This window comes from Actinia tenebrosa, unplaced genomic scaffold (genome assembly GCF_029948245.1).
Source record: "Actinia tenebrosa isolate PJP-AT-01 unplaced genomic scaffold, QUT_ActTen_1.0 PGA_scaffold2__45_contigs__length_23673736, whole genome shotgun sequence".
Taxonomy (NCBI): domain Eukaryota; kingdom Metazoa; phylum Cnidaria; class Anthozoa; order Actiniaria; family Actiniidae; genus Actinia; species Actinia tenebrosa.
This window is the reverse complement of record NW_028292579.1, coordinates 9329306-9469450: the sequence shown is the minus strand read 5'-3', so window position 1 is coordinate 9469450 and position 140145 is coordinate 9329306. Positions and strand designations below refer to the sequence as shown.

Genomic DNA, 140145 nt, shown 5'->3' with positions numbered 1-140145 from the left:
ATCTCTGCCCGTGTTCCGGCATCCTGATAACAGGCTTTCCTCAGTCATTTTTTGACCATTTTGCATGGGTTATAGCCCATGGTTTGGATGAATTTGGGGTTATTTTCACACCTTTTACATAAAACACATAATGTTCAAGTGATGAATTTTTATTCATTTTTAACCATTTTGCATGGGTTATAGCACATGGTTTGCATGGATTTGGGGTGATTTTCACACCTTTTACAAAAACCACATAATGTGAAGGAGTCGAATTTTTCGTCATTTTAGACCATTTTGCATGGGTTATAGCCCATGGTTTGGATGGATTTGGGGTGATTTTCACACCTTTTACATAAAACACATAATGTTCAAGTGATGAATTTTTATTCATTTTTGACCATTTTGCATGGGTTATAGCCCATGGTTTGGATGGATTTGGGGTGATTTTCACACCTTTTACAAAAACCACATAATGTGAAGGAGTCGAATTTTTCGTCATTTTAGACCATTTTGCATGGGTTATAGCCCATTTTTTGGTTGGATTTGGGTTGATTTTAACAAAAAACACAAAGTCAAAATGATGAATTTTTATTCATTTTTGACCATTTTGCATGGGTTATACCCATGGTTTGGATGGATTTAGGGTGATTTTCACACCTTTTACAAAAAACACATAATGTCCAAGCATTGAATTTTTCGACATGTCTAGCCATTTTGCATGGGTCATAGCCCATGGTTTGGATGAATTTGGGGTGATTTTCACACCTTTAACAAAAAACAAATAATGTCCAAGTAATGAATTTTTCGTCATTTTTGGACATTTTGCATGGGTTATAGGTCATGGTTTGGATGGATTTGTGGTGTTTTTCACACCTTTTACAAAAAACACAAGATGTGCAAGTCATGAATTTTTATTCATTTTTGGCTATTTTGCATGGGTTATAGCCCATGGTTTGGATGGATTTGGGGTGTTTTTCACACCTTTTACAAAAAACACAAGATGTCCAAGTGATGAATTTTTCGTCATTTTTGACGATTTTGCATGGGTTATAGCCCATGGTTTGGATGGATTTGGGGGTGTTTTTCACACCTTTTACAAAAAACACAAGATGTCCAAGTGATGAATTTTTATTCATTTTTGACGATTTTGCATGGGTTATAGCCCATGGTTTGGATGAATTTGGGGTGACTTTCACACCTTTAACAAAAAACAAATAATGTCCAAGTAATGAATTTTTATTCATTTTTGGACATTTTGCATGGGTTATAGCCCATGGTTTGGATGGATTTGGGGTGTTTTTCACACCTTTTACAAAAAACACAAGATGTCCAAGTGATGAATTTTTATTCATTTTTGGCTATTTTGCATGGGTTATAGCCCATGGTTTGGATGGATTTGGGGTGTTTTTCACACCTTTTACAAAAAACAAATAATGTCCAAGTGATGAATTTTTATTCATTTTTGACGATTTTGCATGGGTTATAGCCCATGGTTTGGATGAATTTGGGGTGTTTTTCACACCTTTTACAAAAAACACAAGATGTCCAAGTGATGAATTTTTATTCATTTTTGACGATTTTGCATGGGTTATAGCCCATGGTTTGGATGGATTTGGGATGATTTTAAAGGGACTCTGAGGTGCCAGACACATCATAGCTTAAAATGTACATCAAACCTTGTTGATTTTGTAAATCGAAATGAAAATTTCATGAAATGCGTTTTTTGGGGTGATATCGTCCGTCAAAGTTGCGATATAACTTAAGCTGGGCTCCCTGTGGAATAACACGGATTTGATGGCTTGGGATGCCTGGGCTGTGATGACGTCAGATAGTGGAACATGTTGGGTAGCTGGAGGTGAATCAGCCAAATTTCGCTATGGAAGTATGGCTATTCTTTATCAATTTGAGCCGGAAATTGCTTGAGGAGAAGAATATAATACACCCGATGAAAGTGTGAGCGAGGAAAGTGAGCTAGAAGAAGTGGCGAACGAGGAAAGGCTTCAAGGAATCGATGTGGTGTACGTGTCAGCAGCTTCATCTTCACTTCCATCTTCTTTAAAGCCATTATCTTCCTCATACATTCAGGGAAGGTAGATCTTATCTTAGATACCACGCATGCTGAGATTACTCTTCTGATCTTTTTACTAAGATAACCATGCACTCACCATGTAATTTGGCAATATAAACTAGCACAGCGTAGAGGGCTGAAAAAGCATTTCAGCGAAATGAATGTGCATTAAACGCATATTAAATAGAAAATATCGAAAAAAGCTCACTTATTTGGAATATAAGAAAGTAATAGAAAATACAGAAAAAACTCACTTATTTGTAATATTTGTTCAATTTGGAATGAGCCTTCTCTGTCATGAAGAGAAACTATTAAACGCAGTCCTGAGCACATATCTCGATTCAGACACAATACTCGTGATGCATGTTATGTCTAAAAATTACGTTGAGTTTAACATCAGAAAATATTGAAATCTTGCTTGATATAAAATGTTTCATTTACTTAATAATATTTTACCTAATAAGCTCATTTAACAACATAAACACATATCAGCTAGCTGGTTCCATCACGACACATTTCTGACTTTAATCGATACCTTGAAGCCTTTTTTTTCGTTCACCACTTCTTCTAGCTCACTTTCCTCGCTCACACTTTCATCGGGTGTATTATATTCTGATCTCCTCAAGCAATTTCCGGCTCAAATTGATAAAGAACAGCCATACTTCCATAGCGAAATTTGGCTGATTCACCTCCAGCTACCCAACATGTTCCACTATCTGACGTCATCACAGCCCAGGCATCCCAAGCCATCAAATCCGTGTTATTCCACAGGGAGCCCAGCTTAAGTTATATCGCAACTTTGACGGACGATATCACCCCAAAAAACGCATTTCATGAAATTTTCATTTCGATTTTCAAAATCAACAAGGTTTGATGTACATTTTAAGCTATGATGTGTCTGGCACCTCAGAGTCCCTTTAACAAAAAACACATAAAATCAAAATGATGAATTTTTCGTCATTTTTGACCATTTTGCATGGGTTATAGCCCATGGTTTGCATGGATTTGGGGTGATTTTCACACCTTTTACAAAAAACACATAATGTCCAAGTATTGAATTTTTCGTCATTTTTGACCATTTTTCATAGGTTATAGGCCATGGTTTGGTTGGATTTTGGGTGATTTTAATTTTTTACAAAGAAACACATAATGTCCAAGTTATAAGTTTTTCATCATTTTTCACCATTTTGCATGGGTTATAGTCCATGGTTTGGATGGATTTGGTGTCATTTTCACACCTTTTACAAAAAATACAAAATTTACAAAGGATGAATTTTTTGTCATTTTGTGACCATTTTGCATGGGTTATAGCCCATGGTTTGCATGGATTTGGGGGTGAGTTTCACACCTTCTACGAAAAACAGATAATATCCAAGTGATGAATTTTTCGTCATTTTGTAACCATTTTGCATGGGTTATAGCCCATGGTTTGGATGGATTAGGGGTGATTTTAACAAAAAACACATAAAATCAAATTGATTAATTTTTCGTCATTTTTGACGATTTTGCATGGGTTATAGCCCATGGTTTGGGTGGATTAGGGATGATTTTAACAAAAAACATATAATGTCGAAGTATTGAATTTTTTGTCATGTTTAGCCATTTTGCATGGGTTATAGCACATGTTTTGGTTGGATTTGGAGTGATTTTCACACCTTTTACAAAAACACATAATGTCCAAGTAATGAATTTTTCGTCATTTTTGACCATTTTGCATGGGTTATAGCCCATGGTAAGGATGGATTTGCGGTGATTTTCACACTTTTTACAAAAAACACAATGTTCAAGTCATGAATTTTTCCTCATTTGTGACCTTTTTGCATGGGTAGCCCATGGTTTGGTTGGATTTGGGGTGATTTTCACACCTTTTCCAAGAACACATAATGTGCAAGTTATGAATTTTTATTCATTTTTGACCTTTTTGCATGGGTTATAGCACATGTTTTGGTTGGATTTGGAGTGATTTTCACACCTTTTCCAAAAAACACATATTAATGTCCAAGTGATGAATTTGGTTTCAATTTTGGCCATTTTGCATGGGTTATAGCCCATGGTTTGCATGGATTTGGGGGTGAGTTTCACACCTTCTACGAAAAACAGATAATATCCAAGTGATGAATTTTTCGTCATTTTGTGACCATTTTGCATGGGTTATAGCCCATGGTTTGGATGGATTAGGGGTGATTTTAACAAAAAACACATAAAATCAAATTGATTAATTTTTCGTCATTTTTGACGATTTTGCATGGGTTATAGCCCATGGTTTGGGTGGATTAGGGATGATTTTAACAAAAAACATATAATGTCGAAGTATTGAATTTTTTGTCATGTTTAGCCATTTTGCATGGGTTGTAGCACATGTTTTGGTTGGATTTGGAGTGATTTTCACACCTTTTACAAAAACACATAATGTCCAAGTAATGAATTTTTCGTCATTTTTGACCATTTTGCATGGGTTATAGCCCATGGTAAGGATGGATTTGCGGTGATTTTCACACTTTTTACAAAAAACACAATGTTCAAGTCATGAATTTTTCCTCATTTGTGACCTTTTTGCATGGGTAGCCCATGGTTTGGTTGGATTTGGGGTGATTTTCACACCTTTTCCAAGAACACATAATGTGCAAGTTATGAATTTTTATTCATTTTTGACCTTTTTGCATGGGTTATAGCACATGTTTTGGTTGGATTTGGAGTGATTTTCACACCTTTTCCAAAAACACGATGTCCAAGTCATGAATTTTTATTCATTTTTGACCATTTTGCATGGGTTATAGACTATGGTTTGGATGGATTTGGGGTGTTTTTCACACCTTTTACAAAAAACACAAGATTTCCAAAGCATGAATTTTTATTCATTTTCGACGATTTTGCATGGGTTATAGTCCATGGTTTGCATGGATTAGGGATGATTTAAAAAAAAAACTACATTAAATCAATATAATGAATTTTTCGTCATTTTTGACCATTTTGCATGGGTTATAGCCCATGGTTTGGATGGATTTGGGGTGTTTTTCACACCTTTTACAAAAAACACATAATGTCCAAGTATTGAATTTTTCGTCATTTTTGACCATTTTTCATGGGTTATAGGCCATGGTTTGGTTGGATTTTGGTTGGATTTTAATTTTTTACAAAAAAACACATAATGTCCAAGTTATAAGTTTTTCATCATTTTTCACCATTTTGCATGGGTTATAGCCCATGGTTTGGATGGATTTGGTGTCATTTTCACACCTTTTACAAAAAATACAAAATTTACAAAGGATGAATTTTTTGTCATTTTTGACCATTTTGCATGGGTTATAGCCCATGGTTTGCATGGATTTGGGAGTGAGTTTCACACCTTTTACGAAAAACAGATAATATCCAAGTGATGAATTTTTTGTCATTTTTGGCCAATTTGCACGGGTTATAGCCCATGATTTGCATGGATCTGGCGTGTTTTTCACACCTTTTACAAAAAACAAGGTGTCCAGGTGATGAATTTTTATTCATATTTCACGATTTTCCATGGGTTATAGCCCATGGTTTGGATGGATTAGGGGTGATTTTAACAAAAACACATAAAATCAAAATGATTAATTTTTCGTCATGTTTAGCCATTTTCCATGGGTTATAGCACATGTTTTGGTTGGATTTGGAGTGATTTTCACACCTTTTTCCAAAAACACATAATGTCCAAGTGATGAATTTTTCGTCATTTTTGACCATTTTGCATGGGTTATAGCCCATGGTTAGGATGGATTTGCGGTGATTTTCACACTTTTTAGAAAAAACACAATGTCCAAGTCATGAATTTTTCCTCATTTGTGACCTTTTTGTATGGGTAGCCCATGGTTTGGATGGATTAGGGGTGATTTTAACAAAAAACACATAATATCAAAATGATTAATTTTTTGTCATTTTTGACCTTTTTGCATGGGTTATAGCTCATGGTTTGGATGGATTATGGGTGATTTTCACACCTTTTACAAAAAACACATAATGTACAAGTAATGAATTTTTCGTCATTTTTGACCTTTTTGCATTGTTTATAGGCCATGGTTTGGTTGGATTTAGGATGATTTTCACACCTTTTACAAAAAACACATAATGTACAAGTAATGAATTTTTCGTCATTTTTGTCCTTTTTGCATGGGTTATATATAGCCCATGGTTTGGATGGATTTAGGGTGATTTTCACACCTTTTACAAAAAACAGATAATGTACAAGTGATGTATTTTTTGTCATTTTTGGCTATTTTGCATGGGTTATAGACCATGGTTTGGATGGATTAGGGGTGATTTTAACAAAAAACACATAATATCAAAATGATTAATTTTTTGTCATTTTTGACCTTTTTGCATGGGTTATAGGTCATGGTTTGGATGGATTATGGGTGATTTTCACACCTTTTACAAAAAACAAATAATGTCCAAGTAATGAATTTTTCGTCGTTTTTGACCTTTTTGCATTGTTTATAGGCCATGGTTTGGTTGGATTTAGGATGATTTTCACACCTTTTACAAAAAACACATAATGTACAAGTAATGAATTTTTCGTCATTTTTGTCCTTTTTGCATGGGTTATATATAGCCCATGGTTTGGATGGATTTAGGGTGATTTTCACACCTTTTACAAAAAACACATATTAATGTGCAAGTGATGATTTTTATTTCATTTTTGGCCATTTTGCATGGGTTATAGGTAATGGTTTGGATGGATTTGGGGTGATTTTCACACCTTTTACAAAAAACACATATTAATGTCCAAGTGATGAATTTTTATTCATTTTTTGACCATTTTGCATGGTTTATAGTCCATGGTTTGGTTGGATTTGGGGTGATTTTCACACCTTTTACGAAAAATACATAATATACAAGTCATGAATTTTTCGTCATTTTTGACGATTTTGCATGGGTTATAGACCATGGTTTGGTTGGATTTGGAGTAATTTTCACAACTTTTACAAAAAACAGATAATATACAAGTCATGAATTTTTCGTCATTTTTGACGATTTTGCATGGGTTATAGCTCATGGTTTGGATGGATTATGGGTGATTTTAACAAAAAACACATAAAATCAAAATAATGAATTTTTCGTCGTTTTTGACCTTTTTGCATTGTTTATAGGCCATGGTTTGGTTGGATTTAGGATGATTTTCACACCTTTTACAAAAAACACATAATGTACAAGTAATGAATTTTTCGTCATTTTTGTCCTTTTTGCATGGGTTATATATAGCCCATGGTTTGGATGGATTTAGGGTGATTTTCACACCTTTTACAAAAAACAGATAATGTACAAGTGATGTATTTTTCGTTATTTTTGGCTATTTTGCATGGGTTATAGACCATGGTTTGGATGGATTTGGGGTGATTTTCACACCTTTTACAAAAAACACATATTAATGTCCAAGTGATGAATTTTTTGTCATTTTTGGCTATTTTGCATGGGTTATAGCCCATGGTTTGGATGAATTTGGGGTGATTTTCACACCTTTTACAAAAAACACATATTAATGTGCAAGTGATGATTTTTATTTCATTTTTGGCCATTTTGCATGGGTTATAGGTCATGGTTTGGATGGATTTGGGGTGATTTTCACACCTTTTACAAAAAACACATATTAATGTCCAAGTGATGAATTTCGTTTCCTTTTTGGACATTTTGCATGGGTTATAGACCATGGTTTGGTTGGCTTTGGAGTGATTTTCACACCTTTTACAAAAAACACATATTAATGTCCAAGTGATGAATTTTTATTCATTTTTGACGATTTTGCATGGGTTATAGCCCATGGTTTGGATGGATTAGGGGTGATTTTAACAAAAAACACATAATATCAAAATGATGAATTTATTGTCATTTTTGACCTTTTTGCATGGGTTATATATAGCCCATGGTTTGGATGAATTTGGGGTGATTTTCACACCTTTTACAAAAAACACATATTAATGTGCAAGTGATGATTTTTATTTCATTTTTGGCCACTTTGCATGGGTTATAGGTCATGGTTTGGATGGATTATGGGTGATTTTCACACCTTTTACAAAAAACACATATTAATGTCCAAGTGATGAATTTTTTTTCATTTTTGGCTATTTTGCATGGGTTATAGCCCATGGTTTGGTTGGATTTGGGGTGATTTTCACACCTTTCACATAAAACACATAATGTACAAGTGATGAATGTTTCGTCTTTTTGACCAGTTTGCATGGGTTATAGCCCATGGTTTGGATGGATTATGGGTGATTTTAACAAAAAACACATAAAATCAAAATAATGAATTTTTCGTCATTTTTGACCTTTTTGCATTGTTTATAGGCCATGGTTTGGTTGGATTTAGGATGATTTTCACACCTTTTACAAAAAACACATAATGTACAAGTAATGAATTTTTCGTCATTTTTGACGATTTTGCATGGGTTATAGCCCATGGTTTGGTTGGATTTGGGGTGATTTTCACACCTTTTACAAAAACCACATAATGTGAAGGAGTCGAATTTTTCGTCATTTTAGACCATTTTGCATGGGTTATAGCCCATGGTTTGGATGGATTTGGGGTGTTTTTCACACCTTTTACAAAAAACTCAAGATTTCCAATGATGAATTTTTATTCATTTTTGACCTTTTTGCATGGGTTATAGCCCATGGTTTGGATGGATTATGGGTGATTTTCACACCTTTTACAAAAAACACATAATGTACAAGTAATGAATTTTTCGTCATTTTTGTCCTTTTTGCATGGGTTATATATAGCCCATGGTTTGGATGGATTTGGGGTGATTTTCACACCTTTTACAAAAAACACATATTAATGTCCAAGTGATGAATTTTTTGTCATTTTTGGCTATTTTGCATGGGTTATAGCCCATGGTTTGGTTGGATTTGGGGTGATTTTCACACCTTTCACATAAAACACATAATGTACAAGTGATGAATGTTTCGTCTTTTTGACCAGTTTGCATGGGTTATAGCCCATGGTTTGGATGGATTATGGGTGATTTTAACAAAAAACACATAAAATCAAAATAATGAATTTTTCGTCATTTTTGACCTTTTTGCATTGTTTATAGGCCATGGTTTGGTTGGATTTAGGATGATTTTCACACCTTTTACAAAAAACACATAATGTACAAGTAATGAATTTTTCGTCATTTTTGACGATTTTGCATGGGTTATAGCCCATGGTTTGGTTGGATTTGGGGTGATTTTCACACCTTTTACAAAAACCACATAATGTGAAGGAGTCGAATTTTTCGTCATTTTAGACCATTTTGCATGGGTTATAGCCCATGGTTTGGATGGATTTGGGGTGTTTTTCACACCTTTTACAAAAAACTCAAGATTTCCAATGATGAATTTTTATTCATTTTTGACCTTTTTGCATGGGTTATAGCCCATGGTTTGGATGGATTATGGGTGATTTTCACACCTTTTACAAAAAACACATAATTTACAAGTAATGAATTTTTCGTCATTTTTGTCCTTTTTGCATGGGTTATATATAGCCCATGGTTTGGATGGATTTAGGGTGATTTTCACACCTTTTACAAAAAACACATATTAATGTGCAAGTGATGATTTTTATTTCATTTTTGGCCATTTTGCATGGGTTATAGGTAATGGTTTGGATGGATTTGGGGTGATTTTCACACCTTTTACAAAAAACACATATTAATGTCCAAGTGATGAATTTTGTTTCATTTTTGGACATTTTGCATGGGTTATAGACCATGGTTTGGTTGGATTTGGGGTGATTTTCACACCTTTTACAAAAAACACATATTAATGTCCAAGTGATGAATTTTTATTCATTTTTGACGATTTTGCATGGGTTATAGCCCATGGTTTGGATGGATTAGGGGTGATTTTAACAAAAAACACATAATATCAAAATGATTAATTTTTTGTCATTTTTGACCTTTTTGCATGGGTTATAGCTCATGGTTTGGATGGATTATGGGTGATTTTCACACCTTTTACAAAAAACAAATAATGTCCAAGTAATGAATTTTTCGTCATTTTTGACGATTTTGCATGGGTTATAGTCCATGGTTTGGTTGGATTTGGGGTGATTTTCACACCTTTTACGAAAAATACATAATATACAAGTCATGAATTTTTCGTCATTTTTGACGATTTTGCATGGGTTATAGCCCATGGTTTGGTTGGATTTGGAGTAATTTTCACAACTTTTACAAAAAACAGATAATATACAAGTGATGAATTTTTCGTCATTTTTGACGATTTTGCATGGGTTATAGTCCATGGTTTGGTTGGATTTGGGGTGATTTTCACACCTTTTACGAAAAATACATAATATACAAGTCATGAATTTTTCGTCATTTTTGACGATTTTGATTGGGTTATAGTCCATGGTTTGGTTGGATTTGGGGTGATTTTCACACCTTTTACAAAAAAAACATAATATACAAGTGATGAATTTTTCGTCATTTTTGACGATTTTGCATGGGTTATAGCCCATGGTTTGGTTGGATTTGGGGTGATTTTCACACCTTTTACAAAAACCACATAATGTGAAGGAGTCGAATTTTTCGTCATTTTAGACCATTTTGCATGGGTTATAGCCCATGGTTTGGATGGATTTGGGGTGTTTTTCACACCTTTTACAAAAAACTCAAGATTTCCAATGATGAATTTTTATTCATTTTTGACCTTTTTGCATGGGTTATAGCCCATGGTTTGGATGGATTTTGGGTGATTTTCACACCTTTTACAAAAAACACATAATGTACAAGTAATGAATTTTTCGTCATTTTTGTCCTTTTTGCATGGGTTATATATAGCCCATGGTTTGGATGGATTTGGGGTGATTTTCACACCTTTTACAAAAAACACATATTAATGTGCAAGTGATGATTTTTATTTCATTTTTGGCCACTTTGCATGGGTTATAGGTCATGGTTTGGATGGATTATGGGTGATTTTCACACCTTTTACAAAAAACACATATTAATGTCCAAGTGATGAATTTTTTGTCATTTTTGGCTATTTTGCATGGGTTATAGCCCATGGTTTGGTTGGATTTGGGGTGATTTTCACACCTTTCACATAAAACACATAATGTACAAGTGATGAATGTTTCGTCTTTTTGACCAGTTTGCATGGGTTATAGCCCATGGTTTGGATGGATTATGGGTGATTTTAACAAAAAACACATAAAATCAAAATAATGAATTTTTCGTCATTTTTGACCTTTTTGCATTGTTTATAGGCCATGGTTTGGTTGGATTTAGGATGATTTTCACACCTTTTACAAAAAACACATAATGTACAAGTAATGAATTTTTCGTCATTTTTGACGATTTTGCATGGGTTATAGCCCATGGTTTGGTTGGATTTGGGGTGATTTTCACACCTTTTACAAAAACCACATAATGTGAAGGAGTCGAATTTTTCGTCATTTTAGACCATTTTGCATGGGTTATAGCCCATGGTTTGGATGGATTTGGGGTGTTTTTCACACCTTTTACAAAAAACACAATATTTCCAATTATGAATTTTTATTCATTTTTGACCTTTTTGCATGGGTTATAGCCCATGGTTTGGATGGATTATGGGTGATTTTCACACCTTTTACAAAAAACACATAATGTACAAGTAATGAATTTTTCGTCATTTTTGTCCTTTTTGCATGGGTTATATATAGCCCATGGTTTGGATGGATTTAGGGTGATTTTCACACCTTTTACAAAAAACACATATTAATGTGCAAGTGATGATTTTTATTTCATTTTTGGCCATTTTGCATGGGTTATAGGTAATGGTTTGGATGGATTTGGGGTGATTTTCACACCTTTTACAAAAAACACATATTAATGTCCAAGTGATGAATTTTGTTTCATTTTTGGACATTTTGCATGGGTTATAGACCATGGTTTGGTTGGATTTGGAGTGATTTTCACACCTTTTACAAAAAACACATATTAATGTCCAAGTGATGAATTTTTATTCATTTTTGACGATTTTGCATGGGTTATAGCCCATGGTTTGGATGGATTAGGGGTGATTTTAACAAAAAACACATAATATCAAAATGATTAATTTTTTGTCATTTTTGACCTTTTTGCATGGGTTATAGCTCATGGTTTGGATGGATTATGGGTGATTTTCACACCTTTTACAAAAAACAAATAATGTCCAAGTAATGAATTTTTCGTCGTTTTTGACCTTTTTGCATTGTTTATAGGCCATGGTTTGGTTGGATTTAGGATGATTTTCACACCTTTTACAAAAAACACATAATGTACAAGTAATGAATTTTTCGTCATTTTTGTCCTTTTTGCATGGGTTATATATAGCCCATGGTTTGGATGGATTTAGGGTGATTTTCACACCTTTTACAAAAAACACATATTAATGTGCAAGTGATGATTTTTATTTCATTTTTGGCCATTTTGCATGGGTTATAGGTAATGGTTTGGATGGATTTGGGGTGATTTTCACACCTTTTACAAAAAACACATATTAATGTCCAAGTGATGAATTTTGTTTCATTTTTGGACATTTTGCATGGGTTATAGACCATGGTTTGGTTGGCTTTGGAGTGATTTTCACACCTTTTACAAAAAACACATATTAATGTCCAAGTGATGAATTTTTATTCATTTTTGACGATTTTGCATGGGTTATAGCCCATGGTTTGGATGGATTAGGGGTGATTTTAACAAAAAACACATAATATCAAAATGATTAATTTTTTGTCATTTTTGACCTTTTTGCATGGGTTATAGCTCATGGTTTGGATGGATTATGGGTGATTTTAACAAAAAACACATAAAATCAAAATAATGAATTTTTCGTCGTTTTTGACCTTTTTGCATTGTTTATAGGCCATGGTTTGGTTGGATTTAGGATGATTTTCACACCTTTTACAAAAAACACATAATGTACAAGTAATGAATTTTTCGTCATTTTTGTCCTTTTTGCATGGGTTATATATAGCCCATGGTTTGGATGGATTTAGGGTGATTTTCACACCTTTTACAAAAAACAGATAATGTACAAGTGATGTATTTTTCGTTATTTTTGGCTATTTTGCATGGGTTATAGACCATGGTTTGGATGGATTTGGGGTGATTTTCACACCTTTTACAAAAAACACATATTAATGTCCAAGTGATGAATTTTTTGTCATTTTTGGCTATTTTGCATGGGTTATAGCCCATGGTTTGGATGAATTTGGGGTGATTTTCACACCTTTTACAAAAAACACATATTAATGTGCAAGTGATGATTTTTATTTCATTTTTGGCCATTTTGCATGGGTTATAGGTCATGGTTTGGATGGATTTGGGGTGATTTTCACACCTTTTACAAAAAACACATATTAATGTCCAAGTGATGAATTTCGTTTCCTTTTTGGACATTTTGCATGGGTTATAGACCATGGTTTGGTTGGCTTTGGAGTGATTTTCACACCTTTTACAAAAAACACATATTAATGTCCAAGTGATGAATTTTTATTCATTTTTGACGATTTTGCATGGGTTATAGCCCATGGTTTGGATGGATTAGGGGTGATTTTAACAAAAAACACATAATATCAAAATGATGAATTTATTGTCATTTTTGACCTTTTTGCATGGGTTATATATAGCCCATGGTTTGGATGAATTTGGGGTGATTTTCACACCTTTTACAAAAAACACATATTAATGTGCAAGTGATGATTTTTATTTCATTTTTGGCCACTTTGCATGGGTTATAGGTCATGGTTTGGATGGATTATGGGTGATTTTCACACCTTTTACAAAAAACACATATTAATGTCCAAGTGATGAATTTTTTGTCATTTTTGGCTATTTTGCATTGTTTATAGCCCATGGTTTGGTTGGATTTGGGGTGATTTTCACACCTTTCACATAAAACACATAATGTACAAGTGATTAATGTTTCGTCTTTTTGACCAGTTTGAATGGGTTATAGCCCATGGTTTGGATGGATTATGGGTGATTTTAACAAAAAACACATAAAATCAAAATAATGAATTTTTCGTCATTTTTGACCTTTTTGCATTGTTTATAGGCCATGGTTTGGTTGGATTTAGGATGATTTTCACACCTTTTACAAAAAACACATAATGTACAAGTAATGAATTTTTCGTCATTTTTGACGATTTTGCATGGGTTATAGCCCATGGTTTGGTTGGATTTGGGGTGATTTTCACACCTTTTACAAAAACCACATAATGTTAAGGACTCGAATTTTTCGTCATTTTAGACCATTTTGCATGGGTTATAGCCCATGGTTTGGATGGATTTGGGGTGTTTTTCACACCTTTTACAAAAAACTCAAGATTTCCAATGATGAATTTTTATTCATTTTTGACCTTTTTGCATGGGTTATAGCCCATGGTTTGGATGGATTATGGGTGATTTTCACACCTTTTACAAAAAACACATAATGTACAAGTAATGAATTTTTCGTCATTTTTGTCCTTTTTGCATGGGTTATATATAGCCCATGGTTTGGATGGATTTAGGGTGATTTTCACACCTTTTACAAAAAACACATATTAATGTGCAAGTGATGATTTTTATTTCATTTTTGGCCATTTTGCATGGGTTATAGGTAATGGTTTGGATGGATTTTGGGTGATTTTCACACCTTTTACAAAAAACACATATTAATGTCCAAGTGATGAATTTTTTTTCATTTTTGGACATTTTGCATGGGTTATAGACCATGGTTTGGTTGGCTTTGGAGTGATTTTCACACCTTTTACAAAAAACACATATTAATGTCCAAGTGATGAATTTTTATTCATTTTTGACGATTTTGCATGGGTTATAGACCATGGTTTGGATGGATTAGGGGTGATTTTAACAAAAAACACATAATATCAAAATGATTAATTTTTTGTCATTTTTGACCTTTTTGCATGGGTTATAGCTCATGGTTTGGATGGATTATGGGTGATTTTAACAAAAAACACATAAAATCAAAATAATGAATTTTTCGTCGTTTTTGACCTTTTTGCATTGTTTATAGGCCATGGTTTGGTTGGATTTAGGATGATTTTCACACCTTTTACAAAAAACACATAATGTACAAGTAATGAATTTTTCGTCATTTTTGTCCTTTTTGCATGGGTTATATATAGCCCATGGTTTGAATGGATTTAGGGTGATTTTCACACCTTTTACAAAAAACAGATAATGTACAAGTGATGTATTTTTCGTTATTTTTGGCTATTTTGCATGGGTTATAGACCATGGTTTGGATGGATTTGGGGTGATTTTCACACCTTTCACATAAAACACATAATGTACAAGTGATGAATGTTTCGTCTTTTTGACCAGTTTGAATGGGTTATAGCCCATGGTTTGGATGGATTATGGGTGATTTTAACAAAAAACACATAAAATCAAAATAATGAATTTTTCGTCATTTTTGACCTTTTTGCATTGTTTATAGGCCATGGTTTGGTTGGATTTAGGATGATTTTCACACCTTTTACAAAAAACACATAATTTACAATTAATGAATTTTTCGTCATTTTTGACGATTTTGCATGGGTTATAGCCCATGGTTTGGTTGGATTTGGGGTGATTTTCACACCTTTTACAAAAACCACATAATGTGAAGGAGTCGAATTTTTCGTCATTTTAGACCATTTTGCATGGGTTATAGCCCATGGTTTGGATGGATTTGGGGTGTTTTTCACACCTTTTACAAAAAACTCAAGATTTCCAATGATGAATTTTTATTCATTTTTGACCTTTTTGCATGGGTTATAGCCCATGGTTTGGATGGATTATGGGTGATTTTCACACCTTTTACAAAAAACACATAATGTACAAGTAATGAATTTTTCGTCATTTTTGTCCTTTTTGCATGGGTTATATATAGCCCATGGTTTGGATGGATTTAGGGTGATTTTCACACCTTTTACAAAAAACACATATTAATGTGCAAGTGATGATTTTTATTTCATTTTTGGCCATTTTGCATGGGTTATAGGTAATGGTTTGGATGGATTTGGGGTGATTTTCACACCTTTTACAAAAAACACATATTAATGTCCAAGTGATGAATTTTGTTTCATTTTTGGACATTTTGCATGGGTTATAGACCATGGTTTGGTTGGATTTGGGGTGATTTTCACACCTTTTACAAAAAACACATATTAATGTCCAAGTGATGAATTTTTATTCATTTTTGACGATTTTGCATGGGTTATAGCCCATGGTTTGGATGGATTAGGGGTGATTTTAACAAAAAACACATAATATCAAAATGATTAATTTTTTGTCATTTTTGACCTTTTTGCATGGGTTATAGCTCATGGTTTGGATGGATTATGGGTGATTTTAACAAAAAACACATAAAATCAAAATAATGAATTTTTCGTCGTTTTTGACCTTTTTGCATTGTTTATAGGCCATGGTTTGGTTGGATTTAGGATGATTTTCACACCTTTTACAAAAAACACATAATGTACAAGTAATGAATTTTTCGTCATTTTTGTCCTTTTTGCATGGGTTATATATAGCCCATGGTTTGAATGGATTTAGGGTGATTTTCACACCTTTTACAAAAAACAGATAATGTACAAGTGATGTATTTTTCTTTATTTTTGGCTATTTTGCATGGGTTATAGACCATGGTTTGGATGGATTTGGGGTGATTTTCACATTTTTTACAAAAAACACATATTAATGTCCAAGTGATGAATTTTTTGTCATTTTTGGCTATTTTGCATGGGTTATAGCCCATGGTTTGGATGAATTTGGGGTAATTTTCACACCTTTTACAAAAAACACATATTAATGTGCAAGTGATGATTTTTATTTCATTTTTGGCCATTTTGCATGGGTTATAGGTCATGGTTTGGATGGATTTGGGGTGATTTTCACACCTTTTACAAAAAACACATATTAATGTCCAAGTGATGAATTTTGTTTCATTTTTGGACATTTTGCATGGGTTATAGACCATGGTTTGGTTGGCTTTGGAGTGATTTTCACACCTTTTACAAAAAACACATATTAATGTCCAAGTGATGAATTTTTATTCATTTTTGACGATTTTGCATGGGTTATAGCCCATGGTTTGGATGGATTAGGGGTGATTTTAACAAAAAACACATAATATCAAAATGATTAATTTTTTGTCATTTTTGACCTTTTTGCATGGGTTATAGCTCATGGTTTGGTTGGATTTGGGGTGATTTTCACACCTTTTACAAAAAACACAAGATGTCCAAGTGATGAATTTTTATTCATTTTTGGCTATTTTGCATGGGTTATAGACCATGGTTTGGATGGATTTGGGGTGATTTTCACACCTTTTACAAAAAACACATATTAATGTCCAAGTGATGAATTTATTGTCATTTTTGGCCATTTTGCATGGGTTATAGCCTATGGTTTGGATGAATTTGGGGTGATTTTCACACGTTTTACAAAAAACACATATTAATGTGCAAGTGATGATTTTTATTTCATTTTTGGCCATTTTGCGTGGGTTATAGGTCATGGTTTGGATGGATTTGGGGTGATTTTCACACCTTTTACAAAAAACACATATTAATGTCCAAGTGATGAATTTTGTTTCATTTTTGGACATTTTGCATGGGTTATAGACCATGGTTTGGTTGGCTTTGGAGTGATTTTCACACCTTTTACAAAAAACACATATTAATGTCCAAGTGATGAATTTTTATTCATTTTTGACGATTTTGCATGGGTTATAGCCCATGGTTTGGATGGATTAGGGGTGATTTTAACAAAAAACACATAATATCAAACTGATTAATTTTTTGTCATTTTTGACCTTTTTGCATGGGTTATAGCTCATGGTTTGGATGGATTATGGGTGATTTTAACAAAAAACACATAAAATCAAAATAATGAATTTTTCGTCATTTTTGACCTTTTTGCATTGTTTATAGGCCATGGTTTGGTTGGATTTAGGATGATTTTCACACCTTTTACAAAAAACACATAATGTAATAGTAATGAATTTTTCGTCATTTTTGTCCTTTTTGCATGGGTTATATATAGCCCATGGTTTGGATGGATTTAGGGTGATTTTCACACCTTTTACAAAAAACACATATTAATGTGCAAGTGATGATTTTTATTTCATTTTTGGCCATTTTGCATGGGTTATAGGACATGGTTTGGATGGATTTGGGGTGATTTTCACACCTTTTACAAAAAACACATATTAATGTCCAAGTGATGAATTTTGTTTCATTTTTGGACATTTTGCATGGGTTATAGACCATGGTTTGGTTGGCTTTGGAGTGATTTTCACACCTTTTACAAAAAACACATATTAATGTCCAAGTGATGAATTTTTATTCATTTTTGACGATTTTGCATGGGTTATAGACCATGGTTTGCATGGATTTGGGGGTGAGTTTCACACGTTTTACGAAAAACAGATAATATCCAAGTGATGAATTTTTCGTCATTTTTGGCCATTTTGCATGGGTTATAGCCCATGGTTTGGATGGATTTGGGGTGTTTTTCACACCTTTTACAAAAAACTCAAGATTTCCAATGATGAATTTTTATTCATTTTTGACCATTTTGCATGGGTTATAGCCCATGGTTTGGATGGATTATGGGTGATTTTAACAAAAAACACATAAAATCAAAATAATGAATTTTTCGTCATTTTTGACCTTTTTGCATTGGTTATAGCCCATGGTTTGGTTGGATTTAGAGTGATTTTCACAACTTTTACAAAAAACACATAATGTCCAAGTAATGAATTTTTCGTCATTTTTGACCATTTTGCATGGGTTATAGCCCATGGTTTGCTTGGATTCGGAGTGATTTTCACACCTTTTACAAAAAACAGATAATATACAAGTGATGAATTTTAATTCATTTTTGGACATTTTGCATGGGTTATAGCACATGGTTTGCATGGATTTGGGGGAGTAGTATAGGGCATACCACTCCTGCTTCACCCCACCAAACACAGGCTTTTCCCACGTCATTAAGATTCGCGTAGTAAGTAAACTTCAAAATCATAGTAATTTTTAAATTACGACCCTGAAGACTTACCGCGCTGACGTAGCGCTGTATTTGCCGGGCGAAGAGGTGCGACATGGGTTATGCTCGTAATGGTGTCTATAAAATATTCCATATATATACAATGGACTCGCGATACAACTTCAAAACATACACACTTCCAGGTACTTCTATATTAGACCTACGAAGGTATTGGGAGACCAACGTAGGAAGAATGAAAAGGTTAGTGGAGAGTAGCATGGAGGAATTAGGTGCCATTAAGGTTTCCGTTGTAGTGAAGGTTAACCTAGCTAAGGATGACACCGAAAACACAGTTTGGTTGCGCACGAAGACGCTAACCATTCTGGAATCGATGGATTTGGATGAGAGGCTATTCTCGCAAGTAGATCCGATATTGGAGTCACTCGCGAAATATACCCGAGAAGGCTCAGGTTGGACAGTAACGGGGATAGAAAATGCTACTATGAATGTTGCTCGTTACACACCGATTAGAGGAGGATCCTACGTACCACTACCTACTTTCATAGAAAGAAAGAAAGCTATAATAAGCGTCAGAAATAAGGATAATGAGTGTTTTAGGTGGGCAATAAGGTCCGCATTATATCCAGTTAAGGAAAATGCCTTTAGACCCTCGAAATATCCTAGCGACGACTTAGATTGGACGGACGTAACATTTCCAATGCAATTGCGTGCGATACCCGACTTTGAGGAAAAGAACGACTTAGCAATAAATGTTTATGGTGTCAGAGAGAAAACCATCGTACCATTACATATTTCAAACAACGAAGGCACGCGGATACACTTATTCTACCATGGTGAGCACTATTCGTGGGTGAAGTCCTTAAGTCGCCTGTTTGCCTCCCACAGTAAAGACGGGCATAAGAGGTATTATTGTGATGTGTGTTTACTACCGTTTAAGGATGTAAAAGCCTTGAAGAAACACGATAAGATTTGTCGAGGAACAGAGGAGCCAGCACAAAGGATTCAATTACCGGAGGACAAGCATTTAGAGTATAACGATCATAAAAGACAAAACCGAGTACCTTACGTAATTTACGCAGACTTTGAGTCGTTGTTAACACCAGAGTACGAAGAAGCCGGACATACCCGGAAGACAGCCTTACACGAGATTTGCTCATTCGGATACGTCGTAGTGAGGTGTGATGGAGAAGCAGATCAACCCGTAATTTACCGCGGACCCAATGCAGCGAAGAAGTTCTTAGAACATTTAGAGGAAGAAGAAAAAGACATCAGAGTCAGACTAACGAGGACTAAGAAAGCCATAGTTACGAAAGAAAACATGAATAATTACCACGCAGCACAGGAATGTCACGTATGTAACCTTGGTTTGTTGAAGTATGGTCGTCGAGTGAAGAAAGCGTGGGATAAGAACGGTGCATACTTAGGAGAAGCACACTTCAAATGCGGTAGATATGCTAAAGAAGGAGAAAAACCCGGTAAACCTTCCACACACTGTTTTCACTGTGGAGAGCCATTAGAAGAAGATTTCTACACGGATAAAGTAATGGACTGTTGTGAGATAACCGGGGAATACAAGGGCGCATCGCATTGGAAGTGTAGATACCGCGTGGATCCAGAGATGGAGATTCCCGTGTTCTTTCACAACCTTCGCGGGTACGATTCCCACCTGCTCTTACAAGGAGTTGAGGGACACGAAGTAAAGTGCATACCAAATAACAAAGAACGGTATATGTCCGTAACGATCGGTAAACTTAAATTCCTGGATTCCCAACAATTCATGGCGGACTCACTTGCTAACCTAGCAAAGTACAACGAGGATTCACCAATTTCAGATTATTACGACGCGGAAAGGAAAGGAGTGTATCCATATGAGTACATGGATTCCTGGGCGCGATTTAAAGAAAAGCAGCTGCCGCCTAAAGAAGCGTTTTACAGCAGCCTGACAGAATCGGGGATATCCGACGCTGAATATGCATACGCACAGGAAGTATGGAAGAAACACGAATGTAAGAACTTAGGAGATTACCACGACGTCTACCTGCTGTCTGACGTAGTATTGCTAGCTGACGTATTTCAGAGTTTTAGAAAAATGTCGATGTCTTATTACGGGTTAGACCCAGCCAACTTCTACACAGCGCCAGGGCTTTCTTGGAGTGCCCTGTTAAAGAAGACGGGTGCACAGTTCGACTTGCTAACCGACTACGGAATGTACAGGTTTATGGAGGATGGTATTCGTGGTGGTGTTTGCGGACCCAGTAGACGTTACGCGCGCGCCAACAACCCTCAAGTGGAAGGTTACGACGCGCAAAAGCCAACCACTTACATATCTTACCTGGATGCTAACAATCTTTATGGGTGGGCAATGTCCCAATATCTTCCCGTAAGGGACTTCGAATGGGTAGAACCACGCGAAATAGATTACTACATGCGCTTAAAGCCTGATAGCTCTAAAGGATACGTCTTAGAGGTGGACTTGGAATACCCTCCAGAATTACATGACTTACACGATGATTACCCACTTGCCCCCGAGGCAATTGAAATACCATTTGAGCAGTTATCACCGCTACAGAAGCGCTTGTGTCCAAACTACAAGCCCTACAGAAAACTAACCCTAAATTTAATGGATAAGCATAAATACGTGGTGCATTACCGCAACCTACAGTTTTACGTACGCCATGGATTACGCGTGAAGAAGATACACCGAGTATTGAATTTTACGCAGGAGCCGTGGATGCAGCCCTACATTGACTTTAATACCCAAAAACGAACAGCAGCTAAAAACGACTTTGAGAAGAACCTGTTTAAGTTGATGAATAACAGTGTATTTGGAAAGACAATGGAAAACATTCGCAAGCGCGTGAGCATACGTATTGCTAATACCCGCGAGGAAGCTGAAAGGTGCGTGTCACAACCAGGGTTCGTGCGTTACGTAGATATGTTGAACTTCTTCGTAATACACATGAAGAAGGCCAACTTGCTGCTGAATAAGCCCGTGTATACGGGTTTTGCAGTGCTGGAGCTTTCAAAGCTGCTCATGTACGAGTTTTACTATGACAAGCTTAAACCGAAGTACGGTGATAAATGCCGCCTGCTTTACACGGACACCGACTCCCTAATAATGGAAATAGAAACCCCCGACATTTACGATGATTACGCAGAGGACCTAGATGAGTACGATACGTCTGGTTACCCCCGAGAACATCCACTTTACTCCGTGAAGAATAAGAAAGTAATTGGTAAGATGAAGGATGAAATGTCCGGTAAACCCATAGTGGAATACGTGGGTTTAAAGCCTAAAATGTACAGCGTTTTGAAGGAGGACGGCGCGGATAAGAAAGCAAAAGGCGTAAAAAAGTATGTGGTAAAGAAACAACTTACGCACCAGTCATACTTGGATGTTTTAAGGAGTCAAGTACCCAAAAAACATCATGTGAACTCCCTGCGGTCTTTCCACCATCAGATACATAATGTCACGCAGGAGAAGGTATCCCTATCCGCATTTGACGGTAAGCGATGGATGTGTGATGACGGCGTGCACACGATAGCATTTGGACATCACACAATAAGCAGTTCTTCTTTGACGAACCCACGTGTGGGACCATCGTGAAGATAATACAAGATGGGCTGACCCTTCTTAGCTAGCGCACTTCGGATTTGGTAAGTTTCCAAAGACCAATTAGGATCCGTAGCTCTTTTGGATCCTCCTTCTAATTCACCCGGTCCGTAGAGATATCGGACCGCGACGTTTCCTAATTTCTTTTCATGGGGGAAGACCGCCCTCGAACTTCTGACGTAGGACTTGTGTTCCACGTGTTTCTTTTTTATGGCATCCTTGGGTTTCATTCCCGTAGCCCTGGCCGCCTCGTTGTTCAAAGCCGCGACGACCTGGGAGAGCCTCTGAGTCCATTCCCTGTTGCGTTTGGAGGGATCTTCCAGCTCTTTCCAATACTGGTACCCAAAGAGACGCTCGGCCAGGGTCTTATTGAATCTTTCGACGATGCTCTGACCCCTGTGGTAATCTGCTTCGGCTCTCCTAATCTTGGTGCTGTGGTCTTTCAGGGTCTTGGTAACCACACCCATGAACTCAGTCCCCGCATCCACTTGCAGCAGCTTGGGCCATTTCAAAACGCGCTTATAAATCCTACCTAGGGCTTCTGCGACTTCCCCAGAATCCTTGCTGGTTATGGGTTCGGCGTCCTTGTATCTGCTTGCGATATCGACTACGGTCAAAGCGTATCTATAGGTCTTCTTTCTCACCTTGTCGTGCGGTAAGAAAAGCAAATCCGCCTGATGAACTTCATTAGGGGTATTTACGGTAAAGCTGGGCCTGGGAATGTACTTGGGCACGGGAAGATAAACCTGCCAGAGGGTTTGTTTTTTCAACCAGTTCTTAGCCGTTTCTTCTGATACCCTGGCCGCGGTCGCGAGTTTCTTAATAGCTGACGCTCCTCTCCAATAGCCCTCAGGCCCATAGTAAATCCTTTTAAGTTTGTCCTCTACGCGGCCCATTATATGAATTCCAGGACGAGATTGATCTTACGTCCGTTGAAATCCACCGTCTTTCCGTCCACTTTAATGGTGATGTTTATGCTTTCTACCAAATTAGACAAGTCATAGCATAAAGAAATGGGAGTGTATTCTACTGGGTCAAATGGATTACCTTTGGGTAGAAACTTGGACATAAGAGAAGACTTTTCTCCATTGTTGTAACTATGGACCAAGTCACAATAGACTTCGTAAGAGGATGCAACTTTCCATTTTACGTCATATGTATTACCGCTATTTATCGTGGTACTAGTAAGGCCCAGGAGTTCTACCAATGAACTGCCCTTTAGATTGGCGCTCCCATTATTTTTCTTGAATGTCATTTCATGGGGTAATCCTGTGGTAAGAGTATATCCATGCTTTGCTAGCTCCTTAGCCAGTGTTATAGGGGTGTAATGGGAATCTGGTAACTTTGGTTTGGTGGAAGTCACGACGACAAAGCCGCCAATTAAATTATACCAAGAATTGTACAAAGAGCAACTAACCAACCGAACCTTACAGGCTTTGATGGGGGGATTCAGATAAGTAGTAAAGTTATTCTTGTCGCTTTCCAAAAAGACGATCATATATTTCAGGAAACACAGTTCCCCTCTAGTGATCTGAGCGCAGCTCAGAGCAGATACGCCAAATCCACGCCTCCCGCCAGCCCTGCGACTCCTACGAAGACCAATTCATTGTCTTTTTGTTCCTTAGAAGGCTGGTAGTAATTCTTAAACTGAGGCTTTCTTAACCTAAAGTCGGGGTGTGCTTGCGCATAGAGCTTAAAGGCGTTTTTTTTTTCAAAGTTCTTGTCTGCCTGCATTTTGTCTTGGTAGTTCTTGTCCAACCAATCCCTGTAAGCTTGTCTTTTTTCATTCCAAGCCGCCACGTCTCGCTGATATTTCTCCAGCGCTAAATCATGCCTTTTCCTCTCAGCGGCTAAATCTCCGCTTTTGTCGCCTCTAACTAATCTATCCAAATACTGACCGCCATAATTAGCTCCAGTGAATGCTAAAGCTGCAATAACTCCACCTGCGACCACGCTAGCCATATATATTAGAAAATCACAGGGATTTTCACGAGTTACGTCGTTGGCAGGTACTTTTCCTTCCGTAGGTAATCCTTTACCATGATAGCCCCGCCTACGGCAGCCGTCATCTTAGCAAAATTAGCGAAGCTCTTGCTTGGGTCTTCAGTAAAGTCTTCTTTGAGCACTTTCTTACCTACCCAACCAATACCCGCAACAATGGAAGTAATAATAGCTGCTTCTTCAACAGTTTTCAACAACGCGGTCGACATTATATTACAAAGCGAGAAGGTTATTATTCCATTTCAGGGATCTTACTTTTTCTAACAGCCGGTTCCACAGGTGCGTGCACGGGCGCGTGATATGTTGGTGGTTCTACCTTTTTCGTTGCCCACCATTGTAAGTAAAGGCTGCCTGCTGCTATAGCAACTCCTAACGCGCCGATGACGTACCCAGGATTAATAAAGGATTCCTCTTCTTTTTCCTCCACCTTTTCTTCTTTTTTGGCTTTGTTCTTTTTATTCATCTCCGCGAGCTTCTTTCCGGCAGCAACTCTGCCTGGAGATTTAGCCTTGGTAATCTTCTGCTCCTCTTGGGGCTGCTCTACCTTCGACTCTGGTTCACTCATTTATATCTAAGGACTTGAAGGACTTGATAAGTACTTGAGAATGACTTAAGTAAGTACTTGAGGCGACCTGGGTAATTCCCGCGAATGACTTGACTAAGTACTTGAGGCGACTTGATCAGGTACCTCAGCAAGTGCTGCCTGGAAGACCTTTTCAACGTCCCTGTCCTTCTTGAAGTCCTTCCAAGACATCGTAAGTTCCTTCAAGTCAACGTGCTGAGCTACGTGCAAAGCCGCAGAGGCGACTGCCATTAACTTACCGCACTTCAAAGACAACCACCCGCAGGTTATCTTAAGTTCTTGGGCGATGACATAGTCCTCGCTAATGTCCTTCCGCAGTTGCTCCACGTCGTCTATGGGCAGCGCAAGTCCAAGCAATTTAGTCGCAAGTCGGATGGCGGAGTCTGCTACGGCGTCGGTGGTCTTACTTGCAAGGGCGGCCTCGTACCTCTTATGGAACTTCTTAACCTCCTTTTCCGACAACTTATTAACTTGCTCATGGGTAAGTTCCTTGCCTATCATTTCTTTGCACTTCCCAGATGACACAAGGATGTTAAGTTGTTCCTTGAGGTTACTTTCGTCTAACTGTGTGGGGACTTCATCTAAGAGCTGCTCAATATCCATATATATTAAAGATCGCAGATCTTTATGGAATACGGAAACCTCAAAGAGAAGATCATCTTGGAATGTTGGTGCGTTTTTAGGTGCCGCATGTATTCGTGTAACTGTTCCTTGGATATCTCACCGCCGTAGTCGCTCAAGATGGTTTCCAGATCAGACTTGCTCGGAGTATAAAATACGACAAGCGAACCTATGTTTTCCCTGAAGGGCTTAGAGACGCTGGTAAGCTGCTGCGAGAGCAACCAAACGCTAATGTTGTCATGCCTGCCGCTAAAGGCAAGCTTCACTAATTCGGAGGTGCGCCTTTTTACGTCGTCCCCGCAGGCAATGTCATCCAATATGAGGAGTGTCTGTGTATTCTTGGGGAATTGTTTGTGCCAGAACTTAAGATGGCTGGATAACTCATTAGGATCTAAGATATCTACGAAGAAGTCGTCATCTTTCACTCCTATGCCTTCCCAGGTACGGTTATTCACGTAGGTGGGACAAAGCAGCACGATATAGTCGAAACGGTATCTAAAGGGTCCTAATAGCTGCTCCACGATGAATTGGGTCTTTCCGCAGCCGGTGGGTCCTACTATCAGAGCATTGCAGGGAATATGGTTCGGATCCATTATATATACGATGGACCCAGTGGACGCAGTAAGAAGGATTGCCACCGACGCAAAAGATAAAAGGGACACCATAGAAATGCAAAGGGAGGAGATCGATCGGTTAAAAGAGCGCGTGCAGGAGTTGTACGATGAAATGTGCGGCCTGAAGCGTGCAGAACGGTTTGGCGCGCTCTTGACGATGGCCGGCTGGGCTAAGGAGTCCGTTAAGGACTTCATTCGGTATCCCATATAAGGCTTATTAAATCCTTATTATATATGGAGTGTGAGCGGTGTAACAAGGAGTTCAGCAGCAAGCAAATGTTAAAATACCACCTGGAAAAGAAGGTGTGCGCTAAGAAGGCACGCGAAAGGCGTTGTAAGGAGTGTAATCGACTCTTTAGCAGCGCGCAGATGTTGGATTACCACGTGGATAACCGCGTTTGCCTAAAGAACGTATGTGAGCGCTGTGAGGAGGACAAGAACGACGAATGGCATCGACATCGGTGCCGCGGCAATTACGACCTGCTGAGCGTGGCTTGCGAGGAGCACGGCGACGTTGCTACACGATGTTGCCCAAAGGAAACCCAAAGGAAGTTAACGCGCCGGAAGAAGGAAATTGACCAGCGCTTTGCGGAGTTTGACTGCGTCGAAGGCGTAAGGTGGGAAAACAGGGAACATTGGGAGGCGCTTTGTGAGCGCTGCGGCTGTCAAAGAAGTGACCAACATATTTGGCAGTGCCTCTACGACGGTCAAGGCGGCTTTAAGGAGTACTTAGATCGCTTCGAAGCTTGGCATGCCGGCAATGAGGCGGCAAGGAAAGCCCGTAATGATTAGTAGGCGGCTTAAAATAGTAAAGTAGGGTTCGTGCAAAGAGTCTCAAATCCCATTCTTATTTTTATTTATTATTATTAAGGATAATGAATAATAATAAATAAAAATAAAGACCCCTTTTAAGGGCGATTGCATAATCTAATAATAATAAATAAAGATAAGAACCCCTTTTGAAGGCATATGCTAGCCTACGCAGCAGCCTTCTTAACCTTTCAATATATGGACTGTATCACATGCGAAGCATCCAACGACTGCATTTTAACCCCTGAAGTCCGTGAGGTCATCCGCGAGGTTATCCAGGAGCGGGCGGACCAACCGCAGAAAATCGTTAAAAAAAAGCAGTCCTCCTTGCAGAAGAAATCTACGACTGCCTCTACTTAGGCCGCGACTTTACCGACCACTGGTGTCGCGCAGAACCGTTGCCGACGCTTTATTCAGCTGCAGAGCGGAGACTGACTAACCCTACGTTCGATGTCGAACTTCCAACGGCCGTCATGCTTACCATGTGATCGCAGGTGGGTGAATTCCTCGCCTTGAATTACATAGCGTACGCAGTCGGGCGCCCACAGCGAGTACTCCACGCCGTCGTGGTCTTTGAGGACTAACCGTAGGCGGTTGATGTCTTCGAAGACGATGTAATTTTTTATTTCGTATGCGATGCCGTGCGTTAAATCGCGCCAGTGAATTTGTTTAATTACCGTCATTATACCTATGAAATATCTTTAAGTGCGTTGAGCGCGTTTCTAAGGACTTAAAGCGCTTACGACACCACTTACAGGGTATGCGAATGCCGTCCGCGTAGGTGCTTATCGCACGGCAAGTGACGTCGTAGTCGCTGCTAACCATTGTTAGATATCCGTTAGCTTCGTACTGCGAGATTACCCTGCGTTGATCTGCAGATAACATGCCGTTTCCTTTTGGGGTCTTTAATTCGATACAAAGCCCACGATAACGCAGGTGCGCATTCAAGATTAACAAATCGGGTTGACCACGTTGGTAACCCTTCTGCCAACACTTTATGCGTTTGCTATCCGAATCCTGTAGTTCACCAAGTCCGGGTGCTATGAGCATCTGAGGGTAAAACCGGCGTATGTAATCTACGACCTTTCTATGCAGGTCAAATTCGTTTTCTATTTTGAATACCAACTTGTTTGGGCATTCGAACCGCCCCACCTTTCTTAGCGTTGGTAAGACGTCCTCAAAGACCCAATCGCGGAATTCCACGGCTTTAGGCAGCTTAGAGCTAAATATCAATTCATACAACCCCGGCTCGGCTATAAATACGGCATTTGGTTGGGCGTTGGCAAGGGCGCCCCGACTTAGGGCCCCCTTTAGCTCACCCAATCTTTTTTGGTACTTTTCGGAAACGTGTTCTCTAACTGCGTTCCTTGGCTTTTCGTAACCCAACGCGGCAGCCACCTCCCTTGCCTTAAAATACGGTTTGTCGCCTTGCATTACGCATTGCAGTTTCGTGTTGTTATTTTCGAATACGTGAAGCATATTATACCAACGATATTTTTTATCAAAAATATCCTAAACACTAGAATGGCTGAGGCAACGAAGTCATTAATAGGCAACGCTCTTTAGCTGATTCATTTCCACGCTCAGTTGCGCGTCAGACACCACGAAAACGTAGCAGTTTATCTTGTCGCCGTCGCCGGCATCGGCGTTTTTGGTGCGTTTGATCTCCAATGTTATGCCATCCTGCGTATTTACTAGACGTAAACCCTGACCATGTAGGTCTTCGTCGTTCGTTGTGCGCATGTCGATCCACAGCGCGTACTTATCATTAAAGAATTTCTCGGGACTTACCTGGTCGCCAAACTTGCGCTTTGCCTCCCTGTAGATGTCTTCGGGCTTTATTCCCTGCGAGTAAACCTTGTTTGGAACGCCGTTAACGCTTACCCCCACGTTAGTAATGTTAGGGTTGTGAAAGGCTTCGGAGTCGCGCTTGCCGGCTTCGTAGGGCTTGGCGAACACCAGCATTAGCCCCGTGAGACTTCTTCGGGGGAGGTTAATGCTTTGGTTGATAACCTCATCCGTCTTATCCAAGAAGCTAAATGTCTTATACATCACTACGTGGTCGTAAAGGAATGCCTTTCCGGCGCTATATTCCATACCGGCGCTACGGGCCAGCTCTTCGCTGTACACGGTCTCGTACTACAGCTCTAAGTTGGTAATAGAGTATGGGGTTGTCGTGGTAAGTGCACTGCTTAGCCCACCAATGATGTTATTAGCATCTGCTAAAGTTACTTCAAACTGCAGTTCGGATAACTGTCTTGGGTAATACGCACCGTGACTCGTAATCACTTCAAAGTCCAGTGGTATGACATACTTGCTACCATAGGCGGTCTTTATTCGCTTTGCGTCTGCCACTGCGGTTTCTCCGCTGCCGTCAGTAGGTTGCGTTTTCGTAGGTGTGCGGACCTTACGTAGAATGACACTACCAATTCCTTGTTCTATCCTTTGCGCGCGGTCAAAGGCTGTCAACCATAAGTCTTTGTACGTGGTATACAGATCGTACCTATTTAAGTCCAGCAAGGATTCCCCGGCGAACTTTACGCGCATCTTAGAAACAATGTTGCGACCCACGTTGTTAACGATAATCCTTTCATCTGTGGGGCTTGACTGCACCGCAAAGTCGAACCTTAAAGCCAAGGTGCCAGGAACTAAGACTAGGTTATCCGTTAGGCGGGGTACGCCTACATACAGCGTCTCACCAGGTTTAGCGCTGGATGGCGTGAATGTGACCCGGTGAAAGGTGCGTTCTGCCTTTAGTCCGCCAACCTGCTTAGGTAATACGTTGGGATTTAACTTTGAGCTTATCATATATAATGGAAGTAGAAGGAACGGACTTTGATCCCCTTACCGAAGAAGGTCAAGTTGACATTAACGACGATGAATTCGACGCATGGACTAAAGGCGCGGAAACCGACCCCCTAGTTTACGACGCAGCCCTAGAAAATAAGTATGGTAGTAGATGGGAAAATGCTAAAAACACCTTAAGGCGCATGTGGCAGTCAAAAAACCCCAGCAAACCCATCCCCGAATATTTAGAGCTTCAAAACATAGACGAGCCGGAAGCAGCCGCGCGGGAAACCGTAGAGTGGGCAAAGCAGGAGCTAGAGCTGCGCTACACCCACCTTGATGCTGACGAGGTAAGGCTCACAGAACGCGGAAACAAAGTCCTAATAAGCGTCCAAGACCTGAGATTTCCCGACAAAGACCGCTGGACGAAACCACAACCCCTTTTTGATGAAGATGGCGAAGTTAGGGGTGACGTCTCAAGATTAAAAGGCTTTCAGCAGGCTACTAGAAGCATGCTAGAAAGGTTGAGAGCCCTAACTGAAAGGGTTGAAACGGAAAAGCGTGCCGAGGAGCTGCAAAGGGAGTTAGAAAAAAGAGACGCAGAGTACGCAAAGCAAAGTCAACTACTAGCCGATGCTGAAAAGAAGTCCGCCCATCAAGATGAAAGAATGAAAGAAATGAGAAACCAGTTGGATAAAACCCTGCGCGATAGGGATAAAGCGCAAAGGGACCTGGAGGAGGCCAAAAGCTCTGGCGCCTCAGCGGAAGCGCTGCGGGAAACGTTGGAAGAAAGGGAGGAAGAATACATGAAGCAAAACCAACGGCTTGCCGAAGCGCATAGGAGGGAGGTCGAATTTAAAAATCAAGAAATAAGCGAGCTGGTAGACCAAAGAACCAAAATTCGTCGCGAAAGAAATCAGGCTCAAAGGGCTCTTAACCTCGCCCTGCAGGAGTTGGACTTAACAAGAGACGACGCTAAGGACCTACAAACTACCATAGCTGGCTCTTTGGTGGAAAGGCGGCGATTAATGGCTGAAATCAATACTAAGGAGGAACAAATCCGGCAAAGAGATCAGGCCATCGAAGACCTGGAGGGGCAAATAGAGCGGCAGCAAGAAGTAATCAATGACCGAAGAAGAAAGGGAAGCAGCCCAAAGGGAAGTAGAGGCCCTCGAGGTACGCCTTGCGGAATTACAGGCGCAAAAGGACAACCTGGAAAAAGAGCTGGGGCTTACCACCAAGGAAAAAATAAAAAGAGCTCTGGTGAAGTATGGTATTCCGCTGGCATTTGCGGTTGCTATTTCGAGCGTAGTAGGAGTTATCCTATCCACGCTTAAGGCTACAGGCGCGGGCGTAAAGAAATTAGGCAATGGACTAACGGACTTGGGAAAAAAGATGGCAGCCGGTCTTCCTGGGCTGCTGGGTTCGGTTGTTTCCTTGGCACTTAGGGCCGGCGGAGAACTGCTAAAGTTTGTGGGGAATAACATTTGGATATTAGTCGTAGCTATTGGAGTGGTACTCCTGAAGAAGACGAAGGGTTAATCTTATCCTTGTATGTTATGTCGGGCTTATCGTCGTCGGGTGTCCGAGGCGTCCTCGACTGGGGATAAGTAAAGATAGTATTCGCACCGCCTTGATAATGCGGAACTAGTGGTATGGCTGTTATAGTAGAAATGGTTTTATGATGCCAAGTTTCATTGGGGTCGTTAGGTAAACTATTTATGAAAACCGTGCGGGTGCTAAGCCTACTATCTGAGAAAAGTTGTAGCTTAGCGTACTCACAATTAACCACCATTTGAAACGTCAACACGTAAAACGCCTCGTAACTATATCGATATGGTTGCGCCGAGAAATGAGAAGGCTCTCGATTATTAGCCGATATCCTAAAGGGCGCCAAAGGCTCATTATTCTCATCTATTAATCTAAGTCCTATATTAGATTGATACGCTGGGGAAAAGTTAATACTACAAATGATCAGTGCAAGACCTCCAACTTCAACCCACATTCCAATATCACGCCAGCCGCGATGCTCAAGAGTCTTATCTGTTAAGTAATAAACATGGTGGGTTTCCCTCTGATGTGGATTCATATATTTAAAGACTAAGCACTGTCAAAGTGCTAATGGTTAAATGGTTATAAGCCGTATCTCTTTGATTTTCTATGCTATTCACGCAAACGCTCCCTGAGTCGTCTACTCTTATTTGTAGCTTTACCTTCCCATGACAGTTAGTGACCATATGAAAAGTCCAAGTCGTAAGATTCTCAGGGCTATTCGGTGGCGGCTCTACGGAGAAATGCGCAGGCTCTCTGTTGTTCGTCTTCGCGCGCATAGGCTGCAGTATGCCATTCTCATCCAGGAACCTAAAGCCCACGTTGGCATGGCCGGTCATTAAACTCATTAAAGTAAATCCCGTCAGGTCTGCTTTCAAACTTCGAGGTTACTGCTTTGGGATACAATTCCTTAAATGCTGCCCAGTTGGCATAATCCCTGTTGTCGTGATGTGGCTGCTCCTCTATGTTATTCCCAAAAGCGTCGTACATTAGTATATATAATGGATGTTATACCATCAGCACCTCCACTTTATCCTGATGTACCTAGGGAGGGACCTAACGAATTAAACGCCGAGAACTTCCGCTTGAATAAGGCAAATCTAATCCTCGCTTACTTAGAGGGGCAAACAAAACACTATGATGAGGTCAGGAAAAAGTATGCCAGGGCCCGAAGCATACTACATAAAATCGCGATAACTTCCGGGTCCCTGTCCGTAGCGTTAACAGGCACCGGCGTTGCTACCTCACTCACCGGACCTGGAATAGTCGTTGGCGTTCCTTTGGCCAGCGTTGGAGCCGTCTGCGGCATTGTTTCCGCTGTTACGACAGGCATTATAAAGCAATTGTCCGGTAAGATATCCAAGCACGATACACATATAGCCCTAGCAAGAGCAAAGGCTAACACCATCGCCGACTTGGTCTCCAAGGCTCTGCGGGACCGCCGCATAGACGACGTGGAGTTCTCTTTGATCCTCGCGGAGGAAAAGAAATACGGGGAGTTAAAGTCGGGTAATAAAAAAACCATCGTAAAAGATCTTTCCGAGGAATCTCGCAAAAAGATCTACCAGGAGGCAAAGGAGGAGCTCCAAAGAAAACTCGCTCAGTAGACATCTGCTTTGAAAAGAACGTAGGGGGATTTCGACTGCACATTTCATCTTCTCGGAATCCATCCTAATAGGGGGTGGTTGGAGTCAATTTTGTAAAATATTTCGTAAATTACGTCGGGGTAATAAGGAATATCCTTATCCAGCCGACAAAACATCCACTCGGCTCTGCTCATATCAGAAACCTCGGGAATAGACTTACCGGTAATTTCAGACAAAAGATAAGGAATAGCTTTGTAATATTTCCCTAGCTTTAATTTTTTCAACGTTTTCCGTAGACTTTGCGGGGTTGGCTCTTCTAAGTGGTCTGTGATTTTCTTCTTTACTTGCTCGTCAAGATATACCGGTCGATAACCTTGGATATGACTCATCCAGTCCCTAAAGTATTTTATTCTCTTATAAGGTGTTTTCTTACGACCTCCATTAGCGTAATATTGCTCTCTGGTAGCATTTGGTACGGCATTACGAATATTCTTGCCACATTCGTAACACTGCGCTGACGTGTCGTCTTCTATTTGCATTTTCTTACCACAACACCAGAAACCCTTGGGTTTTGGAATGATTACCTTAGGTTGTAGACAAATTATACAGAAGCCGTTCACAAAACCTTCACACCTATGCATATATGACAGCGATATTTTAACATAGCATGTCGCACCTCTTCGCCCGGCAAATACAGCGCTACGTCAGCGCGGTAAGTCTTCAGGGTCGTAATTTAAAAATTACTATGATTTTGAAGTTTACTTACTACGCGAATCTTAATGACGTGGGAAAAGCCTGTGTTTGGTGGGGTGAAGCAGGAGTGGTATGCCCTATACTACTGGGGGTGAGTTTCACACCTTTTACGAAAAACAGATAATATCCAAGTGATGAATTTTTTGTCATTTTTGGCCATTTTGCATGGATTATAGCCCATGGTTTGGTTGGATGTGGGGTGATTTTTACACCTTTTACATAAAACAAATAATGTACAAGTGATGAATGTTTCATCATTTTTGACCATTTTGCATGGGTTATAGCTCATGGTTTGCATGGATTTGGGGGTGAATTTCACACCTTTTATGAAAAACAGATAATATCCAAATGATGAATTTTTTGTCATTTTTGGCTATTTTGCATGGGTTATAGCACATGGTTTCCATGGATTTGGGTTTTTTTTCCTATACCTTTTACAAAAAAACACAATGTCAAGGTGATGAATTTTTCGTCATTTTTGACCATTTTGCATGGGTTATAGCCCATGGTTTGGATGGATTTGGGGTGTTTTTCACACCTTTTAAAAAAAACACGTAAATTACAAGTGATGAATTTTTCGTCATTTTTGACGATTTTGCATGGGTTATAGCCCATGGTTTGGATGGATTATGGGTGATTTTAACAAAAAACACATAAAATCAAAATGATGAATTTTTCGTCATTTTAGACCTTTTTGCATGGGTTATAGCCCATGGTTTGGATGGATTTAGAGTGATTTTCACAACTTTTACAAATAACACATAATGTCCAAGTAATGAATTTTTCGTCATTTTGTGACCATTTTGCATGGGTTATAGCCCATGGTTTGCATGGATTTGGAGTGATTTTCACAACTTTTACAAAAGACAGATAATATACAAGTGATGAATTTTTCGTCATTTTTGACGATTTTGCATGGGTTATAGCCCATGGTTTGGTTGGATTTGGGGTGATTTTCACACCTTTTACGAAAAATACATAATATACAAGTGATGAATTTTTCGTCATTTTTGACGATTTTGCATGGGTTATAGCCCATGGTTTGCATGGATTTGGAGTGATTTTCACAACTTTTACAAAAAACAGATAATATACAAGTCATGAATTTTTCGTCATTTTTGACGATTTTGCATGGGTTATAGTCCATGGTTTGGTTGGATTTGGGGTGATTTTCACACCTTTTACGAAAAATACATAATATACAAGTGATGAATTTTTCGTCATTTTTGACGATTTTGCATGGGTTATAGTCCATGGTTTGGTTGGATTTGGAGTGATTTTCACAACTTTTACAAAAAACAGATAATATACAAGTCATGAATTTTTCGTCATTTTTGACGATTTTGCATGGGTTATAGTCCATGGTTTGGTTGGATTTGGGGTGATTTTCACACCTTTTACGAAAAATACATAATATACAAGTGATGAATTTTTCGTCATTTTTGACGATTTTGCATGGGTTATAGTCCATGGTTTGGTTGGATTTGGGGTGATTTTCACACCTTTTACGAAAAATACATAATATACAAGTGATGAATTTTTCGTCATTTTTGACGATTTTGCATGGGTTATAGCCCATGGTTTGGTTGGATTTGGGGTGATTTTCACACCTTTTACGAAAAATACATAATATACAAGTCATGAATTTTTCGTCATTTTTGACGATTTTGCATGGGTTATAGCCCATGGTTTGGTTGGATTTGGGGTGATTTTCACACCTTTTACGAAAAATACATAATATACAAGTGATGAATTTTTCGTCATTTTTGACGATTTTGCATGGGTTATAGCCCATGGTTTGGATGGATTATGGGTGATTTTAACAAAAAACACATAAAATCAAAATGATGAATTTTTCGTCATTTTAGACCTTTTTGCATGGGTTATAGCCCATGGTTTGGATGGATTTAGAGTGATTTTCACAACTTTTACAAATAACACATAATGTCCAAGTAATGAATTTTTCGTCATTTTGTGACCATTTTGCATGGGTTATAGCCCATGGTTTGCATGGATTTGGAGTGATTTTCACAACTTTTACAAAAGACAGATAATATATAAGTGATGAATTTTTCGTCATTTTTGACGATTTTGCATGGGTTATAGCCCATGGTTTGGTTGGATTTGGGGTGATTTTCACAACTTTTACAAAAAACAGATAATATACAAGTGATGCATTTTTCGTCATTTTTGACGATTTTGCATGGGTTATAGTCCATGGTTTGGTTGGATTTGGGGTGATTTTCACACCTTTTACGAAAAATACATAATATACAAGTCATGAATTTTTCGTCATTTTTGACGATTTTGCATGGGTTATAGCCCATGGTTTGGTTGGATTTGGAGTAATTTTCACAACTTTTACAAAAAACAGATAATATACAAGTGATGAATTTTTCGTCATTTTTGACGATTTTGCATGGGTTATAGCCCATGGTTTGGTTGGATTTGGGGTGATTTTCACACCTTTTACGAAAAATACATAATATACAAGTCATGAATTTTTCGTCATTTTTGACGATTTTGATTGGGTTATAGTCCATGGTTTGGTTGGATTTGGGGTGATTTTCACACCTTTTACGAAAAATACATAATATACAAGTGATGAATTTTTCGTCATTTTTGACGATTTTGCATGGGTTATAGCCCATGGTTTGGTTGGATTTGGGGTGATTTTCACACCTTTTACGAAAAATACATAATATACAAGTGATGAATTTTTCGTCATTTTTGACGATTTTGCATGGGTTATAGCCCATGTTTTGGTTGGATTTGGAGTGATTTTCACAACTTTTACAAAAACACATAATGTCCAAGTAATGAATTTTTCGTCATTTTTGACCATTTTGCATGGGTTATAGCCCATGGTAAGGATGGATTTGCGGTGATTTTCACACTTTTTACAAAAAACACAATGTTCAAGTCATGAATTTTTCCTCATTTGTGACCTTTTTGCATGGGTAGCCCATGGTTTGGTTGGATTTGGGGTGATTTTCACACCTTTTCCAAGAACACATAATGTGCAAGTTATGAATTTTTATTCATTTTTGACCTTTTTGCATGGGTTATAGCACATGTTTTGGTTGGATTTGGGGTGATTTTCACACCTTTTACAAAAACCACATAATGTGAAGGAGTCGAATTTTTCGTCATTTTAGACCATTTTGCATGGGTTATAGCCCATGGTTTGGATGGATTTGGAGTGATTTTCACAACTTTTACAAAAAACAGATAATATACAAGTCATGAATTTTTCGTCATTTTTGACGATTTTGCATGGGTTATAGTCCATGGTTTGGTTGGATTTGGGGTGATTTTCACACCTTTTACGAAAAATACATAATATACAAGTCATGAATTTTTCGTCATTTTTGACGATTTTGCATGGGTTATAGTCCATGGTTTGGTTGGATTTGGGGTGATTTTCACACCTTTTACGAAAAATACATAATATACAAGTGATGAATTTTTCGTCATTTTTGACGATTTTGCATGGGTTATAGCCCATGGTTTGGTTGGATTTGGGGTGATTTTCACACCTTTTACGAAAAATACATAATATACAAGTGATGAATTTTTCGTCATTTTTGACGATTTTGCATGGGTTATAGCCCATGGTTTGGTTGGATTTGGGGTGATTTTCACACCTTTTACGAAAAATACATAATATACAAGTGATGAATTTTTCGTCATTTTTGACGATTTTGCATGGGTTATAGCCCATGGTTTGGATGGATTATGGGTGATTTTAACAAAAAACACATAAAATCAAAATGATGAATTTTTCGTCATTTTAGACCTTTTTGCATGGGTTATAGCCCATGGTTTGGATGGATTTAGAGTGATTTTCACAACTTTTACAAATAACACATAATGTCCAAGTAATGAATTTTTCGTCATTTTGTGACCATTTTGCATGGGTTATAGCCCATGGTTTGCATGGATTTGGAGTGATTTTCACAACTTTTACAAAAGACAGATAATATATAAGTGATGAATTTTTCGTCATTTTTGACGATTTTGCATGGGTTATAGCCCATGGTTTGGTTGGATTTGGGGTGATTTTCACAACTTTTACAAAAAACAGATAATATACAAGTGATGAATTTTTCGTCATTTTTGACGATTTTGCATGGGTTATAGTCCATGGTTTGGTTGGATTTGGGGTGATTTTCACACCTTTTACGAAAAATACATAATATACAAGTCATGAATTTTTCGTCATTTTTGACGATTTTGCATGGGTTATAGCCCATGGTTTGGTTGGATTTGGAGTAATTTTCACAACTTTTACAAAAAACAGATAATATACAAGTGATGAATTTTTCGTCATTTTTGACGATTTTGCATGGGTTATAGTCCATGGTTTGGTTGGATTTGGGGTGATTTTCACACCTTTTACGAAAAATACATAATATACAAGTCATGAATTTTTCGTCATTTTTGACGATTTTGATTGGGTTATAGCCATGGTTTTGGTTGGATTTGGGGTGATTTTCACACCTTTTACGAAAAATACATAATATACAAGTGATGAATTTTTCGTCATTTTTGACGATTTTGCATGGGTTATAGCCCATGGTTTGGTTGGATTTGGGGTGATTTTCACACCTGTTACGAAAAATACATAATATACAAGTGATGAATTTTTCGTCATTTTTGACGATTTTGCATGGGTTATAGCCCATGTTTTGGTTGGATTTGGAGTGATTTTCACAACTTTTACAAAAACACATAATGTCCAAGTAATGAATTTTTCGTCATTTTTGACCATTTTGCATGGGTTATAGCCCATGGTAAGGATGGATTTGCGGTGATTTTCACACTTTTTAAAAAAAACACAATGTTCAAGTCATGAATTTTTCCTCATTTGTGACCTTTTTGCATGGGTAGCCCATGGTTTGGTTGGATTTGGGGTGATTTTCACACCTTTTCCAAGAACACATAATGTGCAAGTTATGAATTTTTATTCATTTTTGACCTTTTTGCATGGGTTATAGCACATGTTTTGGTTGGATTTGGAGTGATTTTCACACCTTTTACAAAAACACGATGTCCAAGTCATGAATTTTTATTCATTTTTGACCATTTTGCATGGGTTATAGACTATGGTTTGGATGGATTTGGGGTGTTTTTCACACCTTTTACAAAAAACACAAGATTTCCAAAGCATGAATTTTTATTCATTTTCGACGATTTTGCATGGGTTATAGTCCATGGTTTGCATGGATTAGGGATGATTTAAAAAAAAAACTACATTAAATCAATATAATGAATTTTTCGTCATTTTTGACCATTTTGCATGGGTTATAGCCCATGGTTTGGATGGATTTGGGGTGTTTTTCACACCTTTTACAAAAAACACATAATGTCCAAGTATTGAATTTTTCGTCATTTTTGACCATTTTTCATGGGTTATAGGCCATGGTTTGGTTGGATTTTGGTTGGATTTTAATTTTTTACAAAAAAACACATAATGTCCAAGTTATAAGTTTTTCATCATTTTTCACCATTTTGCATGGGTTATAGCCCATGGTTTGGATGGATTTGGTGTCATTTTCACACCTTTTACAAAAAATACAAAATTTACAAAGGATGAATTTTTTGTCATTTTTGACCATTTTGCATGGGTTATAGCCCATGGTTTGCATGGATTTGGGAGTGAGTTTCACACCTTTTACGAAAAACAGATAATATCCAAGTGATGAATTTTTTGTCATTTTTGGCCAATTTGCATGGGTTATAGCCCATGATTTGCATGGATCTGGCGTGTTTTTCACACCTTTTACAAAAAACAAGGTGTCCAGGTGATGAATTTTTATTCATATTTCACGATTTTGCATGGGTTATAGACCATGGTTTGGTTGGCTTTGGAGTGATTTTCACACCTTTTACAAAAAACACATATTAATGTCCAAGTGATGAATTTTTATTCATTTTTGACGATTTTGCATGGGTTATAGCCCATGGTTTGGTTGGATTTGGGGTGATTTTCACACCTTTTACGAAAAATACATAATATACAAGTCATGAATTTTTCGTCATTTTTGACGATTTTGCATGGGTTATAGCCTATGGTTTGGTTGGATTTGGGGTGATTTTCACACCTTTTACGAAAAATACATAATATACAAGTGATGAATTTTTCGTCATTTTTGACGATTTTGCATGGGTTATAGCCCATGGTTTGGATGGATTATGGGTGATTTTAACAAAAAACACATAAAATCAAAATGATGAATTTTTCGTCATTTTAGACCTTTTTGCATGGGTTATAGCCCATGGTTTGGATGGATTTAGAGTGATTTTCACAACTTTTACAAATAACACATAATGTCCAAGTAATGAATTTTTCGTCATTTTGTGACCATTTTGCATGGGTTATAGCCCATGGTTTGCATGGATTTGGAGTGATTTTCACAACTTTTACAAAAGACAGATAATATATAAGTGATGAATTTTTCGTCATTTTTGACGATTTTGCATGGGTTATAGCCCATGGTTTGGTTGGATTTGGGGTGATTTTCACACCTTTTACAAAAAACAGATAATATACAAGTGATGAATTTTTCGTCATTTTTGACGATTTTGCATGGGTTATAGTCCATGGTTTGGTTGGATTTGGGGTGATTTTCACACCTTTTACGAAAAATACATAATATACAAGTCATGAATTTTTCGTCATTTTTGACGATTTTGCATGGGTTATAGCCCATGGTTTGGTTGGATTTGGAGTAATTTTCACAACTTTTACAAAAAACAGATAATATACAAGTCATGAATTTTTCGTCATTTTTGACGATTTTGCATGGGTTATAGTCCATGGTTTGGTTGGATTTGGGGTGATTTTCACACCTTTTACGAAAAATACATAATATACAAGTCATGAATTTTTCGTCATTTTTGACGATTTTGCATGGGTTATAGTCCATGGTTTGGTTGGATTTGGGGTGATTTTCACACCTTTTACGAAAAATACATAATATACAAGTGATGAATTTTTCGTCATTTTTGACGATTTTGCATGGGTTATAGCCCATGGTTTGGTTGGATTTGGGGTGATTTTCACACCTTTTACGAAAAATACATAATATACAAGTGATGAGTTTTTCGTCATTTTTGACGATTTTGCATGGGTTATAGTCCATGGTTTGGTTGGATTTGGGGTGATTTTCACACCTTTTACGAAAAATACATAATATACAAGTGATGAATTTTTCGTCATTTTTGACGATTTTGCATGGGTTATAGCCCATGGTTTGGTTGGATTTGGGGTGATTTTCACACCTTTTACGAAAAATACATAATATACAAGTGATGAGTTTTTCGTCATTTTTGACGATTTTGCATGGGTTATAGCCCATGGTTTGGTTGGATTTGGAGTGATTTTCACAACTTTTACAAAAAACAGATAATAGACAAGTGATGAATTTTTCGTCATTTTTGACGATTTTGCATGGGTTATAGCCCATGGTTTGCATGGATTTAGAGTGATTTTCACAACTTTTACAAAAAACAGATAATATACAAGTGATGAATTTTTCGTCATTTTTGGCCATTTTGCATGGGTTATAGCACATGGTTTGCTTGGATTCGGAGTGATTTTCACAACTTTTACAAAAAACAGATAATATACAAGTGATGAATTTTTCGTCATTTTTGGCGATTTTGCATGGGTTATAGCACATGGTTTGCATGGATTTGGAGTGATTTTCACAACTTTTACAAAAAACACATAAAATCAAAATGATGAATTTTTCGTCAATTTTGGCTATTTTGCATGGGTTATAGTCCATGGTTTGCATGGATTTGGGGTGATATTCACACCTCTTACGAAAAAACACATAATGTCCAAGTGATGAATTTTTCGTCATTTTTGGGCATTTTGCATGGGTTATAGCCCATGGTTTGGTTGGATTTGGAGTGATTTTCACAACTTTTACAAAAAACAGATAATATACAAGTGATGAATTTTTCGTCATTTTTGACGATTTTGCATGGGTTATAGCCATGGTTTGGTTGGATTTGGGGTGTTTTTCACACCTTTTACAAAAAACAGATAATGTACAAGTGATGTATTTTTCGTTATTTTTGGCTATTTTGCATGGGTTATAGACCATGGTTTGGATGGATTAGGGGTGATTTTAACAAAAAACATATAATATCAAAATGATTAATTTTTTGTCATTTTTGACCTTTTTGCATGGGTTATAGCTCATGGTTTGGATGGATTATGGGTGATTTTCACACCTTTTACAAAAAACAAATAATGTCCAAGTAATGAATTTTTCGTTATTTTTGGCTATTTTGCATGGGTTATAGTCCATGGTTTGCATAGATTTGGGGTGATATTCACACCTCTTACGAAAAAACACATAATGTCCAAGTAATGAATTTTTCGTCATTTTTGGGCATTTTGCATGGGTTATAGCCCATGGTTTGGTTGGATTTGGAGTGATTTTCACAACTTTTATAAAAAACAGATAATATACAAGTGATGAATTTTTCGTCATTTTTGACGATTTTGCATGGGTTATAGGTCATGGTTTGGATGGATTATGGGTGATTTTCACACCTTTTACAAAAAACAAATAATGTCCAAGTAATGAATTTTTCGTCATTTTTGACCTTTTTGCATTGTTTATAGGCCATGGTTTGGTTGGATTTAGGATGATTTTCACACCTTTTACAAAAAACACATAATGTACAAGTAATGAATTTTTCGTCATTTTTGTCCTTTTTGCATGGGTTATATATAGCCCATGGTTTGGATGGATTTAGGGTGATTTTCACACCTTTTACAAAAAACAGATAATGTACAAGTGATGTATTTTTCGTTATTTTTGGCTATTTTGCATGGGTTATAGACCATGGTTTGGATGGATTTGGGGTGATTTTCACACCTTTTACAAAAAACACATATTAATGTCCAAGTGATGAATTTTTTGTCATTTTTGGCTATTTTGCATGGGTTATAGCCCATGGTTTGGTTGGATTTGGGGTGATTTTCATACCTTTTACAAAAACACATATTAATGTCCAAGTGATGAATTTTGTTTTATTTTTGGCCATTTTGCATGGGTTATAGACCATGGTTTGGATGGATTTGGAGTGATTTTCACACCTTTTACAAAAAATACATAAAGCACAAGTCAAGAATTTTAATCCATTTTTGGTCATTTTTCACCATTTTGCATGGGTTATAGCCCATGGTTTGTTTGGATTCGGAGTGATTTTCACACCTTTTAAAAAAAACACATATTAATGTACAAGTGATGAATGTTTCGTCTTTTTGACCAGTTTGCATGGGTTATAGCCCATGGTTTGGTTGGATTTGGGGTGATTTTCACACCTTTCACATAAAACACATAATGTACAAGTGATGAATGTTTCGTCTTTTTGACCAGTTTGCATGGGTTATAGCCCATGGTTTGGATGGATCGATGTCTACAAAGACTTTGATGTATAAAAGAATTAGAAAGGACTTGTTTTGAATGTTTAATAGAATCCTTTTTATTGTAACTTTAATGTACAGGCGTCTGTTTTGTTATAATGCATGCTTCATATTTCTTCCATATCGACATGGAAACACTGTAGTTGAAGCGCCATTTTCCTCTTAAACGATGTCATCAATGCGTCAATCAACCTTGAGGGGAAAACGTTTTGTTGTATGATTAGTATATAGATGGATTGAAGTATGTACAATAGACTACGTGTCTTGTCTTACGAGGCTTAAAGATGGAATGGTACTTATTTTTGGTGAATAAATGTGATTAGAGTGCACACCATATATCAGTGATTTTTTTTAACCCGTGAAAATATGGTATGCATAATAGCTTGTAGTAGACTGTCTTTTTATTTTATTTGTTTGTCAACTAGTACTAACTAAATAGTCATTTTTCTTTCAAGGGGTAAATAAACTGATTGCGGTAACAAACTTGTCTAAATCAGTGCAAAGTTTTGTAGGTCTACGGTCTACTTAGCTCTACTGAACTTACTAATTTGTGCAAATTTGTGCATTTCTTACAAAGTTTCCTGACGAAGGCTATTACAAGCATATCCGAAACATTATTCATTTTTGTTTAAATAAGCAAACAAACATAAAACAACAAAATAAAACAACAAACACACACATATAGCAACAAAAAGAGATAACTAGCTAAAAACTAGTGTGAGCTGCGTCGGTGTTTCTAATGAAACAGTAATGATAAAAGGGTAAATTTTACACCGTAAAAGGATGAAAAAACTTACTGATGTTTCGATCGCTAGTCCTTCGTCGGAGGACTAGCGTTCGAAACGTCAGTAAGTTTTTCTCATCTTTTCACACTGTATAATTTACCCTTTTATCATTACGTAAAGCAACGACTTACTTTCGGTCGGAATCCTTGGTCAGCGGTGGAACAAGCTCGAGTGCCTCTGTGAAAGCGGTCCTGGAAGCAAACACAGTTTAGTCAATATTATGCTGACCTCTATGGGTGCAGACGCTGCTAATCTACTGCGTGTCAACCTTAAAGGCGAGGGATGGAATTCTTAACCCCTCGTTAGAGTCCAGTGAGAAAACAAGAGACAGTTATTCTTTCTCTCAGACAATGTCTCTCGTTTTCTCACTGGAGATGACTTCCGCTCAGGTTGTCGAAACATCAGTCACCACCAACAACAGTCTGTCACGAGACTACACTCGCCCAGACGATCACACTTCAAAACAAAATTCAACACCTGGGTTCAAAACATTTACTCGTATGGTTGTCGTTTTCTTCTGTGATTGAAGGGATTTCCTTTCCGGGTTCTACTTTTTCTCCCTCAGCAAAAATAAATTCAATCACAAATCGAACGCTTCGGACATGAGCCTCACCAACTGGAGTGAGATGAACTAAGCTTCGTATGCAAATTGCCCATTTCAGATCACGTGACATTCAAATGAGAATTGTTCTTTTGTGACGAACTTGTTATAATATTTACACATGAAAGAATAAACACCCAAGAGTGGCATCACATGGTCTGAAATATACAACAAACAACGAAGGTCAAGAGATCTATTCTTCGTAAAGTAATCATCTGACAATTGTTACCTGGCATCTGGAGTGATGTACGCCATAAGTGCCTGCTGAAAGGCTATAGCTTCCAAATGAGCCTACAAAGATAAAGATCATTAGTCATTAGTCATTCAAGGTTGACGAAAAGACTGGGTGGAGCTGGATTTGCAGTGTATTTCGGGACTGTTTTAGATGACGAATAGATCCCTTGGGGGATCCCGAGGGGAAATGTTCAGGGGAACAAAACAATGGATTTTTTTTTCGCATAAGAAAAGATGGCCTATTGTTTTGTCCTACAGAACAATTCCTCTAGGAAATCAATGCAAGGGGGTCTATTAGACGCCATCTTGGAAATATGTCCCATAAAACAGTCCCAAAATGCACTGAAATGCCAACTCGACCCAGTCTTTTCCTCAACCTTGGAATGGCTATTGAGACCTTTATCGACTGAGTGAAATGTTTTACTACTCCAGTCCACGTGTCATTCCCTTGAGAATCATTCCTCTATTTACTAGCACTTGAGAAGATAGACGAATGGATGTGACGCAAGTAAAAAATAAGGAATAACAAGTGGTCTGAAAGGTTAAAGTGTCAGAAAAGAGCGGAAAGCATTAGGCTCGCAGACTTCCTTGACGATGATCATATCATAGGCATTTCAAAGTCATATGAAAACAAAATTTTTATTCGAACTCATAAATATTCTACACAAAAACAGGGCTAATCTCGAAACTGGAGTATAAAGGCTTTGCATCATGACGTGATGGCAGCCATGACAGGAGGCACAACAATAAGGTCTTTTTCCCCTGGGAAACTGAGTTCTTTCTCATGTAAATCAAATTAGACCCGATTCGATTTTTCCTGCCTCCTGTCATGGCTGCCATCACGTGATGTTCATGCAAAGCATCTATTCTATATTCTAAAACTCAAATTATATTAATTCACATACCGTAACAGCCCCAGCAGACATGAAGTTTCTTTTACTACCACTGGCTTTCTGAAGTATCCTCTTGAACTCGTCCGCCAGGAGATCAGTGAGACGAGACAGGACTAGAGCCAAGAGATCACTGGATACAGAGAACACCTGGGCATGAACCAACACAAGGTTCATTAAAATCTCCTTCACGTAGTTACGGACATCTGGAAAGAATCCAAGCAGTGAAATATTAGTAATCTAATAATAAAGGGACAGCCGTATCGTGATATATATACTACTGTGGCCATCATATCATCAGGGGGCAGACCGTGATATACTGACCATCATACCGTGGTATATCATCCTACCCAGGCTATTATAAGGGGGCAGACAGCCATACCGTGATATACTGACCATCATACCGTGGTATATCGTCCTACCCAGGCTATCATAAGGGGGCAGACAGCCATACCGTGATATACTGACCATCATACCGTGGTATATCACTTACTTACCATTAGGGGGCAGACAGTCATACCGTGATATACTGACCATTATACCGTGGTAAATCCCCTACTTACCATTAGGGGGTAGACAGTCATACCGCGATATACTGACCATCATACCGTGGTATATCGTCCTACCTATCATAAGGGGGCAGACAGTCGTACCGTGATATACTGACCATCATACCGTAGTTTATCACTTACTTACCATTAGGGGGTAGACAGTCATACCGCGATATACTGACCATCATACTGTGGTGTATCACTTACTTACCATTAGGGGGCAGACAGTCATACCATCTGAAGTCCCCTGCTGTTATTCCAGGTTCCAGGCTCCCTACGAGTGAATCCGCTTTTTGTTTAATGTACGCATCGAATATATTTTTCTCGAGATGTGTGAGCTCCGACTGTAAAGACTGTAGAACACAAGATAAGAGGATAAGAAGATTAGAGATTTGAGCTCTTTTGAATCGCTGCGTTGGTCAATTACTCGGGATTAGCCTCATTTCAGTATCTAAATATCCACAAATACCAACGGTAAAGTAAAGAATGCACAACTTCAACAATACAAACACTTTGAAATCCCATGGACTTTAGCGGACACAAATATTCACAAAATGGAGGCTTACCGTGAAAAACAAAAAACAAAAAAAATCAAAAATGAATTATAGAGTTGTTAAGTGTATTGGTCCAAAATAAATAGCAGTTCTGTAAGACTCCATTTGTTTCAAAATAGGATTTGCATTTCCGAATCTAAAACTGCCTGTCATAGGAGCAGCATACGTTTTGGAACACGTCTGGGTAACTTTTAATAAGCATTTGGACCTGGAAATACGTCACAGCTCTAGAAACATTAGCTTTAATAGACAAGTTCATGAACGGAACATTTTCTTTTTATGGGTTACCTGTGTCAGCTTATCACTCATCGGATACTTCTGATTCTTAAAGCTTTCTACCAGCTTTGTAAGAACTTTTTCCCTGACGTATCGACAGTTGTTTAGAACGATGAGCAATCTCTCGTCCTGAAAAAACAACAACACAATTATATTGGAGTGATATTCGATGATGGTCTGCCGTTTCTCTAGGGCGGATTAACAGGTCACGGGTTCAGGAAAAACTGCCATGCCATATTTGGTACTTACTGTTACAGGAATGTTATCGTCCAATGAGTACGTGGATCGATCTATTCTTTCATCTGATTGGCTGGATCTAGAGTGTATAAATATGTAGAGTCATGCTGATGAAACTATTATGTAAGATGCTGTCTCTGTTGTTTCCAAGACACAAAATTGGTTGCACCCAGAGATCCACATGCAAAGCAGATTTAGAGGGATGAAGGTGGGTGGGGGGGGGGGGGGGGGGGTGGGGAAGCAATGGGGCTGCAGCGGCCACTTTTAGTTTAGGATGGATACAATATTTTACCTTCGCTTTGTCCAAAACATCCCCAGAATGCAGGAAATATCATTTCTGGAAACCATATTTCAAAAATTTACTTTGAAACATATTCCAGACTTTCACTGGTTTAGTTCGTGTAATGCCCAATTTTTACGCCCAACGCTTCTCAGATCCCTGGATCTGCCGCTGCTCGCTCATCAACTTACAGCACAATATTGGTATCCGACAAGTTCTCCCCATGAACCTTTATCACAGGGCGCCATGTATATTACTACGAGCATAAAAACGTGTTTAACCACGCGTAACCTCATTCTGAAGCGCTTGAATGTGAGGCTCAGCTGGGGAAATCTATTGTTCGAGTCAACATGGCTGCTGAATGATAAAGGTCCATTACTCGGGCCTTTGAACGTTTGTTCCTTAGACTTCTACTTACACTGAGATCTTGTCTTGTGCTTGCTCAGGCTGAAAAGCCAAGAACTGGAGACACTCGATGAAAGTCTAAGAAGGAAAAACATTCCATTTAATAAGAGGCTTTGCAAGACCAAACAAAAGGACTTTGGCTTCAGTTTTAGCATTAAAAAAATTGCACAAACCCTGTTCACTATATGGTAGTCAAGCAAGTGCATTTGCGTTTCACTTCTGAGGTGTCAGGTTCGACTCGTGTATTTGGTATCACATGTGAGTAGAGTTTGTTAAATCTCTCCCTTGATTCAAGGGGTTTTCTTTGGGGTTTCTGGTTTTCCTCCCTGCGCAGAAACCTAACACGCTAAATTGCAATTCCATTAGTGAGTTAACCATGCCCTGACTTAGATCAGCCCAGAGGTTGTTTCAGGGTTCTATCTGTGAGTTAGCCGTGCCCTGACTTAGATCAACCCAGAGGTTGTTTCAGGGTTCTATCTGTGAGTTAGCCGTACCCTGACTTAGATCAGCCCAGAGGTTGTTTCAGGGTTCGATCTGTGAGTTAGCCGTACCCTGACTTAGATCAGCCCAGAGGTTGTTTCAGGGTTCTATCTGTGAGTTAGCCGTGCCCTGACTTAGATCAGCCCTGAGGTTGGTTCAGGGTTCTATCTGTGAGTTAGCCGTACCCTGACTTAGATCAACCCAGAGGTTGTTTCAGGGTTTGATCTGTGAGTTAGCCATGCCCTGACTTAGATCAGCCCATAGGTTGTTTCAGGGTTTGATCTGTGAGTAAGCCATGCCCTGACTTAGATCAGCCCAGAGGTTGTTTCAGGGTTTCATGAAAGTGATGCTTATAATCGGTGTTTGTTCACTTTTTCTTATAAACATTACAGTATACACTCTAATCTTACCAAAAACATCTCTTCAAACAATTCTGTGCCTTTTTGTTTGACACGGCCATGACTCTAGATCGAAAAAAACAACATTAGTTCAAATAGAATCTATGTAAACGTCACAAAAGCCATTTTAATGTTACTGCAGACTCTACCGTTCGAAAGATCAAGCAGTTTTCGTACGAGTGGAAAACATATGGTACTGACTTACATAAAACATGTACACGCTACGACATGATGTAACATTGAAATGGCTTTCCACAAGAATAGTTATCGTATGAGTGAGAAACGTACAACACTGACTTACAGCAGGTAAACGCAACGACATGCCGTAACATTGAAATGGTTTCCCATTGTTTCCCATCCAGTAAGTCATTAATCAAATTTAGTTACAGTACTACTGTACGGCTACATTACGACTATGAATCTGCCATATCGTTTCACACTCATAGGAAAACCGCTCTCACATTATTTATCAGAACCTTGTTATCTTCAGGTATTGATTCACTAGCGATCTCTTCTAATGTATGAAGAGTTTCCATCACGATGTTTTCAAACAGCAACGGCTAGGAATTAAAATTAATCAAATTTATGTTCAATATTTAAAGATTGATAACAAAGTATTGTTGTCGATGATGACGGCGGTTCGGGTTGGTAAACGGAGTTAGTCTGATCCGGCACGGATGAGTTTGTGGTGTTTTCTCTCGTTTGGAAAAGGTACGCATTCGAAATCCAACCCAACGCCGCTAGCTGAGAAAAATTTACATTGCATGTATGCTGAATGTGGGTATATAGGAAAAATAGGAGGAAGAGAAGGAAGAGAAAGAGATGAAGATGATGAAGATGACATTGATGAAGAAGGGGAGAGGGTAGAGAAGGAGAAAGAAGAGGAGGAGAGGGAAGAGAAGAAGAAAGAAGAGGAGGAGAGGGAAAGGAGTAGGGGGGGGCGTCACGATAGGAAGGCTGCAGATACATCGCTCCGTAGCAGCCGAGGTCCTCGTCTGCTGTGCCCTCTGTCTTTTCTCTCTTCTTTGCATCTCTCGCTTTCCTCTTTCTCTTCCTCTTCTTCTCGCCGCTACTTACTCTCGTCTCGGAGTCTCGAGGTCATAAACAGGGTGATGCGCGAATTACAACATTATGGTGGAGGTGTATAAACATAATTAAGATAAATGCCCGTAATCTTCTTAATTAATTAATACAGATTAGAGAAATTGAATGAGAGGGCACTAAGATCCCATCGGATCATTAGCAGCTATGCTAGAGGCCTAGCAAGTCTCATTTTAAAACCGAGGGTAAATAAAGTATATCTATCTATCTAATAAAATCCCATCGTTCAACTCACAAGACTAGTTATTCTTCCAATGTTCTCATCTTTCTCGAGGGTCCACAGCTCGTTACAGTGTAGTGTCTTGATTTCTAACGAAGAGAGAGAGAGAGAGAGAGAGAGAGAGAAGGGAAAAAACAAGATCAGTAAGATATGAGATTAGGGTCATGACATGACCGTCACGTTGTTGCTCATTTATGAGCATTCTGATTGGTTGAGAAGTATTTCATCGTGCTGTAATTGGCTCGACGGATTTCGTAAATTCCGTGTAAAAATGTCTTTTCAATGTCCTATAAAATGATTCTATCTACAAAAAGGTGATATGCTTTTACAGTTCAACTGATACGGCGGCCATCTTGAATTATGGTATTATGCAGAGGGAACAAATTTAGAAAATTTATAAAGCATTGAGTGGCGGAATTACTTTCTAGGAATACCAGCAAATTTAATTCCTTTTTAGATGTGCAGTCAATAAATTTTCCAATAGCTGCCCCCTCGGCATCCTATTAAGTCTTAATTAAACCACATAATTCAAGATGGCCGCCTTATCGGTAAAAAATTTGTGATTTTTTCCACTATGGTTATGGACTACGTACTCTGGTTGGTTGATTTTCATGGTAAATATGACTCCACACCACAGAAATAAACCACTTCTAATTCATTCAGAATAGAATGATATTCATACCTGAAGTAGCTTCAGTGAATACTTCAGTAGCACACAAGAACCTCAGGTTGTCTACCAACTCACGCACACAATTAAGAGATGATGGGGGTAGTCCAAGGGAACACAGTGACGACAAACAAGACCTGTAATAATACCCATAGAACGTTAATACTGTCTATATGACCTATATAGGAGTGGTAATCGCTTGGATGATACTTTGGAGGGAACGCGGGGAGGTCCAATATTCTTAACTTTAGAGATGTGTCTTTTCCTTGAGAATAATTGTCGATGCACATCCTCAAAGCCTTAGGAGAATAACTCATACACCAAGAACATTTGATTTTAAAAGAGTTTTTAAAAAAATCGCGCCTTCAATTCCAATTAGAATTTGTTGACGAAGAGCTACCCCTTAAAAATGCCGCTATGAAATCCCATTCCTTTGATAGTATATTTTTATTGATATCAATTATTGTGGTACCTGACATTTCTCACACAAGAAGGTAACCAAGCAGCCAGCCCTTCGATATTATTCAACCACGTCCCCAGTTCTTCTGTGTTCTGGTTATTCATCGGGTTCAACAGGAAGGCAGCATTTACAAGGTCTGTGTAGAGGAACGTCACCTCCTGGATCATCGTCTAACAATATAAATCAATCAATCAATCAATCAATCAATCAATCAATCAATCAATCAATCAATCAATCAATCAATAGATAAATACAGATTTTTGGTTTGCGAATCCATCATACGAATAAAAATTCATACGAGACGAATGTCCCATAAAATAATAATTACAATCCATTTTTAAAAGTCTATTGCTTTCAGAACAAACCTGAAACTTCATTTCCTTGTCTTGGTTTGGTGACAACTGTTTGCCAGAAATGCTTGTATCCTATCAAAATGCAAACATGATTTCAAAGTTCTATGTGTAAGAGAAGATGCAATGTGTCTAGGGTTAAAAGCCGCTCGTGTCAAATTTATTTTTGGTTTAATATTTGATTCCTAAAAATGAAAATTCTGTGGTTGCTGTTGCTTTCGCTGCGTTATTTTCGCTTGTTGCTGTTGTTGTTGTCGTTGTTATTTTGCTGTTTTGCTACTGCTATTTTCTCGCAAGGTTTCCTTTGTCTTAAAACAAACTGGGAAGACACTTTAGTTTTTCTTTGTTTTTCTCTGTTTTTCGCTTGTTTTTCAACTGTATAGGGAATGCTTGGAAGCCTCCTATTTGATTTTTACATACTGTACCTCTCCAAGTAATGTCTGACCAAGGTATGCCTGACCTAGCTTCCAAAGGTCTGGGAGAGACTCTGTAACCAGGTCGGATAATTCCTCTACGAACTGAACTCTTTGTGGAGTAACATGGCTGCTTCTGACTGTTGGAAACAAAAATCTATTGCAATTATCTGGTAGGAATGGTTAAAGCAGTGCACCACAATGAGGATCACAAAATATGGACCTCTTACTTAGCAGGCAGCACACTAACCCACCAAGCCACACTTGCTCCTTAAAACAAGTGTGTGAGGTCACTGAGGATCAAACTATGGACCTCTTGCCTAGCACACAGCTTACTAACCAACCAAGCCACACTTGCTCCATAAAACAAGTGTGTGAGGTCACTGCGGATCAAACTATGGACCTCTTGCTTAGCAGGCAGCACACTAACCAACCAAGCCACATTTGCTCCATAAAACAAGTGTGTGAGGTTACTGAGGATCAAACTATGGACCTCTTGCTTAGCAGGCAGCACACTAACCAACCAAGCCACACTTGCTCCATAGAACAAGTGTGTGAAGTAACTGAGGAGCAAACTATGGACCTCTTGCTTAGCAGGCAGCACACTAACCAACCAAGTTAACAAATTAAAATATCATGATAGACTTACGTTGTCGCTCTAAATTAGATGTCTTGCTAACAGGAGCTTTCATGCTCTTACCAAGAGCTGGCGAATCTGGTCTAAATGTGCCTGAAAAACGAGGGGGAAGACCTTATTCCACTAGTACCTACAACACACATAAACTTTGGATCCATTGGGAATATTTTAGTCTCTGATCGCCAAGATGTTATTTGCCGAGGAAAGAACATATTGAGTAATCAAGGACAGATTGTAAGAAACATGTTTCTTGAAGGAATTTTCAATTTCTCTTAAAATGGATTTCTATATTTAAAGCACTGTTGAAGGAGCTTTAGGATTAACATGGACCCTGTACTTGCCTGGAATAGATGGTCTTGAGTCTAAATGATCTGAATCGGATACTCCTTCCACTTGTAAGAATGGACTAGAATCTGTAGACATATGAAATGATGGTGTTATTTCTTCATGCTAAACGCAATAAATGATCAATGGGATGGTCAAGGGGACAATCAAGGGAACTCCAACCAGTGTAAGATAAATATAAATAAAATAAATAACTTTATTTAAGTGTCGATGCGTCACTGGGTTGCTAGACCGATGCTATGGCCGCACGACCATGCTGCCTCCTTCAAGTAGTTAGTTTCTGGCCTTAACGAAGGCAGGGCACCATCGAAATCAGAAATTTAGCTCTTTGGGTTTTGCAGAAGGACGAAAACCAGAGAACCTGGATAAGACTCCTGGAATGAAGGGAGAGACCCAACAAACTCTACTCACATGTGATGCTGAGCTGAGACCCCATACTGTAGTGCATTACCGCTACACCACACTGGATTATTACCCAAACAATACCTGAAGGAATGACACATGGTCGGGTATGGGAGAACATTGTGTGCAAACTGTATGGGTCTATGTGCTTACAGTGAAGGAGAGAAAGGGATGCTTGTCCACTTTTTGCATTCATAGCAAGTTTAACTTCAACTGAATCGGTATTGTACATGTATGTACAGGGCTTAAAATAATGGCCAGTCATCGGACAACATCCGGCCAGAATTGCCCTATTTCACTATGACGTCACATCAAAACAATCTATTGTTTAAACGCAAAGGATCATGGTCGTCAGAGGGGGTCAAATCAACACAAATTCACCGAAAATTGTTCTAAAACCCGTATCAATCCACGAAGAGAAGTAAAATAGCCAGCAAACACTCAGAATATTTCTTAGTACATATTAACACATATTATATCTGAAAACCAGGCCATTTTAGATTAAACTGTTTCGCTAGGAGCAAATTTTGTTGAATTTAACTATTGGATTTGGCGATTCTATCCCCCCACATAAACAAGCAGTGACGTCATAGTGAAATAGGGCAATTGGAACTTGCCCGGCCAAATCTTTGCCTTGCCAGTAATTTCGACCAGTAAGGTTTAGCTAGAAATGAGGCGTGACTGAGCTAAAACATTTGGCCAGTGATCACTACCAGCCGTTATTTTAAGCACTGTTATTGTACCTTTAGCCTGATGATCATTCTTGCAGCTTGTCAGAAGTTTCAGCAGCCATGCATGCTGGTTGACAAGACAGTCCCAGGCTGGATCCCCACCACTTTCTAACTCAACAAGATACCTAAAAACATGAAAATACAATGAGTCTTGCCACATCCTTCTTGAAAATTGTTGTAGGCCAATGAAAGTAGTTTTTTAGAGAAGTTATCTCCAGGTAATGGCAAAATGATAAAAAATTTTCAGCTCTGGGGTTTAGAAATCTCTTGTAGTGGTAATATTGCATCCCTTCTGACCTTCAAGGTGGATGGTCTGAGGTACCTTCACAGACAGTCAAATGTAGGAAACGCGGAAAGCACTTACTAATAATATTAATAGTAATAATAATTCATAATATTTATATAGCGTTAATTCCTTAAGTTCAACAATGCTTTATATTCACATTTCAAACAATATCAATAATATTAATATCAACAATGTAAGAAGTGCAAAGAGCAGTTGCCTATGCCTCATGCTTCTCTTCTTTCTACTTTTGTGGTATATCACTGAACAGAGCACAGTAAAAGCTATTATATTTCTTATGAAATATAACAAAGGTTTTTTTAACCACATAAAATTTCAGGTCATGATGGGGAGAGAACGACTTTGGTGATGAGAAGACAAAAATTGTTGTTGTTGTTGTTGTTGTTGTTGTTGTTGTAGCTATAAGCAACCTTTAGATACGACGACAAGTACGAGATCAAGTACGAGTACCAGTTATAAAATTGGTCCTGTGCATGTGGTTAACACTCAATCATAGTCGATTTCCGATTTTTTACCATGTAAAGTTTCAATCTACGTACACAATCACGACTACAAAAAGATAGTGCCTCTCTTTAAAAGTTAAACGCTCGTACTCCTACTCGTTCTCGTACTCGTAGACTCTATTATTAGTGGAATAACAACGAATATACAACAACTTTCCTGCATTTACATTGGCTATTTCTATGGTACGGCCGGCAGACAACTTGAAACAAAATGTTTAAAGTTTATACCTTATAATTTTCTTCTGTTCCTCAAGCGGAGAAGGGAATTCTTGCAGCTTACTCTTGAGGTGATTCCTAAATGATTCTATCTTTGTTTCCACCTCTTGAACAACTATACAAACAAAATGACATTCACGATATTAGAGAGCACTAATGAAAAGTACTATCTTACATGTAGTAGTACTATACAATAATTTGTTGTACTTGATAAAATACAGTAAATGTATGAACACATCAAGTCGACTTTGAGCCATTGTTTTGTTGTCACTCAATCGAATTTGGGAAAGATTGCATTTCTATTGTGGATCAATTTCACAGCGATTTTCATAAACATGCGAACTCTGTGTCTCCAAGTTGCACGCTGAAATTTGTTTTCTCCCCTGACGTCAATCAAACCTAATCAGTCGGCACCTTTCATATTTTTGGCTGGTGGCAGCGAAAAACCAAATTTTAGCTTGCAGCTCACAGACACAGAGTTTGCATGTTTATGAAAATTGTAGTAAATTCTTAATACAAATTTTGGCAAAATTGTTTTAGTGTTTCATGCTAACTTTGTATGTACTCAATCCATTATTAACATGCAACCAAATTATTTAAAAAAAATCTGCCCATAGCGATTTAGGTGGGTACAGTTACTGCACCAACCTTTCTTGAAGATCTTGATATCAGTCTCAGCAAAGAGTGATTTTGCTCTGCTGTAATCACTGATAACCAACTCATATTCACCCTAGAGTTAATACAGATAATAATAACAGATTACTATTGAAGCAGAAATAGTGAGAGGATGTACTTTATGTGAGTATTTTTGAAAACCAACTAAAATGGTTGGGGACTTTGTGGGATGCAAGTTATAATGACGATGATGGTGATGGTGATGATGATGATGATGACGATGATGATGAAGATGATGATGAAGTTGGTGGTGGTGGTGATGGGGAAGATGATGGTGATGATATTGATGATGATTATGGTGATGACAGTAAATGATAATGATGATGGTGATGATGATGCTGATGATGATGGTGATGATGATGATGATGGGGATGATAATGGTGGTGATGACAATGAATGATGATTGTGGTGGTAGTGGGAGTTGGTGGTGACGTGATGATGGTGCTAAAAGTAATGAAATGAAGTGATGGTGATGATGATGATGGTGATGACGATGATGATGGTGGTGTTGGTGGTAGTGTTAGTGGAGGTGGTGACATATTTGTTTTGTACCCCCCAGCACTTTTGAGTCTTTGATCATTCTATTGATTTGATCATGGGAAGATGCATCATTCATGATCAGATGTGACATTTATGTAAACTGATAGCACAGTTTTTACCTGTTTTATATTTCTGTCTATGCTGTGAGGAAGGCTAAAGAGAAACCGAAAACGCTGCAGGACATTCAAGGCATTTCTCGTTCGATCAGCATCATCTTTACGATTCAAAACATCTTGAAACAAAGCATCAGCATTCTTGCTTGCTCCTGCCAAAGAAAATACACCGGGATTTTTGGTTATGTCAGATCTAGACTCTTCGATATCCACAACAGCAATAGCAGTGAGGCAGAAATCATACAATGTTACACAATGTAGGACAAGAAAATGATCCCAGAACTCACTTCACTTGTGTTGACAAGGGTTTCCTAAATATTGATTGGCACCCACAATACAATGCTTGGGACCCAAATGTGTCCCAGAACTCACTTCACTTGTGTTGACAAGGGCTTCCTAAATATTGATTGACACCCACAACACAATGCTTGGGATCCAAATGTGTCCCAGGACTCACTTCACTTGTGTTGACAAGGGATTCCTGAATATTGATTGGCACCCACAACACTATGCTTGGGACCCAAATGTGTCCCAGGACTCACTTCACTTGTGTTGACAAGGGCTTCCTAAATATTGATTGGCACCCACAACACAATGCCTGGGACCCAAATTTGAGCAGTTCTGGAAACGAGTAGCCGACCAATACTGACCTTAACACACAGAAGAAACCTTTTCACACACTAAACAATGATAAAATGAATAGATATAGCTGTACCTTGTAATATGCTTTCCAGAGTCTCAGCAATAGAGCCCCCATCACATTCACTCTCATCCTTCAACATTTGTTTCTGGACAGCTTTTCATACAGTCAAGGCATGTAATTTCCCTGAGTTCCTTCTTTTACTTACATCTAATTCCACTATTATGTGATCCAGAAAACTAGCTAGGACTCCACTAGAATTTTGAATCCCATCAATCAAATTTCCAACAGTTTCTCAATATAATATTTCAGTGCCCCCAAAGATTTTCAGCTTCTGCTGCCCCTGCAAGGGATAAGGGTGCCATGAAAGTAGGCTGTTCTAAACAAAAACATTCTAGGAATAGTAGAAAGGGGTGGCAAAAATAGTTCAAAGGATACATCTGAGTGTGTCAAGCGAATCCAGAAATGTTCCTAAATTTTCCTTGACAAAAGCCAAGGGTCCTGCTGCTCGTCTGGACTCTTCATTCTTAATGTAATTCAAACCATTGCTCAGGGTTTCAAAGCTGCATGACAAAAACAATAACAAAAGAGTTAGTTACTAATCATTTAACTTGACAACAAGGAATGTTGCCTCTCTTTACTGATTTATTTGATGCTGTATTTTCTATACTGCTAACTTTAAAATTTCAGAGAGTGCATACTGTACCATATACCCGTGAAAATGTTTTAAAGACATTGCACAAATTAGTAAGTTCAGTAGACCTCAGTAGACCATAGACCTACTAACTTTAAAATGCAGGTCTATGCCTAGCTCTCTTTACTGATTTATTTGATGCTGTATTTTCTATACTGCTAACTTTAAAATTTCAGAGAGTGCATACCGTACCATATACCTGTGAAAATGTTTTAAAGACATTGCACAGATTAGTAAGTTCAGTAGACCTCAGTAGACCATAGACCTACGAACTTTGCACTACTTTGTACAATTTTGTTAGTTAACTTTTTCACAGATATATGGTATGCAATCCATACAATGAAGAAATACAAAATGTGCATGTATGGTGTTTACAGTAATAAAGAATGCTGGAATGTGCAAAGTATGAGAGAAGTGTAAACAAGGTAAAGCATGATGTACTGCAGAGAGCTTCTAAACACTTCTCAAGTGTTCTGCCAATTCCAAGTGGTTTATACAATAACTGTACATGTCACAGAAAGCATTGTGTTTTATATTTCTTTTATAAAAACACTTTGAATTAAAGAAAGCCATTATTTTTGATACGAATGATGAAATAGAGATTTTTTAACAGATAAAAAAACTTATTAGAGGCCAGGATGTCTATTCATTTTTTTCCATTTTGGATATGTAATCTATTCTGGTTCATTTTTTCATTCTCAGTGACCTAAATCCCAGCGCTCATGCACTGGACTTAATTTTTGAAAAAAAAATCCACAGTTCTCATTTTATCCAGAAGGATAATTCAGTATGATAGGTGTCAATATTAATACTGACACTAATTATTGAAGGATACGTTGTACCATGAGCAAATAGGTATACTTTCAAATTTTTGTTTCTTTATAACTACACTCAATTTATTTACATGTTATACCTTGTGTCACAATGTTTTTCCAATAAAAACCAAGCTGCATTGAAATTCTCACCAAGGATGTTTCCACTTCCTAAAAATGTTGAGAACAATACTAATTAAAAAATTGAATACATCTAATTAAGTGATAGGGCTTGCTAAGCAAGAGGTTCATAGTTTGATCCTCAGTGACCTCACACACTTGTTTTAAGGAGCAAGTGTGGCTTGGTAGGTTAGTGTGCTGCCTGCTTAGCAATAAGAGGTCCATAGTTTGATCCTCAGTGATCTCACACACTTGTTTTAAGGAGCAAGTATGGCTTGGTTGGTTAGTGTGCTGCCTGCTAAGCAAGAGGTTCATAGTTTGATCCTCAGTGATCTCATACACTTGTTTTAAGGAGCAAATGTGGCTTGGTTGGTTAGTGTGCTGTTTGTTAAGCAAGAGGTTCATAGTTTGATCCTCAGTGATCTCACACACTTGTTTTAAGGAGCAAGTGTGGCTTGGTTAGTTAGTGTGCTGCCTGCTAAGCAAGAGGTTCATAGTTTGATCCTCAGTGATCTCACACACTTGTTTTAAGGAGCAAATGTGGCTTGGTTGGTTAGTGTGCTGACTGCTAAGCAAGAGGTCCATAGTTTGATCCTCAGTGACCTCACACACTCGTTTAAAGGAGCAAGTGTGGCTTGGTTGGTTAGTGTACTGTCTGCTAAGCAAGAGGTCCATAGTTTGATCCTCAGTGACCTCACACTTGTTTGGATTGAGCAAGTATGGCTTGGTTGGTTAGTGTGGAAAGCCCACGCATGTGAATACATTAAATGTGCTCATACTATTGCACATTGTGCTGCAATATCCCTGCTCTCATATCAACTTGAAAGTCATTTTTTAATCAATAAAATGCCACCTCCTGGTTATGCATTGAATAAACAAGAAAGTCGTACCTTCAGGGAATAAATCCTCCAACTGATCTTCTGGGATTCTGTAGCTGTTAATAAATAATAATGATAATAATAAAATGAAACAAAAGATATAATGTCTCAGCCATCTGATACAAATAAAGCTACCAGCCAATCAGCATGCATGTTAACAGGGTACCACCCAAAGATTGTAATTAATTTTAATCCCCTGGGGGTCCTGGTGGAGTGGTAATGACACTGGTCTAGTATGGTCTAGTAACATTAATATGAAATAGGGTGGAAATAGGGTATTACCCAAAGACATCAATTGCAATCCCTAGGGGGTCCTGGTGGAGTGGTGGTGACACTGGTCTAGTAGATCCTGATCCTGATTCCATTTCTTCTGGATCAACTTCTTCTATCCAGACAGCTGACTCTCTCAGTGGATCTGGTTTAACAAAAGGAAAAAAGAAAAATTAGATCTACTCTATGAATAATTCATTAAAATTATTTTAGAAGGCATTGTGAGCCATGCCATTTTATGGGCACTCACCAACTAATAGACCCCTTACTTGCGATGTCAGAGGAGCTCAACTTGGAGGACAAAACAAAAGGATTTCAATCTTCTGAGAATTGGAAACCTATTGTTTTGCCCTCCAAATTGTGCTGCATTCCTACAGACTGCAAGAGGTCTATTTATGTCTCAGAAATAAAAGGAAAATAGTGCACATGTACAAAATACATTATCAAACTCATTAATAATTCATGAAGAAAATTTAAAAGAAATCACGACCGTGAAGAGTTCTGTAAATTAGATACAGAATCCTGTTCATTTGCATAAACTTTAAGATGGATTTTATTGGCCAGATTCACTTTTCTCTTGAAAATTTTAGCGAAACACAAAGGAACTAACTGAGGCGTTAGATAAGTAATCTACAGTATGAGTGGCCATGTTGTATCCGATATACAAACTCGAGGTATAGCCTTGGACAGGACAGAGGAAAGTTTCATTGTTCTAATTATTTCCACTCTCTTTCCACTTAAGTTTGTCTTTGCTGCCTGTGCTGATGTAAGGTAGTGTTCCTTTGGACAATAAGGTGAAGTTTTAGCTCATTATAATGTAGAATGTAGGAAACAAGGAATTAAATATGCAACTAAAATGCTAATAAACTACTAAATTACCAGGAATGACTGGCAGACTTTTGAACTGTACAGTACATGACCCTTCGCCACCAGACTTGGTTGTAACAATCACCTCTCCCTTGCCAGGCCTTGATTGGCCAGTCCGTGCTATTATCTTACTGGGTGACTTATAATCTGCCGATAACAGACAGTTCGCTCCACATATTGTCAGTCCTGGAATTGAAATTGTAATGGTTACAACAGTCTCTTACACTATGGAATATAGACCTAATCCAATGTTTTCCCATTTCAGACCACGTGTCATTTCCTAATCTAGAATTTCTTTGTTAAACAGTTGCTAATGAGAAGACACATGAAACAAAGAATTCTCAAGAGAATGACATGTGGTCTTAAAAGGGCAAAACATTACGCCCCAGGTGGAATTGGTCCATTTCAAGAGCATTTGGCCAATATTCTTTTTTGGGGGGAGGGAGGGGTGAGGTTGGGGAGTGATTGCCACCAAAAATGCCAAAAATATTCAACAATACATATAAAACCTCAAGTTTAGTTAACAACTACAAGTGACTGAATAGAATCTAGATTCTCAAGTTAATATTCAGGCTAGTCATATGCATTCCTAGATCATTAGTTCCCACTCCAAACTGGACAGGACTCAGGTCCTCTTAGGGGTCATTTTCAAAATTTCAAATTTCATTTATAGGAGTCCCCCATCTGCTCCCCCCCCCCCCCCCCCCCCTCAGGTTTTGCACATCTTTTTCTTTATAAATTTCCTCTAACAAACTTTAGGATATCATATAACCTTCCTAACTTCCTGCTTTGAGTTTTTGCTTGACTTTCGTTAAAAATATCCTAATAAAATTTACAGTAATATATGGCTTTTGAAAGAAAACTTTGAATATGAAATGAATATGTGATCTCCAACACAAGTAGGCGTATGCACATAATGTACAATCTGTCGGTATGTGAAGCCTATATGCTTTTAGTGATGTTTATGCAAAGTTCATAATATGCACAATTCAAATGAATCTTTCTTTTGCAAGAATCGTACTTAAATTTAAATAACCAGCTTATTAAGTAAGAAAAGAATGAGATGACTTCAAATAGCTTAGTCATATAACTTATATAACTTAATTTCATTCAGAATAAAATTGGATCAAATTCCACACCAACCTACGATGTCTTTCAAGTTAATTCCCAAATTTTCCCCTCTGATAATAACTCGAGTCCCAGGTGGACCCTCAATAGGCGATATTCCTGTAACAGATGGCGGTGGTCTCATGATGTAAAGCTGTTTTTACGCTCTGTATTTTACTTGTTTTCCGCCATGTTTCCCTACTGTTCCGCCATCTTGTTTCTACTCGCTTGGGTTGGGACCCGGTCAAGGAGACTAGGCCTAAACAACGCTAGGAACGCCTGGGAATTTTCTAGTGTTATGGAACGGACTGAAATTTAAAAGTCATTTAAAAAATTCTTTAATGACAGCACCTAGCGGTTATGATTCTAGAACATCGAGCAATAAATAGCAATTTATCTGTATTAATCAGATTTTAAAAACTTTCAACAAATTTGAACAATTTTTATGTTTGTTGGTTAAATAAATTAACCAGGACCATACTTCCAGACAACTAGTACTGAACCGTGGTATGGACTTACGGCTACGCTGGAGATTTCGACCCCAATACCGCTATCCCGGGAGGAATTACAGACTGATCAGGAAGCTCGGCCGAAGCCTTAAAGGGAGAGGTTAGTCGGCCCCTAGACCGTAGATGATTAACCCCTTGCTATGACCAGCAGACCCAGTATGATCCTTGTATCGCTGATGACTAGCTACCAATGGTCAGTCCTTTCCATGTGGGATGCGTCAAGCTTGGTGTCAAGCTTGACCGTCACGTGTTTAAACAAGAAAACTTGGGGGTAAAGATCAAAATCTAAATATTATTTTGTTAACTTTGACGGAAGAAAATTTTTTAACATGCCCTGAAAAGATAAGAAAAAAGAAAGTGAAAAAACCGAGTTACATACATACATACATACATACATACTTTATTCGTCCTCTATAAGGCTTTTCAGAATAAAGGGCGTAAAAAAAAGAGTTAACTAGCGTGGTAAGCCATATGCGCATGCGCACCAAGTAGATGATTTTCATCACCGAGTGAAAAATAATAACATCAACCTGATGCAAACTTCGAGTGCTATAAACTAGTAGTTGCTCTGAGGAAGGACTAACGCCAGATAGGTTATTATCATTAGTATTAAAGTATAGAAAGATATAACTAGCTAAAAACTAGTGTAAAGTATAGCATTTTTATTACACGGCGTTCAACTTACTCATTTTATCCTCTACGCAAGAGTCCGAAAAACCTACTCTATCCTAAGGATTCTGATAAACGTATATAAACCAAAATTGAGAAATCAATAAAACAGTCGTGGCAACTTAGTGTTGTCCAAGGACAGGAGGAGACCAACTTTTGGCCATATATGTATGGGATAACTAGGTGGAGACTGCGCTGATTCTACAGGTTGAAGACAAGTCATGACCCTGACAGTGCCCTGCCCTGCCCTGCCCTGCCCTGCCCTGCCCTGTCCTCTCCTCTCCTCTCCTCTCCTCTCCTCTCCTCTCCTCTCCTCTCCTCTCCTCTCCTCTCCTCTCCTCTCCTCTTCTCTTCTCTGCAGCTTTGCTCTTCTCTGCCAGTCTGTTGTAAACTCATGGAATCAAGAAATGCAATAAATTAACACTGAAAAGATAAGATAGAGTTTTCATTTTCTATCAGGTGCTTGAATAGAAAACTGCCAAAAATGGTGGACTTGATATGTTTTGTTTTAATATCTTCTTTCGGAATCGATACGTCCCCTACAGGCGCCGTTATCTTCACTTGTCTCAATTGTCATGATTTAATTTCCATCGAAGGCAGATAATAACAAAATATCGCATTGTTAAGGTCAATTACGAGATTTGGTTTCTAGCTAGAGTGGCTGCTATTCGCCATCGGGCGGCGCGGCAAAAGAGCGCGTGCCTTTTCAAGTGACGGCGTCTAGAGCAAATTCAACTGCTTAGCAGTCTTGATGGCGCTTTCTCTCTTTCACCATTAGTAGTCATACGAAACACCTTGAGAGCCGTTGGCAAATCAACCAACAAATTAGAAAACGACAAAACTGACTATGGAAGAGACCAGACAACAGGAAACAGCCTTGAATTTAAACTTAAGTGGTTTATCGGATTATACTGAGTATTGTCTATATTGATATCATTTGAAGTCTTAAGAAGGCAAGCATAACACAAACCAAGGTACGTGCTTTATACAAACTGCTCTTTAATAATTGAACTCGCCCATGCATATTTATTTCAAGTTCTAATTTCACCCCACGGTGTCGGTAATTCAAACATTCTCCAATTGTGAGAATTATTAGATAGGAGCTCTCAAAAGTTTCATTAAATTTGTTGAAGAGGAATAACAGTATTTCTTTCTTAAAGATGAAAAAGTTTAGGCCATACATAGTTGAATGAATCTCTATTAAGGGTTCTAGGAATACGAGATAACAGGCAAGAAAACGTACCAACATGGCCGTGATGACGTAACGTACAGTCCAAGAAAAGCGCTATATGCAGAACTGAACTTGATATTTGCTGACTCAGTCTAAGAAATCCTGACACACTTCGCAATTTTCTCGGTAACTTGTCTCACAATGTCTGATCTAAGAAAATTGATACACTTTTTTGCTATTCCGAAAGAACGAGAAATGTGCGCTTGCGCTCTTAAAACAATATGCCTTAAAATTGCGAGAAACGTTGTTGGAGGGATGATACACTGTGCAATGGCGTTGTCAGTTGTTGCAATCCGTTGCGAGAAGTAGAACTGAGTGCGCAACAACAACAAAAAGTTGCGAGAAAATATTCTGAGAAAATTGCACAGTGTAACAGAGCCTTAAGTATAACTTTGAGAAAGATTCAATCTAAGGTCATTCTTTGCAAATTTTTTTATGATTTCAATTTGAATATGCTAAAGAGAAATATTCAAACGCTGACAAGAATAACATTTTGATATTCGCAAATGTTTTAAATCCTAAAATGTTATCTTTTCATATCGTTTGTTTTTTAGTCTTTCATCCGCTGTGGTAGTTAAGTAAGACACTTCTAAGGCTTCTGAGTTGGAGTACGCCATCTTGACAGGTACAGGTAAACTCACCGCGCGATATCGTTTCAAGATCTCGATCGCAAATGTGATGCTTTTTAACTTAATGTTGCACAAAAATAATCGCTGAGTGTTTCTAGCTAGTTCTTGTTAATGGATTTCAATCAGCTGATAATAAGACTTTGTGGAATCTTACTATTGTTCGAAATGTTGGCCAAACACTCAGAGCACCATGTGGTGTCAGGGAGAAAGAAGTCTAATGAAAACTTGCGCCGGATTCTGCTGATGAACATTCTTGCGCGAGTCAAAAAATCACAAATGAAATCAAGAAAACTTTTCACTTAATGCGATGATATATAGTTATTACAAGATTAGTCACAAATCCTGAAAAATCTTCAACTTTGTGCGCGTGAGCTGAGTAATTTGTTTCAATTTCAACGAACACGCCTTGCGCGTTCATCAACCAATCAACTGACTTCACATCAGTTAAGACGCGTGACTGTCCCATGATCGTTAAACAAGGAATTGAAGGCTTTTAAAGCCTTGATAATTATAAGGTCAACAGCGCTTAATTGATTGCTATTTATTCAAGTTTGCGGTTTCGCTGACTGATACCAGACTTGTAAAACTATACACGACAGAATGGTATCGAAATTAATTGACGATACGCATGAGTTGACTAAGTATCAAAAATATTATGGCATTTTAGACTTTGTTGAAGTTTGAATTGTTCAGGTGATAGTGGATTTCCCCAAGGTTCATTATCAGGTCCCCTGTGTTCAGTTGTATATAGAAGTAAACCAGTAAACTAATTTGAGCTATACGTCGGTAATAAAGCATATAATATGATGGGTTATAGGTAAGCAGGACACCATGAAATAAAAAGAGAACTAGTGAGTAAACTAGTTTGAGCTGCATCGGTGTATAAATACATATGATATCATGGTAAGCTGAACAGCGTGGAATAAAAAAAGAACTAGCGAGTAAAATAGTTTTAGCTGCGTCGTTGTATAAAGCATAAATACTTAGTGGCAATCATAGAGTAACTTGGACACCGCGTAATAATGACTGATTCTGTCCCCGGTCAGCTACAAGCTGCATGAATTCAAACTAGCTTGAATTTGTGTGTCCATATTTAGAAGAGGAGACTTGTTGGACCAATTTTTTTATTGTCGTATCTCGTACAATGCTCCGACAAAGAGTTTACCGAGTTTTTTACTATCCGTCGCACAAAACTTCAGAAGCTTTTTCTTCAAATGGCAGAGCGCACGAGGCCGGGGACCTGTGCCATTCGTGTTTATTTTACATGTTCACTGATGAGTGCTGGCGACATTTAGGCTAGTCAGTGATACTTCCTTACGGCATAGCGTCTAAAATAAAAGTTCTAACGAGTATTAACAGAATAAAGGCGTCTGGAATGAGTGCGACAACCGTTGTGGACCCCTCGTAGCAGAGAAACCTATCTCGTTGTTTTTTGTGAGGCTTAAAAAACAGAGAAGAGAGGAGAAAGGAGGAAAAAAGAAAGAGATTAAGAAAAGAAAGAAGAGCGAACCAAGAAAGAAGGAAAGAAACTAAGGAAGATATTGCCATAAAATGTAAGACAGGAATTGTGTTCGCATTGTGAACGTATTAGAATAAAAAAATAATGAACATTTATGAGAGATTGTTCGGTCAGAAATGGCCAATCGTGCGTCAAGAACGCGGTCACGACATTACAACAAACTCTTTCATCTCAAGGCTTTGCGAAAAGGATAGGGAGAAGGTGCTGCTGTTGTAAATAGAATGTCCGCATTGAAGGAATATGTTATAAAGTCCGCATCGAATGGGATGTTCTCCACATAGTACTCCTCTGGGCTTAAGCTACGGATTCAGGAGTCAACTTTGCGCGCAATATCGCAGACAACGTTCCCGAAGATGGATCGTTTTCTACTTCAGCAACATCGCTTGCAACAAATCTCGTGTGATATGGCTCGCAACATTGATTGCCTGCGAAATTGTACGTAATGTCGAACCGTTTGTCCGCAGCTTTTATTGCGCGAAATAGATGGTTATATTGAATGAATATACTCATAATATATATACATATATGTATGTCATTAAGCATAGCGAGGCTGTGTTCTGGGATGGGATCTATAGTTTGAACAGCAAAGAAAGCAAATTGTCATTGAATAATCTTAACAATCAATTACTAAGGACTTTAGCAAGTAAACTAGCCTGAGCTGCGTCGTATTAGGGATGATACAGATAATATATAATATCATGGCAAGCTGAACAGCGTAGAATGAAAAAAGAACTAGCGAGTAAACGTCGGTGTATAATGCATGGAATATGGTGGGTTATAGGTAAGCTGAACACCGTGGAATAAAAAGAGAACTAGCGAGTAAACTAGTTTGAGCTGCGTCGGTGTATAGAGCATAGAATAGATGGGATATAGGTAAGCTGAACATCGTGGAATAAAAAAAGAACTAGCGAGTAAACTAGTTTGAGGGGCATCGGTGTATAAATAAGTATAATAACATGGTAAGCTGAACAGCGTGGAATAAAAAAAGAACTAGCGAGTAAACTAGTTTGAGCTGCGTCGGTGTATAGAGCATAGAATAGATGGGATATAGGTAAGCTGAACATCGTGGAATAAAAAGAGAACTAGCGAGTATAAACTAGTTTGTCATAGAATATGATGGACTAAAGGTAAGCTGAACAAACCGTTTTCCCTTCATCCCAGATCTCTTTCTTTTCGATCGGTTATAAAAGAAAATGCGTCATATAAAACCATCAAGAAACCCTTACGAATATAGGTACAGGGGTTACTCATGACCATGATTTTACTGGGCAAAGCCAAGAACTGCACGTCATCACTCCAAATCCAGTTTGTTCCAAAAGTTTGTTTAATTGTTTTTCTCTTTTTGCATTATGTAGGATAAGAAGAAAAAGAATTAGAAATTATTAAGAAAAGAAAGACAGAAAGTCTTAGCCTCAAAAGTTTCGTTTCCGCGAGTGGTGTTATTCGCGCGCTTCTGTAATTCAGTGAAATCAATTCCAAAAATTCAATGTTTTATCACAAAAACCCTGTACCAGCAGCACATAAAAGATCTATATTCCGCCGGTATTTATGATTCTAAATATTGAGCTTTTAAACAGTTGTTTACCCGGCCATTTTATTAGGTCTTTTAACAAGCGGTCTGCAAACAAAGAAGCAAAGGAACCGACAATTAATCGATTCTGCTCGAAGCAGCCACACATTTGCCTTCGTCGTCGATTAATGAAATAGAAAGGCTTTACAAGGGCTTCCAGAATCTTTAATTCAACTGTTCAATTTGAGACAGTATAAGCTTCTTTTTAATCAGTATTTAATTCCTTTAACACCTGTTAAAGGAGCCTTTCTTTTCAATCGAAAATGCTGTCGTAAGATGAGACAAAGACACTCGAAGATCAAAATAGGATGGCGCTCGTTTCTGTATTGCCAGCTGGCTATCATAGACTTCAAATGGCTGGCTTCATGTAATTCATAAACGGCTGACTTTAAGCGGGAAACAGCGAATCAAAACAAAAAGTCATTCAAAATGTAAATGTTGCCAAGTTAAATAAAGGAGCTTAATAAAAGGGGCATTTGTTGGTGCAGGACTATATGGAGGGCGAAAATCGTTCTGCCCTGAGCCAGGATTCAACTTTTATTGATTCTTTACTGAATCCAAAGTCAAAACTATCAACAATATTGATTCTAATCCAGGTAAGAGTTAAGTTCGGTAATATTTCTCTTGTATTTTCGTGAACTTTTCGAAGAGATACAAACTTTACGATACGTAATTAAATCGGAAATTTGGTCTCACAGCTAAGATAAATCTTCTGATAGTTTTTCATCAATTCGTTAAACTTTCCTTATGCGTCTCACAGACAAATTTGAAAAAACGATAATTTAGAATTCCGTGCCCTAATGGTTTTCTATTTTACTTTTTTATCAAAGAGAAAAGTCTTTATTTCCGCTTCCAGAAGCGATCCTTGCATCTGATATAAAAAATTCAGAACTAGGAAATGTTAGGAATATTTCAAAGATTAGTATATTTACAAAGTCAACAGAACAATAAAAGTTGTTATAAACACGATTTGACATATAATCCAAGCTTTAACCAAAACGTTTTAAAATAAAGATCTAGCGGTTCGTTTAACTAAAGGCGCCCTTAATCGATTAATTTCCACTGAGTCGGGCTCGCGCTTCCCGCGCTTTTAAAAAAGCAAAGGTTTCCTTTCCCGCTTAGCTTTTTGCGCAAACAAAGCTACCCACGACATAGAGATATGAAAATTAAACGAATTTATTCGAGTTTTACTGACATTTTGTTACCTTACTATCGATTTTTTCTATTAATATGGATATTATCGTTTCTGGACGTTTTTCTCTTTCCTAATCTAATTTTTGAATATTATTTATAGATATATATTAGTATTTTCTTCTACTCTATATTGTTACTATATATGTTTTATTATTATTACTTTTTTTTTCTCGTTTCTTTTCGTCCTTATTTCTTTACGTTATATTTTTGTAAATTTAAAAAAAAAATATAGACTGCCTCGATGAGTTTTTGCTCTTGGGGTTAATGTGTCAAAATATCATACGAAATAATAAAAACGTTTAAAAACGTGTTATAAGAATAAGAGAAAATCACATTAATAGTAAAAAAAAAGAAGATTTTTCAAGCATGCATTATGAAGACAGCTACTCAGCTACGAGTGGTTACCACAGAAATGACGAAGCAAGATAAAAATTCAAACCAATTATCCAATTATCTGGCACCCAAAATTAAAGCCATGTATATATTTGTAAACGACTGGATGTTCTTAAAAAATATATATACAATAATAATACTATATATAATAAACTATAAAGTAAAAATAAAAAATCGGAAATGAAACTCTATCGGTGTATCGAATGGAAGTAGTAAAAAAACTTACGTTTTCGGACGTTAATTTAACGACAGTCGGAGTGAAAGTTAAAAACTTATTACAGCTTTCTTTAAAAAATATAGTATTTTACTTGTTTTTAGATTGGTTCTTTCTCGCTTCCAGTGAAATTTGAAGGTTTTTTCTGGTTTTCCTTTATCCTGATAATACAACACGCTAAATTTCAATTCAATCTGTGAGTTAGCCATGCCTTGACTTATATTATTGGATAAACCCAGAGGTTATTTCAGGGTTCGATATATAGATGATGTTTGGTTTGGTTGCGGAACGTTCGCGAAGTGGGATTCAATCGAAAGCGAACCTGTAACATGAACAATTTATTATCTTCAAACAAAACAAAACTTCCTTTTCGGGTTTATCATTGAAAAGAGAGTTATGACTAGATTCGAGTACACTTCTCGGTAGTATCAATCTTTATTTTGAGTAAGTTTTCTATTTTTGTTGATAAATGCTCACGAACAAAGGGTTACCGCCCACTAGGAAGTCGACCAGCAAAAAGGCCGCCGTTAGAAGAATCACTAAACGGAAAATAAATAAGGTTTCTTGTTACGCGTTTCAGTCAAAATTCATTTTACAACATTGAACGCTTAGGAGTCTAAATCGCTTCGTTCAAGTGAAATACAACTTTGTTGGCTAGACAAATTGTAGTTTTTCAATCGGATCATATTAAGGTAAGACGATGTAGCGGGTATTTTACACTCGAGTGTTGATTATAAGACTAACTGTTCAGTCCATATTATATCAACGTTATATTCATTTATGTCGGATTTTAGAAACAGAGTTTTGAGACTACAAAACTGGAGGAAAAAACCTTCGAAGTAATGAAGCCGGAGATCTAGAAAAAAGCCAGAGAAAAAGAGACTGAACAGCTAGACAAAGAGAAAGTGAAAGCCGAGCCAGAGAGTCAAAAAAAGATAATCAAATCGTTTTCACGCATCGAAAATTTTCTATTTTCTAAGTATTTTTTATAACGATGACTGAGATTAAAAGGTATAGGACAAGTATTTTGAGTGTACACTTGGTTAAGGTTCTCATGACATCGACGTAAAATAACTCATTCATAATCTAGTCACGTACCATATGTCCCACCAGACCTGATCGAAACTCCAATAGTGACAAATTGTTAAGCATTTCAAAAGCGGAACTTGTAGTATTTTCAAGATGTTTACTGAACTGATCTACGGGTGATCGTTAACGATCCCCGAAAACTACAGGATTTATATTCGTTGAATAAAGCAAGATTAAATGCATAGGTCACGTTTCAGATTTTACATGAAAGTTCTAGATAGCAGGATCTGAGACTCCGTAATAATGATTTTCAAATGAAATTGCATTAAAAAGGATCCGAGTAGATTCGGTTGCATAACGTTGTTGAGTAGTGAATCGACTAATATTTCTACCAAGATCTTAGAACTGCCAAAAAGTAGGAACGTAGTATATGATTTGTTATGTTATTCCTACCCATAAAAAAAGGCGTATTTGGTGAACCACGTGTTCGTACTGAATACATGAAGTACCACGATATGACTACAAGTCTGAATAGTCGCGGCCAATTGGAGGTATCAAAGGTTTATAACCGATTTTTTTCCGGGATCCTGAAGTTCTAAAAAGATTGGGAAATTCACCATCAAGGGTGTTGTAGCACTCCTCAGGGCATGGTTAACTCACAGATCGAACCCTGAAACAACCCAGCCTGGGCTGATCTATGTCAGGGCATTGGTAACTCGCAGATAGAGCCCTGAAACAACCTTTGTGCTGATCAACTGAGTACTCACAGAGCAAACCCTTAAAAAAACCTTTGAGTTGACCTAAGTACTGGCACGGCTAATTCAAAGATCGAATTTGAATTTAATAACGTGTTAAAAGATTTAATTTGTGAAGGGGATCCGAGAAAACAACGGCATATATGGAAATGATAAGTCAACCCGGGGTGGAGGAATCCAGGACTTAACTCGACTTCAGTTCTCGAAGTACCACGGGTAACCCCACCCCTCCCCCCTAAATCGGGTCCTGTCAGATGACAAGTGGTTTAGCCTCACATCATCTATTATATGTATTTTTAGGGCAAGTTTAGGGCGTTGTACGTTCAAAAGAATTAGAAAGAATTGTATCCACGGCTCTCTGGAACAGCATTGATTATGATGGGATTCCGTGTTTAAATAAAGTTACCTATACTATACACCATAGTATATCACACAAGAATCAGGAATATTTCGTTTTAACTATGGCTTTATTGCTTTTTACAAAGGAAACTAATGAAGGAAAGGAATTAGCTTTTTTTATAAGCATACGGGCTAGTACGTGACAAAATGTACTTCCTTCTCGGACAAGCAAACAGATGATGAAAGTAGCTAAGAACATTAGATTAACTAGTCGTTTGGAAGTTATGGTTCGGCCAAGAATAGCAATGAGATGAAAGCAAAAGGAATGCAATTGTTAGAAAGAAAGAAAAGAAAAAAAGAAAGAAAAGAAAAAAGAAAGAAAGTAAGACCAGAAAGAAAGGAAATGAAGGACGAGAGAAATAATAGAGAGAAAGAAACTGAAAGACTGAAAGACTGAAAGACTGAAAGACAAAAGAATAGAGATAAGAAAAAAACTGAGAAAGAATACCGGAGAAAGAATAAAAAACATATAACTTTTTAAAGATAGTCTTTTAACTGAGACTCTTAACTACCAACCATAACAGATGTTTTCCATGATCGATTGTCAATAAATAAATTCGAAATAAAGATTAAAAACGATAGACAAAGAAAGGTCTTGAAAAAGTTATTTGACACACATTATGGCCACCAGATTGTTATATCTTACATCAGCAGCTTCACGGGTTCTTTAGTATCAAGACCAGGCTGATTTTGTCGAGAAAATTGCAGCATCCAAAACTGACCAGCAGAGTGATTGACTACCATAAAAGGACCACTGAAGTTCCCGCCAAGCTGAGATCACCCGCGCGTACCAGCAAAGGAAAAGAGCCGCCATTTATTGCGGCAAAAAAGATCGACTCTGTCGGTGGATTTTAATATCATCTCGCTTGAGGTGAATATGGCCACATGCTGGGGTTTGATTTTAGCAAGCACTTTGTAGGGTTTTTTTTATTTCTATGTAGTGTAGATACTTGTCTATAAACAAGGTGAGATCAATCACCTTCGTCGTGTGAATATAATTGGTAGAATCCAAAGTCAGTAATAAAAAAAGGGGAAAAGGAAAACAAAAAAAAAGAAAAAGAAAGAAAGAAAAGAAAGAAAAGAAAAGAAAAGAAAAGGAAAGGAAAGGAAAGAAAAGAAAAGAAAAAAAAAAAAAAAAAAAAAGAAGGAAGGGAAACAAAAAAGAAAGGATCAATGAAATGAAAAAAGAATAAATATACAAGGATTTAATAAAAGAATAAGAGAGAGAGTTCGAAATCAGGTAAACAAGCAGATTTGGAACTTTGGCGAATCTGAAGCCAAAGTAAGACTTTTAAGAATTGCATACATATCTAACTAGTAACTAAAATTAGTCTCCGCGAAGACTTACTTAATTGAGGACTACTATCGATCCATCGGACCTGCCCCAAACAAAGTTGAACATTTTCTTAAACCTAACGTTCGAAATTCAAGAGCAAATGATCTGGGTTAGTTGAAAGCAACTTTTAAGTCCTTTTTCTTTTTCATTGGGAAAATTTTTCGTTAATGCGTTAATTTTCTAATTAGAGCCGTTTGATATAAGGAAGAGCGTATGACTTTTAGTCGTAAAGCTTTGAAGTTTAAATTAAACAGTTTTCACTTGTAAAAAAAATATGAATCCTAGGAAGACAGGTATGGTATTCAGATATTTGCTTGGCTATACAATAAGGTTTTTATTTATCTCCCAGGCTGGTGAATTAAATTGGTACTGAAAAAGCGCCATTATGAACAAGTGTCTTCAAATGCTTCGCCCGAGGCTTGAGCTACAGAGTACCGGATAAGTGGTAGTTCTTGAGTAGAAATGATTTGAAAAGCGGCAAAAGACCTCGTTTACTTTAAAAGGGTTTCTTTAACCTCCAGAAAATAAGCAATAGGAACTAAAGCCATATACTTATCATTTATATTATTGGATTCAAATTAGAGGTAAAAGCAGATCATCTTCTGAGATCTAACTGAGATGAACAATAATAAATACGAGCCAACAATATGAGCAAAACTTATTAAGATGAACTTTAAGTATTTTTTCAGATGCTCGCAGTAAATAGTTTCTCGACTTAAGACAATAAAAGAGAAGTGCCAAAATTGGAGGATGAATCGCAAAAACGTTACATTTTTTCCATGAAGTGGAAGGCAATAGCGACACTGACTTTCAGTATTACGTATACGCGAAACGTTTGTTTATACGATCAGTTTAGAGAACAAAAATATAAGAAGAAAACTAAGTCGCCCAACTGGGATGAATGAAAAAATAAGTAATAATAATAATAATCCAGAAAATAGGGGGCAATCCAAGGAAAAGAAGAGATAGACTTTGAGTCATCATGTTTTCGATTTAGAGAGCGAAAAACTTAGAAAAGTCGCGATAATTTGGATGAAGTGTAAAACTAAATACTTCAGTTTTGATAATTGCAGCTCGATTTAAAAAAAAAAAAAAAAAAAAAAAAACGCAATTCAGATCTACAGATAAATCTCTTCTTTTTTTTAATGTATCTCAAAATGAGTTAAATTGCAGAAAAATTGAAAGCCATCCAACTAAAAAAAGAGCGAGACATTAATAGCAAAAGTAGATCTATATAATCGCCAATAGCTCAGTTGTATAGGTAGGTCATCAAAAGCTTTCTAATTTGTGGTATTTTTCCACAATTCATAAATATTCTGACTTGTTGGCTTGTCAGGTCTTCATGTTTGATGAAAACGACTAAATTTAACTATCAGATCCAAAATTGGATTTCTTTAGTATGAGGCTACTAATTCTTTTGACGGGAATCTTATGATTATTTGCACTCGCGTATAATACGGACAAAGCCGCCATAGACGACCCCTACCGACTATAGACCACAAATTTCGAGTTCAAACACGAAAAAAGAACTCGAAATTTGAACATGAGACTATTATCTTTGTAGAAATGGGACTGAACTACGAGAGATTTTAAATAAGAAATCAATACGATCAATGTTGTGCAGATCGTATCTGATGTCCTAAGGTAATTTAAACGTAGGACGTCAATTTATTTTCCCCGACAAATATGGCTTCAATGGGAACTTATTGAAGCGTTGTACGGTATAATTCTGGCTAGTTTAATTAATTTGCAAACTACTCGAAAATTCACCGGTAGAGCTGAGGAAAACCGACTTCGATATCTAAACCACAGAAACGACTCCGCTTCTCCGTAAATTGAGAAAACGACCGATAAAGAGCGTGATTGGAAAATATCTTGCTAGAAGGGATAAAGCACAATGAAAGGGAAACTTCAGTGGATGATTATTTCCGCAAGAGTGGAATATCCTGGGTAGAATTAGGGGTAATAGCCGACAAAATGGTCAAAGATTTGTTTGGGCGGCGTTTTGGTTCAGCTTTCTGCTCGCCGCAAGAATTGATATGTACTATTAAAAAATTCCGTTGATTGTGCCGATAAAGATGGTGACAAAACGTTCATACGAATCGAGAACGTTAATTGGCTCGAATAGTCATCGATTTTAGCGGTCCCTCTTTCTACTTCCCCAATAGGCCCCGAATTCATCAGTCGTTCCCAGGTATTTAAAGACGAGCTACTGTGGTCGCGACTGGGAATTTTTCAATCATCTTCAAGTGCGCGCTCTTGGCGCCGATAACGCAGTAGTTGAACGAGCGGCCATAAAGCTACTCACGTCGCCGTCATCCGAAGTTATTTCCAAATTCAAAAACCTCCAAATATTTAAAAAATATTTAAACGTAATATTTACTTTGTCAATCGTTTTATTACGAGTTATAAAACATGTTATTCAACTTGTTAATTGAACAACATGTTTTATTAAAACTCTTGCGTTTTTTTTTCTGTTTGTAGATCGTTGGATGAAGATGGGATCAAAAATTGGAAAACATAAAGTTATCCTTGGCCCAGGTAAGATTAAGCAGCTTTAATGTAATTCATGACTAGATAAAACATCAATCCAACAAAGTTTACACAGTGATATTCGTATAAATATATGTTATTTTTTTCAATAAGTCCCTAAAAATGCAAGCTTATGAATAAGGTGAATATGGGTTTTCTGGAGACGGCGCGCTCATATACCATTCTAGAGTATTTGAAAAGACTTTTTCCTTTGAATAATGTGATGAGAAAGAAATAAAGACAAACAGAACCAAAAATTTCTACATTTTTCTCACTTTTTTCACTGCACGTTAAACATGTCAAAATAGGTCTGCGAAACCTTGAAATCAAGGATGCGTAGTGGTAGTGCAATTTTATTCCTGAGTTCTCAGAGATGGTTTGATTCCAGTCCTGGACTCGACATCACGCGGCCGGAGCAAGTAGAGTTTATCAGGTGTCTCTTGCAAGATAGGCGAAGGTTTTTCTTCCCATCGCAAACCTAACAAGCTAAACTCCAATCGATCTGGGAGTAATAGCCGTGCCCTGACTTTGATCAGCCCAGAGGTTGTTTCAGGGTTCAATCTGTGAGTTAGCCATGCCCTGACTTAGATCAGTCCAGAGGCTGGTTCAGGGTTTTTAAATCTGTGAGTTAGCCGGCCGTGGCGGTGCTCTGACATTCAAGGCTGTTTCAGGGTATCGCTAAAATTTGAAGGTTTTACTTTATGAAAGAGCTCGGTTCGCCTTACTGTTTAGCCATGGTTTCGATTTCATCAATGTTTATCGATGTCTAAATCAGCCAAATGAACGGAATTAACGAATTCAACTGACTTCAACAACATTAAATTGAAGAGTGATATGATCTAAACCTTTAACTTATTCTCCAATGACACGGAGAATTTCCTTCCGAAATTAAATTTCTTTTGTAGTATTAATAGCAACGGACTTTTCTCCAATCAGAAGATAAATTGTGATCATCTTTTTTTTGGAACACATATTGTGCAAGAGAACTGATTGAATAGGAACCGTACACTTCGATCATGTAACGAGGACAATATTTGTTAGCCACTGCCGGGCTATTAATTTCTACCTCTAAAAATAAAGGAAATTAAAAGAAAGATTTGTATTTCTGTTGCAAAATGGTAGAGATGGCTAGTTTTTGTTATTAAAATAAAAAAACTATGAAAAAAAATGGAGATGAAAACGTAACGGTAACTGAAAGAAACGAACAAAATATCAATACTAAAACGAGAAAAGGTTTCAGGTTAATTCGATTATTGTTGACTCATCTTTGAAACCACAAAAATATATGACGAGACGTGAATTCGGCTGCGGAATTAACATAATGTCCATGTTTTGCGGGTTTTCCTGTTACGTCAGGCATCGAAGAATGTGGTTAAAGTGGATTTCCTAGGATCCGTGCATGGGAAACAGAATAAGATATGTATGAAGTAAGAAAAAGAAAGAAAGAGAGAGAGAAAGAGAGAAGAAAGGAGGGAAAGGAGAGAAAGGAGAGAAGGAAAGAGAAAAAGAAAGAAAGGAAAGAAGAAAGAAAGATAGAGAGAGAGAGAGAGAGAAAGAAAGAGAGAAAGAAAGAAAGAAAGGAGAGAAAGAAAGAAAGAGAGAAGGATAGAGAAAAAGAAAGAAACTGAAAGAGAGAAGGAAAGAAGAAGAAGAGAGAGATTTAGCGGGCTTCTCCAACTCCGCCCATGTTTTTCTCAATTGGAGTTGCGTTTTAAGATCGGAGGCGTTTCGTTGATGGAAAAAGTGATATTGTTTTCGCCTATCTAGATCAATTGAAAGCGCGTGTTATTGAAAGATGAAATTATGCGACACACGACGATAAGAAAATCACTTCCCTTTTTACCCGGCCGCCCGCTATCACCGACTTTCACCGGAAGTGATATTACAAATCTATAGTAAGAAAATCAAGTGTGCTATTACTTCAATGATATGTTAGGATGCAACGATCAACAAGACAACACATTGTAATCTTATTATTTCATGACTGCGTCCCCCCGCTTATTCCGCAGTGATAAATAATACTGTAAAAAATCGTCCTTGTTTTACGAGGGTAAGAGTCAAACTTCTAACCAGTGGGTAACAAAAACTCCATGGACCTGGCTCCATAATCGCATTGAAATTTAAAATTATCGAAACAGAAAAAGGAGAGACGCATAAGCAACTTTAATGGACCAAATTCATTTGGGCATAATGTTTTACCCGTTTTAGACCACGTGTCATTCTCTTGAGAATAAGATTCTTTGTTTGAGTTGTATCCATAGTCACAACTGTTAAACAAAGAAATAATACTCTAGTGAATGACACTTGGTCTGAAATGGGAAAACAGTGGATTAAGTCTATTTGCATGTGGTGGTGAGTCTAAGGATCGTAGGCAGGATAACAGTGACGAGAAGCGACGCATTAGCAGCGCACGACACCCGCTATAATGTACAATTGGTTCGCTTTGGCAGGAAACTAAGTGCTCCATCTTTTCATTTCATTCCGCCATTGGATGGCCCACGGAAACATCAGATAAATTAACCGACTGGTTTAAGTATCGATGCGATTAAATAATCATAGCAACCATTTGATGGCACGCCGGTAGATAATTCTTTCCTCATTGCACTTTTATTGCTATGTTTAACTAGAAACTCTTAAGGATTAAAAGACCGCATCACGTCTCAGTATCGATTGCAAGTCACCGACTATAGATTAGTTGTCATTTCTTGACGGTTCTCGTTTTGCGGTAAATATGTAGATGGGCATAGTATTTTGTATCATCATCTAAAAGTTTAAGGGCGGGGGTACGTGTTACTAGTCAATGCTTCTTGCTATTAACTCGGCAGTTATACCAAAACGTTGTCTCGCAATAGATGTCTTTACCTTGGGCGTATTGTTTTTCCATTTCAAACCGCGTGTCATACTCCAGGGACGGCGCAGACTGAGACGGGGGGCTGGAGCCCCATCAGGTTTTTTCAAACAGTTAGGAGTTTTTGGTAGATATATATTAATAGATCTACAAATGTAAGCCCCCCCCCCCCTCCCCCCCACCCGCCACTACTTAAAAAAACGCTGCGCCGCCCCTCGGTACTCCATGGAAAAAAAAAGATTCTTTGTTTTAGTTATATTCATGTTAGCCGTTAAACAAAGAAATGATACTCTAGGGAATGACACGTGGTCTAAATTGGGAAAACATTACGGAACGAGGTAGAGGTCTATTTTGTTACAGGTTGCCGCAATTGCTTCAAGTAGAATCGCGAATTTTACCTTTTGTAACCGATTGCAGAGACGGCATTTTAAAACACCCCTCCGACAGCTTTGCAGGGCAACTTGTCTATGCAACTACAACCTAGTAGAACGCATTGTTTTTAATTTTTCATTACGCAAAAATATTGCGAGAAAAGTTTGACCGGAGCAAGTCGCCGTAATGGTTTTAGCATTAGTCGTACCAGACCTCAGCTCATCTTTCAGAGAGACGCAGACGAGTACAGTTTTTTTGTACTCCCTCCACTGACCTGCGGTTGCTCTCCTTGGCTTTCTTTATCCCCACCCACCCCCCCGCTGTGTTATTGGTTCTTTGGAGAACTTCATCACGTTTACCTATATAAATCTCAAGAAGGACCAACTTGCATATGTAGAATACTATGTGATGGCTTTCGCAGTAGTTTGCTTTCAAGGTTGTGCGTAAAACTGGTAAATATAAGGAATCGGGCTGAAACATTGGGACCCTGACCAACACCATCATGTTTTAACCCAGAGTCCTTTAGCGTCCTTCTGTTTTGAAGTCAGCGCCTTACCGCTACCAAAAAAACCAGAAGGTTCTGGGCTCGAGATTTGGCCTCATGTCTCTCACTGTCTTGATTAGTAACGCAATGGAAAAAAAAAAAACACGTAATTTTCCATATGGCGGAAAGCCTAGCAAACTCTCTTGAAAAACAGATCGAAAACCAAAGGAAATGAGTCACCCGTTTAAAAACTAAAGACAAACAACGTCCAAAACAGAAAAATAAACAAAAACAAGAAACAAACTTGTCATCGCTCATCACCACCGCAAGTACAGCAGTGGCGCAGCTCAACAGGGTCGAACTGAAAGCATGTGAAGGCGCCACTGGTAGCCGCGCTATACAGTCCATGTATGACCCTGGAGCACAGCTCTAACCAGTTTGAATTAGTTAGGGTTGATTTCAGAGGGAGGAAAAACCGGTGGACTGCAAAACCCTGGGAGTCAGAAAGAAAACCAACACAGCTCACATGAGGCGACTGGGATTCGAACCCAGGACATCAGAGGTGAGCGTTTTACCACCACGCCATCCTGACTCCCCTTAAACAGAACTAGAACAGAATAGGACAGTTCCGAGATTCAGCGCGCGCAGGCTCGTGGTTTTACCGCCGTAATCATAACCATGCGAACTCTGTGTCTGCGAGCTGAAATTTGGAAATTTGAAAGTCGTTACCTTTTTACTGGCGGCAACGAAAACCAAATTTCAGCGTGCAGCTCGCAGCGACAGAGTTTGCATGTAATGAAAACGGAGGTAAATCGAACGCTCAAAAGTAGGTAGCCTATAATAAGATTGTGCCGTATTTCATTTCTTCGGTATACGTGTTCCAATTTGACCAAGACACATTTATATATATAGACGATACTTGACCTAAACCCCAGCTGTTTTCTTTAGGCAGTAAGCGCGCTTCTCGTAAGCAGGTTAACGGCTTTGAAGGGTTTTGCAGTTTATAATAGCAATTCTCAAGAGGGGATTTGCTCTCTTTTCAGTCATTTCAATGAAATCAATTAACCCAAGCATTTGATAACAAGCTTTCGAGATTTCCTTTAGTAATACTTGAGTTATACATCCTTAGGTCACGAGGCAAGCCTTTCGGCAAGGAAGGTACTTCATGAAGTGAATGTACAGTATTTGGTCGGTACGTGGACCCTTTAATGTCGGTTCTTCACGGTTTAAAGAGGTCATTGATTAAGATAATTAAGCCATGATGAATTTTACCCCACTAGCTACTCTACCCAAATACTTCGGAAATTTTCTTTCTGGTTGAAACTTTTATTTCCTCATGACAACTGAACAAATGAAAGTGTGGTGGTGGTAGTAATTGCCGTCTACATGGAAATGCCAATTCCTGGGATGCACGTTAAAGCCGCTATGTTGGTTAACGTTAACATCAACCAACACGGTGACTGTTTCATTGTTATTTCTATTTTAAGGGATTTTGAGTCACGTGGTTGCACACCAAGAATTCGATGTACGAGTGCTCGAGGGAATTTATAGCTCAGTAGACGAGTCTGAACTTTGAAGGCCGTAGTTGCCAATTAAATGGTCATAAAACAACGAATTCACTAGGATATTTATTGAAGTTTACTTAGAATTCCTTGATGTTGTCCGACCGAGTCCAGAAACCTGTCAGTTCTGGCTTGCGTTATATATAATTTCAATAACATCCCTTAAAGATAGCAATACAAGATATCAGTCGTGTAAATAAAGGTATTCTTGACCTGGGCTAACCCTTTTTTATTTGAACCTTGCCGCGTGGGACGAATCCGATTACAAGCAAACTGCCTCCAACATCTGTTTTCTGGATCTAGCATTGTTCTAACTGAAACGCCACGGACATTAACCCGTTGTGCTTTGAAAACAGTTCTGAGATAAGGTCGAAAAAGTTATCCCAAATATGTTGTCCACATAACAATGGCTCGAGAAATACTCTTATTGTCTTTTAGTCGGATGTTTTGTTTTTATCAAATGGAGATTTTATTTCTATCGGCTTCCGGGTCAAAGCGAAATATGGAACTTACGGTGAATAAAATGTTCCAGACTAGACAGGATCGAATCGCTTAAATGTTCAATCACTTTCGCTAGATACAAGAGATAGTCCGAGTGAAACTGATATTTTCATGGTTTGAGTCTGCGCAGATGCTCAACAAAAAAGAACGACTCAGGATATCCCATGATGCATCATGCTGTCACTTCACCGTACAATCAAGTCTATTTATAGCAAAATGTCCGATAAGAAAAAAATAGGTAGATATAGGGCCACTGTATTTTACGATGGACGGAACCATGTAAATCGTATGGCACTCCTCTCAGCACCGCAAAACATTCATAGCATATACTCATAGCTTCTGGACTTTCAGGGTTTGCAACACTGAGGAAATACGCCATGAAGGCTGGGCTGGGAAACTACTTAAGTTACCAAGGCTTTTGAAGACGGCCCTCAATAGAGACCAGGAAGTAGCCACACTGATATGGGGCTGTAAACTAGTGACATTGATTGCTATTACAGTTTCAATACTAGAAGAACACAAAGTCTCATTCCCCTCATGTGCCCATGCCAGCTTAATTAATATCCCGTTATTATATAACGTTTTTTTTTTTTGGCTATTGTACTGCTGTCATTGCGAATACATTATGTGCTTACAGTATTAAAGCACGCGTTAATCCTCTGTCTGGCACCAATAAAATAAACATTAGATGGCCGGCCATACTTTTTTTCGAAAACCGGAATCGTTTGCAAATAGCGTCGCATGAGCTCCAAAGAATTGGTTTTGGACAGGACTTAATCGGTGCCTATTCAGAAGGTTTTGGCGCCATTTTTTCTATCACAACAAGGTTATCGACTTATTTTGACACGTTTGCTGAATATCATATCGATTTAACAGATTTCTATGCGAACGGAAAGCTGCAAGGCCACTTTCGAGGCAAAAAGGCACCGCAGGGTTAAGCCTTGCCCTAACGATTTAACTACTGACAGCGATGACAGAATCGGATCATGAGAATATAGTGGCTTGCATGGTGTATTCTATTGGGATGATGCGTTGGCGGTGAACAGGCTGGATTGTCCTGTTTGCCTTCGCGTATGACTGAATACCTTCCATAAGACAAAACTTCCGAACGCCCACATTTCGAGTTTCTAAAGTTCTTGTGCAAATGAATAACCTATTAAGATTATTTTAATAATGAAAGTGCGGATTATATTGATTAAGACTTTATTTCTTTTACGTAGCACGCTTTTGACCGCAGCCGCCAGGAAGAGGGTAGGTAGGGGGAGTGTCAGTAATCAATGTGTGCGGTGGAGGGGTGAGAATGAAAGTTTACACTTATACAAATCACACTGCTAAGAGAATCCTTTTTTTTACATAATACTGAGAACAGGAATCTCCAACTGTGTTGGTGTTATTAAATGTGGATATATAACCCCACGAAACACAGCTGCCTACCCTGCGAGCAGAGTCTCCTTTTAACTCCTCTCGCCCGTATAGGAGTTAAAAGGAGACTCTGCTCGCAGGGTAACAGCTGCCCAGCTATTATTGCAAATTCAGATTTCCGTTCTATTCAGACATAAACTTCTTTCTGTTGTTTTGACTTGTTAGCCGTTTCAGTTTCGTTCGAAGACAAGACCCTTCCTATACGACAATTAATGGTATATCACCGCATCATTAACTTTATGGTCATTTTGTAAGAGCCAGTGAAGTTTCTAGTGAATAAGTGAGGGAGTACTAACTATTACGGAGGTGGTGTACACCTCTGTATTTCTGGACCAGGTTAATGGAAAATACTGAATCTTGACCAAATGTTCTAAACTTGTGCATGAGTTACATTTTGAAACTTTTCTGGGATTGGCTTTATCGTATTTTTTTTTTCAAAATCAATGCTGTCGTTTCTCAAATGACGAGTTGTGATCAAGTCGAGTTAGCCATAGACAGACCAGCCCAGAGATTAATCCTGCAAGGATTCCACAAAACTAAGGCTTATAAATCATCAGACGAGGTAGCTGGGAACCCTATTTAGTACAATATGTAGGTGGGTATTGCAGACAAAATATTCACTGATTATGATAGTCTAGTTCTTTGGACTTGCCGTGTAAAAAAAAAAAAAAAAAAAAAAAAAAACAAAACACGCAAACTAGTGTGAACGCTTTCTGCATTTTAAATCCGCCTCCTGTTTCAGTCCTTGTTGTTTGGTATTTTACTATTTTTACAATTCCCTCGTTGGACTCACCGACTGTTAACGCACACTAAAACTCTTCCCGTAACTTCTAAATACCATTATATTCTTAAGATTATAACTTCCGGGTTTGTTTAACAGATGCTTTTGTTGAGATAAACTTACTTCTTATATTTTAACAACTGCCTTGTCTTTTATATTAAACCGGAAATGAGAAGCGCTGAGGCGGATAAAATTCAAGGAAAGATGGAGTCTTAAAGCCTATTTGTTTGAACACGGTGTCTTTTATTCTGCATCAGAAAAACTTTCGGTTTAATCACAAGTCCTTAGTATTATTAATGCTCTTGTATCATCTGGAGGTCTTTTTAAACGCTGTGGTGGGCATTAATTCCTAGTTTAAAATTCTCAAGAAAGTTACTTCAAAAAAAAATTCTGCCAATTCATCAGGGGTCCTGATGGTGTAAGATGACAACTGAGAGTCAAATATTACATCCTTTTTCACTGAAAAAATTAGATTTGAAATTCCTTGGAGTTACAATTAGATGGAATTTTTCAAAACTTTTCACTGAAAATAGGAGCAACGCCCTAGATCTACCCGACGGTTCACTTAATAAAAGAGCGGTACGTCTTAGCAGTACCATTAAGGTTGTTTTACTGTAAACGGCTTAAGAGTAGTTTTCAAGCAAATTACAGTAACTTTTTCGATCGGTATTAGAAAGTGAACAGCAACTGAAGAAGGGCTAATTTAAGTCCATAGGAAATGATCAGATACTGAAGTCATCCAGATCTTGATAACCATCACAGAATTATCTGCTAAACTCTCGAAAACCATGAAAACGATGAGATAGCGGAAATAATGTTATCGCGGAGTTTGAAGGAGGACGTCCTAAAGAAAGATACTTTTCATAGTCATGACCTAAAAACGCAAAAACAAGTATCCATTTCCCTAGCACGTACGATAACCTTCGGCTTCTGAGAGGTACTTTGAGCTTTTGCCATTGTTCTCGAAAGATAGATTTTTATTCGATTCGTAATAGTGTATGCCAACGTATTCAGGACGGGACGTGGGCAGGTCTAAGAAGCCAAGTCACGACTTGTGAGCCGCGAGTACCTCATCTTCCCGAGTGACGCAAAACTTAGGATAAGCCTGCGGAGACAACTTTGTCAGATCAATTTAAAATGAAGACTAGAGAATAATCGGCCATGGTTGAATTATTTCAGTATCATTGGCTCGTGAACTTCCATTGGCAACATCTTTGATTTTGACACTAATCATAATCGAGTGTTTTCATAAAATGTAAGAATGTCAGTATATCGAGGGAATGATTTTAAGGGTGTAAAATTGTTTGAAGGGTGTCTCACTCAGCCCACTCAACATCGGGAAGATTTCACAATATTCTTATAGTAGGGATGGTTGTACAACTCAATTCATTGTTCCTGTCGTTAGGAGACCATAAATCACCTTTTATTAACCGCGCCTTTTCACACTTGCACAGAAGATATTCCAATAGGTTTCCTCCTTACGCACGTCAGTTGCAATTAGCTGATTGTGATTACAGACCGTTAGCACATCAATGGTTCATTAGTGCTTGTGTTTACGATTAATTCTTGCAAGGATCTGCTAAAGATTTCGTGGCAGTGTCGAGAAAAGCCGCTCAAGGAGGCCTGAAAAAGAAGACCCCGGCGGGACGTTTGATTCACAAAATGAAAAAACTAAACAGGAAATTGACAAAAACGCACCAAAGATGTACAAGGCAAGGTAGAGGTAAGCTGTTGGGTCTTCAAAAATATTCTCGACCCAGACACATCAGCATTCAAAGCAAGATTTTTTTCCTCGTCCTAGTTACTTTAATTAAATTTCAACATGTCGGGCAATCCGCACTACTTACTGTATAGGTCAATACAAGCGTCCAAATCTACATTAAACTTCTAATCTCTCGATCCCGTCTCCCTGATCTTTAAAATTCTAGTCTGTGTAAGCGATATTAGAGGTTTTGATAGAAATCTCATTTTGCTTCAAGGAATCTGCACAAGCATGAAGGCTGTAATACTCGTTTGATGGTCAATTCGTGGCTTTGTCCTCCTCAAATATTAATAAAGTTATCATCTTTGGGTTTTCATGGCGAGTTATATCGCGAGCTATAAAGCCGCCGCTGTATAGAAAAAAACTGAATGCGGCAAAGGGCGCTAAACAAACAAGAAAAATTTTCAATATCAAACATGATTTCAGGCACCATACCGGCCATCCATTGTATATATATTTTTAAACCTTGGCGCAATTTTCATTTCGACTCTATTCCCTCAAAACAAAGCCATGTGAAAAGTGAAAATATTTATGAGGAAATTAGTATTTACCAAAATGCGGTAAAGCTATCGAAACTTATACTAAAAAGAAATTAATTTTTTCATCGTCTTACATAAGCTTGAATATAGAACTCCGCTAAGGTAGAGTTTGGGACGTCCATTGAAAACCTCGGGGAATCGGAAAATGGCTTTGAAGAGGTGAAACCAGTTGTGATATCAAATTCTGGCAGCCTTGTTTTTGTTTCTAATATATCGGTGCCCTTTGTGGTGTGAAGCTGGATTTGACTACCATGCAGAGTAGGGTCTAAGCTCGCTGATCGGGGGTCGAGTATAGCCTGAACTCATCTTCCTTTTGAAATTAGTACTTGAGTGTAATTGGCTACTTTTAATATTAGCCAATCAGATGGCCGGCTTCGCTCATTAGGGTTTGATTAGAACAATCGAATCAGTTGCTGTCAATAGCGTCAAATGACAGGGCAACGAGCCGCGTTCACCGTCTTCAAAGGTTCCGACACTAAGCTTACGGTCGAGCGAAAAGCATTCACTATCTTTGTATTTTGTGTCGCCGTGTTCTCCTCAGCAAAGCAAACCTACCAACTGCGCCATCGAGACTGAGTGACTGTGGTCGAAAGAGATATGTAGTAGACTAGCGATGGGCAAGAGATATAGCAAGCAAGGTATTTCAGCGGGGTTTTCCTTGACTTGGCTTAGGAATAGCTAAGTCCGTTCTCGACAGATTTGTTTCTTTGATCGTGTATTTCATCCCTCGGTTTAAAAGCGCGTTTATGAGGATAACTCTCTTTTAGACGCTCGTACTGTTGATTATTCTATACTCATCGTTTCTATATCTTGTGTTTCAGCGTGGATTTCACGTGAGGGACCCGAAGGTAAAGAAAATGTTTTACTTCACTCAAGAATCCTGATGCATGGTTCTTGTGTGAATCGCTAACATGGAACTCTCTTTGTTTAGGCGATTGCGTGATCGAGAATGATACGACTAACTCCTCTTCGGTCTCACAAGGGACTACAGAGGATCTGATCAGGCCTCCTTGCTCTCATACAGCTGATTTTATGTACAAAGGGTATCCTGTCAACTTGGTAAGTGTGCAATATTTCGCATACGCAATGTCTTTACCCTCACGTCCACCGTCTATCAAGCGCGCGCCTTTATTGCCTATACACCCAGAGTATTCTCTTCTTACCAAATGAACATCATGGCCGATAACAGGCGATAAAGACCGATGAATCGCAGGTTTTTTGGCGTGTCAAACGAATCTTCAAGGCAGCGACATTTTTATGTCCATAGATGTCGATCGGTGTTGACTGAAGAGAAAAGGCAACAACCATTCAAATAAAAGGTCAACATGTTTCGGACAAGCATGCGGGGATTCATGGCCACTCGAACCATACGATATGCGATGTTATTGTCGTAAATTATCCGTGCTGTAGACCCACAAATGCATGTAATCGTACTTATGCAATGAGGAGGAACGAGCTTTAAGAGATTGTTGTCGTCGCTTTTGAGACCAACGAATCGGAGTTCATTGAAATATTCACAACACAAAACGATTCACAAGTCCGTGTGCCGCGCTTCTACGCCATAGGATTAAATATCGAACGAAAAGAAATCTAAAATTAAGCGAAATTTCGAAACTCTATTAAGATGTAATGACAGTTTATGTTCGAATATAAATAGAATACTAGAGAGCGTATTGAAATGTGTATATGTTGATGATTTGAATACGTAACGCGTTACCCCATGCCTCTGTGCCCGATCACCTACACACTTCAAGAAACAGGCTATACATTTCAACATAAAATTCAACCCTTTCCGGAAAATACCCGACTCTGAGCGTGTTCCAAGTTGTCATCGGTATCTTAAGTAACAATCTTGGGTCACGTTCGTATTACAAGCCTGAGATTCACCGCAAAAACATCACCAGGATAGCTCGGTGGTCTACAACTTGCATAACGCGGACGAGTGACGCTCTCCGGATTTATTATTAACGGTCGTAGTTCCTCGTCGAAACAAACTGTTGATTTTGAAATAACCTTAATACAGATGAACTACACTTTATTATATTTTTCCCGCTCGATTCACCGTGATAGTACGTACTCGTCGACTGTGTTTTCATACGTATACCCATTGGGCGAGCGCTTGATAGATTGATATGAAGAGGTCCTTGATCAGATATTTACCCTAGATCACAGACATTCCGTTTACTAAATCCCTCCGTTAAGGCAAGCGATTAGGAATTTCTTTTCTGACTCGTCGTCGAATACGACAAAAGCAACGCTTTATTTGAGAGCGAGGAGAAAAAGTTACTCGTTCATTAATTAGTAAAGACTTAAAAAACATTGTAGATTTCATCATGTAATGTATTTAAGCTAAACGGTTATTTGTAAAGAATTCTCTAAGTTGGCGTCTTTGAAAAATCAAATTTCCGTTCACAGCGTATGGTGCTTTTATTGAGAACATATAATGGATTAAATAAAGGATCAATGGACAAAATCTTTGAATATAAACATTATGAAGGAAGTTTAGGTACGAGGAGTTTTTTTATTTTCTAAGCTTGAGTTAAATCGCTGACTCGTTTATTCCACACAAAAAAGGAGAGAAAAATGAGCAGTTTTAATCAATTATATTCTTATAAGAATTTGAATAATTTTATGTTTTTGCGTTGGTTGTGCAATGTTGATAAACAATAATAAATAATAACTTTATTTCACATATATCAAGTAATATGTCGTTAAATATTAGTTCATGTTTGAAGATTTGTTGAAATTACCTTTGAAATATGAAAATTTGATCAAATTTGCTGTTTTATTTAGTCTACATCTTTACAATTTTTATCACCAATAACTTTTAATAAGACAATATATTCAGAGTATTTTTATCTTTAGCATTAAATTGAAATAATTTTGAGTTATAAAAACATATAATCGGTTGAGAAATGTAATCTAATGAACTTATTTGTAAAAATATTAAGATAACTTGAGAAAACTCTAGAAATGCCAAGAGAGCAATTAATTAATAGGCAATTGACCATGTTAAATTAGGACCATACACCTTGACCTGTTGTCTAGAACACAGTAGAAAGAACCTTTAAAGTGGTCATTCATCACAGCATGGGAAATGCTGGTGAATGGCAATAACTTTAACAGGCTAATTTTCTATTAATGATTAATAGAAAATTAGCATATTTAATAATGATTATGCATCTTGATACTGTGATTGTGGACAAAACTTGCTGGGACGTTTCTTGATTACCTGTATAGAATGATTTTTTCTCATACAACAAATTTACCCCCATGTGTTGCAATAAAAAGATTTGGCCTACGACTGTAGGATTAAATTCATTTTGGCAACACAAAAAGTTCCAACAGTTTTGTCCAGGAGTGCACTAGTACACACAGCAAGCAAGTTTTTTATTTCTTTTATAAAATACAAATTACAGGAATGACGAAATTGAAAGTGTGCGCGCATGCTGTGTGCACGCACGCACATCCAACCAATCAGAACGCGAGATTCATAACAGTTATTTTATAACTACTATTAGAATTATTTCAATCAAATAATTAAACCCTCTTGCAATGAGATGTGGGATATTAATTAGAATAATAAAATTCCCTTGATACCAGGGACTCTTGTTCCAGTGTTTCTGGGTCAATTGCCTCTTGCCTCCTGGGTCTCAGGCTCAATTGCTGGACTTGGCATCACATGTGAGTAGAGTTTGTTCAGCCTTAATTACCCTTGATTAATGGGGTTTTCTCGGGGTCCTCCAATTTTCTTTCCTTCACCAAACCTAACAAGCTCTAAATATTGTCCATAGACTGAACCCAAACAATGGAATACAGAATGTTTGACCAACAAAGATTTTTTTAGTAGTCATCCATTTTTTTCTTGATGTACCTTTAGGCTTGGTACCGACATAAAAATCATAATCATTAACATAATCTTAAGAATGTTATGAAGCTTGTTTTGGCTTTTTACCTGCCTTAATGACCCATATAACCATAAACATAAGAAAATAAAAAAATTTGATGATGTTGGTCTTTAAGGCAGGTTTATGATTGTGATTATGTCAGTAATGATGAGCAAGCTATAGAATGCATTGATGCTAAGACAGTCAATTACGATTTTCAGCAATCAGTTTCGAACGTCTATTCCATGCTGTATATCAAAAATATATGTTTTAGCCTGTCTGATGTAGGGAGGTAGAACAATGAATGTGGGGATTGGTGTATTCAATCTAAAGATGTGTTTTCACACTACTTCTTATCATACAAAAATTTTGTATGATGAGAAGTGTGAAAAACATGCATATGCAATTACATCATTGCATGGAGTAACTGCTCAGTCTCCCGAGTCAGAGGCCCATGTTTAAGCTTTCAATGCCAGATTGAATTGGAATTTTATCAAAAGAAGAAAACTTGACATTAATTTTTAGAGATCAAATGTTGGAACTTAGGAATGATTTTTTCAGAGGAAAAAAATTTAAACAGAACCCAGAGACAAACTCTTAAAGCAAAGGAGAGAACTTTGCTCACATACGACACCAAGACCATAAATTGAACTTAGGTCGCATTGGTGAGAGGCACCCATGCATTAGACTGCAGACCATCCCTGTTTCCCAACATCGGATACGGTTTACCAAGATTATGTTCTAAAATAATCTAGTTTTTTTAAAAATTTGTTCATCTGTCATGGATAAAATATGTACAAGTACACTGTACTATTAGTCTAAGGAATTAAGTCTTCTGTATTAAAGTGCTTTTCTTTATTGCTAAAAAGGTTTTTCTGGTTATGGAAATTGCATAACATCATCATTAATTTGTCTAGCTGGAGTTATGACTAAATAGGAGTTCATTCATTTCATTATTTATTTTCTCAATTCTACATTTTTTTTTCATTGATAATTTTACTTTTCATTTATACATTGGCAGACATCAGGGTTTTCATTATTTTAAGTCTTATAATAGGAAAAGATTTTGGATGAAAACCCTGCCAAAACTTAGAGTTTTGAAATAATAGAAGATCATGGTAGTTTAATTTTGATAATTTTGCTCATGCAGTTACAAAAACATTTTCCGATCTCTGACCCTAAATGAAAGAGTCCCACAATGCACTGCTATGACAACTTGACCCAGTCAAGTCTTGTTAATTTGAAATGAAAAGATTACATACAGCGATTTGCTCTCTATATGTTGCCTATATATTGTTTGGATGGAAATGCAATAAGAGCAATTTGAAAAGAAATAATTATTTATTCTAGAGCATTACATAAGACCCAAACTATAAACAGCTGTATACTACGTGTATGATACTGTAGCCTATGGATTTATTGTCACAATATCAGATTGTTGATTGATTTTCTATAAACCCTCTAGAGGAAACTATTACCATAATATTATCTTTTTCCAATCTGAAATAAGATATCTTTTAGTTGTTGTTCCAAATTTAAAGATAGTGAAGGTTTATGAGGTTGACACATACAATACTAATATCTAGGAAGTCTTAACGTGAGGGCCACCAGAAAGATATATTGTTATTCCAGTTTGGCTGTCCTACTTGAGATTTTAAGCAATCTTATTGGTTGGTATCTTGTGACTTAACTTATTAACTCTGCTTCTGGCCTGATTCTGCCAGCTATGAGATTAATCTGACATTTAGCCATTAATTCCAATTTTCAGTATTAAAAATATCATACTTTAGTCTGTATTGCTTTGTTTTTGTCATATCACATTTTCCAGACCTTGACATGAATGTCCTGATAGTTTTGATTTATTTCTCAAGGTAAATTCCCAAAAAAATCAAATTTGAGCTTTGTATTTCATATAGCATGACTAAAGCTAAGGAAATTGAGTAGACTTCCCTCCAAAGAGACCTGACAAAGTGGTAGAATAAACTATACTCTTAAAGGATTAAGACCCACATATATGTAAGGTATTTTGCATATGTCATAGGGTATTTTTTTCCTTTATCTTCAGGAAGAGCCATTTGAACCTGAAAAAATTGATCCAAAGAAGTGCTTTTTCTATGATGACTATCCATTGGAAGGTAAGTTGGGGCTTGGCTCTTATGTTTTCTATCTTATTTTCCCTTTTATGTTTTACTGTTTTAAAACTGAAATTGTAAGGAATGCTTTGTTGAAGTCATGAAGATTCTTCTTACTGAAAGTAAGCTGCTTATCCTGTGCATGCCGTGTGTGAAACAACTGGCTTTTACTGTAGCTTCACTCTAATTCAACCATTTTTGTGTTAATTGATATTCCAGTGTTATCACTATACTAGAAGCCTGTACCAGTAGAACAAGCTTGATTCATTTGTATTTAGGCATGAAGACATGCATTCTATAGTATTCAGTGTCTCGGGTAATCAAAAACCAGACTGATCAGATGTAAGGATAGTCATGCCCGAATCACATTTTCCATTATCAAGTGGCTTTTATAGACTCTATGTCTAACTAGGTTTTCTAGACCGAAAGTGATTCACTCATGACTTCAGAATGCCGAAAGGAATAATCAACCTATTTTACAAATATGCAGTCTGAAACTAAAATTAGATTGTATCTTCTTTGTTTCTTCAGTGAGACATCAAGTTATTTTGATCTTGATCAAAACTTCTTTGTCTTGTGTGGTTGCTCTAAAAGACCACGATAGTTTTGTTTACTAGGAACTTATTTTACCACAATCTTGTTGTCTATTGAATCACTTGATTCATTCATTACCATTTAACCTGAAAGCTACCTATATAGCTAGCCTAGAAAATGAGGTATTAAAATTCCTAGAATGGTTTTCCAGCTTAAGCCAAATGATTGATTGCAATTGCTTTTCACAAAGTAAATCTTAAGAATAACAGATTTGTCTTAAGATTTTTGAATTTTTGCTAATGGGGTTAATAGCTCTACTTTTGAATGGTTGCATGGGAGGGAGGTTTATATTAAGGATAAGACAAAAAATGATACGACAGTAAATGCTCTACAAAAGCATACTATATGTTTTTCATAGAAAGTTAACTAAGATGGTCCTCTGTAAAACAAAAATGCAAAAACCGTATGTACGCCTTATAATACCAACATCTGGTTTATTTTAAGCTGTCTTGTCATCAAGTATTCCATGACGCTTGTGGTGACTCCTTGTCTTCAAGACTATATACCTAACACTATTTCAATTAAACTGATTAAAAACTAATGAATGTTTGATTGTTCATGCTTATATACGAGACGTCTCCTCCTGTAGAGGCAAAAGAAATCTCTATATGTGGCTTGAGTAGTTTTTGCATTCTAGGTATAAGAAGGCATGTTTTTTGTCAATGACTGGTAGGAATGAGGATATATAACCCAAAAATGTCAAAAAAAAAATTACTTATAAAAAGTACTAAAAAGTCATTTTTGAATTTTGGATTTTGTTTTTCAATACAATGTTGTTTTAGTTTGGGGTTTTATGTATCATCTTTGTATACTTCATGTCTTGGTTTCATCTGTATGTTATAATCATGTATCCTGTATGCTATGAAATAGAGCTTTAATCTTTAAATATCTGTTTCAGTTGTAGAATTGCCGGATCTGCCTGATGGGAAGAAAATTGAACTGACTTTTGACAGAGAAGGGCTTGTTGAGGCTTCAACACAGACAACAAAGCCATTTAAAGTGAGTAACCTTACAGTGCAGCACTACTTGCTTTAGAATTAGACTACCAATAAATTTTCAACAAATTTAATGTCTGTATTGAAGAGATAACTAGCTAAAAACTAGTGTGAGCTGCGTCGGTGTTTCTAATGAAACAGTAATGATAAGGTAAATTATACACCGTGAAAAGATGAAAAAACTTACTGACGTTTCGGGCACTAGTCCTTTGTTGAAGTACATTTATTCTGACAAAGGACTAGCATCCGAAACGTAAGTTTTTTCATCTTTTCACGGTGTATAATTTACCTTTTTATCATTACTGTCTCTATTGAAGTTCAATGTATACCATACTTTTATAAAGCTTGGCTTATGGTAGTCTCCTATGCACTCACCAACTTTGTGTGACGACACTAATGTGGACTTTAAGATTTGCACCATCTACGACGGTGATGTCAACCAGAAGTGTAAATAACTTCACTTTAGGGTCAGGGCGTCTTCAAAGTCTGTCTTTCCTGTGGATAAGTTGACATTACTGACAATTTTTTAAATGAAGTCTCCGATGAACAGAAGTCTATAAGAGATCAGAAGTTATTCACACTTCCAGTTGACACCGCCATCATAGATTTTGCAAATCTTAAAGTCCCTAATAGTAACTGCATAGGACACTGCAATTGGAGAAAAAATGTATACCTGGAGACCTGGACAACCCAAGAAGCCCAATTCCAATGGAAAGAAGCTTCTCTCCTCCAATCCCCTTCCCCCTAGCAATGTTAAATGGATGAATGCTCATGTGCCACCAATCATTATTCAAAACAACATTGATAAGAGTGAGGGAGCTTAATAGTTCCTAATGATAAATTTTAGAGCAAAGTTTGATGAATATTCCCATGAAATTGTAAATTAAGCAGAGAGGCCTCATTATTTTATTTGCTGATTGTAGACTTGTGTCTGTTTTAAAAATTAATTGGCATACATTTATATTAAAAGACTATAGCACATACAGAATACTAAATGATGTGTGTCCATAAAGGCAGGTGTCTACTGAGTGGTAGCTTAAGATTTTTACTGGTAACTGCCATGACGATTACTAAATTTTTCATTCGCCTCTTTAAATTCTGTCAATGTTAAAATGTGTCATTTTATGCTTCATTTTAGGAAATAAGCGAGTGTGGAATGTCTGTGAAATCAGTTGGCTCTGATCATCAAGAATGGTCTTACACCTTGTATGACTTTGAAGGAAAGGGACAAGTAACCAGAGATGTAAGTACATGTCTGTATGAATTAAAAATATGTTATCTTGGAGATGTTTGTTGGTTTTTCCTTTGGGTTAAGGTTTTTTTCCCTGGGCTCTGGATTTTCCTCCCTCAGTTAAGTCAACTTCTGAATTCCAATTTGAATCCAGTGGAAGAAGATCGACTCTGAAACCATTGTTAATTCCCATTAACTTATATTGCTTTTGTTGTTACATACCACTTTTTTTTGGTGTTGCTATCGATTGAGCTCCCACCTAGTACAAAGGGAGTTTTGAGTAGAGTTTTGAATTGAACTTACCAATAAGTAAAAATACTAAAATACTAACTGTTTTTAACATTGTGCCCATGGAAGCAGTACAAAAATGTCATTACTGATGTGGTTCATTTGTTATTATGAATGGACAGTGTGAGGTCTTTGGGCTATTCACCCCCCACTATCTTTTGATAAACACCACTTATTACAAGTGCCTGCATGTCACATTTAAGTATAACAATTAATAAGACATGATGATGGACAGTTCTGTATATAAACTGTAGAAAAAGTTCTTTTTGCAATTCCTAAAATTCAGTAACTTTCTGAAAAATTGTACTGACAACATTTTCTGGGATTTTGTACATTTTCTTCTAGAAAACGTTTTATCATTATTTATCATCTTAGATAATATTTCAATAATTTAGAAATAGTTTTAAGTATCTACATGTTTTTGTTTGGCTGAGACAAACATATTACTTGCTTTTTAGGACTTGAAAAACCTGGTCAAGTCCATTTATGAAGTTCTTGGCAAAAGTGTCGCACAGTCAAAGAACCAGCCAAAGGATCCACTAAAAAAACTCAAAGTAAGATTATCAGTATCAAAAGAAAGAGGAAAAAATGGTAATGGAGAACCATCAACTTGTCATGAGTATGTGATTTCTGCCGTCACACAAGATCACACAAAGAAAAGTAGAACCAGGACTTATCCAGTAGAAAGATGTGACTCAATGGCAGTTAATCCACCTGAAAGCTTGATGGATATTCATAAAGTACAGTCAATTGTGCATGAGCGAACAGTAATGGAAGGCTTAGAGAAAGGCATTCCTTATACTCAAAAGACAAACTGTAAAAAATGTGACCATGGAAGAAAAAGTAAGTCCACAACAGTGAAAGAAGAAGTCCAGAGGAATCCTGCTTCTGCTGATCCAAATCCTGGAGGTTACCGGTGTCCCAAGAGGATGCAAACTGGGCCAGGAGAATGTAACCCTCCAAGTCCACAACAAACAGACTTGTGTAGAGTAAGAGATTGGCTGAATAAGCTTTGTGAGCCAAATGGTGGACAGGCATTTGAGAAGACAGAAAGTCGCCATCGCCACAGAAAGTCTCGCCATCATTCCTGCAAACAGGACTCTTTTGAACCCGACTTTGACCTGCATAGGTGTCCACAGTATTTAGACCTAGCAACGGATCATGCAACCTATCCCTATCATGTCCAAAGTCATGCTTGTTTGTATGGAAACCCTTCTCCTAGACAACGTCATTCAAAACATCCCAAAGGAGGTCATTATCATTCCTGTAAGCACCAAAGAGAGGTGACAAGGGGTCCAAACCAAAGAACAGTGGTACATCAGCATGAGCATCATCACCATCACAGCCATCATCACTATCACCACTATATTGACTAAAACTTGAATTGTTATAATATCTAATTTTTGTTATATCTTTGGATGCAATTTGTGAAATCATGGCCTCACAGTACATTCAATTGACAGTATTTCAAAATAGAAATTTATTTTTTGTTTCTATCTTATCTTTAACAGATATGCAATATACATGATTCTTTATCGATTTGAAACTTGCCATAAATTAGCAGTAGAAGGGATAGAGTGAAAAAATGGGAGAATACTTTTGGGGTTTTTTCCATGCTGAAAATTCAAATAAAACCACAAAAATTGGATGAAGAGGTATGACTAAGCTAGCAATCATAGGAAGGGGATGGGATGTTTCAGGTTTTTTTGGGGGGGGTGGGGGGTAAGGATTGGCCCTTCTAGTAAGATTACTCCATCCCTTTGCTGCATTAATCTATGACCACTTAGAGGAATTAAACTAAAGGCCACCAAGTAATTTTTTTAGAATAGATACAAAATATTATATATTATGTATAATATACAACAAGGTATTTAATGCTGTAGTAATATGTGAATAACAACTTTAACACTGTATACATACTTACATATATACCTAACAACAAAGCTATATTACTTTAAACTCAGAAAATATAAAATCAAGAAACTATGGACTTCTTACGTTTATAGTTTCAAGTTAATGACAAAAAGAGCGATCCAAAGGACATTTTATCAAATGTCAGGTGACATTTTGTAGGACAGATTAGGCCTTCACGATATATTTGTTTACGAAATAATAAGTAGTGATATTCATTGAACTTTAAGGTGATTTAATTAAGAGGCTACATGATTATTTCTAATCAGTAAATATTTCATGCTCAATATTTCATTGTTCTTAGGACAATCAGATGTTAAGAACCTGTCTCAACTTTTTTTAATCAAGTCTTTAATGATTACTTTTCTAGTGGTGACAAACACAACTTTATTTTGATAAAAGACCTTTATAAATTAAAGGAATTTTTTTTTTTTTTTTTACATTCAGTTGATGCCTGAAATTAGAATAAACATATAGTGAAGATAAAACTTAATGAAATTAAATCCTGGTTGGAACAAAATTTATTATGATATCTAACATCTGCAAGAACATGCATTCTTTACAAATACGAATAGAGAACTTGATTACCTCATCATTTACATTTATGTAACCTTGTGTACACGTCCATGGATTCTTATATTTAAGCCAATTTTATCAATAATAATAATAATAATAAGAGTTAAATTACCACACTTTTGTTATGATTCTATCCCACATCAAGGATATGGAGCTTAGCCGTTCTGTTCATAATAGTATGTTATTATTCTCTAGCAATTTTAATTGTTTTATCATGCTTAGGATTTAGAATTAGGGCTTAGAAATTTAATAATATATTAAAAACTTCAATATTATGGAATTTAAATACAATCAGTATTTTCATTGTTGGGATGTTTTCAAAGTTTTAGAGGAAGTGGAAGTGGTATGCATGTGGCTGTTCAATCAAAACAAATATCACCAAAAGTATGAATTTCCTTTGAAGCTGAAGATGAACACATTACAGATAATATAGAGCTCTTAAGCGTGACGTTACTCTTATGGAAAACAAGTCCAAAAAGAGAAGCATTTCTATAAAGATTTAAAAAATTTTTCTCTGTGCCAGGTTTAATATGTTAGGACTGCGTAATGCAGAAATTTGTTGAATTAATGAGACAAAATGTGGCCATGCCACACAATTTAGTCCACCTCATTTTGCCTCCCGTACTAAACTATCCAGAACGAGGAAAAAAAACTATTAAATCATTGAAAAAAATTTTTTGGTTTATTTTCATGGTGTTTGTGAGAGTTGGATCTGAAAATGTGTTATAACTTAACAGCTCTAAAAAACAATCTTGAAAAACAGCATAATAATAATATTATTGCAATAATTATTGCTATGTATTGGTTGAAATTCATTTCAAACATCAATGTCTTCAACCTTTGTAATTAATAAATGTCTGGCCTGATCTAAGTTATTAGTGAGGCTTGGAAGCACTAATTGAATCAGTAGCTAGAGGAAAGACGAAAGAGGACTAATATTTAAGTATGCTAATAATTTGTAAAGAACTCTCCAATTGTTGCTAAACCTTTCATCCATTAGTAAAGGCAGTGCTGTTTTATTGATTATAGTATTTCATCATCTTCAAATTTTATAAATATGTACATATTCTTGTAAAAAGTTTATAACGTTCAATGTAAAATTCTATCAAATATTAGGTTTATATGTTACCATACAATTATTAAACACTTCCAAAATTAATATGTCATTTTTAAATGTAAACTATGATTAATCAAAGCCCTTTTCTTGACATTTGGTTTGCTCGTCTAGTCTCCTCTGCAGCCATCATTAGTTTCAGTCCCAGATACTCACGTGGCTTCTAATGACAACACGGAGGATACTATTGCTTGTCGCTCACAAAAATTTTAGTATGAGGCTATGTAATAAATTATGTAATTTTTTTTCTCCCATTAGGAATCACTGAGCATTATGCATGTAGCCTTGCATTGAAAACTTTGTGTGTGACATGTACAAGCAAAGCATATCTTGGAAGTGGGCTTTTTGAGTATTATTCTGTGAGGTGAGTCTCCTTTTACCTCCTCCTCCTTTCCTTCTCTCACCTGTGGAGGAGGGAAAAGGAGACTGTGCTTTTGGCTTTCGGGGTTTTGGAGTAATTGGCCTGGGAAAGTCTAAATTTAAGATATAATATTGACCACTAGCATATGCCCCCATGCCCCCCCCCCCCCCCCCCCAAAAGGTTTGCTTTGGACACCAAAATTTAATTAATTCGTTTGAGATTTCTGTGGATTTGTTGGGGAAATTTTACATCAACCCTATGGATATTCAAGACGTCACTATGGAAGCATACATTTTTTATGATCAGTTGTTAGCCCAAGTATATATAGGGTAAAACAATATATTTTAGGGTAAGCAATTTTTGCAGTCAACACTAAGGAGGGGGGAAAAAAATAGATATTACTAATTTATGCTCAGTGAATTAGTTTGTTAGTCTCCGTTATATCAACCAACATGGATGCCATTACTAATTTACTAATTTACTAATTTATACTCAGTGAATTAGTTTGTTATTCAAGGGTGGATCCAGGGTAGTTTACGTGATTTCCGTAAACTACTCAATTTTTTTCAAAGCTAGACATCATTTCTTTCTAAATAATGTCAAAATATGTGTATTACATTATTCTAGAAACTTCTAGAAACAACTCACTTGGTTGTTTTTCAGTTAATTATTAAGGAAAAGTCAAACAAAAATGAGTAATCTCGTCATTTCTGCCGATTTATTACCGATTCCCGCAAAAATTTTCGGGTTTCGGATATCTCCGTCGGTACGCATCGGAATGCTATCGGAAAACGATCGGAAAACAGCCTTTGTCAAATAGGACCTCAGGGGGTGAGCGTGCGTAGTTGTAGAGCTAGGCCGGTGTGATGATCGTAAACTACTCAAAGAATTCTCTGATTGGCTGGAAACACATTGATTGTTTTGGAAACCACTCAAACCCTTTTCTGATTGGCTATCTACTTTGCAAACTACCTCATAAACTACCAGCAAAACTATAAAAAGCTAGACCTACCCCCGTTGGGTCTCTTTCGTTCTTATGATTAGAGTCATAGATTTGCTGTAGTTTGAACGAAGGAATGTTCTACAATGCGTGGCGACCCGATTTGCAGGAGGGAGGACTGTTCTCCTTTCGACATTGGCTTGAATTTTAAAGAAATTGGCTCTTCATCACCACAAGATAAGCTGGGGTTCATTGAGAATGTGTGGAAACCAGGTGAGATTTTTGATTTCCCACTGTCAATAGAAAATAGAAAGCCTCGTAAGTTTGTCTTTGAATGGCTTAGAAGATATCCCTGGCTTGCATACTCTAAATATCTCGATGGAGCATTTTGTTTTCCCTGCGTTTTGTTTGGAGTAGAATCTGGTAGAAATGCTCATGAATTAGACAAGTTGTTGAAGTCCCCACTCACATGTTGGACTTCAGCGGCTTCGAGACTTACAAAACACGCCAGCGGTAAATGTGAGATGCACAATTTTGCTGTAATTGCCATGGATAACTTTTCGAAAACAATGAGGCAGCAAGCGGTCCCAGTAGATCAGAAGTTGAATATTCAACAGCAAATCGATAGAAATAGGACGGTCCTTAAGTCTTTGTTTGAAACGATAATTTTCTGTGGGCGAAACAACATAGCTCTCCGGGGTCAACGCGATGATGACCCAACAAATGCTAGTCTATCAGGAAACTTTCAGGCTCTGCTAGAATTTCGAGTGCAGAGTGGTGATCAAATACTGCAGAATCACCTGGAAACTGCACCCAGAAATGCAACTTACATTTCTAAAACCATCCAGAATCAGATGATAGAAACAGTAGGTCCTTACATTTTAACTAGTTTGTCAAAGGAAATCAGAGACAGTAAGTTTTTCTCTGTCTGCAGATGAAGCTGCAGACATTTCTAACAAAGAAAATCTTTCTTTAGTGATAAGATTTCTTGATTCAAGAAATATAATTAGAGAAGAATTTATTGGGTTTTCTCTTTGTGATGAGGGAACAACTGGAGCTGCTATCAAAGATAAAATACTTACAGCAGTAGCAGAATTAGGACTTTCTATGGACGACTGCAGAGGCCAGTGTTATGATGGGGCAGGCAATATGGCAGGTTGCTTGAATGGAGTTTCAACACTTATAAGAAATGAATTTGACAAAGCAATTTATGTTCACTATATGAACCACAGGCTGAATTTGTGTGTTGCTGACACATGCCAACAACCACTTGTTAGAAACATGATGGATACTGTTAAAAGAATTTCTGATTTTTTTAACAATTCACCAAAGAGACAGCAGTATTTGGTCATGAAGGTTAAAGAGATAATGCCTCAAGCTAACCATACTGTTCTGATAAATGTATGCCGAACAAGATGGATCGAAAGAATAGAAGGAATGGACAGAGTTGTAGAACTTCTTCGTCCTGTTGTTGCTACGCTTGAAGACATATCAATGAACAACAATGATCTTGGAACTGGGGACTGGAATCGACCTAGTAGAAATGATGCACAGACCTTACTGAATGCAATAACTTTTTCATTTATTGTTGCTATTGTTATTGTTAGACACATGTTAGATTTGACCCGACCTCTCACTGTCAAATTACAAAAGAAAGCAATGGATCTTCTCAAGGCAAAGGATGAACTTGCACTTTTAAAGTCAGTCTTAACAGAGATGAGAACTGACATTGATGCCAGGCACAATGCACTCTACCAGGAAGCTGTCACTTTAGCAGGTCAAGTTTCAGTTCAACCAACCATGCCTAGAGTAGCTCAGAGACAAGTTCACAGAGCCAATGCTGCAGCCCGAAACCCTGAAGAATATCATAGGACAAATTTAACTGTAGTTTTTCTAGACCATATAGTCCAACAACTGAACAACAGATTTCAAGATGATGTGTTTGTTTGCTACAGAGCACTTTCAGTTATTCCATCAATTATGCTGGCCACTGGTATTGTTTGGAAGGATAATGTATTAGCCTTTTGTGAACATTATAGGCAGGATATACCTAATTATGCAGGTTTACAAGCAGAACTTATTCTGTGGGAGAGAATGTGGATGAGGAAAGATGATCTAGGAGAGGAAATCCCTGATAGTTTAGAAGGGACACTTGAGCACATTGACAATGTTGCTTATGCTAATATACATACCATACTTCAAATCCTTATAACTATCCCTATGTCATCTGCTTCTTGTGAAAGGTCCATTTCAACCCTCCGTAATCTTAAGAACTACTTAAGAAATACTATGGCTCAAGACAGAATGAATGGACTGGCACTGATGCATTCCCACAGAGACATGGACTTAGATCTTGAGGAAATAATAGATTTATTTGCTACTTTAAATCCTAGACGAATGAGAATGGAGAATATCTTACAGTAATATTTTATATAATAGTTTTTGGACCACCACTCCAGTGTTCTTAGAGTACTTGTGAGTTATGTTCCATCTGGATTAATAATTATCTGATTTTTAATCCTTCAACTGATGGGGAACAGTACAGGAACAAGGTGGAATTTTTAAAAACTTATTCTTTTCTGAAATCTATAATATTGTTCACTGGGTTTTGATTAAGCTTGAATGGTCTTTACATATTCTCAACTGAACTCAGCAATGGATTCATCTATAGTGGAACACCTCAATCTAAATAAGGTAATGTATTCATTTTGTATAATTTGCTAGTACATGTAAATTTTAGTACACTGATATTGTGACTGTATGTTCTCTATCTTTCATAAAATATTCAATTTGCTGCCATGCCACTTTTCCTTTAATAGCATATATTTTGCATTGTACTTTTACATACTAATACTTTTGATGTCATTTTTTTCACATGATGTCCTTTGATGTGCTAGATTCTTCAACTGAGATAAATCTGTACAAGGATCTTGACTGCAGACAGCATGCTATGGTAGATGTATCCTTTTAGGCAGTTTATAACTAATAGGGGTATGGTGGGTTGGGTATAAATTCAGAGTAAACTACTCATGTCCAAACCCTGGATCCACCCCTGTTATTAGTCTCCCGTATATCAACCAACATGGATGCCATTTCTTTTAATTTTCAGTTTCATTTTCTGTAGAATGATTGCAAGCACATATGTAAAAGTATTCATAACTAAAACGTGCTCTAGTCTATGTCTTTGAACTAATAAAGCAGGTCGGACAAAAGTTAATTCAAATTTCATACACAAATCATGTAAGTCTTATTTGTGCAAGTTTGCATGGCCAACCTACTTTCCATCTTTTATGGTGGAATTCTTTGAATTTTAGGTAATAAAATGTCTTTTAAAACATATCATTAGATAATTAATAGATAGCAGCAACCAAAGTAAAGAGAAAAAGGACAAAACTTACCACATTTTTGCGAGCAAATCTTTCTTTAAAAACATGTCTTCCAAACTCGAAAAAAAGAGCGGGAAACGTTGATCACGTGCCGACTTCTTGTCTCATGATTGGATAATCCTTGACTAAATGATCCGGCCACAAAAATTAGGGCGACTTTTTGGGGTGTATTTTTTTGACTTTTTTAGTTTTGTCGTGAACTTTACCGATAAAAGCAAATAAAGAAAATATCTATCAAAAAATAAAAGTTTTATCGATCTGCATGTTTTTATTGTTCACTGATGAATATTTAATATAAACACATTCTCATTGACGGCGGAGACGGGGCGGGGGGCAGGGGCCCTCAGAGGCCCTTTTATGAGGATTAAATTTTTATTCTATTTTTATTTAGTTTTACTATTGCGACCACTACGCTTATACGCCAGTACGCTTATACATGGATTCGACTTAACGATATTTTTTGCAAAATTTATACATTTTTTATGCTATATCATCTTTTTTTACTATTTACCACTTATTGATGGTGCTGCGTAGGATTAAGTTAACTTCTAAGGGTTAAAGCGATATTTTACGTAATTCTGACGTCGTCACATAAATGCAGTAAAAACATTATAGTTAATTTCTCTTCAATGTGGACACTTTCGTTCACACACGTCTTTCAAATATTTATTTTGGGATATGATTGCCGATGACGAACACTATAAATTATTTGATTTTTCTATTTTACTATTAGTCGCGTCGCATTCATAACTGCTTATCTTAAACTCCCCTCGTGTAAGTTTTCGATTGCAGTTTTTGCGAAAAAGACGTCTCACTTTTTGATTATACGTCAGTTTGCCGCACCACACAGTACGTCAGGAAAGAAGCAAAGCTCTTTAAACCACATATCTTTCACAATTTCTTCTTATGACGTATTTACATGTAAAGTAATATTACCGAATCGGAAGATATCTCTGGTAGAAAATTGAATCATTATATAAATAAGAGCATAAAACACAGAGAAATAAATGAATTATGAGATACGATCGGGAATTATGCCCGAAGACGACAGTTCAATATAGAAAAAAGGTAAAAAGGGTATACTGTCTTTGTGGCCTTTAAGACGATTTTTCTTCTCTTATTTTTCTCATTTTCTTTGTTTTATGGTAACGGAAAGAAATGCAGTATAACAAACCGGAAGTGGTGAATCTTCACTTTGCCTTCCCATAACACCCTGCACGATGAGTTATTTTTCATTACATTCGATCCTTCATCAAACTCTCTACTCTAAGGGGAAATTTAAACAGTTTTGCTCTGCTCTTTAGTGCTTGAATGGACTGATTAATCCTTTAAAAAGATCATTTTTTGTTTTATATTGCGAAAAAGGTTACTTATTGGCCGGCTTAGTTGATAATTTCGTGTCTTTTTGCTCAGCTTTGCTTGGACAAAATGGCGTCCGTCCTGAAAAAGTTGGTACGACGAGACGCACGAAACGCCACGGAACACAACACTGAAGGGGGGTCACGTACCCATCTCAACCACAAACAGTCAACAGAGAATAAGAATAAAGATGGGCCTGATAAGTTGAAAAAGTCCGAGGATGTCAAAGAAGACACCAGTACTAAGAAGAACGAAGCGTCGACCAAAAACGGTGGTGCAATGGAGGTCGCTAGTATGTCTCTCTCTCACGCACAACGCGTTCGAACAAAACGACTTATGAAAGAATTTCACGACGTTAACCGAAAAAGCGATTATAGGATATTTTCAGCCGAGCTGGTCAGTGATAATCTATACGAATGGAACGTTAAATTACACAAAATAGACGGAGACAGTCTACTTCATCGAGATATGGTCGAAACAGGAGCCAAATACATCCTTCTCAATATCACATTTCCGGAGAATTTCCCTTTTGCGCCGCCATTTATGCGAGTTCTTGCCCCACGAATCGAAGGCGGCTTTGTTCTAGACGGAGGGGCTATCTGTATGGAACTCTTAACACCTAAAGGCTGGAGCAGTGCTTATACAGTCGAGGCAGTAATTCTTCAGTTCTCGGCTGCTGTCGTTAAAGGCAAAGGACGAATTGATAGAACTTGCAAGAAAGCATTCTCGAGGAAAGAGGCCGAAAGCGCTTTTAAAAGGCTAGTTAAAACACATGAAAAATACGGCTGGGTTACTCCACCAAAGTCGGAAGGGTAACAGAGGTTGTAAGGGTCTTGTGTGAAAAGTTTTTGATATAGATTTGTTTCTTTTGGTCAATGAATAATAAATATGTATATAGATAATTATATACACGCTAATTAATATATAACTGGGACTAATAATTTTAGAGAAAAACGCTGAAAAGAATGTGGAATTGCCATGGAAAATCAATTCTGAACTTTTTACTTCAAGCGCAGTTTTTATTGTGTTAGGCAATAATTCCAATTTTTTTTTTAAAAAAGTTAATATATTTGATGGAATTGAAAGATTCTCCTTTGGGAATTTCTGTAGTCAGAAATTTTCATTGAAAAAACTACAGAATGTTCCTAATTTATAAACATTCAAATTGATACATTTATCAGACTTTTCCTCTATTAGTTCTTGGTATGTCTTCTAGTGTAGTTACATTATAAAGTTACAGTTCAAAAGGCACCAAGTAATATCATTCAGTGTTTTCTAATTGTACAGTCGTGAAATATTCCATTCTCCAGTTGTGCCTTTTATAGACTATATTTTCGCTATTGATATTATCAGAAAATCAGCTCGTGATTATAGAAGGTAAGTTGTTACGATAATCACTATATTGATGATAAAATATAGCAATCTTTAGGTGGTAAAAGCAAATCTAGATATTCCTCTGAAAAAAATTGTTATACAGACCTAGACATGAGATGGGTTAATGTAGTGTTTGTGTGTATGTGTGCCAAAAATAATATAAGATATTTCAAAAACCAGACTCAAATGGAATTATCCAGACTCCTTTACTGAAGTGCTTTGGAGGCTGTCATATACAATAGATATGACAAAATAAAGGTTTGATCAATGATGAGAGCTTGATGTTTCTGCTGCAATGGTGGCTATTCTCATCAGAATGTGGGTAACATAGGAAATAAGCTTCAAAAGGCATTGCACACTGTAAGACATGTTTTTAGTCGCCTTTTTGCCTCCAAAAAACAAATTTATGAGCTGTGATACTGAGATGCTAAAGTTATTTTTGCCCTATACATCAAATTGAAATATTGCAACCAATTTGAATAACCATTGTTCTGGTCTGACTAGCCTCTCATACATGTGAAAACACTTTTAGGTTTCCACATGAACACGAGGCTAGTCAGTCTAACACAATGGTTATTCAAATTGGTAGCCATATTTTAATTTGGTGTATTAACAAGCAAATTCTTAGACTTCCAATCGAAAAATACAAGCAAGCTGTCACCAGCAGCCAGATGTTAGCATTAATTTGATAAGAAAGGAGTGGTATTGAATTAATGAATTGAATGCACAATCAAATGGCTGGTGTGAGTAGATTAAAGTGGATCATAGAATAACACTCGTAATAGCAGAAACACAACGGAAACCTCATGTATTGTGTTCTTTTTATTAAACAATATAAATATTGTATATGAAATCATGAAAGTTACCTTATTTTCAGTGCAGGCAAATATTACCATATTGCAAAATCTGATTATTAATATTTGCAACTGATAATAGACTTGGAAAAAATAAAATAGGGCTGAAAATGGAAACTTGGTTTTATATACTGTATACACGGAAAAAAATGACATTAAAATATCATGTGAATTTATAAATTAGCGTTTGTTTTGGTTTAGTTAAAATCAGATTTTTATCATAACTAGTGATTAGTAATGAAATATAAAGGACTAGCTATTAGGAGTATGTATATATATACGTAAATGTACATATAAGTTTATTAAAATGAACAATATAAAATATTCCAATTGTAACTTTGGATATCAATGTGTGATTTCATTCCCTGTTCTTGTGAATAATAAAATTAATACAAACATTTTTGACTTGTGGCTCAACCAATAAACAATGTGTGGTTCCAGAAATTATCCATATCCCCCCCATGGAGGAATTTTTTCAGACTCCCTTACCCCCTGGAAATTCCAATTTCCATCCATACTTTGTGATTTTGCTCTTTCTCTGACCCTTCCTACCCCTTGGAAATTTCAAATTCCTTTGGGGGGGGGGGGGGGGGGTACAGACAATTATCTGGAGCTACATAATATTGACATATGGAAAATTAATGGCAAAACTTGAAAATGTTGGTATAAATGGAAATTTTCTAAGAGTGATACAATCGATGTACTCCACTGATCAATCAGCAATCAAAGTAAATGGACACATTTCTCCGACATTTTCCTGTTATATGGGTGTTAAACAAGGCTGTATGCTGAGCCCTACGTTATTTAATTTATATCTTCACGATCTGCCTGACTCATTAAATTCGTGTAACAACGATGTAATGTTGAATGGCAAACCGATTAGTACTCTTTTATATGCAGATGACCTGGTTCTGTTCTCTAAATCTGCTAAAGGGCTTCAGAAATATCTCGACAAGCTAGAGGCATTTTGTGAACAATCAGGCTCAACAGTTAATATAACAAAGACAAAAGTGATGGTTTTCAATAATACAGGGAAGACAATGAATAACTTCCAATTCTATTTGAACAAATCTAAACTAGAAAACGTTAAATCATATAAATATTTAGGATTAAATTTTACAACCTTTGGAAACTTTACGTTTGCAAAACAAGAATTAAAAAAAGCTGCATTAAAGGCACTATTTCAGATAAAAAAACAAATGGGTGAATTTTTCACATCCAATATCAAATTAACTATAAAACTGTTTGACTCGCTTGTTACACCAATACTTCTATACGCAAGTGAGATATGGGGTATCGAAACATTAAGCACCAAAGACCAAGAGCCCATGGAACTTGTTCATTTGAAATTTTGCAAAATGCTCCTCAAGGTGACAAAGAATGCTAGTAACCTTGCATGCAGAGCTGAGTTAGGAAGGTTTCCGCTAAAATGCAAAGCATGCAGTAGAAGCTTTAAATTCTGGCATAAAATTATAAAGTCGGAACTACACCCAAAAAAACTTTCAGCCGAAGTCTACCAAGATATTAAAAATGAAACTAAAAAAGCCTTTTGGAGCATAAAAATTAAAACTACTTTAGAACAACTCGGATTGGGGATAATTTGGATGAAACAAAAGGAACTTTCTCCAAGATGGTATGAATATGGAAAAATAATAACCCAAAGAATATATGACATTGAGAGGCAAATTTTATGGAGTAATCTCCACAATGATGAAAGAAAAGACGACAGACATAAAAATAAACTCAGAGTCTTTCGTCAGTTCAAAACGGATTATAACTTTGAAGAATATTTAAGTCAAGTCACCAATATTAAGCACAGAGTGGCGCTTACAAAATTAAGAATTAGTAACCATAAGCTTGAAGTAGAAACGGGGAGGTATAAGAGGCCTTATCTCATTTACGATGAAAGGATTTGCCCAGTGTGTAAGTCGGGAGTAGAAAACGAAAAACACTTTCTAGTTTGGTGTCCACTATATGACTCTCATAGAAACGACTTAAGAGAGTTCATAGAAAAAAACACCAGCATTAATTTCAACAATATGAGCGCTGACAGTCGTTTTATGTTCTTAATCAATTCAAAATCAGCGTCTCTACAAAGAGCCATATCAGCATACATTCATCAATGTATGCTGATACGTGAAAATGAATTAAGAAAATTACCTAATACATAGTATATATATATACCTATAATATATTTGGAATCAAACACTCATGTACTATTAGTATAAGGTGCCAAATAAAATTGTATTGTATTGTATTGTATATAGCGCACATATCAAAATCCATGGCGCTTCACAATAAGAAATAAAATACCAGACGTATGTATGGACCAATTAGAATTAAGTATCTTTGTAAATATGTTATTGCTAATGATAGAGTACAAACTAAAAGTGTGCAACACTTTGCACTATTTAGTAGTAAATAGTGCTAATTAAACAATAGAAAACAATAGGGTTAGCATAATTTAGCAGTATTTAGTGGTATTTATGTTACACACTTATAGTATTTGTACTCTATTCCACAGTGCATTTTTTAGTGTACTTACATTAGGGACCATTTCGTTTATGGGGAGAGGGGGTGGGGTTGGGCTTGGAAACTAGAAATCTGATCCCCTGTCTGTGCTGCCCCTACCTAGTTTACCTTTCTGTTCATTAAAGTGCTGACGTGAGACTTGGAGTTTTTTGTCACCCCCTTCTTGAGCCTGATTTTTTTTGGACACACAAGTCCTGCTGCCTGCCCCTCCCCTCCCTGTCAAAAAATGAATGGTTCCAAATATTCCACCACCCAAGATTTTAAATAGTGACTTTACAGTGGATTTTTGGGGATAGAACCCTTGCTGCATATTATCATTTGAATAATATGTCAAACACCAAGACTTCAAATTATTTCACAACCCTACCACTTGGCTTTGCCTCGGGAAACATTTCTACAACTAGGGACCATAAAACACACTGTTTCCCACTGTTCCAGTCAATAAGTGTTTAATGTTTACTATGGGAATAACTGTTTTAGTATAATTTTAGACTTGAATAGCAGAGAAAAGACAATATTCAGAATAAAAAAAAGGATTTTAGTATTACTTTAGCTCTCGCAACTTTGGAAAACCTCTTAATCACTGCTCAGCAGTGATCAGTGAGCGGTGATATGTCATCTCACAATCACTAGTTGCACAAGAAATCACAGAGAGCGAAACTCTGTATTCAAAAGTCTAATATTATACCAATATTATTTTAATATAATATGTATGAAACTTCATTTTTTCTCTCTTGTCCTTGGCCAGTTGGGTACCATTTGTGATCATCAAATTTCTCTGTTTCCCAGCAATTATTGCTAGTGGCCAACATCACATGTATTCAGTATTTTTTAAAAATCAAATATTTTTTCATGTTCTTTTACACTTGATGAAAAAAAAAAAAAAACCTCACTGAAACCTTACTGGAACCTGAAGTGTGTTTTGTGGTCAGCGGGTCACACAAATGTAATGTTTCCCTCGTCTTCAACTCGGTAAAAAATTTAAGGGCCGCACCCTTTCTCTCAGTCTCGATAAATAACTGTTAAATATGATTGGGTGCATGTGAGTGTATATGGAACATGCATATGTGCATTAGAAATATTCAAGTTAACATCATTATCTTAGATGAGAACCACGGATTAGTTTTTTACATAGGCAGACTTATAAATTTACTTCTGAAGAGGCAATAATTAGGACAAAATTGTTCACACCAATCACACAATTTGTGCAAGAATTTACTCTCCATCCAATCAAATACTGGGATATATACAGCACTGCTAGACCAATCACATTTTTGAGATAAATATATGTATCAGCCAATCAAAATTCTAGAAAACATAAACTTGTGAACTAGTGAACATGTGCAAGGCAAGTCAATATCAAGCTGCAGGAGCTGCTGCTTGTCATGAGAATCACTTCTTTTTTGCCTGGGAATAAGAAAAAAGTTCACCTCAAAAGGGGGAGGGGAAAGGAGAACTGCAGACCCCCCACTTAAAAAACTGTTCCACTGTCCTAAGTGACTACGCTTGGGTTGCAAAATTCAGTTGTGATTTCACAAGTGCCAAGCACAGTGTCCTTCTGATTCTGGTGTCTGTTAGTTGTGGACACGCTCTCTTTAGTAAACCAAGCAGTAGAATTCAGGAGGACGATCATTCATAATGTACTCTGTCACGAGAAGCCATGCATGAAAACGGACAATAAAATTCCCGAATTTTTTTTTTAATGAACACATAATTAACACGGGGGAACACAAAACGCTGTGACACCGGCCAGTGGGTAGGGGTTTGATCGAAGTTACTCACAACCACCAACAACATACATACAGTCAATGTCATTACGATGTCCACCGAAAAAAGACAGTTAGATATTAACACATTTACACATAGATTTTTAAAAAATCACGTGTTTCATTATTTATTATTTATTTATAATATTTATCCCTAGACATTGGACCATTCAAGCTAGACAGCCACCTGCATGTACACTGGTTGAATATTTTAACTCTGCTGTTATTCTGTGCACCAGTTATAAGATATTTGCCAACGAACATTTCTTTCAAATCATAACAATTTTGATCCGCCATCTTTTATTTCGACCCCGCAGTGAGGGATGATGGGAACTGGATGCCGCAACTGGGAGCTAAAAATGTCTTTTGAAAAAATAAATACTTTCTTAATTTGGTTAATGATTACAAGATGTATGTAAAGCAACTAAATCGATAAACATACTCGCCTTTCTTGTCAGATACAAAAACCCAAATGACCGTAAAAATTAACCGTACAATATTGGGATCCCTGTGTCGTTCAAATCTGCAAGTCTGCACATTCCAAGACGACCTTCCTTCCCCTTGCCAAGGGGCTTCCAAGACACGTCTATTCGAAGAACGCCGGGATTTCGAAGCTTGAGTTTTTCCTCAAATCCGTCTTCTGATATCTCACCTTGAACGTGACTAAATCCACTGTAATCTTGTCTTAGTATAATTGTTCTGATAGGTAAAGTGATGTTCTATTGATGATCAATATGTGACTATACTAGCGAATTTGCTGTCTTGAAGGCGGAAGCGCTATAGCTGTGCCTTAAAACAACAACATTGCAAAGGCCAAGAGATCTGCAAAGAAACGCTTCTATCACCGACAGTAAGACTACAAAATAAAACCACGAAAACTGAACGAAAATGTTGTGGAAAAAAACGGGAAATACCTGGCATATGACGGATTTATCGTAAGCTCAACCAATGAATATTTTATCACTCGGTTAACTTGAATCCTGTAAACAGCAGTTGGAGATAAGTGTTTGTATGAAACTGAAATAGAAAATATAACAGAAATTACAGTTGGTCATCAAGTCCTCAGACATCAAAGGATGGCTACCGATAACATGACTGATAATAAGTGTGATCTTTTGATTCGCGCCGTCATCCAAAGAAATGAGAATGATATCTGTGCATTGGTTGATGCTGGTGTTGATGTTAATATAACTGGTTGTGGTGGCCAGACTGCTTTGTTTTATGCTGTCCAACAAAGTAACAAAGAGAGTGTGGTTCGTGCACTGATTAATGCTGGTGCTGATATCAATATGACTGGTGATGATGGCCAAACTGCTTTGAGTTATGCTGCCCAACAAAACAACAACGAAAGTGTGGTTCGTGCATTGATTAGTGCTGGTGCTGATGTCAATATGACTGGTGAATATGGCAGAACTGCTTTGTTTTATGCTGCTCAACAAAGCAACAATGATAGTGTGATTCATGCATTGATTGATGCTGGTGCTGATGTCAATAGAACTTATTTTCATGGCCGTACTGCTTTGTTTTATGCTGTCCAACGAAGTAACAATGAGAGTACAGTTCGTGCATTGATCTATGTTGGTGCTGATTTCAACATAACTGATATTGATAACCAAACTGCTTTGATTCATGCTATCCAACTTAGTAATGAGAGTGTGGTTCGTGTATTGATTGATGCTGGTGCTGATGTCAACATAATCAATAATTATGGCCAAACTGCTTTGCTTTATGCTTTACGACAAAGTAACAACAAGAGTGTGGTTTGTGCATTAATTGATGCTGGGGCTGATGTCAACATAACTGATGTTCATGGCCAAAATGCTTTGTTTTATGCTGTGCAGCAAAGTATAAACAATGAGAGTGTGGTTCGTGCATTGATTGATGCTGGTGCTGATGTTAACATAACAAACGATTATGGCCAAACTCCTTTGTTTGTTGCTGTCCGTTTAAGTAACAATGAAAGTGTGGTTTGTGCCTTGATTGATGCTGGAGCTGATGTCAACATAACTCCTAATGGTTGTCAACCTACTTTAATTTATGCTGTGCAATCAAAGTAACAATGAGAGTGTGGTTCATGCATTGATTGATGCTGGTGCTGATGTCAACATAACATTAAATAAATATGACCAAACTGCTTTGTTTTATGCTCTGCAACAAAGTAACAACGACAGTGTGGTTCATAAATTGATTGATGCTGGTACTGATGTCAACATAATTGATAATTATGGCCAAACTGCTTGGCTTTATGCTTTGCAACAAAGTAACTACAAGAGTGTGGTTTGTGCAATGATTGATGCTGGTGCTGATGTCAACATAACATTGGATAAACATGGCCATACTGCTTTGTTTTATGCTGTGCAGCAAAGTAAAAATGAGAGTGTGGTTCATGCATTGATTGATGCTGGTGCTGATGTCAACATAACAAACGATTATGGCCAAACTCCTTTGTTTGTTGCTGTCCGTTTAAGTAACAATGAAAGTGTGGTTTGTGCCTTGATTGATGCTGGAGCTGATGTCAACATAACAACTGAATGTGGCCAAACTCCTTTGTTTGTTGCTGTTCATTTAAGTAACAATGAAAGTGTGGTTCATGCATTTATTAATGCTGGTGCTGACATCAACATAACTGATGATTATGGCAGAACTGCTTTGCTTGTTGCTGTACAACAAAGTAACAATGAAAGTGTGGTTCATGCATTGATTAATGCTGGTGCTGACGTCAACATAACAAACGATTATGGCCAAACTCCTTTGTTTGTTGCTGTCCGTTTAAGTAACAATGAAAGTGTGGTTTGTGCCTTGATTGATGCTGGAGCTGATGTCAACATAACAACTGAATGTGGCCAAACTCCTTTGTTTGTTGCTGTACAACAAAGTAACAATGAGAGTGTGGTTTGTGCGTTGATTGATGCTGGTGCTGACGTCAACAAAACTGATGGTGATGGCCAAACTGCTTTGTTTTATGCTGTGCAACAAAGTAACAATGAAATTGTGGTCCATGTATTGATTGATGCTGGTGCTGATGTCAACATCTCTGATAATTATGGCTATGACCACACGGCTTTGTTTTATGCTTTCCGACAAAGTAACAACGAGAGTGTGGTTCGTGAATTGATTGATGCTGGTGGTGCATTTGTACATTTTCGAGATGTTTTTGGGCGAACACCATTGTTTTACGCTTTAAACTATCCAAAGTCAGCTCGTATTCTTGTTGACAAGGGAAAAAAATATCTTTTTCATTTGAAAGATAATTCTAATTGCAGCATTCTGAACTTTTTTGTCGATAGAAATGTATTCTATGGTAATACAAACATTCTTCCTGGCTTTTTTGATTTACTTGAAGAATGTGAGGTACAGAAAAAAACATTCGCCGAAGCAATTTTGAACATAGCTTTCTGTAAGCTCCCTCTCATCTTCCTAAAAAGACCAGGAGGTCTAGAGAGTATGCGAACAGTGATTACTAGAGCATTGGAACTAGCTGGTCAGTATATTGACAATCAAAAGGAAATACAAATGCTGATTACGTTAGTAAATGAAAACTGTAAAAATGGAGAAGGGGCATCACAAGCTTTACAATCATTGGTTGAGTTAGGTGCGGATCCTAATAGTGTTGATCAAGATGGTAATACAGCTTTTCACTGCGTGACGCGGTTAGCATTTAAGGGTGTAGTACCACAAGAGATTGTCATGGAGATTTGTCTTCAGTTGGAGAAACTCGGTGTACCATTAAACTTCAGAAACCATGAGTATCAGACACCACTACTGCAATGTTTGCGTAGAAATGATGGGGAGTCTGTTTCACTGGAGGAAAAACGGTTATCAGAAGTAAAAACCCAGGTAGAAATTTGTAGATTTTTGTCAAAACATGGATCCAGCATTGAAGGAAGATCTCGAATGGGAGAAACTTTTTTTCATTTATTACTAAATCTTTTCCAAGAAGGACTCGACTTAAATGATATGACAGTAAGACAAGATGTCTTGCATGAAGCAATAAAACTTTTACAATTTTTTTCACCAGAAAAAGTGACAAACGCAGGAATTATTAACATATCTCATGTTTCCAACAACTCAACCGTGATGCACCTTTGGGCTTCATTACACTTACCACCACCTCAAGACTATGCCAGTAATGTTACCAGAGATCTCACATTTGAGCAATTCTTACAAACAATCTTAAGCTATCTTTTGAGATGTGGAGCAAAACTTGATGCCAGAAATTGGGTTGGTAGAACACCTTTACTTTGGTGCAGAACATGGATAGCTTTGAAGCTGTTGCTTGATGCTGGAGCAAAGGCTAATGATGTTGATTCATCAGAAGCATCCCCTCTTGTAGCTGCAGCATTATCATCTTATGGTAATAAGCCTGGTCCTTACCCAGATGTTTCAGATTTAGATCCAAAAGCATTTTGGAAAACTGCCATTGACAAAGGACTTGATCCATGGACAGCTGACAAAGATGGTAAGTCAGTTTTAAGTATTTGCATTGAAAGGAATTATTTTGTTTTTGCCAAAGCTCTGGTTGATGTTGCCTGCGAGCAGGGTTACACTCGGTCCGAGACATTTGCTGTTGGTCTTTTGAATGCCATCTGCAAAGACAAATCCACACGGACAAATTGGAAAAGCATTCTTGTCAAAGATATTTTGAAGGCAAGAAGAGTTCCCACCACTGCTTCTGAACCACTTCGCCTTTGCTGTAGGAACATAATTGAAACTGGCGTATTGGATAACAAGATAGAAAAGAAGTCTGCCTCTGCAGCTAAAGAAATGTCAGCCAGTAAAGATCATGTCACCTTTGCTGAAAGACAACATCAATCAAGCAAAGGAAGAATGAACACATTGGACAATTCAATAGAAGCAGAGTTTGAAAACTCATCTGTGCATTGTGAAATCATTAAGATTCTTCGTTTGTATGGAGCTGATGGCAATTCGTGCTTGGATATGGTAGATACTTCTGATGCTCTTAAAGAACTCCTCACTAATGCCTTAGATTCTAGTGAAGTGTCTGTACTCATTCCATGGACTTCTATTTCAAAGAAATATAAAGCCAAACTGGCCAAAGTCACTAGACGACAAGAGTGCGATGTGATCCATGAAGACTTTTGGTGTCATAAAGAACACGTAGGAAGTGGCTCATATGGCAATGTCTTTGTTGGAATCAATCAGAAGGATGGTAGAGAAGTGGCCATCAAGTGCATTTTGAAGACACGTATGCAGCGACCAGAAGACAAACGAGAGATTAAAAATCTCACTGTCCTTGCAGACTGCGAACAAACTGTACGTTATTTGAATTTCTTTGAAGATGAGACCTTTTCGTGCATAGTTTTAGAGCTGATGGAAGGAAATCTTGACGAGTACCTTATTGATAAATCCACATTTGATTCGAGTAAAAGTACTCAGCTTTGTCAAGATGTAGTCAAGGGGTTGAAGTTTCTGCATGCGGAGAATATCATTCATCGCGACCTGAAGCCTGGGAATATTCTCTACAAAATACATCCTGATCTTCGTTTGAAAATTGCTGACTTTGGACTGAGCTGTCGTGATGATAGTAGCACCACCACAGTGTACAGTGCTAATGCAGGAACGAGATGTTGGATGGCTCCAGAATTGTTGATGGGTACTCATGTACATGGTGGAGATCATTCCAAGGCATCTGACATGTTTTCATGCGGACTTGTTCTTCATTACATTCTGTCAAAACGAAAGCACCCATTTTCTCCATGTGATTGTGCCAGTAAAGGAGAATATCAAATTGCTCATGAAACAGAAGCCAACATCATGAAAGGAAGCATGGAAGGATGGGATAAATCCATTCTGGTAGAAGCTACTCACCTTATAGAAAAAATGCTCGAATGTGATAAAGACAAACGCCCAACTGCAGAAAATAGTCTGGATCATCCATTGTTCTGGTCAAATCAGAAAAAAGTTGATGTTCTTGTTGCTGTTGGAAACCAGTCAGAGTTTGAATGCCCACGTGCAAAAAGATCAACTCTGACTGCTGTGGAGATTGACTTGGAGAAGAACTTTAGTTCCATAGTGGTGCATGGGAAGTGGGATGACTCGAGGTATATGAACATGCCTACTATTTACACTGAAATGACATCCACCAAGAGAAAGTCCTATGATACTCACTCTGTAATAGAGCTAGTGCGGTTCATACGAAATGCTTATGCACACGTCTCTGAATCCACACGGCCAACAACGATCAGAAAAATGTTACTTGAAGACTTCGTGTTTCTGGAATATTTCTGTCATCTTGTGATGGAAGTGTACAAGGTTGTGACCGATCATGGATGGGATCAAAGAAGAGAAGAAATCGAGTATGCGATGAACAAGTAACAAGGTACAGGTAAGATGTTCAAATTAATTGATAACAACTTTATAGAGGGGTTTCATATAGCAGCCATGTCTAGTTTGTTGGGCAGGCAGTCATACAAAAATATTTTGCCATTCCCCAAGGCATTTGTTTTGCTTTAAAATATGGTTGCCGAGAGACATGGCTGCCGAGACTCCTATTTTACAACAACTAAATAACTTATAATATTGCTTGATAAATACTTTTGAGTATTTGAACATGTGACAACTGTTGGATTTTAAACGTACAGTGTCTCAATCATATAATCAATTTATAACTCCCCCTTCAACCTGTATTTTAGAAGTGGGGGGGGGGGGGGGAGAAGTGACAATTACAAAGATTTTACCAGGAGGGGGGGGGGGGGGGGGGAGGAGAAGTGACAATTACAAAGATTTTACCAGGAATTCAAGGTAAAATTTTAGCAAACAAAAGGGAGTGACTAGTAATCCCTTCTACCACCCCTGGATCCATCCCTGCTCTTGCTACGCCACTGTTTACTGCTATCTGGCCTTCTGCTGCAGTGAACAAGGGCCATGCCAGTACCTCTGTTTTCATTGCTACAAGATTGTTAAGGAAAAGCTGCGACATTGAGAGGCGTAAAATAATAACAGCAAAGTTCATTATAAATACATTTTGCCTGAACTGGGGATGACATTGAACATTATTTTGATCTGCCTTATTTTATTGCATGATCTTTTCCCCTAAAATTCACACTGAATATGATATTAAACCTATAACACATGCAAAAATGAGGAAGCATTGTACTAGAAGTAATTGTAGTTGGTTTATTTTCTTCCACTACTGTAGGTCATGATTATCATGTACTGTTTGTAAAGATACCAATTGCCATGGAGACACCTTGGAGAAACCGTACAACACAAGATTGTTATCAACAATGTACAAACACTGGTATTAAAGAGCTATTGATAATTGATTTAGTAGGGGAGGGGAGGGGTATCAATCAGTAGGATAAACAAAACACAACACTGTACAACATACACTGACCCTTTTTCACAAATTACTTATAATGGTAGTAGTGTGCATTATAGGTGAAAGAAAAAAAAAAAGCAAAAAAAAAAAAATCCATTTATTCAATTCCAGTTATTCATAATACTGAAACTGATAGCATTGTTCATGGAATGAGAAGTCATTTCTATGGTCAGGCTTACTTACATCATCCAGACAATTCTTATGAATTATTGCAATTTTTGAGCTGCAAAATACAGGTTCATATTGGTGGCTATAGTTTGGAGAAAATTTATCCCATATTGGCCGACTGCCAGAACAGGACAAATACAGGATATATTTTCTTCCAATACCGTCAATATAAACTCTTTTTGGCAGCTCAAAATTGTTTTGTCTCATGATTCTACAATTGTAAGGAAATTATGAGCAGATAGTATGGGTTTATATTATTATAGGTGGCAAATCTCTCCTGATCAAATTTATAGTAATCATGATACCATCAATATCATGTTGGTATGAAACATTTTCAGTACATGAGTTGTGGGTAGTGTTCTGGGCTGCATATCATAATGGTATTTTTCTAATAATATTGTAGTTTTCTTGATATTCATGATCAGCTGTTGTATTCTAAGCTTCAATCAATCAGTTTTTTCTTGTATTTTTGGGGTTGTTTATTTGAGCACACAATATATATATTTGTAACGTCTGTATGTACATTTTTATCCTTATGCCAAGGAATATTTTTGTAGGAGTGCATGTTGTCGATTTATCTCTAGTCAACATGCATTCAATAGTGGTCATTTTATATTCTATTATTGATTATTGATTAAATAAGGCTTGGATGGTTTCAGGGCGTTCTGACTGAATGTTACCAGCTAATTCTTACATGGGTATAACCATGTTTAACCATGCATTACAGGCCATGTGTCATTCCCAAGAGTATCATGTCTTTAAATTGTTTAAAGGGTGCACATGAGAAGACAAATGAATACAGTCAATTCAAAAAATGTTGTGGTCCACCGGCTCATGCCTGTGCAACTGGACTGAAAGGGAGTATGGGTAGAAATAACTGAAGCAAAGAAACCACTCTGAATAAGTTGTTTACACCGACTAATAATAATAATGTATGTCTTCTGGTTTTGCAAAATGAAAATTAATGGTCTAAAGGTTATGTTCCAAATTTCGAAAATATGAAGGTATTAAAAGACTATCTCCTTCAATACTGGTCATTTGCTAGCCAGGGTCCATATTTATGTAAACCCTAGGGCATATATAATCAGATACAGCAGTAAGCTGCATGCCTCAGTGATTTCTACCCATAGTTCTTTTGAGTCTAGTCGCATAGGCTTCAGCCAGTTCACAATAACATTTTAAAATTAGCTATATGGATAAAATTCAAATTAAAGAATCCTATTCTTAATGGAATGACAATTGGTCTGAACTGGTAAACATTACGCCAAGACAAATTAGGTCTATAATTGGCAAGACATTGAGTGCTTTGTTTGACCTTATCCCGGGGGGTACTCCACCAGAATTTGGGTAGGGGTGTTCTGCTGGGATTCTGAAAGGGGTACCCTAGGCCTGTTTATGACGAAAAAACTCAAATTTGTAGACCCTGTTTATGACAAAAGATATAATTTATTGCACTGAGTTCCTGTTTCAATTATTATGTCATCTCGTGTATTGTTTTTTTATGACCATAATGACCAGTTTCGGTCAATACGAAAGTAGAAACCCTGAATATGAAAGGAAACTCAGGAAAAACTTGGAATTTGAGGAAAATTGCATACCCTGTTTATGACAAGAAGCTCGAAAAACCATACCCTGTTCAGTATATCATCCCCGTATAGTCCATATGTGGGAGTACCCTCCCTGGGGACCTCATTCATCCTTCCAGAGACGGTGGAGACAAGGAGAGAGGGGGGAGGGGGGAGGGGTTAGGAGGAGCTGTGGGTTCTGGAGAAATATTTTTACTGTATTATTTACCATGTTATATAGTCAAAGGAAAATTTTGCATTTCCGAAACAAGGCTTAAATTCCACATAGTGTTGCCTGAGGGATAGTTGAGCCCCACTCCTCCTTTCCCCCCACTTTCAAAAACACTTCGCTGTCCTTGGTCACCATCTTAATTCCTATTCTATGTATGGGCTGAAAACCTCTCAAGAGTCTCATGCTACTATTAAAATAATTTCATAAAATAAAGTTAATAATCATAATCAAAACCTTCTTACAAAATTTGTTATAGAAATAAAATAAGTTTCAAGTCAACTGTCTTTCTTAATGTAATTTCTATTGCCGACACTTAAAGATCTTTCATATGACAAATTCACTTGACCAAATGCATCATGTCCATCTTGATTTTCACTGTCATTTACTTCATTTGTTTCTGGTTGCTGAATTTCTTCCTTTGTTGGAGATGTCCACAATTGAAATTCTAACTTGGTGTTCAGTTTTGAAGGGAATTGGTTGAAGCATACTGGGTCACCCTTTCTTTTGTGGAAGAAAGACACAACAATTGGACCCTGAGAAATGTTCTTGGGCAGCATAAGAATTTCATTGGTATATTTGATCAAATGGGGTCTCCTTTCTTCTGCAAGGTGACTGTCACTCTTCTTGAAAATTTGTCTCCCTGAAAAGAAAAAAAAAAAAAAAAAAAAAATTAAAAAGATTTTATATGAATAATTTATGTAGCCTGACTACCTGTCTATGCAGACTAATGCTGATAAAAGTTCAGCTGTTGGATAGCCCAAATGATTAAAGTGTGCTAGTTTGTCCTTTATGATACTAGTGACAACAAAAACCAAAACACTTTCAATTTTTTCTTCATCTGTAATCTTAGAATATGCTTGAAAAATTCAGTTCATCCCAAAACCAGCTAGGTAATTTATGGGATGGGGGATGTGTGGATTCTGACAACATCCTTTTGGGATTGATAGCCCCCCTATATAAATCTAATATTTATTTGGGCTTCCCCTCGATATTGCGGAATATTAATGACATCCTTTATTTGCTGTGGCTCTTATGATATTATGTATAAATGTATATTATTCAGAAACATCCAAATAGAGGGCCACAAGTTTATCAGCGCTAAGTTGGCAACTGTCTTGAAAAATTACTACCCCCAAGCCTCTCAGCAGGGATGGGAGAAGACTGCTTTACTAAGGGATGGACCATTAGATAATTGAGGGGGGGAGGGAGATTGCAGGAAATTATGTTGCACAATATTTAAGTTCTGTACCAACCCCTGAAAGTATTTATTTGTGTTTGCTCAATACTGTATTTCTTTACTGAAAGGAGAGGTTGCACGACGTTTTTTTCGTAGGTGAAGTGCTTGCTCGATCTTTTTGGGGGGTTTTACAGAATCCCACCCCCCCATAAATTATCTAAGGGTCTGTCACTAATAGAGGCAATCAGCTCTGACATGCTACTCCTTATGTTAATGTCGTATTACTCAACTGTTGATACCGGTAATAATTTACCCATTTCTCTTAGTTACATATCAAATCTTACCTGGAAGGTATGGAATGATTCTAGCCCTCCTCTTACTCCCAGCTTCCTCGGGAAACGAGTCTAATAGCCGGCACTGCAGATCAAAGAACTCGCTGTAACTCCTCCACACAACGCTACTCGTACCATCTGACCAATCTACGTTGAAAACAAAGACGTACTGTTTCTTTTTGTCTTTCGTTCGTTCCTTGATTGCAACAAAGTTTGCTGTTACGACATATAAAAGTGTAGTGGCACTCTCTTTCTCGTCTATAGGCAGACGTAATTCCATTTTTATTTCGTGTCCGGGTAAGCTACGAATCGAAACAGCGTTTTTGGCTAGCTTCATATGAGGTTAATACTTAACTTTATGTAATTAATATTAGAGATAGCCAATAGAAGAAGCGTCCTAATCAGAGTGATATTATAAATAGTTAAATCTCATGAATAAATCAGTTATATATAAATTATATCTAGTATTGATACAAAGAATAATTGTAACGTTGATGAATACCATGAATCGACGCAAATAAGCTAGACCAAGTTATAATATCCTTTAGTTTGAATAGAGAAAAGTAAACACGTATTAGCTACTTCCGGTGGTTGAAGATCTAAATTGTATTTTCGGATCGGACACGAGCGAACGAGCTTGGACCAGTTTAGTTACTAAGAAACATAGTTCATTAAACAAACAGTATGAAACAAGAAAATATATGAAGGAATTTTTCCTAAAGTTTATGATGATATATTTATTCATTTTGAAAGTGTTTGGTATCAGTTGCTGATTTCGAGCTGTGGTCAAAACATTGCTCTAACCGGAAGTGATGTAGTACAATTTTTTCCGAGTGGTTCTATTATTGACTTAGACTCGAACACTAGATAATATCAATGATAAAATTAACAGTTGAAGTCAGTGTGATTTAAAGTACGAAAGTACGTAGTTCTTCTTATTTTTAGAGAAAGATCTCAACATTTCGTGGTTTGAATACAGAATTTGCACAAACCGGAAGTGAAGGTTTTTTTTCAGAATTCATAGTCTGGTCTGATCAGCCTAGGAGAATCGCTATAAAAATTAGTATTTTTTAAATAAATTTGATAGCATGTAGGATATGATGTTTATGATTCACTAGTGGTGATTTTTCTTAGCTTTAGAATAATTTTTTTTCATCTTAGAGGCCAGTGTGTGATTTAATTTAACCGGAAGTGGATAAGATCGTCGTGTGGAATCGCCCTGTCCATATATGGCAACCAACCCATTTTGCGTACAAAGCAAAGTTGTCATTAGACTTGGAAGGACTTCGTAGTTGACATGCCGTCAGGAGATCCAAATATTTCCCTCAAAGGATTAACTCTCCCTCCATAAGAAAAATGCCACAGTAGCATCGATATTTAAAGCATATTTAAGCGTTTTCACGACCCTCAAAATCCGCAATCCAAGCGAGATATTTTGAGTCAAAATGGCCGAGCACCTTGAGTTGGTGGCCGAGATTCCGAAAGTTGAAAAACTTACAGTGCAAGAACGTTTAGAGTACGCTAAAAAAAGACGAGCTCAGCAGATCAAAAGATGGGAGAGAGAAAAGGATTCAGACTCCGGTCCTCCTCCAAGGAAAAAGAAATTTCGGACTAAACCATTGACTTTTGAACCTCAATTCACGCTTCTGGACGCAGCAACTAGGGGAGACGTAGACGAAGGTACGAACCAAAGACAACCGCGACTTCTCGTCCTCAAATACTATATTTTTCATCACTTCATCTACCAACAATACCTATACTAACTTTTCTTGCTAATAAAATATTTATTTACGAGTTTGAATTTTTAATTTCAGTCAAATCGATGCTCGACGGTGGCGTTGATCCTAACATTTGTAACGACGATGGATTAACAGCGCTACATCAGGTAAAAAAACTTTTTATAACCAAGCATGAGAACTACACTTGATAGATTTGATCGTCGAGATTCCATCATCATTAGGATTGCAAATTCTTAACGGAGTAGAATTGTATTTGTTCTTAGCGATCGTGACTTGTTTGGAGTGTGTAAACCAGTTCGATTTTTCTGGTAAAGTTGTGTGTTCATCCGTGGGTATCCCGAGTCTACTTCACATTACTCAAAATCTCGTTTGTCAAAATTCTTGATGTCAAACAATTCATGATTTTGTTATTAAAGCCTCCCAAGATTCCTCAACTATGAAGAACTTAGAATCAGCTAGAAAAATCTTGAGCTAAAAACCTACGAGTTTAGACTTGAATTCGAGTAAAAAAAAAATACATTGACTTATGTACAAGAACTGAAATGAATTTTCAATTTACTTTTCAAAAAGTTAATTTCCCTAATGAAGTCATATTAAAAATTAGATAACTGGAATGTTGTTTGGAGAGTTATTTTCATTTCTTTACTGCACATATACTTATTTCAATATGCGTTTAATAACTATTATAGGTTTTTTGGCCTACAAAAAGTAGGAATTTATTCTATAAGCTTCTTCTTTGACAAAGGATTGTAGTTATATTATGGCTCATCATCATAGGAGTTATAATTATAATTTTTGTTTGATTTTAACTTTGATATGATTGATTTGATAATGCTCGAGATTATTTACCAACATCTACTTAATATTGCATAGACATTGTACAGATCTCTGAGAAAATGTCATTATTAATGTTACTAACTAATGCATGTGATTTCAAACTTTAATTTGTTACAATAATTATTTATATATGTACTGCTGGGAATTAAGTTTTGTGTTGATATGGATTACACAGTATATCACACATAATCTCAAGAAGGCTTTCATGTAAAAAAGCAAAATTGGAGGGGGAAAAAAGCAAAATTGAAGAGAAATAAATTAGAAGTTGAACTTACAGTAGCAGAAAATACAAAAAGAATGTAAAGTACAGTGTAGGAATGATTAGCAATGTAAACTCTATTCTTGTACTTTGTATCCTTTTTTGTAATAAATCACTTCACTGTAAAATAAAAGCTCCCCTGAGTAATATGCAGTACAAAGCCGTAGGAGATTTATATTTTTAACGAAAAATTATATATATTTTTTACATTTATAGCAAGATAATTAATTTCTATTTGCTATTTTAGTTTTTTGCTAATTTTATCTAATACAGCTAGTTCTTGTAATTATGTTAGGCGTGTATGTACATTTTTATAGCTTCATGACCTTAGTAATTTTGTTATGGATCATATATAGTTCATAACTATATTGGGTCATCTTTAGTATGTATGACTCACCTGTAATATTCCCAAAATGTGACCTTTCTTTCAGTTGGTCTGCATATTATGTTCATATGCCTATTTGAAATTCTTGCCCTAAAATGACCTCATTAATAAATTATGAATACAAAGATATTGTTACTTAGTACATTTTCAATTTTATCCTGTGTAGAATTTGCATTTTTAAACTAAATATTATTAGTTAATTAAAAAAAATTACCTTGGTTAATTGATTGCTTAGATAGTCAAATTAGAGAAATATAGCTGTGATATATAAACGTCTTTAGATCATTCAAGCTTTCCAATTTTATTGAACTCTGAAACAACCTTCTGTCTGATTAAAGTCAGGGCACAGGTAACATATATGACTAACAGATTGAACCCAGTTCCAAAACAACCTATGGGCTGATCTCAGAGTAAGTCAGAGTAATCCAGTACCACTTGAAAGCGGCATTTTCATTGCTCCCTAATTACAGTACCGCTTTTGTAAGGTTAGGTTTAGTGCCATTATTCGGATGACCAATCTATTGTTTTTTAATCCAATCATTTAACTCGTTCTGAGCAGTACGGGCTGGCTCCTAAGTCAAGGCACTGCTAACTCACAGATTGAACTATACGCAAATGGAATTATGGTGTCATGATAACATATTTAGGGTAAGATTTTCTTGTGTTTTTTGAACATTTAATAATTTAGAAAGTGAAAATTGATGGATTAGAAATTAGCCAAAACAGCATATGAAAAAAAGTGTATTGAGTTACCACAGTTCAAGTGCTATAAAAGTTTGTTTATTCAGGTTAAAGATACAATACAATACCTCTCTTTAGCAGCCACTTGACTGAGGGTCAATGCTAAATAGAGGGATAATAAATAAAAAATCTATATTCACTCTAGTAATCTTTAGATAAAATAGAAATATATTTTTATAATAATGAATAATAATAATAATATAATGGATTCCACAGAGTGGCTCTTCTTCCACTGGATTCCAATTGGAATTTAGAAGTTGATTTTTATGGAGGGAGGAAAGCAGGGAACCCGGAAAACCCTCAAAGCACAGGAGAGAACCAACAAGCAACTCTATGCTCACATACGACACTGGCGAGCATTTTCACAGCTACGCCACCCGTGCTTCCCAATTTTTATTTAAGTGTTCTAGAGCTTTTGTACTATAATTGTGGACTTTTTACTCACACACACTACCGCTACATTCAATATTCTATGCACACAACGCTCAACTCACATGTTGATTTTTGTTGAGGGAGGAAAACAGGAGAACTCAGAGAAATATATAGTCATGTAAAGTTATATTGTATAGTTAGAATGGTACCAAGCACTGATTGGTCGAAAACTGTGCTTTATCTGATGCTATCTGCATGCAAGTTCTGCTAGATCCTGTAACCTTCTTTCTTTTTACTTAAATAAATTCAATATCGAAATTAAATTAGTAACTATATGATAAAACGAATAAAACAGCTTTTTCTGTGCTTCATTCAGTAATAAAGCACTTAGGAAGCAGCGCCATAAGCATGAAAGAAGTGCAAGAAGCACTTGCCTACGGCTCCTTACACTTCTCCTTAAACTTCTTTCATGGTTAAGTCATCTTTGCATATTTTATTACTGAATGGAGCAGTAATAAAGCCGTGCTAACCAGCTGCCTTATCAATTGGGTCACAAGGCCTGTTAGGCACCAGCTGTCCACCCAGGAGTGGTAAACGCATTAGATTAGATTAGATAGTATATCTAATTAAATTAACCTATATTCCTCAAGGAGACTTTCATATTTTATTTATTATTTATTTATTTATTTTATTTATTAGCTCTCATTAGCCCCTATTAATAAGCCCTTAATTAGTTTGGAGAGGTCTTAATACACTTATCAATGACAAATGTAGTCATCTCTTCATTTTTATATGCAAGTATTGTATAATATTTCGTATTATGTCTTATTCCTTTTTTATGCATTTTTTTTGTAATACGTAATATAGCAGAGATCAAACAAAGAAATAAAATAAAAAACCCTTGTAGCTTAGGAAAGAACAACACATAAAGTAAACTCAGTGGCGACCCACAGTGGTGAAAGACAGTGAGTTAGCAGTGTACATGTACACCACCCATAAATAGAGTAGATCTTTGCATAAGGGTGGAACCAGGCAGTGGGTGGGAGTTAGTCACCCCTTAGAGAATTCTCAAGATGAGGGCATATATTTTTAATGAGCAGGCTGGAGAGAGAAAGAGAGACTTGGTGAGACACAGTGCTAGTATCATGTTGCTTTTCTCTTGCTCTACTGTTCCAAGGCTGCGTATGTCGTAGTTAGAAAATTTTTATGTTATATTTTATGATTATAAACTCTTTTTTTTTCTTTTTTCAGGCTTGTATTGATGGAAGAGAAGAAATCATTGACATCCTGCTTGATCATGGTGCTATCCTAGACAGTGTGGACAGAGAATTATGGACTCCACTCCATGCCGCTACAGCTTGCGGTAATGAAGATATAGTGGAATATCTCCTGGACCAAGGAGCTAATATTGTTGCTATAAATGCTGATGGGAATATGCCGATAGATTTAGCTGAGGATGATGAGGAGCTGAGAGAGATTCTTGAAGCTGAGATGGAGGAACAAGGTATAGTTTCATCTATATGTACATATCTTCATGTCAAGCAGGCAGGCAGACAGACAGACAGACAGACAGACAGGCAGGCAGGCAGGCAGGCAGGCAGGCAGACAGACAAACTATGACAGGCAGACCAAGACTGATATGACCTGGTAAAATGCAATTCCTCTGATGTTGAAAAAAAATAAAATAAAATAAACTAAACTTGTATACAGTATTAGAAAACCTGCACATTTGTTGTGTGCAGTTATAAAGCCTGCATTGATTCAGTGACAGAGCATGATATAAATGTTTGGAGAAGCTTGACATGTGACAAAGTACTGTGCCAATCCCACATATATATGCTTTATAACTATACAGTACAAAGCCCAGTGGTCACAGTGATGAATTGGAAAGTGTGGGCATTTAGTGATGTTAAACTTCTGGAAAGCACCACAAGTTTATAAGTTGAGCACCACTCTCTCAATCTCAATCTCAGTCGCCCGAACCAAACTGACGTCCAGAGTAGTGGTACTTTCTCTGGTAATATAAGGTTCAGTTGCCCAGTGTTGAAGTCCAATCACTACCAAACATTAAGGGAATTGTCAAACCAATACCATAAATAAAACTTATTAAACAGTAGTAAAGCTTTACAAAAACATTCATTTAGCATGATTTTAGATAATTTTAGGGCAATATATATATTTTACAACCACCATTCTCTGTACGGGACTCTTCCGTGAGGTTCCCTTGTCATGACAACCACCATTCTCTGTACGGGGCTGGCTCTTCCAGGAGGTTTCCTTGTCATGACAACCACCATTCTCTGTATGGGGCTGGCTCTTCCAGGTGGTTCCATTGTCATGACAACCACCATTCTCTGTATAGGGCTGGCTCTTCCGGGAGGTTCCATTGTCGAGTCCACATGCACCACCACATTGTATATATTACATTATACAACACTTAACTCACATGTTGATTTTTATGGAAGAATGAAGCCAGGGATTGAATCTGTACCACAGCAGTGTTTAGGCAAGCTATAAAGCACTATGCCACCCATGCCACCTTGCTTGCAATCATGACAAGATACGATGGATATCTTTTATAACTTTGATTTACTTCACTTAAATGGAACAACAATCTGTATCTCACCTTAAATTTTCTATCATATCTTTTTAGGATACACGAAAGAAAAATTAATGCAATTGAAACGAGAAGAAGAAAAGAAAATGTTGTCTGATCTGAAAATGCAATCTAATGAAGACATGGATCTTGATCAAAAAAATGAGCAAGGAGCAACGATGGTAAGAAAAACTAGAACTGTGCATGCATGCCAAATTGAAGTTGGTTTTTCCTCCAATGAAAAATAATGACTGCCAATAATATATTCGCATACTTTTATGCATGCAGGTTTTTGTAACCAGATTTGAAGGTGAAGCTGGCTGGTTTCACCAAATAAGGCATTGCTAAAGTTTGTTTGGCAGCAAAAAGCCTGTGCATAAGTACATGTATACGAATACATTACTACCATTATTGTTGAAGTGTGACCCACAAGTTTGATGTCTTATTCGTCGACTAACATTTCAAGGACAGTCAATCAAAGAACTGCCAAAAAATGTCTTAAGGCAGATTTTAGACTGAATTACAAATTTTACCGGTAATCTTCTAATCCTCTAAAATCTTTAATTTAGTCCAAAATGTCCCTTAAGATATTGTTTCTTTACTGCAGTTCTTCTATCGACAGTAGTTCAATGCTTAGTTTGTGAATGAGACATTAAACTTTGTGGGTCACACTTCAACGATAATGGCAGTAATTTTAGTCATAGTACTTTTGATCCTCATGTCGTAATAGATGGCCCTTTAATTTTCCTGTTATGTTTTATTGCCACATTTTTAACTATAGATAAATATTTTTTCTTTTGTTTGACATTAAGTTCTATTTATTATTTTATTTTTATTGCTTTTCATTGGTTTATTTTTGGTAGGAAAATTTTTATTTATAGATCTTGATTTATTCATTTTGAATAAGTATTGTGCTGAAAGTGTTGATACATGTCTAGACTTCAACTTTGGCAACAGTTAAATTCAATAAATTCCAAAATGTTTTGTCTCTGACCTATACTATGCTAGCTACTGTAAGGCCCTAGCTTTCTACTGGGGGTGGGGTGGGGGATATTTACCAGTTATTTTCAATTATTTTCAATAACTATGTCACATTAAAAAAAAAAAAATTAATAATCACATTCTTGATTTTCTTGACTTGGTTTATTAAAAATTCAAGGAATTAAGCAACCTTAAACCTGTATAATAAATAATGCCTTTATTTACATTTCACTATAATAAAATTGCAATATATATATATATACATATATATATATATATATTGCTTACTATCAATCACGAGACTTTTTGGAGTTGACTGGGAGGCAAACAAGCGGTTGACTGAGGGGCAACCGGCGGATGTTAAGCAAAACGTATCAAAATAAGTCCTCAAACTATTGTATTTGACTATTTTCACAACATCAAACCAGAAAACAAGAAATCAAAACAACCTCCAAGATTCTACAAGCCATCAAAAAAGAGCTATTACCGGAAGTGACATCTATTGATGGCAACCTATATATATATATATAATGATATATAATTAATGAGAGTGTAGGGAACTTGGAGAAACGTAGATCATTCTACTCTTCAATAAACTCTTTCTCTTCATACAAATTTGCATGAAAGAGTTATTATGCATGCTCAAGACACAGGGTACCCATGTCACTCATTTTGCACCTGATTGATGCGTGATGTTAGGATCACATGTTGCATCACAGTAGTTAAGCTGGTTGATGATAACAAAGCATTCATCATTAGCTTCTCTTGTTAGATCAACCAACATGGCCGCTAAAGAATATGGTGACTAATTTGTATAGCTATTGTTCTGCACTATGATGATGATGATGATGATGATGATGATGATGATGATGACAATAAGTCAAAGCATTCATCATTAGCTTCTCTTGATAGATCAACCAACATTGTCACTGAAGAATATGGTGACTAATTTGAATAACTATTGCTCTACACTGACTAGCCACTGACTAGCCTTTCATACATGTGAAAATATTTTTGTGTTTCCATATGAACACGAGGCTAGTAAGTCCAGAACAATAGTTATTCAAATTGGTTGCCGTATTTGTATTCAATGTATATAGTCTATGTTTGGCATTTGGTTAAAAATATCTAAGTATTTTGAAGTAATATTTCAAAGCCGACAATGGGGACTGGACGGGACTTGAAGTCCAAGCAATTAGTTTCAGTTCGAGGTGCAAAATGACTTCTCATGCTCATTAATTATTCCACTTGGAGTAGCTGGAACAAAATTAATAAGGACTGAATTAATTTTGTTCCAGTTACTACAGACTGAATTCAGTCCTTTCACAGGACTTTATCAGGTTTCAAGTAACATCATGTGACCCAAAAGTAGCCCATTGATTGGCTGTTTTACTCATGAATTATTAATGAACATTTTAAATGATTATTACTTGGTTTGTTTGTAGGTACATATAGCTGCTGCTAATTGCTATGAAGATGCCTTGGAGTTTCTATTGGAGCATGGTGCTGCCGTAGATATACCAGACAAAGATGGCTGGCAGCCCATCCATGGAGCAGCTGTCTGGGGCAATGTAAGTTATGTTTCAAACCACCTCAGGGCTGATCTAAGTCAGGGCACGGCTAACTCACAGATCAAACCCTAAAACAACCTCTGGGCTGATCTAAGTCAGGGCATGGCTAACTCACAGATCAAACCCTAAAACAACCTCTGGGCTGATCTAAGTCAGGGCATGGCTAACTCACAGATCAAACCCTAAAACAACCTCTGGGCTGATCTAAGTCAGGGCATGGCTAACTCACAGATCAAACCCTAAAACAACCTCTGGGCTGATCTAAGTCAGGGCATGGCTAACTCACAGATTGAACCCTGTAACAACCTCTGGGCTGATCTAAGTCAGGGCATGGCTAACTCACAGATCAAACCCTAAAACAACCTCTGGGCTGATCTAAGTCAGGGCACGGCTAACTCACAGATCAAACCCTAAAACAACCTCTGGGCTGATCTAAGTCAGGGCATGGCTAACTCACAGATCAAACCCTAAAACAACCTCTGGGCTGATCTAAGTCAGGGCATGGCTAACTCACAGATCAAACCCTAAAACAACCTCTGGGCTGATCTAAGTCAGGGCACGGCTAACTCACAGATCAAACCCTAAAACAACCTCTGGGCTGATCTAAGTCAGGGCATGGCTAACTCACAGATCAAACCCTAAAACAACCTCTGGGCTGATCTAAGTCAGGGCATGGCTAACTCACAGATCAAACCCTAAAACAACCTCTGGGCTGATCTAAGTCAGGGCATGGCTAACTCACAGATCAAACCCTAAAACAACCTCTGGGCTGATCTAAGTCAGGGCATGGCTAACTCACAGATCAAACCCTAAAACAACCTCTGGGCTGATCTAAGTCAGGGCATGGCTAACTCACAGATCAAACCCTAAAACAACCTCTGGGCTGATCTAAGTCAGGGCATGGCTAACTCACAGATCAAACCCTAAAACAACCTCTGGGCTGATCTAAGTCAGGGCATGGCTAACTCACAGATCAAACCCTAAAACAACCTCTGGGCTGATCTAAGTCAGGGCATTGCTAACTCACAGATCAAACCCTAAAACAACCTCTGGGCTGATCTAAGTCAGGGCATTGCTAACTCACAGATCAAACCCTAAAACAATCTCTGGGCTGATCTAAGTCAGGGCATGGCTAACTCACAGATCAAACCCTGAAACACTCTCTGGGCTGATCTAAGTCAGGGCATGGCTAACTCACAGATCGAACGCTGAAACAACCTCTGGGCTGATCTACATGTAAGTAAGGGAACTGTTGTTTGGCTTGTAGTTTGACTAATCAATTATTTTCCCACCAGGAGCTAGTCTTGGAGACGCTAGTTGATAATGGAGCTGATCTTGATGCAAAAACACCTCAGGGGGAAACTCCATTATGTAAGCATAAGGGAAAAATGAATTAAACAAATATTCACCACTTTCCATACTGTCAGTTCACTGGTTCAAAACATTCAGTCAAGGCTGCAGGGTTCAAATATTTCGTTTACTACCTGGCAGCTTTGTGTTTGACCTGTGAACCGATGTATGGAAGATTGTGAATAAATAGAATCAAGTATGAGTTGGTTTGCTGTCATTCAGTTAGAACAAATTTGATGTAAAAAACTAGATAATAGAGAGTTTTAGATTGACTTTTTTCCTCCCCGCAAACGGCAAACGTGACCACGTTTTCATAGTTTTCCTGTATTTTACTTTACCTTTCACAAACCTTCTCACCAAGCGCAAATACTCTTTTGTTTTGTACTACTTGGACTTTTTTGCGATTCTTTTTCAGTAATTTAAAAGAATTTTTTACTGGTCGTCTGACGTTTCACGTTTGCCGTGAACGTAAATCTAAAACTCTCTAATGATAAGTCAATTAAGTCGACTGACTGACTGACCGACTTACCGACCCACTGACTGACGGACTGACCGACTGACTGACCGACTGACTGACCCACTGACTGACCCACTGACCGAATGACTGACCGACTGACTGACCCACTGACTGACTGACCGAATGACTGACCGACTGACTGACGCACTGACTGACTGACTGACCGAATGACTGACCGACTGACTGACCCACTGACTGACTGACTGACCGAATGACTGACCGACTGACTGACCAACTGACTGACTGACCAACTGACGGACCGACTGACTGACTGACTGACTTACCGACCCACTGACTGACCGACTGACTGACCGACTTACCGACCGACTGACTGACCGACTGATTGGCAGTTGTTTAAAATGACGGAATCATTGACATTGGGATGTAATGCTTTCTTATTGAATGTCCAATGGACTAAAGACTGACCTATCGGCATATCATCCAATTCAACAGCATTATGTGAAGACCCAGAACTACAACAGTTCCTCGTAGATTTAAAGAATAAAGTAAAAGCAAACAAAAAGCAATCAGGAAAGCGAAAAAGAAGTAACTCTAGATCGTAAGTACCCAGTGTCTACAATCATAAACTTTACTTCTTTACTCTTAGATAAACCTGTTTAATACGGACAGCCTGGTAATACGACCATTATCTGGTCGCCTAAACCAACTTGGTCGCAATATCTTTTGTTATCTATTCTACTCCAATATATAAATGTTCTATTCCACGTATCTTTCTATTCAGGCTGTCAGTCAAGAGAACAAGCTTGAAGGACAAGATCAGCATATCTCACAACGAAGCCAAGGCTGAAGCCATTCTGCGTGTGCATCCTCAACTGGCATTTCTTCTTCCTGTAAGCAGCTCACTTTCTGATTGGTTACTCGTGATTTGTCACGCTTTGTGATTGGCTACTATTGATTGCTTACGCTTTGTGATTGGCTACTATATTAATTGTTTATGCTTCGTGATTGGTTACCCGGCATTGTGTGTACAAATTAAGGAGGACATGCTGAATCCTTACTTTTTGGTCTTCGTTCACGTCTTTCAAAAATCTTAGCTTTAAAGATTGTTCTTGCATGACTGTTATGACCTCTATAGCCAACGAGGGGGGGGGGGGGGGGGGGGGGACCGGAAGTTTAATAGACTCTTCTGACTTGGACGTAATATTTTCCCAATTCAAACCACATACAAAGTATAATTTCTTAAATGTGAAATGTGATCGTGCGGGTGAGTGTAGTCTTGAGAAAGATTGTTGTTGGTGGTGACTGACAGTTTGTTGTAAAGTTTAATGGTCCAGGTGAGTGTAGTCTTGAGAAAGACTGTTGTTGTTGGTGACTGACGTTTCAACAACCTGAGCAGAAGTCATCTTCAGAGTCCAGTGAGAAAACGAAGAGAATATAATCTGTAGATTTTTTTGTAACATGCTAAAGTAGCAATCGTATATATTGCAGAAAGGAACTGAGGCCAAACAGCAAGAACAAAGTAACAAATCAATAGACATCACACCAGCAGCGACCGCAGGCCAAGCAACACAGAACTCCACCACCAACGCCACAAACCTTCCCACCAGTAGACAAGATACCAGACCAGAACAGACTGACAAAACTTCGAGTCTTACGAGACCAAAAGGCAAGGAAAATATCGACCCTGTTACTAGAGACAGCGGTATGGTTGCTAAGGACAAGAAATACGAAGATAGTGGGGTCAAAGAACGAAAAGGAAGTCTCAAAATTTCTGTCAAAACTTATACCACGACTATTGATAACAAACCAAAAGAAAGCGAACGAGACGAGAAACCACGTTCTCCCAGGGCAACCAGGTTACCAAGGGAACCAAAACCTGATGTTTCCATGGCAACCTCTGGAAGCAAGGAAGCTAGGATGTCAAGTTTACCGAGAGGCGGTTCGGATTCCAAGCAGTCTTCACCTCCTGCTTGTTCTCTTGTTTCGATCTCTACTCATTCAGGTTCACCGGAGAGACAGCCTGATCGTGCACAACCAAGAATTCCAACGGGGACGGCGGATAACAAAGATTCTTCCAGTCCACAGCGCGATTCTTCTGTGCCCAGGAAGCCATTAACAGAACGAGCATCCAAAACAGATAGCCCTAGTAATATAGTTGCGAAGGAGAGTTCAATGAGTCGCTGTAAAACAAAAGAGGAGCCGAAATCCAGTAGCAATAGTACAATGGATGTGAACTCCAATTCGAAGCCAGACAGAGATGCGAAACTCAGTTACTCGAGTAAAAAAATCAGCATTTCAAGTGATCATCTTGGACCCAGATCGGAGACTGTGTCGTCTGGTACCGGTAGTTTACCCAAGTCGACCAAAACACGTCCCGCACCCCCTCCCCCCATACCCCGGTCATCGGGGAGTCTCAGCCGAAGTCACGAGCCGGAAGATACTTCAGGGTATCCTGATTCATTCAGTAAAAAGTCACGGAACTCGAGGGAAAATATCTTGGATGTTGTTGCCACTGGACGCTTAGGTATGTGTGAGTTATGTAGGTTGTTTTTACAATGATTTTGATAAATTCTTGGCCGGGGTTTCACTTCTCGTCATATTCCTGTCTTGTGCGAAATGTTCATCAGCTGAATCACAAGTGTTGAATAGGATTCTTTCCAGCTGACAGCACGTGGTCAGCGTTTAACCATCATTTCGAGCAGATAATCAGATTCGAAGACTTTTATCAGCTGCTTGAAACCCAGAAATTATTATTTTAGTTTTCTGAGCCAACGATGTTTTTGGTCTTCGCCAAGTAGTGAGGGACCATGGGCGTACTTAGCGTTTAATGTTTTCTTATTGGCTGATAGGATAATTAAGGAGAACTAATTATAGAGTCCTTAGTTACCTCAATAGACCTTTTTTCTGATACGGCGGCCATCTTGAGTTATGAGATGCCGAGGGGACAAACGTAGAAATTTCAAAAGCAGTCTTTATGTTTCAAATGTCGTTCTATAAGTTCTATAAAAATATACCATGACAGCTGTGCAGTCTGTAATTTTTCCAAAGTTGCCCTCTCGGCATCCCATAATGTCTTGATTAAAACAATAGAATTCAAGATGGCCGCCGTATCTACAAAAATGTCTATTGAGTGTTTTTTATTCTGTTTTTACCATCATCTTGTCATCACCATCGGCACTACTATTACCATCGCAATCATCTTCCTTCATTAACATGATCAACATCAACCTAAAACCATCAATATGTAACAACTCAGGCTTAAAAGGTATATACTCAATTGAAGAGTCGTTGTCGGGTTCAGAAACAAAAAACATAGAAGCTGAGACCGAAATGGCACATGGGAAGTACGTCAAATAGATGCATGCTGTGACCGGCGACCCGTGGCATCATCCACTGTTTTTAATACGCGTTTGGCATTCTAAACCGACTGCATAGATGGTGCAAATGAATAAATTATAACATAATTATGTCATTTTCCATGTGCCATTTCAGTCTCAGCTTTTATGTTCTGTTTCTGAACCCGACAGCGATTCTTCAATTGAGTGTATCTGACACTTGAGATTCATCTCTCTACTCAAGTTACTTGTAACGCACATGTCACGCATTTCACACACTATCATCACCATCACCGTTATCTTGTACCATCATATCACCATCTGTCAACATCATTCTTGTGTACTTCAATACTGAATTGCTTGTATTTTTTCTTCAAGGACCACAAGACACGAAACCAGTTTCTCCTGGGGATGTAAAAATAGAAGCTGCCGCAGGAACAGCTAAATACACCCCAACCAAGGAACCGTACAGTAAACACCATGACAGACCAACAAACCACAATATAAACCAACCTCCCAATAAATCCACGAACCAAACTACCAGACCCAACAACCAATCAACTAATAGACCTACCAACCAACCAACCCCCACAAACCAACCAACCAATCAACCTGCTAGCCAACTCCCAAACAAGCATGGCAGCCAGCCCACCAGTAACAAAAAAGAACCGTACACGGAACGATACACCAGGCGGGATGAAAACGACGTGATTGGAAATGACAAGGTTATCTACCACGATCACGTGGATGTGGAGAGAGAAAAGAAAACTTGCTGTGTGATGATGTAAGCTACGAAAGACAGAGTCAAGAGAGGTGACACCATTTCGCAAGGTTTCGTAAAGTTAACTTCTTGAATAGCACGAAGGTTTATTATTTATCGCCTAGGGGAGGGGGGAGGGGGTGAGGAGGATTTAGGGGGGGGGGTCACGGTTTTTTAGACAACTGGAGGGGGAGTAAGGTATACATTGACAGGTATCAAAGGGGCATCGTTCAGTAGCAACCTGTTGTAAGGGGGGATCATATAAAAATAGTGCTTTTCGGTGGAGATAAGCTAATGTTTATCAAGTGGCAAGTAAAGTCCAGCAACCCCTTCTCCAGTCGACAAATAATGAATATCAATAAACCCAATCCAACAAGGCATTATATTTTCCCAATTCAGATCACCTGTTTGAGTTGCATGGATATTTTAATGTGTCTTCTGATCGTACACATTACAGTCACACCAGCTCATGCGTTCCTGTCGAGGTTCAAAGATTTCTTTTATCATTCGAAGTTTGATTTCCATCTTGCTTTGAAGCTTGCATTAATGAAACGATGTGAATTTCAATTCCGGCCTTTACCTCAAAACATCAAAATGTTCTTTTGTGAAAATTTTTTTTGAACAAAACAACACAACGCACTAATAACTTGAAAATGGTAGCTACAAGTTTAAAAACAATTTGGCTTTGCACGAATTTGTGAAGAACTAAATAAATTCTTAATCCGATCCCAGATTTTGAATTGACAACGTTCGTTTCATTAATGCAAGTTTCAAGCAAGATGAAAATCAAACTTCGAATAACAAACTAAATCTTTGAACCTCGATAGGAACGCACGAGTTTGTTTGACTGTAAACAAAGAAATGATACTCTAAGGAAATGACACGCTTTCTGAAATAATAATAAAAAAAACCCCAGTGGATTACAGATACTTTCATCATTACCCATTATTATATTAATATTTTATAATTTCAAACTTCAAAAGTGTGAATACTTATCGGAGAGAATGAGGGCCGTAAGCCTAAATAACTCACCGGGTTAATACGTCACCCTCTTTAAATACAGTTGATTGATTGATTGGTTGACACTTGGTCTGAAATGGGAAGACATTACGCCCAGAGTGAAAGATTCCATTGGCAACAAAGTTTTTACAATAAGCGGAAAGCATTGCATTTTGGTGTTTCTCTCGGGAAAACAAAGATACTTAGTTTCGCGAGTATTTCCCAAAATGTACCTTCTTAAATTGTGCTATTGCTTCTCGAGGCCCAGTTCTCCTCTAAACCAAAATTCATTTGGTTCTTTTCAACCGAACTTTACAGAAAATAGTTTTTCTTTTCTAGCTTCTGAAAATTAATAGGAAAGCTGATGTATCAGCCAATGTATAGTTAGATAGAAAAGTACAAATTAAGTGGGCTGTTAGGAATGGTACGTTTTTTATCAAGGGGAGGGTTGGGACTCCAGAGGGGAAGACCATCAGTAGAAATTTCAAAGTTTTGAAGGGTCAAACATTTTTATTTTGACAAGGCATCGGCTCTTGCAGGAGGGCTACACTTATTCTTAAAAAGCTTACTGCGAATCCCCCAGCCAACAGTACCCCCCCCCCCCCCCCCCCTTCCAAATAAAAGCCGTACCTTTCCTTAGATAAATAGTTAGGCCGGTGACGTTAAGTGCCGGTAAACAGGGGGTGTTTTGATATATAACCCCCTAAAATAGATATTACTAGAGAATAGTTCCATCGGTTTCATTCCACTTCATGACGTTAACAGTTAGATCTTGTCTGGCCAATAATATTAAAGGATGGGGAATGTTGCATTTCGAAAGTCCTCAGTTTCCTCTTCCAGATTCCGAATATTCTCTTATGCTTAACAAAACCTGAGAAACCTCTGTAAAGCGACCACTCTTGGGATATTATCTGGTGGTTGATAACTAGAGGTTGGCTGTTAAATAGGTGACCGCGTAATAGAGGTTCAATTGGTGTTTCTTGGTTCGGAATCCCCCGAAAAGGAAATATCCCGTCTGGTTAAGCTTGTAGAAATATTTTGAAGTAAGCGTAAGTGGTTTTTGTAAATGGAATCTTTATAAATAAAATGTCAAGGAATCGCTTGCTTTAGACTTTGTTTACATTATTGTGTGATGAATTATGTTTTATTATTGGTACGCCAGTGGCATTCCCTAGATTATAGTTTCTTTGTGTAACGGTTGCACTTTGT

The 140145-nt window shown here is 37.5% G+C and overlaps 8 protein-coding genes and 2 long non-coding RNA genes across 16 annotated transcripts; 6 read left to right on the top strand and 4 right to left on the bottom strand.

Annotated features, from left to right (window-relative positions):
- Positions 1-19132: 19132 nt before the first annotated feature.
- Positions 19133-27864, top strand: LOC148909207 (uncharacterized). Its single transcript, XM_089034039.1, has 2 exons — positions 19133-22522; positions 27775-27864. The coding sequence occupies exons 1-2, from the start codon at positions 19133-19135 to the stop codon at positions 27862-27864; spliced, it is 3480 nt and encodes a 1159-aa protein (XP_088890165.1).
- Positions 27865-43442: 15578 nt separating this feature from the next.
- LOC116304985 (exocyst complex component 2) lies at positions 43443-62418 on the bottom strand. The gene is made up of 28 exons (XM_031714797.2): positions 62204-62418; positions 61073-61246; positions 60206-60338; positions 59936-59979; positions 59027-59096; positions 57858-57982; positions 57495-57575; positions 56786-56931; positions 56100-56181; positions 55464-55566; positions 54441-54553; positions 53292-53363; positions 52963-53043; positions 52326-52453; positions 51916-51975; positions 51563-51720; positions 51106-51227; positions 50439-50512; positions 49579-49662; positions 49115-49168; positions 48238-48302; positions 47552-47618; positions 47315-47431; positions 46684-46825; positions 45937-46127; positions 45027-45088; positions 44328-44387; positions 43443-43603 (listed from the first exon to the last, which is right to left on the bottom strand). The coding sequence occupies exons 1-28, from the start codon at positions 62310-62312 to the stop codon at positions 43519-43521; spliced, it is 2802 nt and encodes a 933-aa protein (XP_031570657.1). The 5' UTR covers positions 62313-62418; the 3' UTR covers positions 43443-43518.
- Positions 62419-64139: 1721 nt separating this feature from the next.
- Positions 64140-99190, top strand: LOC116304980 (uncharacterized). Of its 7 annotated transcripts, XM_031714790.2 has the most exons (10): positions 64140-64319; positions 65131-65201; positions 76099-76155; positions 87239-87265; positions 87349-87476; positions 90021-90101; positions 92370-92439; positions 93929-94029; positions 95164-95268; positions 96003-99190. In XM_031714790.2, exons 3-10 carry the CDS (start codon positions 76107-76109, stop codon positions 96918-96920), a joined length of 1479 nt encoding a protein of 492 aa, XP_031570650.1. In that variant the 5' UTR covers positions 64140-64319; positions 65131-65201; positions 76099-76106; the 3' UTR covers positions 96921-99190. The 7 variants fall into 7 exon arrangements, with proteins under 7 accessions (XP_031570650.1, XP_031570651.1, XP_031570649.1 ...); XM_031714791.2 differs by lacking the exon at positions 64140-64319 and having other exon boundaries at positions 65193-65207; XM_031714789.2 differs by lacking the exons at positions 64140-64319; positions 65131-65201 and adding an exon at positions 68794-68890.
- Positions 85518-86633, bottom strand: LOC116304981 (uncharacterized). Its single transcript, XR_004198118.2, has 2 exons — positions 86492-86633; positions 85518-85739 (listed from the first exon to the last, which is right to left on the bottom strand). It is a non-coding gene; the product is annotated as an uncharacterized LOC116304981 (long non-coding RNA).
- Positions 99191-101259: 2069 nt separating the features above from the next.
- Positions 101260-103511, top strand: LOC148909206 (52 kDa repressor of the inhibitor of the protein kinase-like). The gene is made up of 2 exons (XM_089034388.1): positions 101260-103140; positions 103344-103511. The coding sequence occupies exon 1, from the start codon at positions 101554-101556 to the stop codon at positions 102868-102870; it is 1317 nt and encodes a 438-aa protein (XP_088890514.1). The 5' UTR covers positions 101260-101553; the 3' UTR covers positions 102871-103140; positions 103344-103511.
- LOC148909205 (uncharacterized) lies at positions 103252-103886 on the bottom strand. The gene is made up of 2 exons (XR_016120509.1): positions 103845-103886; positions 103252-103564 (listed from the first exon to the last, which is right to left on the bottom strand). It is a non-coding gene; the product is annotated as an uncharacterized LOC148909205 (long non-coding RNA).
- A 929-nt stretch (positions 103887-104815) lies between these two features.
- On the top strand, positions 104816-107743 carry LOC116304987 (ubiquitin-conjugating enzyme E2Q-like protein 1). The gene is made up of 2 exons (XM_089034563.1): positions 104816-104900; positions 105246-107743. Exons 1-2 carry the CDS (start codon positions 104847-104849, stop codon positions 106005-106007), a joined length of 816 nt encoding a protein of 271 aa, XP_088890689.1. The 5' UTR covers positions 104816-104846; the 3' UTR covers positions 106008-107743.
- Positions 107744-112249: 4506 nt separating this feature from the next.
- Positions 112250-121303, top strand: LOC116304984 (uncharacterized). Its single transcript, XM_089033798.1, is given in 3 exon segments — positions 112250-113770; positions 113772-118063; positions 118877-121303. Coding segments are annotated over 2 exon segments (5244 nt in total). The 5' UTR covers positions 112250-112808; the 3' UTR covers positions 118054-118063; positions 118877-121303.
- LOC116304988 (SH3 and PX domain-containing protein 2A) lies at positions 119727-122887 on the bottom strand. The gene is made up of 2 exons (XM_031714803.2): positions 122546-122887; positions 119727-121664 (listed from the first exon to the last, which is right to left on the bottom strand). The coding sequence occupies exons 1-2, from the start codon at positions 122868-122870 to the stop codon at positions 121300-121302; spliced, it is 690 nt and encodes a 229-aa protein (XP_031570663.1). The 5' UTR covers positions 122871-122887; the 3' UTR covers positions 119727-121299.
- An 885-nt stretch (positions 122888-123772) lies between these two features.
- On the top strand, positions 123773-138065 carry LOC116304982 (uncharacterized). Its single transcript, XM_089034302.1, has 10 exons — positions 123773-124213; positions 124348-124418; positions 128118-128370; positions 129520-129644; positions 131889-132014; positions 133310-133385; positions 134335-134440; positions 134624-134732; positions 135331-136366; positions 137556-138065. Exons 1-10 carry the CDS (start codon positions 123979-123981, stop codon positions 137963-137965), a joined length of 2547 nt encoding a protein of 848 aa, XP_088890428.1. The 5' UTR covers positions 123773-123978; the 3' UTR covers positions 137966-138065.
- The last annotated feature ends 2080 nt before the right edge of the window (positions 138066-140145 follow it).

Coding starts and splice junctions, on each gene's coding strand:
- LOC148909207 (XM_089034039.1), top strand. CDS start 19,133: ATGGGTTATGCTCGTAATGGTGTCTATAAAATATTCCATATATATACA. Junction 22,523..27,774: donor ATAATGTCACGCAGGAGAAG/GTATCCCTATCC, acceptor ATGTGATCGCAG/GTGGGTGAATTCCTCGCCTT.
- LOC116304985 (XM_031714797.2), bottom strand. CDS start 62,312: ATGAGACCACCGCCATCTGTTACAGGAATATCGCCTATTGAGGGTCCA. Junction 52,454..52,962: donor ATCTAATTTAGAGCGACAAC/GTAAGTCTATCA, acceptor TGTTTCCAACAG/TCAGAAGCAGCCATGTTACT. Junction 48,303..49,114: donor TGTTTGAAGAGATGTTTTTG/GTAAGATTAGAG, acceptor TTTCCTTCTTAG/ACTTTCATCGAGTGTCTCCA.
- LOC116304980 (XM_031714788.2), top strand. CDS start 85,779: ATGAAAAAACTAAACAGGAAATTGACAAAAACGCACCAAAGATGTACA. Junction 90,102..92,369: donor TGCTGGACTTGGCATCACAT/GTGAGTAGAGTT, acceptor CTTTATCTTCAG/GAAGAGCCATTTGAACCTGA. Junction 95,269..96,002: donor AGGGACAAGTAACCAGAGAT/GTAAGTACATGT, acceptor CTTGCTTTTTAG/GACTTGAAAAACCTGGTCAA.
- LOC148909206 (XM_089034388.1), top strand. CDS start 101,554: ATGGACGACTGCAGAGGCCAGTGTTATGATGGGGCAGGCAATATGGCA.
- LOC116304987 (XM_089034563.1), top strand. CDS start 104,847: ATGAGATACGATCGGGAATTATGCCCGAAGACGACAGTTCAATATAGA. Junction 104,901..105,245: donor CAGTTCAATATAGAAAAAAG/GTAAAAAGGGTA, acceptor CTTTTTGCTCAG/CTTTGCTTGGACAAAATGGC.
- LOC116304988 (XM_031714803.2), bottom strand. CDS start 122,870: ATGAAGCTAGCCAAAAACGCTGTTTCGATTCGTAGCTTACCCGGACAC. Junction 121,665..122,545: donor AATCATTCCATACCTTCCAG/GTAAGATTTGAT, acceptor TTTTCTTTTCAG/GGAGACAAATTTTCAAGAAG.
- LOC116304982 (XM_089034302.1), top strand. CDS start 123,979: ATGGCCGAGCACCTTGAGTTGGTGGCCGAGATTCCGAAAGTTGAAAAA. Junction 124,419..128,117: donor GATTAACAGCGCTACATCAG/GTAAAAAAACTT, acceptor TTCTTTTTTCAG/GCTTGTATTGATGGAAGAGA. Junction 128,371..129,519: donor AGCTGAGATGGAGGAACAAG/GTATAGTTTCAT, acceptor ATATCTTTTTAG/GATACACGAAAGAAAAATTA.